The 144,179-nt window shown below is 40.8% G+C and overlaps 2 protein-coding genes across 2 annotated transcripts; one reads left to right on the forward strand and one right to left on the reverse strand.

Annotated features, from left to right (window-relative positions):
* Window positions 1-464: 464 nt before the first annotated feature.
* Window positions 465-70,308, reverse strand: B3GLCT (beta 3-glucosyltransferase). The gene is made up of 15 exons (XM_055802332.1): window positions 69,861-70,308; window positions 62,429-62,490; window positions 59,829-59,868; window positions 50,838-50,947; window positions 35,376-35,452; window positions 31,193-31,304; window positions 26,072-26,208; window positions 24,662-24,725; window positions 16,421-16,552; window positions 15,394-15,463; window positions 10,068-10,181; window positions 8,594-8,693; window positions 8,003-8,122; window positions 5,528-5,672; window positions 465-2,116 (listed from the first exon to the last, which is right to left on the reverse strand). The coding sequence occupies exons 1-15, from the start codon at window positions 70,291-70,293 to the stop codon at window positions 1,949-1,951; spliced, it is 1,884 nt and encodes a 627-aa protein (XP_055658307.1). The 5' UTR covers window positions 70,294-70,308; the 3' UTR covers window positions 465-1,948.
* A 17,532-nt stretch (window positions 70,309-87,840) lies between these two features.
* On the forward strand, window positions 87,841-113,337 carry HSPH1 (heat shock protein family H (Hsp110) member 1). The gene is made up of 18 exons (XM_055802211.1): window positions 87,841-88,112; window positions 88,896-88,953; window positions 94,047-94,187; window positions 95,917-96,039; window positions 97,239-97,338; window positions 100,116-100,249; window positions 100,735-100,979; window positions 101,895-102,123; window positions 103,069-103,175; window positions 104,503-104,636; window positions 107,330-107,535; window positions 108,278-108,409; window positions 109,143-109,280; window positions 109,682-109,807; window positions 110,353-110,460; window positions 110,557-110,676; window positions 111,823-111,984; window positions 112,476-113,337. The coding sequence occupies exons 1-18, from the start codon at window positions 88,006-88,008 to the stop codon at window positions 112,674-112,676; spliced, it is 2,571 nt and encodes an 856-aa protein (XP_055658186.1). The 5' UTR covers window positions 87,841-88,005; the 3' UTR covers window positions 112,677-113,337.
* Window positions 113,338-144,179: the final 30,842 nt, after the last annotated feature.

Genomic DNA, 144,179 nt, shown 5'->3' on the forward strand with positions numbered 1-144,179 from the left:
AGGAATGCGTGCGTTGGTGGCTCCTAATCTCCAAATAAGACAGAAGCCTACAAGTGCAACACAGTGTGGACCCAAAGCTAATTGTCTTTGCCTGACCTGGGCCCAAGGAGATGTGAAATATCACCAGCTGGAAGTGACTGGACTACACTGCAAGACCACTGGAGAATTTGATAATGGTGAATCACCCATATTCATACCAAAAAAAAGAAGATATTTTTGATAGCATCAAGATTCCCAAACGCATGAGTTGTCCATTGCAAAAGCATTTTTTCATTTGCACAAAACTAGAGACTTGAAAATTAACTTAACCTGGGGAAGCATGTCAGGGCAGGATATGGAAAAAAAAAGTTTAAGCTGCCTTTTGGTACAACTGACCACAGAATACTATTCAGGTGATAAAAATACAACACAGATGCTTAAATAATCCTGTACTTGATTTGCAAAGAGGAAGAAGGCACAAAAGGTAAAGAAGTATGCTTTTATTTAGGCTTTCAGTTCTAAACAGTAAACATAATTAACAATTAAGCCATGGTACTGGAACACACAGTCCTGGTATCAGCAAAATGTCTACTGTTTAAGGCACTGATCGTGGGAAGAAGAAAAAAAAAGGCATCACATAGACTGCTCCTATTTAATCAGAATTTGAATCTATTATGAATATGTGCTTGCTATTCAAATGCTTAAAATTCCACAAGCTACATTCACAAACAAACGTTTATACAACTTCAGTAATTACTGAAGCAGGGATCAATGGCTCCCTTACTTCAACTTATGAGCAACTACTGCATTACTTTGGAGTGGAATCAATTTTTAACCTACTAAAAGAAAACAAAACACAAATTACTTCAGCAGTATGGCTTTAAGACCCTGTATTTGGTTACAATATAGCAAGCGAAGAAGTTAACACCATATAAGTGCCATGTACTGTCATCTTAAAAGGAGCAGTTTTACAATATAAAAATTAGTTTAGAACATACTAAAGACAGTTTTTGTACAAACATTTTTACAAAACTCAATTACTCAAAAAAATCAAGAACATTTTAAATATGAATGACTCTCTACATGTTGTATGCATAAAACTACTTATCTTGATGATATAAATTAGGAATACTACAAACTTCAAAGCTGGCATCCATATACTGTTGAAACACACACATCAGAAATACTGAAGTGTTAGTTCTGCAAAAATCCTCAAGAGTCCCATTTTTATTTGCCAAATTGATACACAGTGACTTAGGATTCTAAAGGAGCCACAGTGACCTCCCGTGGCCACTTAAGAAATCCTTGTCCTTAAACTTTTTTTTTATTATTATTTTGAACATGACATTCCTCACAAATGCTAATAAACTGAAGAGGTACAACAGTGGTTCACGCTTGGTCCACCTATGCCAGGAAACTACAATATTTCTTTTTGAAATGAGCATAAAGGAATACAGCCTTCATACAATGTAGTTCCTGGTCACAAAAAACAAAGTCCTGTCTCCTCTCTAATTTATCAAGAACCTGTTCCAGAATAGTTTAGAGAACTCTTTTCTGCAGGTCAGTAAGAGACGGATATTCAATAGATGTCAAACACATGTTCAGTATTAGGCTCCCAAATACATAACTTAAGCTTTTGAGAGAACAAAGGAAAGAAAAGTAAATGGATGCTGTCTAACTCAAAGTCCAAACATGAACACAGGTAAAGTTGTATGAGACATTTTAAATGTGTGTCAAGTTCATTGGTATACGAAGCCCCAAAACATTTTAAAAAGAAACAAAGTTTAACAAAAGAATCCAAGTCTGTTAGGTGCCTTCTTCCATTGCTCTGAAGGAATGCAACAACCAGGAACAAAACATTGCCTTCTACGTCATGACCAGATGAACAATGTGAGAACACCACAAAAATCACAGTAGTGACTGTCCCTCATCCACAGTACATTAATCAACACTTACGCTCTTCCACTGTTTATAAGTCCTCCCTGTTATAGCCAACTTTCTTTCCATTAAGTGACTCTTCTGTGTTTGGTGCCAGCCACGTGAAATATACCTTCACTGGATCAATATTCCAATGCTTGTGAAATGATACTGGAATTTGGTGGGAAAGGTAGCCTTTGGGGTAGTCCATTGGCCTTGCCTAAGGTGGAAGAATAAACCAAAACCACTAGTACTCAATGTCAAAGAATAATTTCAGAACAAGAAAGTATCATCATTCAATGGCCTCTGTATCATAACAAAGCAACGCGGCATTGACAAAACACACATGATAACAACAAAGGGGTTTTTACATCATTCTCTTAAATCAATTGAGAAGCATTAGTTTTGATCTTCAACTCGCACTGTAGTCATCCTGCTAAGTAGTACACTGATATTAAATATGCCCTATTTCTCAGGATGAAAAGGTCGCCATCTACAAAAGCAAGTGATAAACAGTGTAGTTTGTATTGTATATTTTAAATATACACTTTTGGTTCAATAATGACAAAATGATTCTTTTGCTCCTCCTCATAAAGAAAGTTGCCATCAGTGCCACTGTGACTGTAGGATCCTAGTAAGGCTATAAGCAGCTGAACTATATGAAGTTTTATGATGGGAAAGGCTACCCAACGCAGGAAATACTGTGGGTGCCAGAAAACTGCACTGTTATTCTTTATCAGCTTATACCAAAAGAGACAGAATTACAACACAGCTGCACGATGCAGCTGACTTCTTAATGCACCAAGCATGTTTCATTTCCTCTGACAGTCTCATGGCATCTAAGTGCATCACTATATAAAAGAGGCTCACCTGTAGTGGTCCCTGGTAAAGTAACTAGACTTTGTATTGTAAATAGAAATGCATGAAAAGCACATATTTGTGTGTTTTTTTCTAGAGGTAAAACACAAGAAGAAAACTGAATGATTTGGGATACTGAATCATGACGTGATGCCCAAGCTAGCAATTGATTTCACACTGCACACTTCACCTACTTATGGTGGTATTAATAAATTCTACATGCAGTGTTCTTCATGCAGTTCCATATAAACATAAGTCATAAAATTGGGCAACAGATTTTTGACATTAATAAATCTGAGTATGTGGTGGTGTTAGGGTTTTTTTTATTTTATTTAAACCACAGAGTGCTTATTTTGAAAAATTCCACCAGAGAAATCAAGAGGGAGCCTATCTCCCTCAAGACTTTTGAAAAAAACTTCAATGAACATTTAGGTTTCAAAAATTGAAAAAAAAACAACTTTGGATAAGAAAGTTTTTATATATCTAAGACCAAAGTTTTCCACTGTTGGAAAATCAATCTGCTTTTTATTGAACCATACACCAATTCTTGGTGTTTTGATAATTCTAAAAGAATGACATCTGCTCTAATTATCATTTTTATTACATTGCTCTCTAAGAATCATACCACTTTATAGGTGGTTGACCTTAAGAAATAATTTCCCTGAGTTTCTTCCTCCTTACATTTTGTGGAATCAATTATTGGTAATATTGGGTAATATTGTAATCTTTTTTCTTGTTGGTTTGTTTGTTTTTTTTTTTTTATGCTAGAGCTTGTATTTGGTATTCCATAAAGGCCAAATACATTGCTCTTGCTCAGATTTTACATTTTAAGATCACAATCCTGGCTGCTACTTGACATGGGAAGGTTCCAGTTCTCTTTAACAGTCTTATCATGTCAAAAGCCTCTGGAACAGATTACAGAACATGTATGTATCAACCGTAGCACGTGGCAAAACAGGAAACCAGTAACAGTGAGCAAACACTGTTACATCATAGACACTCTAAGGAGGAAGGTATCTTTGCTTCTGTTTCATAATATATACTCAGTACAATTTAGGATTCATGTACTTAGGAAACGCTCCAACATTGCACACCTGTACATAATATTTCAGGCAAGTTTTTTAAAAATTTTCTGGTTGAACAGAAAAGCCAATTTTTATTTTTTTTTCCATTTTTGAAGTATTTGTTGCATAACAATGGAATTCGTAGAACAAGCACACTCAATTTTTATTCAGTAGTTTCCCCCCCAGGGTTAATTTTTGGTCAAGGTTATGTTACATTAGAATTTATTATAAGCAATAGTAAAGATTAATTACAATTCAAGTGTAATTTTCTATGTGAAAAATGAAACTGCTAGGATTTCACTTTCAAAGTGATTCAGTATCAAATGTACACCATTAAGGATTATAAGGAAGTGCTCCATTTTGCTGTATAAGGGCCATTCCTACAAATCTGTAAAATGAGTTCTGTTCTTTCCAGCCCTCTTAATTAGGTAGTTTGGTGGGTTTTTAAACACCTGGGCAAGCCAAATTATTCAATAACTGTTGATTTTTTAAGATGCATTACTTGCCTTCTTTCTATACTGAAAGGAGTAAACTATGATAAAACAGGAAAGTAAACAGATAGGATTTTTTTTATGGACAAGGAGTTAAAATATTGAATAGTGAGTTCTCAGCATTCCTATTTCTCTAAATAGTAAATGTAATCAGAAAGAGAGTCTTAATATAGGAAAACCTGATAATTTAAATAGCAAACTTCCCCCCCAACAGGTGCTTTGAATTACATGGCAATTAAGTAATTTTCAAGTCACCTAATTATCTTCATCTCAGTTCATATTCAGATACACAGATCTTCCCAGTTTTTAAACTAGATTAACACCTGAAAAACATCGAACACTACACTGATTTAAATGCTAATTTTTTAAGAAGTTGTGTACTGTTTGGGAAAAATCCTAAGTGCTTCTTCTCTTTAATGTCATGGAAGAAAGGTAAGGTATTTATTTGGCTTATGAGGCAGCACATCTCTCTGGGACTCAATGCATTGTGTTTTCCACTGCGACACTACAGTTAGATCGTTAAATATTCTGGAAGACAGAAACAAGATTCAAATGTATCGCAATCCACCTCTCCCAGACTGGAAAATGTCATCACGAGAAAATTATGTTTTGTGACCAATTTTTCCCTTGTGCTAGCATATGGCAATTTATCATATTTATACCATTCTTCAGAATCAACCACAAAAGCAATAGTTCTGGGAATACTTTCACATTTTATATCTTCACTAATGAGATATTTTAGAATGGTAAATATTGAATCAATAGGAAAATTGGATAAGTAGAGAAGACAGATTTACTGGAAAAACTTCACCATGAGTTCTCAATTACCTGAAGAAAAAAGTAATGTGGTATGTTTTGGGTTTTTTTTTCTTAAGAGGACTTATCACAAATATTCAAAGCATGTGGCTCCTAATTGTATTTGTTTTTCAAAATTCCCATCTTGGACTGCATTTTTTAAAAAATGTAGTAATAGGGTAAGTGAAATATCAACTACTAAAGCATTGTAGTAACTAATCCATGCTTTCACAATATTCTTATTTTCTTGATCTAACTTGTTCTGGAGAGAAATAAGGTATAGAAGCAGCATCTGTTTATTAATACACATTGATTGAGTTTGCAGTAAAATTTACGAGTTTGCAGTATTTTTGAGTGCTGTTTTATGTGTATATTTAAAAGAATGAAATATATTTTAAGTACTAGTAAAAATTATACTCTGACCTGATGGAAAAGTGGACTATGTGTTATAGGGATTCCTAAGCCACTGAAACACATCCCAAGGACCATATCATCAGGCGCATCCATGCTGTAACATCGGCATTTACTAGCAAGTAGTCTCTGAACAGCTATTCTGCTGAAAACCATCCTGAATAAAAAGAGCAAATGAAATGTGTAAGACAATAACAACTAGAGAAGCCAAATGACTGTAATTAATAAATACTGCTAAATGATATAAAACTGCAAGATAAAATATAGCCTGCTGGTGCAACATAGCTGAAATTTCAAAAATTGAGAAGTCAATGCTGACAAGTAGTGCTAGAGGCATTTCCTGAAAGATGATTACATAATGAAAATTTATTATACCAATTATGCCAATTGCTGTTATTCCAACAATTTCTTAGCTAGCCACCATTTTACCCATAGCTGGTAATTCCTCCTAAACTTGGCCAGGACTTTAAACGGATATTCTCCTCTATCTTACTCAAATTTATTGTCCTCTTAGTTATCATGTAGCAATTAAATGAACTCTAAAACCTGAACTGTTATTCCTTGACTCCTCTGTTACACAGAGTTCCCTTCATAAGCAAAAAATGCTCCTTGAAGCCATTGCAAAATTCTTCCGTTCATCCTAACTTTCTTGCTCATCTAAATATCAACCAGAGCCTGCAGCTGTTAGATTGTTATCACTAAAATAAGCCTTCAATAGACAAGAAACATGACAATGTCTTAAATTCAACAGCTGAGGGAATATACTCTTGCCTAGTATCCAATATATGCCTTTTCTGAATTTACATCATCCACCCAGTCTGATCAGAATACAGGGTACTCCAGCTACTACAAGTTATACCAAAAAGATTCACGCTCTGAAATCACTGCATGGCTTCATGAGTTCACTCACTGTATGACAATTCTTCATTTGACACTGGGACGGGGCAAAGCTTCTACGAATACTGAATGCTAAGGCAAAAAGACTGACTTCATGTTGCAAAAAAATCCACTGTTATCATTGCAACTTTGAAGACTGTATGTATCATAAAAAGAAAAAAAAAAAAAAAAAGGAAAGCACAACAGGAAATTGTTATCTCAATACTCAGGTCAAATACAGAAGGAATAATAAAAGCTGGAGTGAGTTAAAAAAAAAAAAAAAAAAGAGCCGGGACTTGTGACCAGCATGTGTTGCTACACAGAAGGTGTGACAATTTGCACACATTTAGGGAATATACTTGCTAGATGATTATCTAGACCATGTCCCTTCAGCTCTATAGATCTCTTCACTTACAGTGAACCTTCTCAAAATTAGGGTATGGAGCAAGATGTATGATCTGTACCTCTATCTGCTCAAACCTGATAATGAAAGTAACACCCAAATTCCCACACCTAGATGACAGAACAGAAACTATGAGATAAACACTAAAAAGATACATAAATATAGGACTGGTAACCAACAAACATACCAGCACCAGTAGAAGGTTTGTTTCTTAACTCAAGCATAAACCCTACTTAAGTAAGACCTTATGCAACTGTGCAAAACAATGAGGCGGCCAGTCAATTGATTCTTACTTACCTATAGACGGATAAGAACCTAGGAAGTTACTATAGCCATTACTTTTCACAGAGAAAGACCCTAAGGACATTCAGCCATCGACACCACTTGCTTTAGATATACAAGATGGACAAGTCAGAGTCATAAGATCATTCTTATTGCAATAAGAGCCAACCTGAAAGTTCACATAAATGTTAATTCAAACCAAACTTTGCATGCAACCACAGGGACCCATGTGTCTCATACACAAGATCAACCTATGACCACCTCTTTCTATGAGAAACTATTTTCTAGGACATAAACATCCAACCCTTTGCTCAGCCACCTCTCCATAAATCATTGCATAAAGTTCAAAAACAGGGAGAATCACAATCCTTTGGTTTTTTTCCATGCTTGGACAAAGAAAGAGAACAGGAATGAATATCTTCATATTCACAGCAATTTGTATCCCGAGGTGTGCTGCTTTGGGTTCTCCTGTAAACTCCACAACAGTTCAGATCACAAAGGTATTTTTTTCAGCAGCTATCCCAATTGTCTCTGCTTACTACATTTTGAATCACATTGTAGGATGGTCTCTGAGCATGCAGAATTAATTCTGTCAGATGAAACAAGGCTGCACGATGTGTATCAGGAGAATATGTCGTACAGATAACTGATAATAGACACTCAGTTCACAGGACCAGTCAATCTGAAATGATCCTTTTGAAACACGCGTGGTTCTCAGCACCAACTATTTTACTCTACAAATCTGTTCCCAATAGGCAGCATGACTTCTCAATAGTTAGGACATTTGGGTCTTTGAGCATAATTACATTTTATTAGTACTAGGAAACATCACTGTTTCTGTTGAAACTGATTTGTGTTATGATTCAAAACATTTGCACTCAAAGCAGGGGCTGATGTAGATGTCAGTAGGAGTTTAAATAAATTACCCTCCTCCGCCAGTGATATAACTATATCCTCCTGTTCCCAAGCCATAACCGTAACGCTCTCCAAGAAATACTGGTTCATTTGGGTCATAGCAGCTGAGCAATTTTCGGAGTCTGAAGATACTGTAATATGAAAATGCATTAAAAAAAATGATGGAGGCATTAATTTTGAAACAGACATTACTAGCATAAATGTCATTCTAATAAATAGCACAAAAATGGTAGGAGAAGTTCTACAAAACACAGACAATATAAACTGTTAAACAGAAATTTAAGATGGGCTATTTACTATGAGATATGACTGCTGATTTTGGTCAGTCATGCCTACACAGAAGAATCACAACGTGTAATCATATTCAGACTACCTTATTAAATAATAACGCTAACACAAAAACTTTTTATCAATTACAAGATTACATTGTTGTTAGTATCAGTCAAGGAATGCTGAGGGAAAGTGACAATTTTTTTCCTTGAAGGAGTATAAAGCTACATCACTAATAAAACAGACTTAAACACAGAAGAAGAAGAGAGACATATTGGTGAAAATCCTGCTGACAGGAACAGTGGTAATTCCTGAAGTATTGCAATGTATACCTTATCAATGTGTCATCATCCACTACAACTAACCAAGGAGTTCTGGCAGAGCTATGATTCAAAAACCTTTCCAAAATGGCAAAAGTTTTCCCACAGTGACCTAAAGGAAGAGAAATAACAGAATACACATTTAATCAAATGAGAATTTGCAATGAACAATTATTAATTCATTAAATATTCTACTGCACTATGCAAAACTTTTTGATAATGTCTGGCAAAATACCCGAGATGTAAGTTTTAATTTCATTCTTCATTGTGCTGAATGGCATTTGTACATACAGTTCAAACATAACAATTGCTTTCTATGCAGGAATGTACTTTCAAAGGATGTTGAAGTATGGAAATTCTTTGAATTACGGAAACCTGAAAAATAAGTTTTATTCCAGCTATCTTGTTAAGATATTGGACAATACTGGGCAGACTGCTACTCTTAATTTTGAAAACTGTAAAATGATAAGACTATGACAGAAACACATTCTGCAAAATACTCCCAAGCTATTTCCATAGCATTTCATGATGCATCAAGCAGGTCCATTGCTTTTACATAAATACTTAAGTCTGCATTAATCTACCATACTCATCACTGGCAACTCAGGTCCTAATAATTTCCTCCAAGGAAAGGTCTTAACATTTATCACAAGACTATAATGGAGCTGAAGAGGTAAAATGCCCTTTCTAGGAGCTGAGAAGTGAAACATCCTTCTTCAGAATGAGCAGGACAAGAGCAACAAGAAAGTTTTAAATTTCTATTGAATCTTCTTCAGATCTTGGAAAAATCTAATTGCAAACAGTCTTTACAGTTGATTGTCCAAAGTAATTAGCACTACCAACATTACAATTACTAAAGAATCATTAAAAAATAACAGGACACTACATTTGAAGATACTTCCAGTTAAAATATTGAGAAAATGCAGCAACTCTGTGCTTAAGAAATGAAGTAAGTCCTGGCTTTGCTGATTTCGTGAAACCATGAACTTATTGCAGCCTGCTATGTGAACATTTACAAAATTAAAATCAAGATTTCTGTATTCTGTTCCATCACAAAAGACGGACAAAAATAGTATTAGAGCAAAGTCAGCATGATTTGTTTAGTTTAGAGCATCAGTAGCCCACAGGTCCCACTGCTCTCCACAGCAATGCTCAAAGGCCAAACGTGGAAGGTCCCATCCCCCTGGTCTGACTAGAACTACTGGGCATGGCTTCTACAGATGATCCACACATGAACAGCCGGTCCACTACCTCCTGAAAACACTCACAGGTTGCACATGTCACACTGCACCTGTGCAAATGGAAAACCCTGTCTGTTCCCTCTCTGCCTCTAATAAACCTTGTGGAGGACAAAAAAACCAGGCCAGCTGGAAACAATCCAGAGACCAGAACGACAGACCTAGTGGGCCAGACAAAGCTAATAAGCCAAGCTAATAGCTTGGACATCTCTAATTCAGAAGGTTGACAACAACAGTCAATAGCTCACCTCTGTCAGTATTAGGTATGCCTAAGTCTATAGTAGGAATGGAGATGTCTGCATAATCACTGTAGTATTCAATAAGGGCAGCTTCTCTTTCCCAAGTCTGCTTTACAACTGGTACTGCAAAAGAACCGTTGACATTGAAACACAAGTGACTTGATTAATCTAAGGACTTGATCAAAACATTTATGCACCTTGTTAAATTACATAGCCCTTTGCATGGTAATGAAAATACCGTTTCAAATACAGCATCATGGTTCTTAACGTTCATTCTTTTTTCCTTCCTACAATATCTAAAGAGAAACAATTTCACATTTTTATGAAAGCCAGTCAGGGCAGTTTTATTTACATAATAATAAATTGTCTTTTAAGATATGACTACAGTTTAATTCATATTACATTGAAAACTGTGATGGTTACATTTATGCTAACCAAAGTACGGAATTCATTACTTTTACACTTGCTATGGTAGACTTTATAGCACACATCAGCAGGAACACTATCAGAGATCAATCATTCTTCCAGTGTGGAAACTGTCACATTTTAAAAACAGCACATCCAACTGTACAGCATATAAAATATTCTGAATCAGAAACAGACGAAATGAACGTTTGGAAATACTACACTTGTGTTATGTACATCATATCTGACAGCAGTGCTGTATTAATGCTCAAAAGCACCTGTTCCTGGAGACACACTCATAGAAGGGACATTTATAAATATCATACAACCAATTTTGACCCCATGGATGTTCTATTAAAACAAGGACTGCTTAATGCTTATCTACAAAAGCAATCCTTCCCTTATCAGTTTTCCATTTCACATAATCATTTTAAACTGATCATACAAAATTCTAACAATGATACTATGAATATTTAAATTATATCCAGAAGTGAAAAAATTATGAGTAACATAAAAAAGGCCAAACATCTGGATGTTTGGAAGAGAACCATGTGATTAAAAAAATCTTTTTTTCCATTTTAAAAATTAAGTGGTCAGGACTTGGATGACCAACTTTGAAACCCTGCATTCTGCTGTCATTGTGTCATTGCTTTGTGTTCTTTGACACCACCCAGTAGGCCTCATTGGTTGCAGCTAGTTCTTTAAATGGAGGAAGTATTTTTATAACTTCCCTTTGCTGCTATATAACTGTGATGCTTCTGAAGAACTTCAGTCCCTTGCTGAATTCATCCATCACCTAATTTTATGTTTGTTGCTGTACTCGGTCTGCATGGCAGGTTTTGGGGGGGGGGGGGGGGCACAGGGGCGGCTTCAGCGAGTTGCTGCCAGAAGCTTCCCCCACGGCCCGCGGGCCAGTGCCAGCCGGCTCCCAGAGGGACCCGCCGCTGGCCAAGGCCGAGCCCACCAGCGACAGCGGCAGCGCCTCAGGGGCTGCGGATTGAGCAGGGGGTAAAACCCCCCTGCGGCAGCGAGAGAGCGAGCGCAGCAGCCCCGCAGCCCCGGGCGGTGCGGAGGGGCCGGGGGGCTCCGGGCGCCGCAGCAGCGGCTCCCCCAGCCCGCGGGGCAGCCCCCGGCGGGGCAGGCTGTGCCCCCAGCCCACGGAGCCCGCGGGGGAGCAGCTCCCCCCCGCAGCCCGGGCAGGGCCCCGGCCGGGGCAGTGGATAAAGAAGTGCAGCCCGTGGGAAGGGCTCACATTGGAGAAGTGTGTGGAGGGCTGCCTCCCATGGGAGAGACCCCAGGCTGGCACAGAAGAGTGTGAGGACCATCCCCTGAGAAGGAAGGAGCAGCAGAGACAAGTGACCAAGTGACCCTATTCCCTGTCCCGCTGAGGGGGGAGGAGGTTGAAAAAAATCAGGAGTGAAGTTAAGCCTCGGAAGAAGGGAGCGGTAGGGGGAAGGTGCTTTTAAGATTTGCTATTTTTCTTATTATCCTACTCTGATCTGATTGGCAATAAATTATTTTTTTCCCCTGAGTCGAGCCTGTTTCATGGAACTGCTGAGGGATCTTCCTGCCCTTATCTCGACCCAGGAGCCTTTTGTAATTTTCTCTTTCCTGCCCAGCTGAGGAGGGAGGTGGCTGTGGTGGGCACCTGGTGTCCAGCCAGAGCCAACGCAGCAGCCCTTTAAATTCCCTTTGCTTCTATGTAACTCCGATCCTTGTGAAGAGCTCGTTTTAGCCCCTTGGTGGAATCATCCATCGTCCAATCTGATGTTTGCTGCCTACCTACTTGCTCGCTTTCCTCTACTCTGATCATACACAGATTTGAAGGATTTATTATTCTTGATTGACCAACAGTCAATTTGGTAACACTGAAATAAGTTGAAAGGTAACAGTTAAGACAGAGTAGTAAGATCTCAATGCACTAATGGAAAGGATTTCAAATTTGGAAAAAAAAAATATAACTTCACTTCTGTAGCATTGTGCAGTGGCCAATACTGCTTTCAGAAGTTTTTTAAAGGAATGTAAAACTGCTCTCAAATTTTGCATAACAAATCCAAAGGGAATTATGGATAAAAAAAAATGTTCATATAACATTATGGTGGAGTTTTGAAATGCAAAGCCAGGAATTTCACAATGCATTAACTCTACCCCCTATATAATAAAATGCCACATTACATCACATAACACTGCATAATCAGGCTTTATTTGGCAGAGAATGCCATGTGTACATTTTAATTTTTAACTAGAATAAGAAAACAAGTAGCCAGGAAATTATTTTCTATTTTGGGGAAATGTTCTACTTGAAAAATGTTTATCAGAAGAACAAACCCAGAAAGCTTTCAGAAAACAAGGCCCCAGTACAGAAACATCACAGACATACAAAATGCTTCCAACCTTCACCTGGCAGAAGAGACTGACCTGTAAACGCTGTTTTACCTTTCTCCAGCCAAGGACCTCAACCTCAGCAGGGTACTTTGACATACAGAACTATCTGCTGCTACAGACTGAGCCTCTGAATTTCTTCAGTGGAGTCTTCCTTCTTTGTATAAATGAAGAGTTCACAGCAGCAAGGACCTGAGTCTCACCTCAGTTAAATGGTCTAACAAGGGGGCTACTAGCTAAGTGTCTCTCTTCCTCACTTGTTTTAACAGAAGTGTCACCACCCAGACTAGTGCCTATTGTAAACCGTATCCCTTTGTAATCTGTAATAATACTTTGTAAATAATTGTAACAAGACTTTGTAAATAAAATTTTGTAAATAAAAAAAAAAAACTTTGTAATTTCTAATAACTCATATGTTCCCAAGAAAGAACAACTACATGAAATTCTGGGCTAGCTGTCGATGCGAATATTTAGCTATATGTATTAATACTATGATCACACAGAACTTTTAACACTGCACTACAGAGGTATTTATAGAAGGTCAGCTCTAATCTCTTGATTATATTTTATTTGTGCTACTTCTAGAACCTTGATGCATGTTTGCAGTCTTAAAATCTTATATAACCATATACAGTATGTGTAAGGCGAAGTGTAGCTGAAGTAAATTCTGAAGTAAAATTTAGCTGCTTTTGCACATCGAATTCCAAGCCTTAATGTTGCACTAATGTAGTTTTTGGCATACAATAAAAAATGACTTACCAGGTAAAAAGAGCTCTCTGAAGCTGGCATCCATTAATCTTTCAAAATCTTGAGTAAGATTATCCTCTATTGCATAACTCTGGAAGCTGTGAGGAAAGTTCAAGAATTTTCCTCAGTCTTCAACAGGTGTTTCTTGAAAGATGTTTACACCATCTTTTTGAAGCCTTATGTTCTTTTCTGACTTTTCAGGTTTGGTGGGTTTTTTGGTTTTAATTTTGATGTAAGAAAATAAACATGGATCCAGAAAGGAGAACTCTTCAGTGAACTCCAATTACAGGACAGTCAATTTTGGTTTGTCAAAAGCTACTTTAAAGATAGCCTAATTATTATGTGATTAAATTACTAGAAACGTGCCTCACCGAGTGCAGTAACATTAAGAAAGAAGTTCCATAAATCTTATTTTGAAGAAAAAAACCAAACAAACAAACCAGCAACTGGCAAATAGTCTAAATTTAGAAGAGCAGAACCTACAGTTTTGGATGCATTAGCAAAGAGGGACTCAGTTACAAAAAGAGCTTTTATCTTCATTCTGTCCTCTGACAATGTGTGGCAAAATGCCCCCCAAATTTGTTAAAACTACTAACCATTACTTCATTTTCAATTTTTTCCCAATACTAATCACTTCAAATTACATTTATGAACAAACTAAGCCTAATGCTGACAATACTACATAACTGGAGTATTCAAGGGCACACAAAATTCAAGTAAATTCCTGGAAATAAATCCATTCCTGAATTTCCTTATTAAGGAAATGTCTAGAAGTAAACTAGAATGGACTGGTAGGTGGCATTAAGTAGGTAGACTTTCTTCTGTTAAATAAGTGGATTTGGAATTTTTCTGTTCAAGTTTTGTAGACACTGGATCTACTTAAACTTAGCTGAGCCTTACTGTGTATTAGATGAAGCTGGGTGTCTCTCTGTGTCTTTATTTTCCATGCCTCTGAGAAGGAAGTTAATACTCATTGAACATATCTTGTTTGGCTGTCCTACGTTTTTTCATTTATTGTTTTTACAATGGATAGCATGGTCATATTTTCATGGTGATTACCATTACTTGCATAACACTACAAGTTCCAGGTGAAGCATGCTATAGTGTTGCACATTTGAGAGACTCTTGATCTGGGCCATGCCTTGCACAAAGTACTACAGATGATCAGATTTCTACAAGAGACAAAATTTCCCATTCCAAGCATCATAAAACACATGCACACATCTAATTACATAGGGTGACAATAGACAGAAGCAATATGACAGCGTAAGCTCGTATCTTCTACTGGAGGGACAGGCAGAACAAAAGGAAGGAGGAGGGGAGACACCTTTCAGCTTGTTCAAATGTCTGAAACAGCCACTACACAGCTGCACAATTGTTTACTGCTAGTACGAAGAACCGAAGTGAACCAATTAGCTGGAGGAAACACACCGAAGGATATTAATAGATGCTGTAATAATAAATACTGTAATGTCTCCCAATTACAAAAGTATAAGCTAACTTTATGCATATTTTTGATACTCCATTTCAGGATTTTTACCAACCAGTCACTCATGATTGAAACATCAAACGACCACAACTCTTCATCTTAAACATTTCACAGTGCTCCTGAAGAACTCTGAAGAGCAAAAATTTCTCCCAAAATAAGCTGTTTACAGTTCTGAAGCTTTCATGTTTCCCTGTGGATTTTGCAAACATCTAGTTCCAAGAGCTACACAGCATATATCAGCTTAGTTTTTAAAATACTAATTTCATAAACTATATTGCATAGAAGTACTACCTTGACCAACCAGCAACTTACTTCTGTCACCATGAAATTTCCGACATGTTTTTACAGCAACAAATACATCTTCCTTTTTCACTGGCTCTCCCTATATGAACAGAACAAAAATTATTTTTTTAATTGCAGGCTCCACCTTTAACATTTTATAGGATATGTATGTCCATACATATAATAAAATAGAAAATATCTTTTCGTTGTATAGCATATCAAGTAAAATAGGGTACTAGTAATACACTAGAAAGTACATCTTTGTCTCATGAAAAAAAGGTCACTAGTTGTTTAAAATTCCTGAAATAACATTATTGAAATACTTTTTCCATTGATGTAGCCTTCTAAAATAAATTAAAACACCTATTAGGAAAAGAGAATGAGCAGTAGAACTTGTTGAACTAAGAATGATTCATCTGAAAAATAATGTTGTCTTAATTTTTTTTGAAATTCATCACTATGAGAACATGTTGAACTGTATCATACTTGGAAAAAGAAGCTTAAATGCTACACAGCAGAAATCTTTGCACTTCCTCCACTGTAAAAATCATTTAACCACTTTTGTTTTCCTTCTTGGCACCTAGAATTTTGCTCTGCTGGAAGCATGGAACATTTACCGGCCTCTAGCAACTCTTAACCCATAAAATCATAAATGCATTATGCTAGAGGTAGAAGAGATGGGTCGTACTTTAATGCACCAAATACTATATTACATTTTATCTTGAGCCTCAAGAAGTTTTAGATTTCCATCTGTGAAAAAAGATTATTTATACTTCAGTATCTCACAGAAATGTAAGGAGGAATACTTTACAGATCACATGCTGTTCAAACATTGTGGTAGAAAGACCCATTAAAGCATATGCAGTATTTGTTTGCCATGAAATATCCTGTGCCACGGAAGGCTCCAAGCATATAAAAAAACAGATAAATGCCAGAACAAACTTTCTTTTTTAAAAAAATTATTCTTAAGGTTTGAGATTTTTAAAGTGAAGTATTATGCATTTTAGTAAGCGTTTTACCTTTACTAAGTAAGTGGTATTTAAAATATGGTACTTACACAGAGTGGCAGAAAATTACTGAACGTTGTTGCACAGCGATCAACCTTATGTGAGCTCACATCATCTGTGCAGAACTCAGGCACCGGAGTAAGATGTGGTCCTTCCCCTTTCTGCCAAATATACAGGGCAATCTATCAAAATAGAAAACATTTATATCATTAATGAAACTGGATAAAAATTCTTAGGGCACAGAAGAAATCATATCACAGGACAAACTTAATAGGAAAACTGAAAAATATGGGATGCTGTAGAAGATTTGTGCCTCAGTTGACTAGCTGCATCCCTTACCTTTTGCTCACATTTCCAGCACCAATATGTAATCTTTCTGCTACAAAAGAAATTCTATAGACAGACAAGTTTTAAAATTTGCTTTATAGAATTACAATTAGTATCGTATATTTAAGCACGTCAAAACAACTTCCCTCTTTAACTTTTATAAGAAATGGTAGATTGAATACTTACACCTTCTTTTAAACAAAAATGCTTATTGTGTTGCTCTTTTAAAATTATTTTGATAATTTGGAATAGCCTATGTGGCAATTTTCAGCTTTTCAAAATACATCCATTCTCTGGTGGCAATTTAAAATGCTCAAAATCAGTAATGAAACTTTGAGACGCTGTAAAATAAAATGGATAATGTAACAGATAGGCTATCCTATAGTAGACTCTTGTCCATTTTAAATGTAGCAACAATAAAAAGCCAGCCAAACTTCAGAGAGGAAAAAGGAAGAAGCAAAATGGTGATGTCTTGAAGATAAAAAAACCCCAAACACCACCTTTGTATTTACATCGAACTCATAATGGTAGTATTTCAATCTGTACTTCATGGTACATCGAGAACATTTAGACTTGCTCAACATTTCTACTGCAATACTTTTACACTGCTTGTAACTTTGCCAGACTAAGTATTCAGGGGCGAAAGTTCTACACTGGGTGCCTACCTCAGAACAGTTAGAAGATTAACTTAATTTCATATAAAACTGTTTGAAAACTTGTAAGAACAAAATTAAGTTCTTAAAAATCTAAAATGCAGAAAACAATATCTCAGTATGTATGTGGATTCAGAGCTTCCCAGCAGCACTGCCATACACTCCCAATTCTGAATGCTTAGTCTCTCTTGACGACAGGCCAAAGATGTGAAAGCATCTTTGGACAAGAACTGTTTGAGCATATACTCAAGATGTAGGAGATCTGGGTTTGAAGTTTGCTCCTGCCTAACTCAGTCAAAAGTTACAGCTTCTAGTTTTCAAAGAGTGCCCGCACCAAGAAACCACAGATATTCTGGGACAGACACTCTCCGTGCTACCTCGTGAAACCGAGTTACTGCACAAAAAGCAATATTCTTGGAACCAAAAAGGTAGTGCAGTGAAGGGGAGCCCGACTCTACTGCATGGGAGGAATGGGACTTCTCTAACAGAAGAAAAATCAGTCTTGGGTTCTAGTTTCTGTTTCCCATGTTATCTACTCATATTCCCAATGGCTCTTACATGGAAAACAAATTAAATACTTCACGGGAAAATGGGACCAGACCCAGCACACAGCAAAGGCAATGAAAAGGAGTCTCCTTTCCACTGTTTTATGCCTACTTAGGAACTTTAAAACTATACAATTTTAAACGTTAAAGCTTTAAATCCCATCAGGGCCAGAATTCAGCTCCTCTTTTAGTAAATAATCTGATTATTAAGGTATTACTAAGCGGGCATAATATTTCCTTCTCCTAGGTGTTCTGGAGGAACTCAGTCCAAACAAAGCATATTAAGTATGGTCTGGACAAGCCCAAGTCACCAAACCCGTTACAGACTTCTAATTTACAGATGATCATTTTCCTGCCCATCTCATTTAGGTCTCAACATCCTCAGAAAATCAGAACTACCTACATACAGCTCCTTCTTGAACTTGGAATAAAACAAAAGCACCAGTTTGTTACAGGCCCTGTTAGGACTAGAGGCAGGCTTGAGAATACAATATTTTTGAAACTTAAGCTTCCAGGTTTGAAAGATTTTTGATAAGGTACAGTCATATAGTAGAAGACATTAACTGATGAGTTTTTAGCAAGTTGCTGATAACTGGGCCATCATAACTACACATAAGCTCTTAGACCACCTCAACTGCAAAGTAAAAACATGTAGTTTGACTGCACTGAAGAGTTTAAAAGACTGTTTTCTTCCTTGTAACTGAGTAGATGACTGGGAGCTGTGAGCACAAGCATGGTCACTCCTGCTGCACAGCTGATAGCAACCTGCTAAAATACTGTTAACTCAGCTGCATGTTCTTTCAAGACAGTGAGTTTTGTAGTTTGCAAGTTCTAATTTCTCTTAGCCTTGTCATTATTAAGTGGTCTGTTTATTTGCTGTTTTACCAACGCTGCTGAAAGCACAGATGATCTTAGCATTACAGATGACTTCAACAAAGTAACTAAAGGGAAAGGCCACTCTATATGGAAGAAAAATGAATAAACATTAGTGGCAGTTAAGACAAATACTGTTGACAGGGCCTGAAGTAGAGAAGGAGTATGGAAGTGGCATGTAACACATGCTCAAGGTAAGGAGCAGCCAAAAAACACACATACATCTCCAAGGTTATCTTCTGCCTTGTCACCACATAGACATTATGGAATGTAAGTAGTTCCTGTCCCTGCATTGCAGCTGGAAGACAACATAACAGCAAGGGATGACATTTCTAAAGAGCTTCCAGGCCACTTTAAGATTCATAAATTCATAACATTGTTTAGGTCAGAAAACACCTTTAAGATCATTGAGTCCAACCATTAACCCAGCACTGCCAAGTCCACCACTGAACCATGTCCCCAAGCGCCACACCTACACATCTCTTAAATGCCTCCAGGGATGGTGACTCAACCACCTCCGTGGGCAGCCTGTTCCAATGCTTGACCACCCTTTCCGTGAATAAATTTTTCCTAATATTCTATCTAAACCTCCCCTGGTGCAACTTGAGGCCATTTCCTCTCACTCTATTGCTTGTTCTGTGGGAGAAGAGACCGAGCCCACCTGCCTACCCCCTCCCTTCAGGCAGCTGCAGAGAGCGATAAGGTCTCCCCTCAGCCTCCTCCTCTCCAGGCTGAACACCCCCAGCTCCCTCAGCTGCTCCTCATCAGACTTGTGCCCCAGCCCCTTCCCCAGCCCCGCTGCCCTTCCCTGGACACGCTCCAGCCCCTCGACGTCCCTCCTGCAGCGAGGGGCCCGACACTGAACCCAGGGTTCGAGGTGCGGCCTCACCAGTGCCCAGTCCAGGGGGTGGTCACTGCCCTGGCCCTGCTGGCCACACTGTTTCTGACACCAGCCAGGACGCTGCTGGCCCCTTGGCCACCTGGGCACACTGGGGGCTCGTGCCCAGCCGGCTGTCAGCCAGCACCCCCAGGCCCTTTCCCACCGGGCAGTTCCCAGCCCCCTGCCCCAGCCTGTAGCACTGCCTGGGGCTGGTGTGACCCACGGGCAGGGCCTGGCACTGAGCCTGGTTGAACCTCACACCACTGGCCTCGGCCCATCGGCCCAGCCTGCCCAGACCCCTCTGCAGAGCCTCCTGCCCTCCCGCAGATCCTGTCCCCCAACTTGGTGTCGTCTGCCAGCTTTCTGAGGGCGCACTCGATCCTCTCATCTAGATCATTGATAAAGAGATTGAATGGAACTGGCCCCAGCACTGAGCCCTGGGGAGCACCACTTGTGACTGGCCACCAGCTGGATGTATCTCCATTCACCACCACTCTTTGGGCTCGGCCAGCCAGCCAGCTTCTAACCCAGCACAGAGGACACACATGCAAAGTATGCACAGCCCACCTCTCCAGGAGAATGCTGTGGGAGACGATGTCAAAGGCTTCACTAAGGTCCAGGTAGACAACATCCACAGCCTTTCCCTCATCCACTAAGCAGGTCATCTTGTTGTAGAAGGAGACCAGGTTTGTCAAAGAGGACCTGCCTTTCATAAACCCATAATGGCTGGTCCTGACCACCTGGTTGTTCTCTACGTGCAACGTAATGGCACTGAAGATGACCTGCTCCATAACCTTCCCCTGCACCGAGGTCAGGCTGACAGGCCTGTAGTTCCCTAGATCCTCCTTCCTGCCCTTCTTGCAGATGGGCATCACATTGGCCAACCTCCAGTCAACTGGGACCTCCCCAGTCAGCCAGGACTGCTGATAAATGATTGAAAGTGGTTTGGTGAGCCCTTCCATCAGCTCCCTCGGTACCCTCAGGTGGGTCCCATCCAACCCCATGGACTTGTGTGTGTCTAAGCAGTGCAGCAGGTCACTGACCATTTCCCCTTGGATTATGGGGGCTTCACTCTGCTCCCTGTCCCTGTCTTCCAGCTCAGGGGGGCTGGGTACCTGGAGAACAACTGGTCTTACTGTGGAAGACTGAGGCAAAGATGGCATTCAGTACATCAGCCTTTTCCTCATCCTTTGTCACGATGTTTTCCCCCACAACCAATACAGGATGGAGATCCTCCTTCGTCCTCCTGTTGCTAATGTATTTAGAGAAACATTTTTTATTGCCTTTTACAGCAGTAACCAGATGAATTTCCAGTTGGGCTTTTCCCCTTTTGATTTTCTCCCTGCATAACCTCACAACATCCTTGTAGTCCTCCTGAGTTGCCTGCCCCTTCTTCCAGAGGTGGCCAACTCTCCTTTTTTCCCCTGAGTTCCAGCCAAAGCTCTGTTCAGCCAGGCCCGTCTTCCCCACCAGCTCGTCTTTCGGCTCATGGAGACAGCCGGCTCCTGCGCTTTAGGACTTCCTTCCTGAAGAATGTCCAGCCTTCCTGGACCCCTGGGCCCTTCAGGACTGCCTCCCAAGGGACTCTGCCAACCAGGCTCCTAAACAGGCCAAAGTGCCCTCCTGAAGTCCAAGGCAGCAGTTCTGCTGACCCCCTCCTTACCCCTCTGAGAATCAAAACCACTGTCATCTTCTGATTGCTGTGCCCAAGACAGCCTCCAACCCACAAGTCCTTCTCTGTTCACAAACGTCAGGTCCAGCGAGATGCCTTCCCTAGTTGGCTCCCTCACCAGCTGTGTCAGGAAGGTCTCTTCCACGTGCTCCAGGAACTCTTGTGGACTGTTTCCTCTCTGCTGCATTGGACTTTCAGCAGACAGCTGGTAAGGTGAAGTCCCCCACGAGAACAAGGGCTAGCGACTGTGAGACTTCTCCCAGCTGCTTACAGAATATTTTGTCTGCTTCTTCATCCTGGCTGGGTGGTCTATAACAGACTCCCACCACAATGTCTGCCCTGTTGGCCGTCCCCCTGAGTCTTGCCCATAAACACTCAACCCTATCACCACCATCATCAAGCTCCAGGCAATCAAAACACTCCCTAACACACAGCTACCCAACTGCCTCTCCCTCCTTGCCTATCCCTTCTGAAGAGTTCATACCATCCACTGCAGCCCTCCAGCTGTGCGAGTCATCCCACCACGTTTCTGTGATGGCAGCTATGCCAGTTCCCCTGCTGCACAATGGCTTCCAGCTGCTCCCGTTTGTTGCCCACAGAGTGTGCAGTGGTGTAGATGCACTTCAGTTGGGCTATTGATCTCGGGGGAGAAGGCCTAATTGCCAAGCGCTTCCGTGGTTTCTAACACATCAATAAGCCTCGCATCTTTCCTGCCACGTGGATCTCTATCCCCTGCCTCCACGGACACAGCAGATTGAAGGACCTCACTAGCACAACGTCCCTCAAACAGTGGCGTGCTGCCACCAGGCTTATCTCTAGCGAGCCTTCTTTTATCTGTTTCCCCCTTCAAATGCAGTTTTAAGCTCTTTCAATGAGCACTGATAACTCCTGTGCAAAGATCCTTTGTCCCTTTTGTGACAGGTGTACCCCATCTGTTGCCAGCAGGCCTGCTGTCGTGTAAACTGACCCGTGATCGAAAACCCCAAAATTCTGCCAGTGACACCAGGCTCAGAGCCAGGTATCGATCTGCTGGCTCCTCCTGTTTCTTCCCTTGCCATTCCCTGCAACTGGAAGGACAGAGGAGAACATCACTTGTGCTCCTGATCCTTTAACCAGTTGTCCCTGTATTAGTTCAGAATTCAGCTACTCAGAATTAATGTCTATCACATGAACCAACAAAGAAGCAACAATCCTGCAGCACTGAAGATATTTAACAATTGTAACGTGAATTATTTATGAAAGTTCATAATGTGCTAAGATCTCCCACTGAATAATGGAATCTTCAACAGGCAGCCTTAGAAAGGTGTGAAGCTATCATATTGCAGAAGTGAGGTTAGAACGCCAGTCTGGGTTACAGCACAGGATAACAAACTGTTCCTAAAATGATGGAAATGGATTTACAATAAAAAGACATAAATATTCTTAGTCTGAGTTCTAGTTCAAATCTAATGTTAAATATACAAAAAAATCCATTGTTCACTTCCAATTCTGAAAAAGCATCAGGGAATATGCTCGACATTGGTAAAGGGTTTTTGTCATGCTGCTGCTCATTTGTAGCTATTTTTTTTTTAGACTTTTTGAAAATGCACATATTTTCAAGATAGGCTTCCCTGATGGAAAGTAATATAAATGTTACAGATATAAGAAACGGGGACTTAGAAAGTAGTAGAGTGAAAAAAGTCTTATACAGAGCCAAATAAAATACCAAAGATTAGAGGCACATGTTATTAGCACTCTCTCAAACTAAACATTCCTTAAAACATTTATCATCCTTCATAAATTTAAACCTTACTAACAATTACTAAAGATCACAGTTTATATCCTTTGATTTGTTGTCAATCTTGATTCACTTAAGAAGCACGCAGAGATAAAAATGATTTAAGAAGATGATGATGATTTATGAAATAAGTGAGGGGGAATGGAACTGTCTCTACGGAGACATAAGACTGTGCAGAAAGAACGACTACAGGGCTGCAATAGGTTATCAATGGCAATAAATTTGAAATGAAACTTATGCAATGAACTGCCCACAGAATAAGGAGTGGATGGAAGTAATTTTGCCAGTCAAGTGATCAATTGTTTTTCATTAAGCAATCTGTGGCACATAAAAGAAATGTCTGCTAATGATTTTTTTTTTTTTATGACACTATGTTTAGAGGCTTTGTCAGTGCTGAGGTAGACTGGAATACTGGGAATACAGGAATGACTTTGAGGCAACTTACAAAAAGATTAACAGTGTGAAGCCCAAGGTCTTGCATTTAGAAAAATTAACAAGAGGAAAGAAACAGCTTGTTGGCTTGTTTCACGTAGCAAAATAAAAGCTGAGAGGTGTCCAATTGCTTTTGAGAAATACATCAGCCAAGGAGGGGAAACTATGTGAAAGAACAGTGTTGGCACAAATCCAAATTCATGTAAATATGCCACCAATTTATACTCTACATACTATAGATTCATGTTGGAAGTAAGGAGGTTTATAACCATCACAGAATAAAGATCTGGAACAGCAGCAGTAGTTTTAAGTAAGGTCAGTTGGGGGAGGGCGGTGGGTGGGGGCTGGAACCACATTTTATAGCTGACTTTTAGGAGTTTTTAACAATTAAAATGAATTCACAATCACTCATAATTTCAGGCCAAAATCTGCAAGTTTATTCCAAATTCATCCTCCCCTTCCACCCTGGTTCAGGAGTTGACTTTGGTGTCAGTACAAAACCCTGGGCTGCACAGACATTTTTAAGGCAGAAGAAATAAAAAAGCTTTAGAAAAGTAGCACTGATACTCTTTCAGATCCTCCCACTCCTTTCTTCTCATGTTCCTTCCAGTCAGCTCATCCTCTGGAAGACCTAGTGGTTATCTTTTAAAACTGTTGCAAACCAGAGGCAAAAAAATTTTCCAGATTTCCATACTGCAAATTGCAAAGCTGATTATTCACACATCAGTTAGGATGCTGAGAGTACTTAATCCAAACTCCATCATATTTAGCTCTCTAGAGTCTGATTTAGAAAGTGAGCGAGGCAGGCTAATACCTGAGATACTATTCACATGAGCTTATGCTTCATGAATTGGAAGTCTTTCTCCTTCTTTATAGAGCAAGACTTAGAAGAAACCTGACTGCATACAACCATGTATTCGCATACAAATGCAATTTTATTTATGAATTCTTCTATGCTTGAAATAGTTTTAAAGTATTACAATATTCTAAAGGAAGGGAAAGAAATTAAACGTGCCATTGCAGTCAAACTCTTTAGCAACATCTAAGAAAAATCTATTATTTCCATAGTAATTTATCACAATTCATATACATAGATTTTAGACAATTCTTCTTTCATCACATTACTGCTTACCTCATGCTTTAAATCTATCGTGAAGTCTGACTTGAGTGGTTCACTTTTCAGCTTCTTTGCAAGCCTATAAAGATGAAGAAATTTACTCAAAAACATATTAAAAAAATAAACCATTCATTAGTGTAGGCAGCAAAGTGTGGCTGATATTATTGACCATCTTACCGGGGGAGGGTTGGGGGGTGGGGGTGTGTGTGTGAGGAAATCACACCACTGTATTTATTGCCCCATGAAGCAACTTATATCTCTTTTTCTTTTTTTTTTTTTTCCTCATCTGAGTACAAGGGTGATGATATTTGTTTTCAGCACACACATTTGATACATCCTTCCTACCCAAGAAGAAAGTTTTCATCTGGAGTAGACAGTCTGGCACAGTATTTTTAACAGATCAAAAGCCGCAGTGCATTTAAGGCTCAATATTGATCAGCATCTCAAAATTCAGACAGTATTCTCTTTTTTGTGTATTCCAAGGACCAGTATTTAGGCACCTTCAATTTATGAACACATCAATCCTTGCTACAGCAAGGTGCATTCAACTTCTGAAATCTACGAACTTTTCAGATCTCATTTAAAAACTAAGCATCTAATCTGAAATAAATATCTATGTTGCCTCTATAGCATCACAAACAGTTCTAGAGGGCAACACAGTCACTCTTAAGACCCATGAATAGAACTGCTGTCTGGAGGAGAATACATTTTTAAAATGACAAGAGATGGTACTGAACCAGTTGAATAACTAGTCCTGGACAACTATTAACTAGCTGGTGTGATGTAGAGCAAAATATATCATACGCACAGCAACGATACAGAAATCTGCTTCTGTACTCTTGTCTACTAATGAATTCTTAAGTGTTTCTTTGTAATAATTATGCTTGGAATGTATAGAATAAGGAATAAATTGAATTTTATCAAAGCAGTATTTTCTGGGTAAGTGTAGTGGGAGCCCAAATCTCTGTAGGCATACCTGGAGCTAGCTGTACATTACTGTGCCTGGCTGAACATCTTCCCACACACCTGAGATCCTCAGACTAAAGCAGACTTCATGTATCAGCATGGACACTGCTCATATTGGTGGCAGCAGCAAAAGCTCGATGTAGGCTCTGAAGTTAAATCCATGAGAGGCCAGCCTGCACTGGCTGAGCACATCCCAAGCTGTCTGCCATAGCTAAGCTGCAATCAGAGCTTCAGTTCAAAAACAGCTCAAAATTAACATTTGACTTTGCATATCTACATGACCTGCAATAAACCTTCAACTGTTCTGCAAGAACATCTTCACCTTTTATATAAAAAATTAATCCATATGAAATCATAACTCATTAAAATAACATTGATTAGCACCTAGGAAAACTGTATAAATTAAACATTCTTAATTACTATCAATAAACAAGAAGTGATTAAAAATTCAAGTCTTACTTGTTAACGAGGGGAATGCTAAGCGCCCAACCAGCAGCAAAATCTGGAAATTTAAAGACTGTAGGATTTTCAGCAAAGGCATAATGGTGAATTATTGTAGATTCTTCATCATATAATGCTTTACCTAAAAACCACTCCTGTAAAAGGAATATAGGAAACAATTTTGTTCATCTACAGCATCCTTTTAGTGAAGATGACAACTGCATTCATGCTGAATAAAGCAAACCTGAAAACAAAAACAAGGGAAGCATACTGTTCACAATAATCCAGACAAAAAATTGTACTTGGTAAGAAATGAAGCTACAGGCAGTTCTCTGAATTTAAATACACATGGCAGGTTCAAACTCCAGCATATGCCCTAGATTCCACCCATTCCAAGAGCACTGAATCCCAAAATCACAGAAGGGTTGAGGTTGGAAGGGGGCTCTTGAGACCATCTAGTCCTATCCCTCTACTCAAGCAGGGTCAGCCAGACCAGGCTGCCTAGGACTCTGTACAGTCGTGTTTTGAGTACACTCCACAACATCTCTGTGCAACCTGGTCCAATATTTGACCACACAAATTGATTACCAACTACTGACTAGACAGACACTCGAAAGCACTACATTCAGGAACTTGATATATACTCGTTTTGAATTTCCATCTGTCTAGCCTTTTCTATACTAGGGAAGTTAAAAAGGAAATACATTTTAAATACCTTGATCTTCAAAGCAGTTAAATGAAGAGGGTCCCAAGTATGCATTTTTAAAGTAAAAAATTAAGTAGTAGTAGTAGAGTTTTAAAAAAGTGCTTAAGAATTTACTACTGACTCTGCTGTACCTGAAAATAATTAGCATATTTTACTACTATTTCTTTAACATTACTGTCAGTTGTCTTAATATTTCTGTTTAGAGTGGATATAAAACAAATATTCCCCAACATTTTTGCAGAATAAGGACTGTAATGAAGGGAAAAAAGAATGTAAGTGTATATATAATTAAAAAAATAAATGGCTTTTCAGGCCTGCAAGTACAAACAATGAATCAGAATTCTGAATCACCTTAATGGTTATATTAAATCTTTAAAGCGTGAAGTTCCTTGCATCATGACAATAAATCTGGCTTTTCTTTTTCCTGACAATTTATCATCACTAAAATAGATTCAAAGTTAGGGCAAATGTTTTTTCATGAAAGATTCTCCTTCTCCACACTCCCTGCGCTCTGATCTGTATTAGATTACTAATTAGATTACTGCACTCAGCGCCTCACACATGTATACATACATGTATAGTCCTGGCTGGACTAATTAGTAATCTAATGTTAGATTTTTCTCCCCTTTTAAGTTCCCTAGTGTAAAAGAGGCTAGACAGATGGAATTTCAAAGCGGATATATGCAAGTTCCCGAATGCAACAATGAAAAATTCCTTCAAGGTATTAGCACAGTTCACAGACTTCACCTGAGATGATTACTACAAAATTCAAGACACCAGGGAAAATATTCAAGCAAAAATACTTGTAGAAACACCTAGCAAAAATAACCACAACAGCTTAACCCAAGAGGATCTTGTGTCTCAGTAGCCATCTTTCTAACTCCCAGCAGATGTTGCTATATAGACTGAGCTAAATTTTATAGCTCCCCAGAGTTCAGGAGCAATGAGTGAGATTTGGTCAGGGCACGGTAGAGTCAGCTAACAGCAGGAGAGGTCTGCATGCACCATGAGACAACTCCAGCTAAAGCCAACCAGCTGAGCCTGGCAGGAGTATGCAAGCACGGCTGCCCCAGAGGACATTCAGCCTGGCAACGTCCTCAGCTTCCAGCCAGGACTCAACCTGGCTCCACAAAAGGCCAGCCCTCAAGAGCTACCAGTGATGCTTGTCTTGCTGCACACATTGAGTCAAACCCATGGGGTGCTGCCTGCTTCAAGAACCCCACCTCTACAAGGATGGCCAGGACCCGTACAAACAACCATGAGTCAAAGAAATGGGATGCTGCCTCTGACAAGGAACACTGACTTTCCAAGGGACTGATACAAGTATAACATGGTGTGCACGTGTATGTATACATGTGTGAGGCGCTGAGTGCATTTCCCATGAATTCTCAAAAAAACCTAAATTGAATATATCTTGTATTTGTCTAGCGACTTCCCCAGGTAACACAAATGCTGAAAACTTGTTTGGTCCCATAAGCCTCAAGAGGCACATGGAGATAAGAGGTACATGTTCAGTAATCTATTGAGGAAACAGCCAAAGTTAAACTGACACAACACAATATATGGAGAAGGTAACAGTGGGGATTTTTTTCCATCTGTAGACAGTTTTTTTCTGGACCTTCACTTTGTTATGCTAGAGTGAAAAAAATCTTTACTTATCCTGATTATGCATGCTAGTTTTTACACCAAAACCATCTATGGATTAAAAAACCGAAACAACCAACCAACCACTGTAATTCCTCTATAAACCACAGAAAATTAAACCCATACATATACCCTCCTCAGGCTTTCACATAATATTATTTCTAGCAATATTAAGCCACAAATCACAGTGAAGGCATTTGAAGTTACAGCCAATACGCTCCAAGCTTATTTGGTCATAACATTGTTTATTTACTACACTGATATGTAGAACAAGTCAATTTGTGCAGGCTGGCTTACAGGATTATATTAGTTACATGTAAAGGAACTTAAAAACTAACTTAAGGAATTATGGTAATCTAATTGCATATTGGCAAAAATGTAGATTAAAAAAAAAAAGAATGTGATTTATCACATTATGGGTAACTACCATCCACCAGATCAGTTAATATATTGTGCTTCAAAAATGGCAAAAATCACCTACCTTTAGTAAAAGCACTCCAAAGTCTTTAGACCACTTTAATAGCTAAAGGGATGTGATGCAACAAAACTCAATACCAGACCTCAAGGAGGTGTCAGAGGTGACTTTACCTACCTTCCTAATCAAGTTGATTCTACCCACTCACTTTTGTATTCACTTATCTACAAATACCACGACAAGCACACCAAATTCATCTGTTCAAGACTTGTGTCTGACACAGAGGACAGGAGATTTCAGCTGTTACATCCTCACTGTGTGTTACTACAACATATTGTGAGTTTTTATGATTCTCAAAGACAAACTGTTCTTTAGACAGGCCTTTTATATCCTTTAGGTATCAACAGCTACTAAGTCATTGCTTCCCATCAGCTCAGTCTACTTATTCTGGGTATCCTTGGAGCTGTAGTCTATCATCCTGTTAGGATGACAGGAGGAGGAGTGGCACATACAATTTAGTTTAACCTTGCTGGTGTCTTCCATTATGAAAGCACAGGTTGAATCAATCTGCTGTTGAAACATAGAATCACAGACGGGTTGAGGTTGGAAGGGAGCTCTGGGGATCATCTGGTCTAACTTCCTGTACTCAAGCAGGGCCACCTATACAGCAGGCTTCCCAGAACCACATCCAGATGGCTTGTGAGATATCTCCAAGGATGGAGACTCCACAACCACTCTGGACAACCTGTGTCAGTGCTCGGTCACTCTCATAGTAAAAAAGTCTTTCCTGATGGTCAGATGCAATTGACTATCCAAGTGCTTGCCTTGAGGCCTTTATGTAAATCAGACATTCCTCACTGTTTTTTAGTTTTATTGCTGTCCATAATGTCCTTGGTTTTCAATGCAGGTCAGTCTCTTAACATTCCTCCACAGCCTCATGATGCTTTTACACATCTGTTTTCACTCAATATTACACTTATATCAGTCTCAACAGTTCTGTTACTAGTCCATATCCAGACTGAAGAGCTGAAGATTCATCAACTATTCACATGCCCCTTGTAGACATTTTATTGTGATTAATGTATACTACCTTTTTATTATGCAGACTGCTGATATTTTAAAATGAATAATGAATGAGCTCATTCTGGTCTAACTCATCTTAGATTTTGTGACTGATGGTCTACTACTGTATATAAGGAATCAGTTATGGACTGTTACACTAAGATGACAATTGCTATGTAAAAAAGCAAAACATTTTCCTTCTAAGGCAGATTGGGACATAATCTGTTATTGTAACAGAATTTACATGTAATGCAAAGGAGAGTTTAAAACTGGTGTAAGGATAGCAACTACAACCAAAAGATTTATGTGTCTATTCTGAGAACATCGATTTGGAGTAGATGCTTCTGAAACAGAAATAAATGGATATTCCAGAGGCCTGAATATATTCAGTCAGTCATTTCAAAGACAGAGTGTTTAAAAATGTAAGACTTCTGAATTATTGTTATTATTATTATTACTATCATTTCAGAAAAGAATTATGAGAAAACACAACAAGGCCATGTGACTGCAAAATAAGTAAATATGCTAAAGTAAGACCTGAAGCAGAGTTTAATACACAGTCAAGGTAACAATAAATAGGCAAAACATTTCACACAGGAGATTTTGGCTTCTTTTATTCCAGGCAAAGGATGTACATCAAGCTGATTTTTTTTCTGAACACTAAGAATTCTAAACATCAACACCTTTCGTGTCAGTTTTGTTGCCAAATTTACTTTGTTCCTAGGTGACTGCATTTTTCTTTTGTTCTGCAGGTCTTTTGGTGTTATTTCTTTTCTAGCAGGTAAAGAAAACTGTCTTATCACCAAGACAGTTCAGAAACAGAATGCAAATAAAATATCCTACTGTATTAGATCAGAGACAGTCAAACTAACATCAGCCATTCTGTCTGATGATAATCAGAACTGATGACAGACAAGAAAATGGGGATAAGGGACCACAGAGCAGACTATATTAATCTTTTTACTGATGCTACATCATTTTCAGGCTATCCACAGAAGGAATCTTCTCTCTGCTCAAATTTAACAGTTCTTCAACAGCTAGACAGACGTTTATACTGCTGACACTCAGCCTCAGCAAAAGAAATCTATCCCACTATTTTAAGCTGTTTGAATACATCTTTTCCAATGTTTGGAGCTCTGAGTCATCCAGGCAGTGTTAAAAAATTAAATTCTGGACCACCAAAACTGTTTCATAACTGGGAATTCTAAAATTCTGTATTTATAATTTTGTACTTAGAATTATTCCACATTTCATCTAAAAACCCATTCAAGCACATTCAAAAGAAAGTTAAATATCTAGATTTTTATTTCACCTTAGACCCGTCAAATCTTCCAAGTGTTTCTAGCAGCTTTACAACTTGTATTCTTGTATCTTCTTCACAGAAGAAAATCCATGAGGAGTTCCTACCATAGGTAACAGAGAAGCTAACAAAAGAAATTAACATTTTACTAACAAACTGGCTTATGAGCAGAATGATAGACTCAACCCACATTCCCCAAAAATACTTTGCAATCAATTATTTACTCAAACAGAAACTGGAACTTTTACTGCTTAGAATTACATATCAAAGGACTACAGTAAATGGATGAAGATATTGCCTCTGCTGCTATCTATTTATATAGCACCACTTATTCCAGAAAGAAAGGAATAGAGATACATAAAGAACGTCTGCTTAGAGATGTATAGTACTATAGGTCTAATAGCCACCTATGAATTCAGAAGTTTATAGACAGCAGTTTAAGTTACCTTCCCCTCTGTACCTTAACTTTCTACCAAGAAGCCCCACTGCTGGGCATCTAACACCATTGCAACAATCATGAAAATGCTTAATGACAGGTTCTCTCACAGCTGTTTTGATACTGATCATCCCCAACCTAAAAGCCTTATTAGCTTTTCCAGTACAATGAAACTACACAGACTGAAGGGACTCCCCTACCTTCCTCAAAGCCAACGCTAATCTCAAAGCAGGATATCAGACTCCTTCAGAAATGTCTCATACCTTATTTCTCTACAGCTCCCAGCTTAATTCTTCCAACACTTAACAAAAAAAAAAGGCCTTATTAATTCATGACACACACAAAAAAAATCCCAGTCTTTACCTGTCTAGTTTCCTTTGCAGAGCTTTTACATTGATTAATTAAACAAATCATCTGAGAAGAGGGATAAGAAAATTAACACCCATAAACATCACATATTTCCTCCTCTACAGCACTGTCTACAGATAAAATTAGCAATGGAAATAAACAGCAGAAATTTAAGTCAGCAAAAATAATCTGAAAAGGGCAATAGGATCACTTATATTTTAGGGAATGGTATTTGAGTAAAAAACAAAACAAAACACACCAAAACCCAACACCAAACCCACCATCTGAGAACTACTTATGCTAGAACATGTGATACCTTCTTCCTCTGTAGGTCATTTAATTACATGCTAGAAGCACCAGATGGTCACCAGGTGCTGAACTAGTTGTCTTTTTCCATCTGGGACAAGTCATTGTGCTGGCTTGGGCGGGATGGAGTTAATTTTCTCCACAGTAGCTAGCATGGGCCTGTGTTTTGGATTTGTGCTGAAAACACTGTCGATAACACTGGGATGGTTTAGTTCCCGCTGAGCAGCGCTTACACAGCACCAAGGCCTTTTCTGCCTCTCACGCTGCCCCACCAGTGAGTGGGCTGGGGGTGCACAAGAGGTTGGGAGGGGACACAAGCGGGACAGCTGACCCCGACTGACTGAAGGGATATTCCATACCACATGACATCATGCTCAGCATATAAAGCTGGTGGAAGAGGGAACGAAGGAAGGGGATGTTCAGAGTGATGGTGTTTGTCTTCCCTAGTAGCCATTATGTGTGATGGAGCCCGACTTTCCTGGAGGTGACTGAGCACTTGCCTGCCAATGGGAGGCCGTGAATGGATTCTTTGTTTTGCTTTGCTTGTGTACACAGCTTTTGCTTTACCTATTAAACTGTCTTTATCTCAACCCACGAGTTTTTTCACTTTTATCCTCTGATTCTCTTCTTCATCCCACCGTGGGGATGAACGGGCAAGCATCTGCGTGGGGCTGAGTTGCTGGCTGGGGTTAAACCATGACAGTCATCTTCCTATAACACCACCTTTCCTCTGTGTCTTGCAACAGTATTTGATTATTCACTGCTTTCTGCTTACGATACTTAATCTGCTAAACTATAATAGCCAGAAAAACTCACGATCCATTCATCCCTTTAGTTTATAAAAGCATATGCTTGTTGCCTGCTCAACACTGAAAGCTGAGCAAGTCTTTGCCATTCAAGCAAGCAAACAAGATACAATCAGCTGGGAAAGACGCTTCCTAGCTGTTCCTTCTAAAACTTGCCAAACAAGTACAGAAAGGGCATCAGACACCCTCACGTTTTTACAAATGTATAGTACTCAATGCCTTGTGAAGACTGAAGGCTTTTCTCTCATGCTTTAGTGCTCGGCTAGAACTTCAGGAGATAAATACCTGGATTTACATGAAAGCAGGTGGATGAAGGGCAAGGAGAAAACACTAGAATGACCCCCACAAGAATTACTGCATCCTGTGAATACAGCACCTATAAGTTCACAAAAAGAATGATTTGTTCATCTAGCTATTGATGGACAAACAGAATTATTTTCAAGGCTAAGTATTTAAGTAAGGCCTGCAGAGAGTCTTAAGCAGACCTCACAGCATACACATTTGGAGTTCAGATTCCAAGGAGTCATTAGAGTTACTCTGACAAAGATCCAGTTTTGGGGCAATAATTTAAAAAAGGGGTTTCTTCTCAGCTTAAAGAACATGGTTACTGAGAAGAAATGCAGTGGGCCTTCTTGAGACAGTAAAGGTACTGCGTCATAAAACATCCATTGATGTCTTACAATTACATCTTCTGAAATGAACTATTTTGTCCAAGTTAACCTGTGCCCAAGAACTAAAAATTAAGAATTGTCATAACTATTGAAGCCTCCTTAAAAATGTTAACAACTAAAGAACTGAGGAAAGCCATTCTTCTGAGAGCAGTTTTCTGACAAGAATGCATCATTTATATCACAATTCTGAGCATCATCAGCTGCTGCAGAATGGGCTGATCTCCCTTCTTCTTCTTCTGTCCGTTGAAAAAACTAAACAGTACAAGCCTCACAGCACTGATATACTTCTAAACTACTCCATGTCTTCATTCTGCCAAAAGTGGTAAGTGAAACAGCAGACACAAGGAAATTCATATCCCAGAACTCTCAAGATGGAAATCCTCTACTTATAATTCCTCTTCCAATTTCTGAAGAATTTTCTTCTGCTTTATCACACAAATGAGCATTTGTATTTTTGCTTTTGAGTTTTGCTATCTTGTAAGAGATGCATCTGTAAACCCTGTTACCAAGACATAAATAATTCAGAAGACGAACCACTAGGTCATTGAAACAGGAGCTAAGAAGGAAAAACAAAGATGATTGATAGTTGCAACATCATCTTCCAGTTTTTTCAATTTACTTTAATTCTCCTTTTGCTCCTTTTCACCGTTTACATGTATTTCAAAGATAGCTACTATACAAGCATATTTTCATGTTCCTACACACACAGAAAGCAATAGAAAGCAGACAGAAAAGCATCCTGTCCTGCAACCACTCTGATACAAAAATCTCAAAACAAAAGAAAAACATCCTCTGGAGTAACTCAAATTATATTAGCTAAGTTAAACCTCAAGAGGCTCCAGAGCCTCTGGCATCAATTTCAAATGCAAGTTTTAGGCAAATGATAGCCTGCAGCACCACGTAGCTTAAGGACTTTCTGAAACAAGAATCATTGCTTCCTGACAGCTTGCGACATACTACTGTGTAAATGCAGCCTGTCTTCCTTGGAACCATCTGCATAAGCTAAGAAGAAAACATATTTGAGATCACCTATCTTTTCTGAACATACTAAAATGAAAACTGGACATACAAGCTTCTAAAAAGATGTTGAAATCTACACTTTTTCACTAGAGAGGCATACCACCTCTTAGAAACACTGTATGCAACAAAAGACAGAAACCCCAAAGAGGTATTATTAAAGATTTTTTTTAAAACTATTTATCCACCTCATTCAGCCAAGTAATCTGAGAGGTCAAAAGTTCTAAAATACCTCACACCTTACACTGTGAGAAGTGGGGACCAAACAGGAAAATACACATTTCAAAATGGTATTTCTTTTGACTAGTTTACTTCCTTAATAATTTTAAAACCCACAATCATTTGAAGAAGGTAATTGTTCAGTTACGTTATATTATTGCGTTCTTTAATTTAAAATAGTTTTTTTTGATTTAATTAAATTTAACAGAAAATTGCTTTGGAAAACCAAAAAAAAAAAAAGAAGTAAAGAAAGAAAGAGAAAAGGTAACATTGCAACTCTCATTCAAAAACTTTACTTCTGAAAAAGAGAGATCTGAGTAATGAATATTTGAATATTTATATTCTTGGTTACAAAAAATTCTGCAAAAAAACCTGGCATTCATCACACTTACTCTCTCATTAATGGTAATATTGTCCATGCACCTTCATGCCCGTCCATCTGATGAATAAGCAGAACCGTAGGTAATTCCTTTAAGAAAAATTAAAATATTTCCATTAAACTTGCATTATATGTGCTTTTTTTCCTAAACTAAACCAACTAATCTTAAAAAGTATTACTCTGGAATGATTACTTAGTTCTTCACTGTTTTTAACCAGCAAGTAGCCCGGCAGAATAGATGATACAGGATGGTACAAAAATGATGTAATGCGCAATTTAGGGAAAGTGCTTCTCCCAGCCCGTAATTTCTTAACTCTCTATTAGATATAAAGCTAATAGTCGCAAAGTTAAATGTTTTGTATAGGTCCTATGTAGTAAATTAAGCAACATATCATACTCCTTTATGGTATCATAAAATCCCATACTGTAAAGAAAGACTTATAAATAATGTAGCATATTCTACAAAGGCTTCCATTGGACAATCATGTTACACAGAGCTTATGTGAGAATTCTCACACTTTACTTTGCTGAGTTCAGCTTTAACCTGTCACACTAACATCATGACAGAAACCCATGGGTTTATGCAAACGTGAAAATGAGGAGTTAGCATTTTTTCTTCCTGAAAAATCAAAGCAGCTTCCTACAAAGGAAAATATTTTCTAAAATTTCTTTAGTTTTTTGTTACTTGAAATGTCTTCAGTGTGGCAGATCCTGAAGTCTAGCAGACAAGCTATCATTCTGGGGTAGTTCCCAAGAAAACACCCTTCCAACATGGTCCTCTAATAAACCAAACTGCCTAATTTGTAATGCATGTAAAGAGTGTGTGAGAGAGATATATTCTGTACTACATAGGCAGTAGCACTGTTTGCATGTGTGTGTGTGTGTGTATCAGGCAACAGGGAGGCCAGCAGTCAACTACTGGATACACTAAGTGCCTAAAGCTACTGAGAGGATCCACAACGTGTGCACATGTGTGTGTGTATGTGCAGGAGCACCAGCAACTGGAATGGAACTGTGAGCCATACAGCAAGCCTCACCTGCCCACATGCTGGCAACTGCGGAGACTGGGTATGCAAGACTAGCAATGCGTAGATTGTCAAAGACCAGCTCTTGGAGGCATCCATACTGTAGAGATGTATATTTACATATACACATTCCCTGAAGAGGCTCTCATCCTGACCAGCCAGAAAAGTGAAACAATGTCAGGCCATTGAGCAGTTTGTGTTTGTGGGAGTGCTGTGGTTTCTGCATCAATCTACATTGATGACCATGCATATATGTACATATATTGTGTGCACGTGTGCTTACTGGGAACACCTGCTCAGCCCCGCTACTGGCTGGACCTGCAGCAGCCTTGCCTCTGTCAGGCTAGCAGATTCAGCAGCTCCAACGAAAAACCATCTTGATCTGTCAAGGTCCTAATTCCTTTCCATTTACACCATGCATATGCCAAACATTTCTCTTTGATGAATGCTTCTCATGAATATAAGTCAATTCCATTAACATAAAAGTCACATTTAAACAAAACAAATAAAAAATATTATTTAAGAAAAGCTGCAAGATAAAGTTCACACTGCTTGCTGACTCTGTTAAGTTTAAATCCTTTTTAAAGGCAGCTAAGCACAGCACCTAGAAATACATAAACCCTCCAAACTTAATATGCTAAAGAAAACATCTCTACCACTTTAAAGAGTAACTGTGTGTCTCAGGAGTGTATTAACCCTATCAAAAATAATTATCTACTGTTTTAAAAATATGTATGCTATTGTCAATGACCCAAATGAAAAAGAAACTATACCAAAATTCTAACTTAAAACAGCATATTCACCTGCACCTAAAATATCAGTGGTTCTGGTTTATAGTTCTATTTCAAGCCAAATCTACCAGACATGTTTCTGTTTAGTTTCAATTTATTGCAAAACCAAGAAGTCCAGAGGTTTTTAGTGGAAGTGGCAAATCTTTGTAACAGTATGCTCAACATCTGGTATTTCACTAAAACGTAACCACAGTAAAACCATAAAAATGTTTGTTTATGGGATTGCAGATAGGAAGACAAAAGGGCAAACCACTGTCTTTACAAGAACATTCATTTTTACAAGCATACAAATCCTGCAGTTATGCTAGTATTTGTATGTGGCCACGTATTTCATGTACAAGAGGAGCCAGAGATAAAAGTAGTTAACATATTCAGTGTCTATATCATACTAAAGGCCAAAGTTGCAATCATTTTAGATAGAAACATTTGTCCATGCAAGAGATATGAAGTAAATTACAGAATCTAAGTAGCTGTACCAAATACTCAAGTATTTCCACTTTAACACAAAAAAATTCCAACTCTTCCCTTTGTGCAGATCAAAGGAGTAATGATAAGCAAAATACACTCTTTCTTAAGATAAATCTGATACTTTTGCAACATGTCTTTTCTTTTTGACATTCTCATAACCACGCTCTACCCAACTTCCTCTAAAACATGAAAATACATGCCCTGTAAATATCTTCCCTTCCACTCATCTCTAATAATGCATCAATTCCAATTTGATGTTTAAAACACGCTATACAGGTAAAACAGCCTCTTACAAAAATACAGGAGGATCTCTGTTGCTTTTCCTTTCTCATTTTATGTATTTTCACTCTGAACCTAGTGGAACGGGGCTACCCATTAATTTTATTTATCCTACCTTCAGTACAAGGACAGAAATAAGGCAAAATGTACCTGATGTCAGCTTTGGGGAGTCAAAGAGCACGTGCAGTCTAGCTTCCATGTATCTCATAAAACTCTCCTACAAATGCATCCCATACCTTGTTCTGTATTCACTGGTTATTTTATCTTGAAACTATTGTTTCCACAGTTACAGAGCCAATATGCTTTCATGCATATTAACCCTTCACATATGACACATGTCAAATTAAATCTAAATAGATTAATCACTTTTGAAGACCAAGAAACTACCACCTTCCCCACATTCACAACTCAGCTGACTAAAAGGCCAAAACGAAAAAATGTCATCACTTGTGATCTAGAAATATACTATAAGATATTTTTACCCCAAATACCACCTACTATATCAGCACAGTGAGAGCAGTAATACCTGCCACATTATAATTGCAAACTCTACACAAACAGAAAAACTACGTGTGAATAAAGGGGTTAGATCCACGTCTTCAAACAACTTCGGCACACCCTCGTGCATACCTTTAAAATCACTTAGTACTATTTATACAAGTACAAAAATGCTAGTGACATGCTCAATTTCACAACAAATCAACAGCAGAAATGAAATCAAACTCTGGTTCTTGAATCTAAACATTAAAAGTCCTCTTCATTAACACATGAACAACCTTGGGGAAACAGCACATTCAGTGAAGACAAAGATAATTCAGGATAAAAGAATTTTTAAGAAATAGAATTGCTAACCTGAAATGAATATCTGAAATCTTTTCATACTACATGCAACCTCATATTCATCTACCAAAGCCTCTATGAGAAATGCACAGTTTACAGAGAACAAACCTGTATGGTGTAAAGACAAAGGCTAAGATTTCATAGACTACAAGGCCAAAATTGACCTCTGTAAGCACCCAGGAAGGCAGAGATCATCCCAAGATAAAACAGGATTTCCAGAGCCACAGCCAGGTCACATCCTCTAAGACCTGCCTTGCAGAGCTGCATTTGTTTTGTTTTCCTGCAGAATGGAGTCCACCAAATTTCATCGAAGCATAACTAAACCTTGCCCTAAGCATATGGTTTAGTGAGAACATGCGCTTAAGAACATAATTCAAACTGAATGTTGCTCACCACTATTTATTCTATGACCTATGTGACATAATATTGCAAGTACCACATATACACAGATGTGGAAATGCGGTAAAATGTAAAACATGACAATAATATGTTTATTATTGTATTACTGAATCACCTGATCACAGCAATCACCAAACTTATAAAACATTATAGAAAAATACAGTAGTGTATTGGAATCTGCTCTTAATAGGTCTAGTATATTGGTATCTGCAGGTGTCTTGCACATATCCCTGTGCTTTGTATAATAAACTGCCTAATGCAACCCAGGACTGGGAGACAGGAGTGGGGAATCTAAATCCTAGACACTGTTGTTGAATCACACAGCTCCCAAATTGGAAATATCTTCCTAGTTTTTGCTCTACATGCTCTACAAGCACTTAACGTTTTCCCTACTTTTTTATCTTCTTTTCAGAAATTAATCCTAAATTCAGAGCTAGTCTATCTATCTTCTTCTCAGCCCTCCCTTAGGAGGCTAAATAAGCCAAACTCTTCCTGTCATCTGACTACTCTGACAAAGTAAAGCTGTGGAATACACACTGAAGTCTCCCTACAGCTTTATTTTCATAAACATACCACTTCTGTAGACACCCTGAAGGATTTCTAAAATGACAAGAAGTAAGAGCAAGTCCCCTATGTCTACACCCAGTACGTCAATTTGCTAGGAATTGCCTGTCAAATACTACACTGTACACGACATCTTCTCCATATTCCAATGCTAAAATGTTGAAAACTACAATATACATTTCAAATATTTTCCATGTTTTAAAGACCTAAGTATCAATATTTGTCAGAGCATCAAGTCCAAGAATCCAGAGCCAAACATTATTTCAGTATATCCCTTGAAATAAAACCCACAAATGATTTAAAGTACTATTTTACAATACATCTGTAACAAAAGTACTTTGTTTCTGTTTAACAAGTCAGTTATTTGGGAGCTTCTCCAAGATGGTCATGACCTTTTCAACCTTCGCTCTATTTCTCCCTTTAAGTTGTTTTCATAGAATCATATAATAGTTTGGGTTGGAAGGGACCTTTAAAGTTCATCTAGTCCAACCCCCCTGCAATAAGCAGGGACATCTTCAACTAAATTAGGTTGCTCAGAGCCTCGTCCAACCTGACCTTGTGCGTTTCCAGGGATGGGGCATCTACCACCTCCCTGGCCAACCTGTTCCAGTGTTTCACCACCCTCGTCATAAAAAATGTCTTCCTTGCATCCAGCCTGAATCTACCCTCTTTAGCTTTAAAACCATTACCCCTTATACTATCACAACAGACCCTGCTAAAGTTTGTCCTCATCTTTGTTATACTATCACAACAGACCCTGCTAAAGTTTGTCCTCATCTTTGTTATAAGACCCCTTTAAGTACTGAAAGGCCACAGTAAGGTTTTAAAAAACCCCATGTTGGTTGCAAAGCATAATATCAAATAAAAAGGCATTTTGTAGTCCTTCTGCTCCTCAGGAAGCCTGAAGTAATAAAGTATAATCTGCTATTTTCCATTAGAGAGAATCTCTACTTCTGTTCTACCCTCAGATGCCTGGTGATCATTTTAAAGAAGAAACGAATTTTTGTAATCTAGTATGTGCAGTTTCAAAGGGTTCAGGCGAAGGCCACAGCAGTACCCTGCTTTCATAAACCAAGAGCAAGATGCTGTTAAGTCTGTCATCAAATGATCTTACATTAAAGAAAAGATGGTAACATTTACTCAATCATGTGGAGGTAGAAACTGCAACTTAAGAAAATTATTTGAAGTATTCCTGACTAACTTCAGATAAGAGGGAAAAAAAAAAAGAAAAAAAGAAAAGTTTTAATGAAGAGGAAGTAAATTCCTTTTTCCTACTGTACATTATATTGAAATCCTCAGAACACAGCTTAGCTGCCAGAAAATAGACTTGAATGTATAACCAAAGCACTGACTCCTCTGTGCTTGCACACTAGATTCAACAACTCTTTGCCTGGGAAAATAGCTACAGTACATATTTGTAAGTGAAGGGAATTTTTAAGGCAGTTAGCTGGTACAATAATCCTTATGCAATAACTTATTTAATCATCGAAAAGAAGTCTTTCTACTACAATGTATTTCTGTCTCAAAAACCTGTAATTATCACTGATGTAACTTTTTCAAGTAGGAAAAATGCTGATAGCCACTCATTTTTTATTTTACTGGGTTTTTCTTCAACAATGGTGGAAGTAAATTTCAGCAGGCATATTACAGTGTTACCAATGTTAACTTGCTGCCTAGCCTTCCCGCAATTAGAAAATCAGTAAAAGGTCCAGTTATCGAGAAAGAATTCATCTGTTGTCAGTAATAATCAGTGTTAATTTGGTTTGAATTATGTTTATGTGACACCACAGATTTTCCTCAGCCACTAGTACAAACAACTGTCCTGCAGCAAAGTGCAAAGCAGACTTACGTGCTTATGTTTTCCGTTATCAGGAGCACTAAATGTGTCAACATCAACACAATTGCTTCCAATCTTGTAGATGAAAACCTGACTAGATCATGATTCCAGATGACCAGGACATGAGAAAACTCAAACTACTATGTTGAAAATATACATATTTTTTCAAAATATACATTCATCAACAAATGAATAACGCACCCCCCAATTAGTCAAAAAGCATAAACCACATCTAATTTCATCTCTTTTACTCTAGACTGGGCTACATGTTTCAAAGATCAAAATGAAGTCCTGAATCTTTGATTAGTGCTTGCTGATAGAGTTGTCAACTCCTGACTTTTCAAACCGAACAATATAAAAAAATAATTCCATTCTTGTAATTATGGAGATGTGAATAACATTCAGTTGTATCAATTCATTTCAAAATTATTATCATAAATCTTAATACCTACAAAAAAAGACTTGATTACTAAATAAATTTCAAATCTAACCACAAGATTGAGACCTAGACCAAAAGCAGCTCCTACTGCTTCCTAACACAACCTCATATATTCAGTCTAGGTTAGTCCATTTTTGTGCGTTTTTTCCTACTCACCACATTATCTTGCATCACGAGTGCACACATTTTGTTCCTTTGGGATGAAACTAAACCAAAGGATGTGCTGCAACTGCTAATGGACGTCCAGTCCATAGAACCAGGTCAGAACTAGTCCAAAGTAAAACTCTGAAACATTATGGAACATGAGCACTAGCACCTCAGCAACAACTGCACTGCTCTACACGTTTGCTCCTATTGCACTGCACTACTTGATAATGTAGAAACAGTCCAGATAAGCAGTATGGCACAGCTGCTGCTTTTCAGTTAACCAGGATTTAATAAAATAGTAATAAAAGTTACATGGAGTTTAAGTCAGTCTAATATTTAGTTTAAGCAGCAGTCTGAAATTTGAAAACTAAGACTTTAAATTTGCTAATTAAAAAGTTACAATTTTCATTCAGTAAAAGAATACTTAATCAATGTAAGAGTTCTCACCAATTTACTCTGCATTTAATTTTCTTTTTCCTCCCCTAGAATTCACTATCTTCCCTGTTCTGTTCTTTTGAGAGTTAGTGATCACCCACATCCTGAAGCAAGTCTTATTTTGTAACAAAACAAAAAAGATGTGGAAAAATCTGGAAAATTTTTGAGTGCTTATTATAATAAATGATTCCAGAGATAGGCATAATGAGCCAATAGTCTAGAATGACAGCAATATATTGCAGTAAAGTGCCATTTGTTTGCTTATCACTTGTGTGGATAAAAAGCAGTGAGGAACACTGTCTTCACAGGTCCCAGTTCACAAGAATTCCTAATAAAAGCAATCATACAGAAGACAGATGTGGCATACAATACCAGCTATTATTCTTGAAAGTAGGTATTAATGGTGAACCATAATAATTATGCTGCCAACTGATATGAATAACATCATTTAGAACGTTTAAGATAGGACTTTATTACTGTGTCTGATAATAGTGTGCAAAGTGAGTTTTTACTTAAAAGCATAATCTTCCTCAGTCAGAACAAACACATAAAAACATTTCAACAACGAAATTAAGCCATATATGGGGTTCCCTTGATTCTTTTCTTATTAGCAGGCTGTCCTTTCAAAATCTATTAAGTCTTTTCTAACATTGGATGGTTTGTAAATTCCACGTGTCATACACACAAATGGACGACGGTTTACTTCTGTCTTGTGCTCTTCTCTCCCTTTAATCTATGGAAAAATATAAGCTATTAACATTCAACTTTTTATAGCAATATCTATGGAAATTCTTAGCCTCACAAAGTTTTAAGTGTTTTCATTTCTTAGTAGATTTTTATATTCACAGACAAATAAGCCTGGAGCATCTTTCACTGACAGCAAGTTCAAGGCAGTCACCTCCCTAGTTAATGTGATACATGGGGCAGCAGGTCCCTCCCACCCTTAAAGTGGTGTAAAAGTAAACCTAAAATACATTTTTTCTAACTAAGGAAGAAAGGAAGAAGAGAAGCATCCAGAACAGCAGAGCAGAAAGAAGCTTCCACAAGGCAATAAATATGGTAGATGTGTTTCAAGTATTAGTATAAATGCTCAGGATAACTTACAAGAGCAAAGAAACCTGTCAACAGGTATGGGTTTTAAGGGTTTAAATCTGATGATTTAGTAATTCTAGTCCCACATATACTTGAGAGCAGTGAATATGGCACTCTATTCAAAGATGGCTGAGAATTTTAACATAGCAGACAGCAGCCACAGTGGAAGAGGAAACTTTAAACCAATCTCTTATTCTTTACTATAAAGATAAACCTTAGTGAAATTGTCTTGTTCAAATCCTATTATGTATGCAGAGACTGCTGCAGAAGAGACTGAGAGGCACCTTCGCCTAAAGCACTTTAAACTTCCCAATTTCATGTATATATTTTGCAGTGAGATAAGAAGTCATCACTGTGAGGTGACAGATCCTAGTTTCTACAGAAATGTGGTTACCAGATATTTGACTGGGAAAAGCAGATATATAAAAACAGTATATGATGTGTGAGGCAGGGCTGAGAGGAGCCCATTCATCACTACTAAAACATTTAAAAGATCTTATTAGTGCAGAATTATCCAACTTCTACAAATTCCTTCAAATGTACTGAATATCTATTATGGGAAGATGATCATATTCACCTTCCAGCATTACAATGTAGGTAACTTTCACAGTTTTAATAGTCAATGGGCTAGACATCAATTTTGCTATTAATAGCCTAGTAATTGTCAGAAAGATTCTGGTACCTTTGCAGAATGAGAAGGAAGGGCATATCAGAAAGTCAGAGACCAAACAAAAGAAAAAGGTAAGAGAACAGCTCAAAGAAAGTAAAGACAAAAAAAAGTCCTGCAAGATAACCCTGAAGAGATTCAAGACAACTCTGAAATACATTTTCAAAACTAAATAGTAATTTTGTACACTTTTCATGAAACACATTCAAAAGGTTTGATTTTCAGAACTTAGAGGCACCTCACCCTTCAACATATCCGAGTTGAGAAGCATCTCAGAAGCTGAGCACCCAAATAGTGAGGTCCCAAAATAAGCAGGCAACATTTTAAAATGCAAATCCTAAAATAAATTAAGCATTATGAAGACAAACTATGGACTTAAGAGGAAAAAAAAATTACCCAAGAACATGTTGATATCAGAAAAAGTATCACTTGTTAGCTTACATACATCAGAAAACAAACAAATGCCGATGTTAATACTGATAAGGAAGGGGAAATGTGAGCTTCATACACTAACCACTTAAATGCACACACCTACTACAAGGCAAGGCTTTTTTATACTGCAAGCTCTACTCACATAATAAAAGTGAAGTTTTATGGACAGATTTGTAAAATAAGCATAAATATGAACGTTTTGGATGATGTTACAAATAGAAGTCAGACAAAAGCAAAAGGGAAGAGAAGAAAGGTTGGATAAAATCAAGGTCCAATGAAATTTAGAGGAATCTGAAATTGAGGGCATCTGAAATACTACATTAATCCATCACTTTGTCTTCTGTCTTTTTAACAAGAAACACAAATTATACAAGGCATAAATATGCATGTTTTGGAGAAAATTCAACTAATATGGCAATATTTAGGTGTTCATCTTTTAAATGCAAAATATTGTTTAAAGTGGAGGGCAGGGGGAAGAAAAGGACAAAGAAATCTTGTTTCCAGAACTTTTTCTTCATAAACCAGAGATTATACAGGGCTTTTAGTAGTTACTGGTACTGCCATCTCACTCAAGCAATACAGACAGAAAAAAGCATCACAAAACAACACATACTGGGTACTGTGATACTTCAAAATTTTTGGACAAGGATTTGTGTGGTTTCAGAACATCACCAGTAACAGCTGGAACTTCTTCCTTCCTCTCTTTCACAGCAGTACCATGTTCCCCAATACTCAATTATTTTTGAGTCCATGAGGGACTCCCTGCAGGGACTTCACTTCTTTTGAGAAAGTAAGAGTGCCAGATGCTCCAGATACCCCACAAGCACCTCTGCCCTCACCACAGAGAAATGCAGGACTTGTCATCTCAACAAGATACCTTCACACAGTCTATTGCCAGTCACGTGCCAGATTCATCATTTTGCTGTGGCAGAGTCCTGCTGATCAATCAAAGACTAGTAAGACCTGGGCCAAGTACAGTGGTGTACAAGATTAGTATCACAGATGTCATGCCAGTTTCTTCCCCAAAGCTCTGGTATAGACTGGCATCCAATGTTTGTTCTACAAAGAGGGAAAAACAATGGAAAGCTAATAGAGAAAGTATGCTAAAGAGCCTAATAAAAGATAATAAATAAAGATAATAAAAAAATAATAAAGAGATAAACTTTTACATCTTAAGGAATAAACATTTTAAGAACTATGGTGATAAGCACATTTAATGAGGCTACAGGATTTATTTGACATGACTAAATCCTTGCAGAAGAAAACTGTTGCTAAGAAGAAAACAGATGGCACACTAAAATTTTACAAAGAAAAAAACCCACTAGATCTAATAACACTGTGAAATAAAATAATTTCAAGTTACGCATAAAACATCCCTGTTCTAACTGAAAAAACAGGGTAGATCTTGATATTGTGGAAAACCTGCCATAAAGATTAACTGTTGTAGACATGGAAATGGAGGGGCAGGACAGAATGTAGCTCAATGCTTCCCTTAAATATCATCAGGTAAACCGTGTTAAAACTGCAAGATCTAAAATGAATCACTTGATCAGTGTCAGCTGGAAAACAGCTTCCATGTCATGGGAAGCTATTATAGGAGGGAGAGGAGGAAATAGGGTTTTCAGACTAGAATCTATAATTTGAGCAAGTAATCTGGAAGTTGAGGCAACAGATATATTATGGATTGCACTGCATTTATGGTAGTAGTTTTGAAAGGTCTCAAGCAAATTACGTCTATGAATATTTTGTCTGAATATACAGATCAGTTTAAAGACAACCCAGATGCAGTGAATGAGCAATCCTTCCACTAAATTTTATAACCACAACATTATGAAAATGCATGTGAGCATTGCAGTAAGGGAACAGTTCAGACCTACTCCAGGAACCGTTGGGAATTTTTAGCTGTAGAGCTTGTTGTTGATCAGGAAGAGGAATGTATGCCTATTCATTCGTGAAATACATCTAACATGGAATAAAGTAAGGAAAGAACTACTACAGGCCAAGAAAAACCTAGATATATTTTCAGAGTTGTTTCCATCGTAGCCTGATAGTATTTAAAAAATCTCTTTCAGGTGAGATACAGATGTCAGAATTCATTGCGGGAATAGTACCAAACAACAACAGAGGAATACTTAAACAGGCTTTTGGACAACAGAACTTCAGCTAGCTTCACTCCAGCGTCTGAAATGATACGTGGAAGCAGAGCTAGGAAGAACTTCAGAGAACATTAGTTCACCCAGAACAGGAATGCATGTCCCACTGGCAAATTAGGAAAAAAAAGATACAGTTTACAAATTCCCTGAAAGTAGTCTCTCACAGATGGCCAAAACATGAGCAGGAACAATTTGGAGAGAGATCATTTCAGATAGGAATATGGTGATGGCTTAACATATACACATTAAAATTCAAGCAAACTAATTATACTTCTTTTTCCCTCTCCATCACTTTAACAAGAGATCTTCCATATTACTGAAATAGCGCAGTGCTGCCATCAGTACAGCCTAGGCAATTAAAAGTAACAGATTTTTAAAGCACACAAGCCATGCTCAACAATTGGCACTTTGGCAACAGATATTGTGGCCATGAATCTAATGACATAATAAGATAAAGCTGAGATAGGCACCAGAGGCTTTCAACCTTATAGTAGCTAGATACTGAGTTACAGCCAATGTATGTTGGAAGAGAAAAATAGAACCTTCTGTAGGCATGATTCTGTAAGATAACAAAAGGGACTGAACTTCTGAGGCACAGACTACTGGCATCATTTTCGCTCCTGCTGTGCTTCAGGAAACAGGATTTTTCAAAATTGTTGTAAATAAACAAGAATATAACTATAGGATGCTCCTAACATTTGTCACCTATTTTCATGCTAGCCAAACTGGAAACTGGGAGACTGACGAAGAAACAATATTATGAACATTTAATGAAGATGTTAACTAAATCAAGTATTTAATTCAAGCTACATAATATGGAGATTTTCTATGTACAGTTCCACACTTTTGATTGTATTTGTTTCTTTTAAATTGATGTCAATAATCACTACAGTAATAGTCCTCAAACTCACAAATAAGCAATATTCCCCTTGATATGAAGGGATAATTTAAATCTATGAAACTTCTATGAGAAGGCAAAAAATATGGGATTTTGCTCAAAACAAACAAAAAATACTGCAAATCATAGTTTACAACACTTCTATAAAACAGAGGTCATAGTTCACATCATTTATTATTCATACAGAAATATGTGATGCTAATTTTCGTTTTCCAATACTCCATGGTACCAGTCTTAAAATCTTATCCTTACATTCTTGGTTTATTGTTGTTTCTAGTTTTTTTAACTCTAATCAACAGTACTAATCTGCTGTATTTCTTCTGGTTAATATACATAGCATACCATTTAATTTCTAGGTTTTTCAGGAAAAATAAGTTTCCTGAACATAATGAACTGACTGAGGGTATTTGATATAAGAACCCTCAAAGACAAAACAAGCAAACAAAAAAACCCCACAGGCATTTACTCTACCAGACCAGTTTCCATAAAGAAATACACAGACTTTTGCCTTCAAAACAATGTCACCATCCAGGCAACTGAACAGCATTAAGTGCATCTAACAGTATTTCAGCTAAAATATATCAGTTTTCAAAACCTGAATTTTACCTGTTTTCTAGTCTTAAACATAACAACCAAAAAGTAATCCTGGTTTTAAAATTTTTTAAGATGACAGAAAGGGAACAGACCCAAATATTATCATTTCACACTCTTGACAACTTCCTTATTCTTATCTGGTGTTTCCCTAGGAACGCCTAGTTTACAGAGCTTCTTAAATGCTCAGAAATGTCAGAAAATTAAGGAAATTGGTAAAAATCTTAAGGAATTATCTTCATTGCTATGTTCTAACTTAAGCATTTTGGTTACTTTTCAATAAATAGCTGTGGAATATGCTTTTAAGTATGAAAGCAATACCAACGTCTGCTGGTGACTGGAACTACAGATGAGTTTCACATGATGGAAGTGTTGTAAATACACAGTGAAAGAAAATACATTGACAAATTACTTGTAAAGATTAATGTAAAATACGTATGGATGATTTAATCAATTTTAAAGCAACAAATCTACCAGCTGGCTTCCACTTCTCATTTTAAAACAGCAAAAAGTAGTAACTAATGAATTTTTATGGACTAAACATCTATTGTCTGGTCCTGTGACAACAGGCAAGTGAACCTGATGATTCAGTTGATCCAGTCCTTTGTTTCTACACAGCAGTTGTCCTTTAAAACACAAGGATTTAACTTCCTTTGCTGAGAGTAATTGTTACATATGTATTCTTTTTAATGAAAAATGTCAACTTCAACTGTTGATGTGTAGGATTGCAGAGATCTTCTCTCCCTTCTGCAATAATTAGCATTATTGGGTCATGCCTCACAGTGGCCTACAGTGGCACCATGAGTTAACAAAAACAATCAAGACCTACCAAGTACATGCTGGCTATGCTCATTTTTTTTCCTACACATTGATGGCTTTCCCCTTCTCCCATATTTCAGGTTTGAGATTTTTGGTGTGATGTATTTCCAGCCTGCCTCTCTAAGATTCCATGAATGCTGTTTAAACAGGTACCTCTTAATACTGAAAAAGCATCACCATTTCAGCATTCCCATAAAGGAATCTCCTTAATTAGACAATAAACTTTTTTAAAAGCCAGTTCAGTTTGCTCAAAGCAGAAGTATTTACAGATACAATTATTTGATTACAAAAAGGATTCTAGCTCTCTCCCATAAAACATGCCTAAATTTCTGCCTCACTGAAACTATTTATACTTCCACTTACTGTTCTTTTCATCATCATATTCTGCAACATTACAGAATCAACGAAAATCCTTGTTTTTAACAACTGAAGCCATAATCCTCTTTGTATACACTGTATCTGAACATTTGTCTCAATCCCAAAGAGGACTCAGAAAGAGCAGAACTCTGCAGAACAAAGGCTGTTCACATGAACTGATTTCATTAAGGGATTAAAAATTGCATTTAGAATGGATTTAATTACAGCAGGTCTGATAAGCTTGGATAAATGAAGCCTGAAACATCCAGGAATCTGATTTAAGCACTCCAGGGATAAGATACATAAGACAATTTAAATCAGACTTCTTCTGCCTCTACAACAAAGAACATGGAATTGAAAAATAGGTCAAATAACCTCACAGCAAGCTATTTCATATCAGGTGATGTGTGTGCTTCTTACTTTTGTTTTATTTTTATTAAAGACAAAGAAAATAAAGCACTGTTTATGTTTATGTCCACTTAAATTTCAATGTAAGTTTCTTAAAAACCTCTTCCCTCTAGGCTAATACAAGTAAAATTTCTATTAGTGTCAGGTTAAAGTCAGACTTATACAACATGCAGCTCCCAGGCCAGCATGGCCCACCACCAGGTGAGAGGGTTCAGTCTACAGCGGGGTGGCAGAGGAACAAGGAGTAGTTAGGGAACACCACAGAGGGAGCCAATGCTGATGTGGGCAAGAGAAATGTGGAAGACTATTGCTGTAGGAAGTACGGAATCCTGTGTTAGGATTTTCATGTTCACACACGCTGCTACTCTATTGCCACAATGCTACAGTTGTGCAATGAAATTCTGACAAAATCTAAATTACAGCACCTACATTGGCTCTAACAAAATACTCACCTAAAATTATTCAATTACTTAAATGAGTATGTTTTCCATTTCATAAAGAAAATATTTTTTTTTAAAAAAGCACACTACAGTCATATTGGAAAACTGTATTTTTCAAAGTCTGTCTTGTTAACACTTTTGCATCAAATGCCATCCAAACAAAAACAGCTGTTATACGAAAAGGTAGAAAGTTCAAATTAAAATTATTTAGTGATATATCACAGCATACAATCAGTAAATACCCAGTGGAACAGGTTTTTTTATAAGCACACAGAAGACAATCACCAAAAGGAATAAAATAGATTTGAAAAAAGGCATAATGGAAAATGGTATTTTTAGTAAAATGCAGTAAAAACATACATAACAAGGTGCAATCTATTTAATCTAAACATACCTTTCCAAGATCTGCAGCCTGATTTAAAATATCTCTTTTTAGATCTTCTGCTCTCTTGGAATGAAAAGAATTACTTTGACTCTGGATGATAAATACAATTTCTTTTAATTCTGTGAACCAGAAAATAAGAAGATTTAAAGACAAAAGAAGTTATTTTCAGTTTTGCTCCCAAGCTAGTAAGAACCCAGGTGTGTGTGGAGAGGGGAATCTATTACATAGCAAACTATTTCTTTAGTTATATAAACACTTCATGAAATAGTAAGAAGGCATAATTTAACATACAAAAAAACCCCAAAGCAGTCCTTTTAAGAATAAACGTATAAAAAGCATGACATGACTAGGAGATTTGCAGCAGATCTTATGGACACCATTAACAGTAGCCATATTCATGAAGTTGCTTTTTCTCCAATACACCAGCACTCCTTATTACCAGAGTTAAAAGGTGTCAGTCACAGTGTAGCATCTCCCCTCACTGGGCAATGCATGAACATGACTCAGAAAAGATGATTCCTCAACAAAGAGCTTAAAACCCTAACCAAAACCAAACATCAGATGGAGAAAACCACACATGAGAATGATGAGGTAATACTCTTCTATCTAATACAACAGCATCAACATTTCACATGTGGCTTCACAGTGTTTAAAGGCACCAATGTTAAGAAGTTTCAATGGGAGAGGAGACTGAGAATTTTAAATGAAAATAATGAAGTAGCTTTGCAAACAACTTAAGGACAGAGAAAAATGCTTACTAAAAATACAAGTAGCAAGCAGATAGCCAAATTTTCTCTATGATAGTAGATGGAATAATCCCTCAACACTTTGAAAGCTAAGAAAAACAGGCAGGTATGATCTCATCCAAAAGCAGAACACAGCAGAGGACAACAGAGGATGAGAAGGTGAAAGGCAGAGGACAGACACCCTCTCCAAAATTCTCACCAAGTTTGACCTATGCTGTATAACCCAACCAAGACTATAACTAAGTACCAATCAACGTGTAAGATGAGGAGAACCACACAATATCATGGTTTCTGTTTGTTTGGCCCCAAAAGGCTGAACTTTACAGATACTATGCAGAAAGTATGCAGATGAGGAAATTCAGAATATAACAACTTCAGAGATCAAAGTCAATAACCGACAATTACTGCATAAGGAACAAGAAGTTAGTAATGCTGTTGTCCAGTGTTCAAAGAGGCAGGCAGAGGACTTGTGGGGATGGGGGAGGGATTGAGAACTGCATTTAAATTCTGTCACTCAAGGTGATGCTCAGATCAAGAGTAAGAGATAACAGATGCCAGTTAATTCAACAAGGAGACAGCACTGAAAAGGCTGCTGAGTTAATGTTTACAGATGACATCACTCCAAGACAAGACAGTACCAAAAGGAAAGAAATTAAAGTCCCATGGGATCTGTAGATCTGTACACAGAATGTAAAAAAATGTAGAAAAGGAACAAAGTACGCACCAAAAAATTATATAGGTAACAAAAAAGACATAGGAGTCAAAATTCAGAAAAGCAAAGCAAAGCTTCAAGACCACCACTGGCAGCAACATTATGCAAGCTGACAGAGAAAATGAAGATATAAAACCTCTAAGAGAACTTTCTAAGAACACTTTCTGGTATTCCACTGAAACCAAACTTCCCATGAGACACAGGAGATATCAAATGGGAGACAGTCCAAGATGAAAGTTCAATATAGAAATGGAGAGTCACGGCTGACTGAAAGCTGCCAGATTTTACTACAAGCAATGCCTGTGAAGACAAACATGCCAAGGTCAAAGCACCTTAGGAAGGTACTTGGGAAGTACATGAAGCTTCTTATCAGGCAGCAGAGTATTTCAATACTTTTAATCTGCAGTTCCACTGCAGTATAAAGTTTAACATCACAAAATATTTACTTTTAAAGTGTACATTCTTACATAGTAGAGGAAGTCAACCTAAAAGACCCCAGCGTCACATCAAGATCTTGACCACTAGGTTAAGAATGCGAACTTGACAAAGAGTAGAATGAATGAAGAACAGTGGAACAAAGATGGAGAATAAATGTCCACAGAAGGAAAGTAGTAGTCACAAGGAAAAAGACTAAAACTGAGCATACGAAGAAGAACTGCAAGAAAACCTGTGGCAACAAAAAGAGAATTAACCTCAAAATCTTTACTAAGATTAGAAGTTTACCATGACAAGATTTAAGGATCGATTACATTCCTTTGTTTCTCTGAACTGTTATCTGTTTAATTTAGACCTATGATAGCTCAAAAAAGCTGCAGTTAAATGTTTTTCTGCTTTTCCCCTAATATCCTTTTCCCTGAATTTATTAGCTTATTCACCAAGCCAAACTCTGAAAATGTCAAATTGTGAGAGGTTTCTGGTGATAAAGTTGCAGAGATGGCATAAGCACTGACATAGGTATTAGTTTTGATTTCACATTTTTCCCACGCAGCATTCCTTCAAGCTCTGACCAACCAAATTGCTTAACAAAAAATGCACAATAAAAACTTCTGATAAGCAGCTATTTCTATCTAGCAGGATATTTGCTAGTTTTCCTGTGCAAAAATTAAATTAGTGCAACAATTAAAATTACACTTCATTGGTGTTTGTGAGAGTCAAAGGGCTAAATCTACACACACGACAGTAAAAATATCCCTAGAGAGGAAAAGCAAAATATACATTGCTCTATATAATTACTAGTTTAGTACCAGTACATTTACAGATATGCAAGCATCTGAATTACACTCAGTTTCGTTTATGGTACATTTAGCAACAGCTGTGATATCCCACAGTAGAATACTTTCTATGAGTAATCTTAACACCTACTTTGGTGTTACTGCTTTAATCCAATGGAAATAGTTTCCTCTGCTATAGGCGCTTTAAAATAGTTTACAAAAAGAAATATTCAGTGTATTAAAATGTCAACAGAAAATAGGTATAATTTTAAACACCTAAATTGTTTCTGAAGTTGAGAAATAGTCAACCAGGCAAGACAAATAATGGAGTCTTATGGAAGATTAATACCCAAAAGAGCTACTGATACGTGGATACTTTATTCCTCTTGTTGTTTTCTTTTCTCTTTTACTTCCCCAAGACGTTTACATACCTGGAAAATATCTTCAACAAACTCAAATGCTCACTGATTGGAAAGATACTGCAAGTTCACATTAAAAAAATAATAATTGGGAAACAGGAATGCTGACACTTCCTGAGCTCACAACCATGGCTCACTGCTAGACAGAATAGAATCTTTACCAACTTTTAGCAAGCCACGAACAGGAACAAGTGTTTTAGCAAGTATACAATGACCCTATGCAAAATACTCCTCCTTCGGAATTATCACTAAATCAGTTCAAAAGATGGTAATGGGGAAATACTGCTATTTCGAAGGTAAGCATTGCAGTATAATAAGCAGCTCGAATAAAGTACCTGTATGGTTGGTTTTTTGGTGGGTTTTTTTTTTTGTTTGGGTTTTTTTTGTTGTTGTTGTTTGGTTTTTTTTCCCAAAGTTTAGTTACCACAAAAAGTTGGTTTAGTCAACACAGTACTGCAATTTTAAACATTGGGGGAGGGGGAGCTTCTAGAAGAACACATGATGATAATGTGGCTGGCCTGGCTGCCTGCCTTTCTTTACTACCCTTAAAGCATTCACCTAGGATGCCAGAAACTGAAATTCTCATCTGTGAGGTAGCCTGGGCCTGAATGTAAGTCTTTGGCATTCACTCTTCATTTCCAGGCTGCAAGTATAGGCTGAGGTGGGGTTTCCTCATTCCCTTCTATTGTTCTAGAAACAGAGAAGAGTGAAAATGACTCATGAGCTAACTAATTACCAAACTCTCCTGAAACTTTTAGTGGGCACCTAGAACCAAGTCTCTGACTCGCTGAATGTTTAAACACATCATTAAAAATGTAGAACAAGCATCAACAGAAAAGACAGAATTCTGTGATGATTTATATACTCCCCTGGAGCATTGTGTGACATGGTCCAAACTATTTCCACAAAAATTACAATTATAACTATGACTTTAAAACAACTAGGACGCAGTCTAACCACTGACCTCTAATAGGTAAAAGAATGCCACTGACATCTTTGCAGCTCTGTCAATGGTGCTTAAATCTAGCTCCTCTTTTCTTTGGGCTTTTCTTTCCTAAGAAATGATAGAAATAAAATTAATTTGTTTAAGGCTAAATGGTATATTTGTACAATGAAAACCTGGTGATAAAATACAAAATGTCTCATTATTTATTCAGATAAAAACTACACTGCAGAAGCACTTGTGCTTTAACTCACAAACCCGAGACTCTAACGCCTAGGTCAGAAAACTCAGCTTCCAATTCGAGTTTAAAAACTTAAGCCACTTGCATATTCTGTAGGCCTTCCCCTACTTTTATGTCAACTCTAAAATCAACATGAAACTCCAAATCAGGATCTTTTCGTTCTTATATTTTGAGCCAATTACTGCAGCCTAACTGTGGAAGCTTTATACTAAAAGTAGAGACAAGTCTTTTCTCATGCTAAGAACAGTAATTTGCAAATGTGGTTATATAAAGTTATTGGGATCCTTCTGGATTAAAGACAGTGTATGCATATAGACAGATACACAGACATGCAACCACATTAGTGTGTGCATGCTTATTTATCACATATGCCATAAGCATTGTAATGACTGATTTATCTGTTTACGGCCTGCAGCATGAGAACTGAAAGTCATCTTAAGTCAAACACACTCTCAACAATTGTGCTAAATTTCTTGCCTTAGTAATATCAAAAAAACCCTTTAAAATAGATTTCAAATGTACATTTTTTGCACATTTGTTTACTACTTGAAATTTGAAAAAATAGTATCGAGTTGTCACTTGTTCCTCAATAAACTGCATGCTCTTTCATAGTTTTGTAATACAAAAACTATGTTGCTTACCACTTCAGAACTCATGATATGTCTTAAAACAAAACCCAAAAAAAAGTTCATCACCTATGCCTTTGCTTTGATAACTAAAGAAAAAACTTACTTACACCTTTGCATGTCATTCTCATGATTCCACCCAAACTTATCACAGAACGGTTTGGATTGTAAAGAACCCTTAAAGACTATATAGTTCCAACGCCCTGCCAAGGGCAGGGACACCTTCCACTAGACCAGGCTGCTCAAAGCCCCATCCAGCCTGGCCTTGAGCACTGCCAGGGATGGGGCATCCACAGCTGCTCTGGGCAACCTCTTCCTCTTCCAGTGTCTTGCCACCCTCACAGTAAAGAATTTCTTCCTAATGTCTAATCTAAATTTATCTTCCCTCACCAATTCCTAAAGAGCCTAGATAAAATGCAGAACTAGGTCAGGCTATCTTGGATCTCAGTCACCCTCTGGAAGTGCCCCCCTCCACATACAGCAGAAGGAATCTAGACAACTCATGTTCCCAAGCTCAGTTTTCCCTGAGTTTCCAAAGAAAGCAAAATCTGTACGCTATGTACAAAGTACACTAGCCTGGAATAGCACGTGCCTCACTTCAAGAGGGGATTTACTTTTGTTATTCAAATATTCTAAAAGCTGAAAATACTGCTGGTCAGCATTATAGCCTACCATCTGGGGACAAATATACCCACCAATAGAGCACCTACACATCCAGTGGAAAGGCAAGACTTTTTGCCATGGCGTGGCAATGATGACCCAACATTGGTAAGTCACATAACTTACCTTTTGGCTGGACTATAACAATCCATGCATGAAACACTTTCCACACCAGCCAATCCCGAAAGCTACAGTACATCCTGGGTAGACAAAGCAGCCATGGCAACATGAACTTCAGTCTTCTCTCTGTTAAACGTGTCTTCCCAGTGACTAGAATATCAAGATGTTGATACCTGTCTTCAAAGACTCAACTAATGACACTTAAAAAAGATCTCTTGAAACTCCAAAAGGAAAACTACAGATGGTAACTCTTCTTCCTTGGTACAAAGGTACAGGTTGTTTATAAAGGAGAAAAACTATTATATAAGAAAATTCTGGAAAAGAATGAAAAATCACAGTAACTAAGAATGTCATTCTCTGTGTCAAGTCCTTCCTTGATTTTACCCATAGAAATAGGTTAAAAGGCAGGTCCTGCTTGACTAACCTGACTTTCTTCTATGACAAGGTGACCCACTTAGTGGATGAGGGAAAGGCTGTGATGTCATCTACCTCAACCTTAGTAAAGCCTTTGATACAGTTTCCCACAGCATTCTACTGGAGAAACTGGCTACTCATGGTGAGAATGAGTGTACTCTGTGCTGGGTTAGAAGCTGGCTGGCTGGCCAGGCCCAAAGAGCGGTGGTGAATGGAGTTAACATCCAGCTGGTGGCCAGTCACAAGTGGTGCTCCCCAGGGCTCAGTGCTGGGGCCCGTTCCATTCAATCTCTTTATCAATGATCTAGATGAGAGGATCGAGTGCGCCCTCAGAAAGCTGGCAGACGACACCAAGTTGGGGGACAGGATCTGCGGGAGGGCAGGAGGCTCTGCAGAGGGGTCTGGGCAGGCTGGGCCGATGGGCCGAGGCCAGTGGTGTGAGGTTCAACCAGGCTCAGTGCCGGGCCCTGCCCGTGGGTCACACCAGCCCCAGGCAGCGCTACAGGCTGGGGCAGGCGGCTGGGAACTGCCCGGTGGGAAAGGGCCTGGGGGTGCTGGCTGACAGCCGGCTGGGCATGAGCCCCCAGTGTGCCCAGGTGGCCAAGGGGACAGCAGCGTCCTGGCTGGTGTCAGAAACAGTGTGGCCAGCAGGGCCAGGGCAGTGACCGCCCCCTGGACTGGGCACTGGTGAGGCCGCACCTCGAACCCTGGGTTCAGTGTCGGGCCCCTCGCTGCAGGAGGGACGTCGAGGGGCTGGAGCGTGTCCAGGGAAGGGCAGCGGGGCTGGGGCACAAGTCTGATGAGGAGCAGCTAAGGGAACTGACATGGTTTTATCTGGAGAGGAGGAGGCTCAGAGGGGATCTTACTACTCTACAACTACCAGAAAGGCAGGTGGGTGTTGGTCTCTTCGCCCAGATAACAGGCAACAGGACAAGAGGAAATGGCCTCAAGTTGCACCAGGGGAGGTTTAGATAGAATATTAGGAAAAATTTATTCACGGAAAGGGTGGTCAAGCATTGGAACAGGCTGCCCAGAGAGGTGGTTGACTCACCATCCCTGGAGGCATTTAAAAAACACGTAAATACAGTGCTTAGAGACATGGTTTAGTGATGGACTTGGTAGTCCTGGGTTAACAGTTGGACTTGATCATCTCAAAGGTCCTTTCCAACCTAAATGATTATACAGAAAGAAAAAAAAAAAAAAGTCTTTCTTAAGGACAGGCAGAGTCTTTAAAAAAAAAGATAAAGAATACAAGAAATGATGTATTACATCAGACCAATGCTCCACCTAGTCCAGTATATTGTCTTGAACAGCGGGAATAGGAAACACTACTTAGGGACACCACAAGACCTTCACAATGCTCCTCATACTATTAACAGCATTAACAACTATATTAGGAAATGCCAGAAGTTACATTGCTGACTATTTTTCTTACCATATATTCATGGACCTGTTCTCTCCTGAAACTGCTGGTATGGTCTGCTTCCACAGCTTCCTGTGGCAGCAAGTTCCTAAATTTTGCTACCTGCAGCATAAAACACTTTTGTTTGTCCGTTTTAAAGCGATCTCCTGCTGAATCAAACAATAGATGACAGATGGTAGTTACATCATTAACATACCATTGCAATGTTCCTAAATGTAACTTTCCTAAGTAGTGAGATTATATTAAAACTTATGAAAACTGAGCACTGTCCAAAGCCAAAAAAAATTTCTATCAATGCCTCCATGGGTGTTTTGTGAAGTGATAGACAGCACATTTGCTAAGAGCAATAAAAGCAGCAACCAGCACCTGGCTATGCTATGAGATTGCACAGAAAGAGATGAAAGAACACCAAGAGGAAATGGCCTGTAACACCAGATAAGGACAGGTGAACAGGGAAACAGAGTAATAAAGTTTCTATAGACAGGTGCTGACCCTTCAAGGGTAAAATGGGGGATAAATGGGACAAGGGACTTGATTGTTTTCCACAAAGGTGGTTATCTCTGTTAGGAACAAAGCCTTCAACTAAGTCCAAAAAAACCCCAACAAGCAAAACCCATATCTTCTCAGCTCCATTCAGAGTTCTGTTAGCAACCGTACTAGAAGCATGCTAAGTCTTCCCAGTGTTCAGCTTTGATGTCAGAATGAACTGACAACTACTCAGAAACTGCTGCAACAAAGACATGTTTAAGCTAGTTCTTTTCAGAACAAACAGACCCAAGTGCTCAGCATCTATAAGAGTGAAAAGTAGGTACTTTTAAGTATTGAACTACTATAGTATAGCAGAGGCAGCACCAGGCTACAGTCCTTATGTCACGTCTGGAAACTTTTTGCTGGAATGACATCAAACTTGTTTCAGGAAAGGCAGAAGCTTGCAGAATTTTTCTTCTCATAATTTATCTCACATGTCAAGTAAAAAAACATTTTATCACTCAGTATCCTATTAACATTTGAAATGTTTCTTAAATACTTGGTTCTAGATATTATGAAGTTATTACAAGTTGTTACAAGTAATTTATAATAATCCTAGTTGTTATTACAAGTACCTTGAGATCCTAGCAGCATGGTAAAATTCAGTTTCATGTTAAATTTTTGCAATAACAACTACAAAGTATCACGAAATCTCATTTTAAAATATTGTGTACTACAAAAAGCAATGCATCAGTTTCACAGTGCAAGTGCACATCTTCAGAAAAACAATTAAATACAAGAATTGCAAATACAAGGAAAAAAATCAAGCTTCTGTCTGACCAGACTACATGAGCAAAGAAACAAAATACAAAGTATCTGTGAATCACCAATTAACTAACAATGCTGCTGAGCATTTAGGCACTGTTCATACAGTCACTTCTCAAAGCATAACCATGTTTTATTTATACTAAAAAGGGAGCCACAAGTGAAAACAAATACAGACCATACAGTTCTTACCTCTGCTTATTTTACTAATTGTTCTGCTTTTTTCAGACTTCTAGAAGAAAGGAGAAAAAGCAAAATAAGGATACACATAAAAACGCAAATATTTCTATAGACACACACAGAGGTACTCAAAGCATTCATCAGAGTGTTAATGAATAGAGGTTTTAACTCAACAAATGAAAAAACTAATGTAAAAGTTTTTCATCATTAAAAACTGGAACAGGTATCCTACATGTTTGCATACTATTACTTAGACAATACAGTAAATGAATAAAAAGGAAAAAAATGCAAAACCCAACACAATCTTACTCATTTGATCCACTATCAAGCATCTATCGAAACACAATTCTTAAAGTAAGATTCAAAAGCAATTTATATGAAGACAAACAAATATGAAAAGGGTGTTGTACATAAGATGACTTCACTGGGATTTACTCAGGTATCACATATATTTGTGATGGAATTTTAACAAAGTTCTGAGGAACAGACAACAGTGACATTGCATTTGCATCGTTAACCAGGCAACCAAAACACACACACAAAAATATCTCAGGAGGATATTAAATTGCTTCTAAATAACAGAGGCTAGGCAGAAAGATGTTTAAGAACTGCTGACTGGTAAAGAGATAGGACTGGAGAAAGAGTTCTGCACTTCCCATAAAAATAGGAAGGAAAACAGAGCCTTTGCTTATTGCACAATTTCTCCCTGGTAACAGCACCTAGTGCTTTGTTTCTCCACATATAAAATCAAGATCATATTTACTAATTGCATAAGAATGTTGTAGTATTTATCTTGGGTCAAGAGTTTTAAGACCTTCAGATAGAAATGCCATACAAGGCATTCCTTGGCAATAAGCTCATATATAGTTTTCCTTCCCTTTTGAATTAATTCCTATTTGTAAACACATTCCCCCTTCTCCCACCCACGCCCGCCCCCCCCTCCTTTTTTTTTTAAATCACGTACATCTAATCCTTTTAGTCCTACTTGCATCAGATGATCTCTTCCTCCATCTAGGTCTGACTTTTACACTGAAATGCATAAGCTCCAACTTCTTGTTAGCCATTGCATCTAGGCTTATGACCCTGTTTTGCTGGGTTAATAAAGTTTACAAAAATCCTTGTAAGACTAACTTATTTTTATGACTATACACAGCACTGCCATCTCACAGCATAATACCACCTTTTAAATTAACGTATATCATAAACAACATGTTAAGACTAATTTTTTATATAAACAAAAAGGTATGATTTGTGGTACACAGTATGATGAACAAGCCATATTTTACAATTACCTTGATTAAAACAAAAAACAAAACACTTGTTGCCCATTATGTGCCTGTTAATGTAAAAAAAAAAAAAAAAAAAAGGTGAGAAAAAAGGGATTTTGGCCTGAAGAATTATAGGAGGCACCCCTGACAATCTGAGAGAAGGTTTTGAACTCCAAAATAGTAGGAAGCCTTCATAAATTATATCCTTTATAAGAATGATAATGTTAAACAACTAGATTGAGAAAATAATGGAATTTGACAAAGAGAAACTTAGAAGTAATGAAAACAGAATGACATTACCTAGTCTCCCAGATACACTGCAGCAGATCAGCAGTTTGTAACAGGGATCTTTTTCATTACTGTAGGTATAGCAATCATCATAAAACCCAAAAAATTAGACACAGGTATCTCTGACCATACTTCTATTGCATTTACTGTGAGATCGCTAGATCTAAATGGCAGTTCTAGATTCTATTTCTTGATTCCTTGCAGTACATTTTATTTCCCCCCTTAAATCTCTTTTATACATACACAAATACCTGTTACAAATATATACATATAAATAAAAAGGGTAGATGGAAGTCGGTTGAAGGACATACATGCATATGCACCTAACATTCCTTACACTGTTTAAGGGTAGGGCTAGCTCTGACCATTCGTTCTTCTAATCTGTTAATTTGAAATTTCATTTGCAAGCTTTACTTGAGCCGTGACTAGGGTAGCAATACGTAGTAATGCTAATTTAGCAGAGAGGCAGCCATTTCCCTCTTCATATATTGTATATTTTAAAAAAAACAAGAGGAAAGGAAAATTGTCTCTGAACTAATAAATCTTACATATTCCAAAACTGTTCTCAAAGCAGTAACACTATAAACTTGTAGAAGCTACGCAAAATCACCAAGTTTTTATTACTGTAAGTTTTTAATGCACTCTTCAGCTAATAGTGGAAAAAAGAAAATAAACTGTTTTCTAAATTACAATTTTGTTCCACAACAAAACCCCAAAAAACTAATTCACTTAATGCAAATGTCAATGTACTAAAAAATCCAGCATAAGAAAGAAATCAGAAATGCTAAGTATAAGTTTATTCTAATGAGTCTAAGCATCCCTAGGATAAACTGAGATCCTAGTAATACTAGAAGAATAGTGCTATATGCAACTTGTGTCCCATTAAAGGTGTCTCATATGCCACACAGAACAGAAAGACATCATATGACATTTAGTACCACTGAAGTCAATGATCAAAATCCATGTCACAGATGTTAGACTTTCTGCTCTGGTCTCTTCTAGATGATTTTATAATGTCTGTAAAATGTTCCTGCTCTGGCAATTAAAATTTATTACCTGCAGCACTGGTAGTTCAGTCTTATCTTCTGCACCTTCAGGAACTACAGTTACAGCAAAAGCTGAAAGAAAAAGCAGACTCTTGATATTATAGGAGCTCATTTTTGTACTCGACAAAGTTCTGCAGCAAAAGAAAAAAAAAAAGCCATTTACTGCTTGAAATTGATTTCAAAGTGATTGCTAGCAACTGTCTATTCCTTTGACACATTAGAAACCTGGAAAGTGGGAAAGCAAGATAAGACTGTCCAAAGCCTGTGGTGCTCCATCTCTGATTACCTATACTCCTATGTTCTTTCAACCAGAGACCCAATTTCATCAGCTGACAATGACACCTCAGGTCCTGACTAACTTGAACCTCAAATCACACCACTAAATGAAGACATCTCAATATCATTCTAACACTGTAGACTCAGGCTGACTGACCATAGCTACATTTCAACAAGGCATTTAGCCAGGAAGAAGAAAACACAGTACAAGTAGGAGTGTTCCCCCAATTTTATCCTCAAGTAAATGTTCTGCACTTCTAGTTCGAAAGTGCACAGAGAACACCTCAATCTGCCCATTACATCCCTTGTTGACAGCTTGTTCTGATTGTTTTCCTCCTTCTCTCCCAACGTAACAGTACGTACAGCTCCAGATAAGGAATAGCTTCCCCAACACAAACCAGATCCTCTTCTACTTGACATGATCCTAATTACAAGATCAACACAAAACACCCTTATCCCACAAAATGTATTTATTAACCTGAAGAAGTATCGCTTCATACATTCTGCTTATTTGCAAAACTGAATGCAAGCAGAATTTTCATTACTTTCACTTTCTAATACGCAACTGAGAAAGAGCACACAAGACCTGACACAACTTTGAGTGACAAGAGATGCTGCCTCTCTCACTGTAGCATTCAATGACACGTGCCACGCTGCTTCTGAGATTTATAAAATGTTAATGCACATGATCCTTGAAACAAATCAGACAATACTGAGACAGTCTGGGAAAAAAAGAACTATTTCATGCCATGCCTTTAAGAACACAGATAAAGCTCTTTGGAGAATTATTTTAAAAACCTACTTCATCTTCATTACAGTACCACAGAATCGTTGAGGTTGGAAAGGATACCTGAAAATCAACTACTTGAACATCCTTCCCAGAGCAGGATGCTCACAACCTTGTCAAGTTTTGAGTACTTTCTAGTACAGAAACTCTACAAACTCTCCAAGCAACCTCTTCCAGTATTCCATCACTTCTAAGAGTAAAAAAAAGAAATAAATTCTTACGTTTAAATGTATTTAAATTTTTGCCCATGGTCCCCTATCCTGTCATTAGGCACCACAGAGAAAAGTCTGGCTCTGTCTTCTTTACTGCTCCCCAACAGGTATTTATTTACACGTGCTGGTAAGATCCTCCCTGAACCTTTACTTCTCCAGGCCCAGCTCCCTCAGCCTCTCCTTGTATGTCAAGTGCTCCCATCTATTAATAATCCTCATGGGTCCTTTGCTGGGCTCACTCCAGTATGCCCATGTCTCTCTTGCACGGGGGAGCCCAGAACTGGACACAACACCCCACGTGTGTCTCACCAGTGTCAGGCAGAGAGGATCACCTTTCTTGACCTACTGACAACACTCTTACTAATGCAACCCAGCAGGCTGCTGGCCATCTTTGCCGGTTCATGGTCAGATTGCTGCCCAAGAGGACCCTCAGGTCCTTCTCTGCAAAGCTGCTTTCCAGACAGTGTGCCCCTAGTGTGCACTGGTGCTTGGGGCGACTCCTTGCCAGGGGCAGAACCTGGCACTTCCCTGTGTTGAACTTTGTTTTCCAAGTTTCCCATTTCTCCAGCCCACTGAGGTCCCTCTGAATAGCAGCACAACCAGCTGGTGCATCAACCCCACCTACCTATTTTGTATCCTATGCAAACTTGCTGATGGTGCACTTTGTCCCGTTGTCCAGGTCACTAATGAAAAGGCTGGAGTCATTACCAAGCCCTGGAGTGTACCATGCTACTGATCAGAGGCCGTGAGCCCAGCAAGTCAGACAGTTTTCTATCGCACTGCCCACATATCTAGCCCATACTTCATCAGTTTGTGTATGACGTTATAGGACACAGTACTGAACTCTTGCTAAAACTGAGACAAACACCATCCACTGCCTTTCCCACATTCATGAAGGCAGTCATCACAGAAGTCTTTTGGGTTGGCCAAGCATGACTGCCACTTCATATAAACGTGCTGACTACTCCCTATCACCTTCTTGTCCTCCATATGCTTGTCTTGTCCTTCCTTGTTTGGCAACGGTATCCAGGATTATTTTGCTCCACCACCTTCCCAGGGACTGAAGTGATACTGGCCAACCTCTGGTTTCTCCAGATTGTCCTCCTTGCCTTCCCTGAAGGCAGAGGTGACATTTGCTCTCTTCTAGTCTTCAGGAATCTCCCCCAGTCAACATGACTTTCAAAGATTATCAAGAGCCACCTTGCATTGGCATTGTTAAACTCCATCAGCACTTGTGGGTGCCTCCTGTCAGGTCCTGAGGACTCCCATACGTCCCGTTTATTTCAATGTTCCCTAAACTGGTCCTGCTCCAGTGAAAGTAAGTCTTCCTTGCTCCAGGCCTTCCCATAATTTTCAGGGGCCTGGGATTGCTGAAGGTGGCTCTTACCAGTACAGACCAAGGAAAAGAAGGTTTTGGTTCCTCATGCTCTTCCACACCCTTCTTCTAACAAGTCCCTCGCCTCACTCAGAAGCAGGCCCACATTTTCCCTAATCTCCCTTTTGCTGCTGATGCACCTGTAGAAGCCCTTTTTCTTGCCTTTCTCAAGTTGAATCCCTCACCAGATTCAATGCCAGGTGGGCTCTGGCTTTCCTAACAGCATACTTGCACTCTCAGACAGCATCTCCATATTACTCTTGGGGTAAGCTGACCCTGTTTCCATCTCTTGTGTGCTTCCTTTTGATGTCCGAGTTTTGTCAGGAGCTCCTTGTTCATGCATGTGGGCCTCCTGCCATCTTTGCTTGCCTTCCTGCATGTGGGGATGGACCATTCTTGAACTTGTAGGAGGTGAGCTTTGAAAATCAACCAGCTCTCCTGGTCTCTCATATCAATCTTCCTGTACTGTTGAGGACAGTGGTAGACCGATTACACCTGGCTAAAAGTGACTTCTGTTGCAGCTACCCTGACATACAGTACAACTTCAACACTCACACATATTGTTTATTAAACAAGCCAGTATCTGTGAGGAATGCTCAAGTCTCTCTATATACCATTACTCTCTCTCCCAGCGATTTCAGACATGCAGCCTCCCCTTCTTTTGCAACAAATAAACATATTCAAATGACTCTGTATCTTTTACATTAAATATTCCAGGAAGACTCCTTCCAGCTAATACATTTTAATGATAAGAGCCGTTCATACTATTTTTAAACTACTGAAGAAACATTCGCTGAACAAACCAGCAGACCCCTGAAGACACTGAAAACAAAAGCCTCAAGAGTCTTCACCCAGCAGTAACCCAGCTTTTCACTCAGACAGACTGTACGAATTTATTTTAGCAACAACCATGCCATGGCCCCTCTATTACCTTAGTAGCAAATCTGTTATGCATGCATAATTTGATAGCAGTAAAGAAGTCTTCAGAAGTAAACTGGGATGCACTGGTGGGGTAAGCTAAAGTCTTACTAACGTATGGCCAAGACTCTTCTGGCTAAGAAACCTGATCTCTCAGCCTGGAAATAAATATCCTTTTCTAGGGATTTACTGGGAAAAGGGTGGCATGAAAAGAACGCGGTATATCTAGCTGCCATACAACTTACCAACAAAGGGGCCCCAGGGGAGGTAGGAAATACAATGCCTGGGCACAAGTGGACATCTCTAAGATTAAGTCAACCACCCGCAATTCACTCCCAAGAGGTTTCTGAAAAAGGTGTGCCCAGGAGTGGACGTGGCACAAATAGAAAAATTCTAACTCACTCATGACCAGATCAGTTATACAAACACAGGTAGAAACTGTAAACTCTCTGTGGCAAGGAAATCTTTTTGTTGCATGTAAAATACACGCACACAAAGGATGACTTGTGTCTGGGAGCTATCAGATGCTACCATAACAGGACAGTAACTTTTCATGTCCAAACATCATTACCAATTCAGACAACTGCAACAGATTTTTTTCCATAGAGAACTCTCAAAGACACACATCAGTCTCTGGAGCTCGAAGTACCTTTGCTAACCCAGGATCTCTTCTAGTCCCTTTGAGTTTTGATGCAATGCAAGCACATCTCAGGTGGGCCACTGACTTGCCAAAGAGCACAGAGAAAATACATTGCAAGAAGAAACTTACTAGCTGGTAGGCACCACACTAAACAAAAAGGCTAGGGTGATTAACTGTATGATTTCTCACAAACAAAACTACCTAAAAAAAAAGGAAAAAAAACCCAGCAAGGTGCTGTCTTAAATGCAACCTGTAATTTTGTATTGGTCACTTCATTTTTTAATGCCTTGTGTACTTTGAAGATTCTTAACACACAGCTATTCACATCATTTGGCACAAGCACACAGAAGCTGAATGCGTCAATTGCCAATCCTCCCCTCATTCTGCTAAATGCTCAAGAACTGAGGATAAGAAAACGAATGAAATGTTAGAAAGACTTTTAAAGCTCATTATTTTCAACGATCTTATCTTTATTTCTTTTGAAAGCAGGACTAAAATCCACTGAAAAAGCTAGACTGTATTTGGAGCCATTCAAAACCTGGAAATTTAATCAGAAAATGTAATATAAGCAGCTTCAATTCCTATTTATTTTTCTCAAGTGTTCCATTCTTTCCATTAAAATTCTGGTGAGTAAATAGACTTGCTTACATCGCTAGAAAGTAAAATTCAATCATTTATTCTCATTGTTCAGCAGCTGCACTGCAGAAATATGTGCCAACAAACTATTAGGAAAATGGACGTAAATACTGTAATATTAAACCACAATATACTGTATAAATATATTTAATGATATAGTACAAAATTATAAATGTAGAAGTAATCCTTTCTTCAGTACTACCCTTTCTACTGTAAACAACTTCTGAACATTTACAATTACATGTCCTTTAAGTGCAAAGGACATTAAAAACTGAGTCCGTTCTTTTGCTTTCACAGAAAAAAACAATTGAAATAGGAAGGCAACACTTCTGTTATCTTCCTCTTTTACAGTCTGATTCAAGGCTGACTGACCCAGAGTCATTCCAATCACCTCACCAGGCTGTGGGTCAGTTTAAATGAGCTACAAAAAAGTTACAATTCTATGACTTACATAAGGCAAAACCATGACTAGTAATAACCACTTCAAATAACAAAAGCCATTATGTTGTAAACATCAGACAAAGCATTTAAAATAGAATTGCTTTATGCTTCTAACCATAATTTAATGAAAAGCCTATTTTTGTTTTGGTTGGGTTTCCTCCCCCTCCCAAGTTTTCAAAGAACATAAGATTCTATGGATTGACATGTTTCCAGAGAAAATCTGCACTGACACTGTCAGTCAGAGAGACGGGATCTTCCACAATAAGACAGCCTGGGAGCACTAGCAAGCAAAATGAATTAGTTTCATGTATTCATATGCAAGCTCTTATAACATTTCTTCATTGTTGCTACATTTTCATTATCAAAGACCGTGGTCTAGCCAGGTAACAATGAAGACTTACAGATTTATCAGCCCAAAATGGGGAAAGAGCAAAAGGGAAGAGGAAGAGGAGAGGGCGATGCAAGTAAATTTCCAGCATCTGAAGCTTTTCATAAAAAAACAAAAGCAACTCATTTCTTTACACTGCTGGCATATATGGGAAGAAGGCTGCTGAAATCGCCACTGTGAGCCACGGAAATGTCTCAGTGCTGTGCACACCAGTGTCTTCATAAAAGGCAAGCAAAGAAAAACAGTAGAAGAAAATGCATCATCATTACCCTTCTGATTGTCTCTAAGTCAGACCAAACAAAATCGTCTGAATACTTTTTCCCATTCAGCAAGCAGCCACCTGCAAGCTGGAATTCATGGAACGACTTAACTACCAACAGACAAGCTGTTTTCTTCTGTGAGATGCAATACAAATTATTTTGGTTTTTCAAGAGCAAAGCCGATTGTTCTGCAAACTTATTATCCTGGCCCTCTCAAAAGCATAGAGTATTTAGGAAAGAAAGGCCTTTTATATAAAAGGATATTTTAAAAACTTCAAGAAAGTCACGATACTGCAAGAAGCTTCAGGTGAACAAATTCTATACAAGCACTAATCGAAACCTACTAAACAAGAGGTAACCGCACAAGCAAGAACCCAAGCTTTTCCATTTCTGCGTTCTACCTGCGCGTTTGCATGTATGTCCAAGAAACAGACACACACACGGGGAAAACTGATGCTGCTGTTCTCTGACTGCGATTGCAATCTGTTCAAGGTTACAAGTGCTACAGTACCTTGCTGAAGCACTGGAGCAGAACTACTCATCCCGGGAAGAATGAAATGCTGCTTTAGGAAGAGCAATGGACTCCTCCAAAGACCACGCTGCGTAGGTGAAAGGAAAAGTGTTTTACAAGAGAAAAATCATGGTATCACAGTTTTACTTTGCTGAACACAGGGTGTATTTGTACAGGTTTCCCCTGCAGGATTTTGATCCGCAAGTCATCGTAGTGGAAGAGAATCAAATCCAACCCTGACAAGCCTATGCCGAGAGAGACGGAAACATTCAGGAACAGAAATAATGAGAAACAGAACAGATGTAAACGTTTATTTCCCTCTCTTACACTCACGGCAACAGCTGCTAACTCCAAGAGCCTGTCCTGACCTAACTGCTGACACGCTACTAACCCCTCTCTTTTAACCTTCTCCCACCTGACCAGACACATTAAAAACGCCTCTAAAATGCAGTGATTTTCTTTTCACTACGCTGACATTTTAACTAGGCGGCGTTCCCTTTCCACCTCCCCCCGGCAACCCAGTCGGTAAGGCGCCGTTTCAAACGCGAGCACGAGTGGCTCCGCGGCGGGTTCAGCTCGCCGTGTGACTGGGGGGTGCTGGCCCCGCGCGGTGCCCCCGCCGCCAGGGCCGCCCCCCGCCCCGGGCACAGGGCCATCCCCCGCCGCCTCACACCGCCGCGGGGCGGGGAAGGGTCCCGGCGCTGCCCGTGCCCGGCAGCTCGGCGCCGGGGCCGCTGAGGGGAGCCCGCGCCGCCCGCCCGCGCCCCAGCCCGGCTCACCAACAAACTTCGGGGGAAGGGGCACCTCCCGCCTCCCCGCCCGCTTCCCCTCTCGTGGCGGGACGGAGGGGCGAGGGAGCGCCGGCAGCCCCCCCGCCAGGCTGCCCGGCTCTGTCCCGTGCCCTCCTCCCCCTCACCGCCTCCGCGGAGGGGCCGAGCGTCCCGGGTCTCCTCCCTTCACCTCGCCATGGCGGCCCGGCCCGGCCCCCGGCCACTCACCCCGGGTGCGGAGCGGCGGGAGAAGGAAGAGGAGGTGGGCGCACGCAGCGACAAGAAGCCAGCGCCTGCAGTCGGGCTCCCGAGACATCTTGGGAAGGGCCGCCGAGCCGCACGGCGGGGGAAGGAGGAGAGAGACACGGTGCGCCCGGCTGCCCGCCTCTGCCGCAGGAGCGGCCTCCGGCTGGTGGCGGCGGTGCCGCCAGCCCGCCCCTTCCCTGCCCCCCGCCGGGGCCCGGCAGGACCGGGCGCCAGCGCCGGGAGCGGGGCGGGGGCGGAGCGGGGGCCGCGGCGCCCTCTGGCGGGCAGCTGCGGGAGAGGCGGCGCGCTGCGGCCCCGCGCCTACCGCCGGCCTCGGCCCCCCGCCGCCGGGCAGCCGCTCTGCGGACCCCCGGGCCGGGCCGCCAGCTCCCGGGGGCGCCCGGAGCTCCCCCATCCCAAGGTGTGCTTATGGGCTACATATCCAACCCACAACAATCCGTAACGTTACTGATCGTCCAGCACCTCTTTCCAAAACCAATAATGGCTTTAATTCTTAACGCTCAATTACTGCCTCCACAGAAAGTCCTCCAACAAGGCTTCTCCGTCATCCAGTTCGGACAAAAGAGGGTTTTTTGGTTATTAACATCATCCTTCTCACAAATAAACTTAAATGTTGTCAAACGATACCTGGCACTCTTGACAGGAACCTGGTCTGCCATGACGAGTGGCCTAGCTGGTCTCTACAACAACCTTCACAAACCGTCACCCCAAAAGAGCATGTTACACCTCCAGACAGCCATTTCGTACCTGCCTGTGTACCCAGGAGCGGCGGCGTGGGGCACAGCAGGATGCACAGCCGTGCGACACGAGCGGGGCCCACCCTGGGACCCCAGACCCCACAGCTACTGACAACACGCCCATGGTGGTTAAAGAAATGCACACCTGTAGCCACCCAAAACTGGTTTTAGGGATAACACAGGGAACAACGAAGTAGTATCGAACATGCACAAACGTCACGATATAGACCGTAAACCTGGATGTAACAGAGCTGCAGACAAAGATCAGGAGTGTAACACCTTGTTAGCAAAATAAAAATGGTCCTGTGTGGATCCTGGAGCAAGGAAGAAGAAACCATGCACATGAATGTCAGATTTGTCTCAGCGAAGCACTCCACGTGCTGACAACTTGCTGTGACCCCCACGCACACCCCGGAATGAAACTGCCAACCTTCAGAGCCAGAGGAGCCACAGAAGGGTGAGCAGGAAAAGGAGCAGAAACCCAGCAGTGTGTATAGAATTTTCACTGCACTGTCACTCTTTCTTTTTCTGTAGCAATTAGATCTGTAATAATTACTATTAGATTCTTCACATTTCAACTATAGCAACAAGAAACTCTTGGCTTTACTAACATATCAGGCATGTTTCCTTTTTGCCCTTAAAGACGACTTTGCGCAGAACAGCTGGTGCCCCTAGGTAACAATTCCTTTCACGCTGGCTACATGTAGACATGATTTCCAGTCAGGTCTACATGTACACATTTTCCCATCAAATACTTTCCACACAGACCCCTCCTACCAACCCAACCATTCAGTTTGCACTGATCTCACTGGAGACAAACAGTGTAATGTCCATGTCAGCCATAAACCTCCCATATTTTTAATCCAGCAAGGCCAACAGCATGGGTCCCCACTTGGACCTTTCCTCAAAACTCTCAGCACTTAGATCTACTTCATTCTTTTCCTGACAGATCAATATGGTACCTTAACTATGCCAGAGAGGTGATTTTGAAGATGAATGGAAATCTTTTCACAGTGATAAATACTCACTCTCGCCACAAGTTCAGGCAAGCACATCTATATTACTGTAACTTGGTAGCAGACTTCACACTTTCCTTTAAAACTATCTCAATAGCAATATATTAGCCAGACTTCACTGGGGAACACAGACTTACTCCATGCATTTGCTACTGCCCCTTATATTGCTGGGGCTTGAAGAGAGAGGTAAAATGGGACACAAGTGTGAGCAGCCACAGCTTATTATTTGCCTTACAAAACAACTGCTTGTTGCTGACATTCTGATTCAATAAATAAGTTACTAGCCTCAAGAATAACAACTCTGATGCAAATTAGAGACTTCCATAGTACATTTCTCTTTCTAATTCTATGTGCATGCTCATTACCAGTAAAAAAAAAAAAAAAGAGGTGTGAAGTTATCCTACCATTTCTCCACCTATAACAACATAAAAGACACGAATCCTCCTGGTTAACATGTATATCTGCATTTGCTTCTTTTTCTTTACAAGTTTCAGCAGCGTTTCCTGCCTTTCTCCCATTTCTCTGTTCTGTGCTGGCTTCTGGAAGTATTCACATCACAAAGATCAAGCCAACAGCTGGGATAAACATAACTTTTCACTTTCAGAATGATTAGGATATAGCATGTTCAAATGTTTCCTCATGCAGCAAGTCAGTAAGGGGAGGCGGGGGGGGAACCTACCCAACCTTTTGCTGAGATGTAGTCAATGTTTTGGTTTCTCACAAGTTCATTGTAATAACCTCCCTAGAAATATGGAACTCGACCATGAAATCTAATGTTCTCCAACTGTTAAGAAAAATAGCACTTAAGTGTTTTAAATCTTGTATTTGGGGCTGGGATGAGAAGGGAGGAAGTAAATTTTTTTCTTGAATTCTACTCCACATACAAACTCAGACTGTATTTGTTTGCTGTTTTAACTACCCCACTGAGAATTTCCATCTCAGGAAGGATGAAAATAATCAGCTTTCTGGTAAGGAACACAGAGGTTCAGAACACCACAAAGCTTCCTTTCCTTATAGTATTACGTACATCTTACATTCATAAATAATACAAATGTAGCACTGTTGCTGTCCCACCTCTCAGGTTAACAAGAGGGGGCCTGCAAATATAAAGAAATCCTGTCAGAAACAGATACATAAAGTTATGCATATAAAATTTCTTTTTTCCTAGAAAGATTTTTTTACAGATATTAAATAAAATCAAAAATTTCAAATTAATTGTTCATCACAGGTGAGATTTTTTTTTTTTTAGAAGAAAAAGCAAAAAATCAGCATGTTTTTCCAGAATTAAAAGTAAACCTGGACTTTCTGGAAAAAGAGTAATTAGAATAATAAAGTAAGTTACTATGTCCTTTGAAATATTTATAATAGCATGCATGTTACAGCAATTTTGCATCCAAGCTATGACATTTTCGTTAATAACACTTAGTATTGTATCACAAATTGTGGGATTATAAGGCCTGTAGAATTTCTGAGATTGTTTTTTCTTACAGATTTGTGGATACCCCAATGGCTCTGTCTGCTGTTCCTATAGAAGGCCTATATAATACAGAGGAAGAAAGAAATTATGAATTGATACAATAGTAATTACTGAGTTAGAGAACTAGACTGGAACTACTTTGTTTTATTAGCTATTTGAAAAATGTTTAACTAATCCAGGAATGAGTGTACTTGTATGGTTTCTTTCAATGGATGGGGCAGAAAGGCCTTTTTAGCAGAGACAGACCTGTTAATCACGAGTTGAGTTCTGTTGCAAGCTCCTCCCTCAGGCTGCTGCAGTTTGACCTCTCTGTCCTACACAGCAAGTGATGTAAGCAGGAGCATAACTTTAAGCTATGACTAATCCTGTGGAAACCAGCAAAACCATCCAAATGAGTTCAGAGTTACAGAATTACTTTTTGAATCACAACATGCACCTGGAAACAGTTTCTTGGCTTTCGACTACTCAAGACAGTAATTCGATGATAGTTCCATCCATTAACAACACAATGTCCAGCTAATACCCTCGGAGTACATCTCCATTTGCCAAATGCGAGGCAGTGAGCTTGAACATGGGAGCTCTGATAGTCTGCCTTGCTCAGCTCTTAACTGCTCCCTCATCCCATTTGGACCACTCCAAATAGCTCTCCCCAGGAGAAATCTGCAGTAGCAGGGAAAGCCCTGAGTGCTGTAGACATGACTCAGTCAGTGGTACTCGGCCTGGGACTGGCCCCATCTTATTCAGAAGAATTTATAAAGCTGCAGTGTTGGAGCACACACGTGCTTTAAGCCTGACAACCAAACTACTGAGGGAGATCAGTGCTCCAGTCAACCCCTGTGGTAGCCCACAGTGTAGTCTGAGTTAATCTCTCTCCTTCCCGGATTCATCTGGGAAGCACTTGCTCTTAATTAAAATTTGAGGACTTCATCCTGGCATAAGTTTTAGGGCATTGAATCAATGCTTTATAGAGGACAGGTCTGGGGCTGTAGGAGAGAGTCCCAGGGACAGAGATCAACCAAGCAATTTCTCACAACAGAAACTGCTGTTACTAGATTATACGCTCTTTAGAAAGGACCTGGAAAAACACTGGACATGAAATGATCAGTCACAAATTCTAAGAAGATTTTAAAGATGGATCAAAACCAATTCCTTTCCTATAGGGCAAATAATGTCTGCTTAACAGCTCCTCTCTGCCATCTGGGACAGAAACACTGAAAATAGCTTATGTAGCATATTTTCTGGATCTCATCACAGGATTGTCCAAGAGGCAGAGTATATACACTCAGGGGAGGGCAGAGGACACAGGTATTTCAACATCTTTCAAGCATTACAGACTAAGGCACGGATGAGAAACAGATGATCAAACCATGGAACTTGACACAGATCTCCAGCGGCCTTAAAGCAGCCACTTAGATGTCAGTGTTTCAATCTCCCTCACAGACCACACCTTGACATCAGATCATTCTCGTAGGCATCACTGAAAATCTGTTGCCTCCAGACTCCCAGATTCCAGGTGTGGCTTACTTTCTGAAATGCATTATCTCAAAGAAACAGCATGATGGAAACCTAAAATGGTTATGCTTATTATTCAGGTAGTATAAAGAATATAAGCTATAGCTGCAGCTTTATCAAGTTCTTACTTCTTAGATTTGTGGTTTAAAACATACACTAGCAGTAAATCAACAGGTCTGTGGGACTGCTGCAAGCATGGGATCTGGAATCCTTTGGAAGGTGAACCTAGGAACCAAATTCTCTTCCTCCTTTCCCCCTGCGCTGCTTGAAACCTTTCCCACTTCTTTTCCTCCACTTCAATTAATAACTTGGCTCTCCCTCCTTCCCACAGGACTGTAGCTTAGTTGCAGAATTTGATTCTTCTTTTTTCTTGCCATATTGGTTCAGGCATTAAATTTCACTGATGAGATCTTAGAACATCCTCAGATGTCCTCTACAGCTCTTCATTCCCCCTGCAAAGTCACCACGTTGGCTTTTTCTGTGCTCCTGAACTTCTACCTCTTCTTTGGCTTTGTGCTAACTACAGTATATCTGATCTGTCAAAAAAATCCTACTACAAGATTATCCAGTCTACCTGAAAATTAACTACCATATCAGAGAAGGAATTCAGACTGTCAAGAGTCCTGTGGAAAGGACCTTACTATCCCTAAATTAGTATTAATATTTTGTAACATTCGACTACGTGCAGTTATAAAGTTTTCCTTTTCTACTTTTGGAAGCTCAATGTTGCCTCCAGTTTTACTTGACAAGATTACTTTTAAAATTAAATAATTTGATTAGAAATTTATCTAGGTTCAAAACTAACTGAAATTATTTAATCCCATATGATATTGACAAAAAGATTCAGTTATGGCTTATTTTAGCACACATTCCTGAAAAGCTATAGTATAAACTCTTTTCAGAATCAGTATGTGTAGACAAATAGCTGTCAGGTTAAAACTAGAGGGGAAATGCATTTTTTAATTTCTTGCAACTCTCAGGTAATGAAAGGAAGATGATTTACACTCCTGTCTTTGTACTGCACAGCCAAGGAGACACAAGGGTAATACTTCTACAGGCAGATGTAGAGGACTGAAGCTTTTCAGTCTCAATTGTAAGCCAAGGGCATATTGCCCACTCCTTTGGTCAAATGAACAGCTTGCCTAAAAGAACTGTCAGACTTGATACTCTTTCCTGTTTTGTCTCCTGCTGCTCCCATCTGACACAAAACTGCCTCTACCAAGTGTATCTAAGCTCTTTATATTTTCCCTGCTGACGTGCAGCTATTTGAAAATACAAAACATTAGTCCTAAACTACATGATTGCGTCTTTTTATCAAGATACAAAAATATTACCTTTTCAGCTAAGAGTCAAAGTATAGATGAACAGCACGGGGTTTAGTTGAGCAAAACCATGTAGGAACAGAATGCTTTCATATACTTAAAGAGCTTAGTGGCCATACTGACTACTTTTCTCTGCTTCTAGTCCTACAAGGAAAGAAATGGTGGTATTAAGAATCACCTACCCTTTTCCACTGTGCACTAAGTCACACTGGCAGGGGAAAAAACAAGGTGAACTGCTCAAGGAACACTGGAATGGATGGTCAGATAATGTCCTCTGAAGTTGTCTTCAACTGTTCTGTGGTTTTGATGGGCTGTAAATAACATGATCACTCAAGCATTGACTAACCTGCCTCAGCTGTTGGGATTACTGCCTCAGGATGTCCCAAATGGCTTCCACATATTTTGTTTTACCTTATTATTTACAGCTGCACTGTAAAATATGACAATTCGGGAACCAATTAAAAAGTTGTTATGACATCCCACTTTGTCAGAAAAAAAAATATCCTCGGGACTAGAAAAGACTAGTCACAGTAACATCCAGAGATGTTCAAAGAGCATGCAACAACCTGAAAGAGGTTTTAGACCCTGGAAAAATCCATCCTGTAAGATGGTGACACCAAAGACTTTGGAGTATGCCTGTTTTACAGCTTTTAACATCAGTAGTCCCAAGAAGTGCAGGGGGTTTATACTTAGATAAGAACACTCTAAGAAATGGCAGGAACATAAGAACTAGTTTCTTTAGATGAAGTAGCTCTCTTGTGAACCAACTCGGGTGTGCACAATGATCATGCCCCTGATGAAGTAGGGTTGGAAAATCCCCGCTAGCTGGTAGGTCTCACATTTTAATATAACTATTAGGCATAGTTTTCTCATTTTTTTCATCTGTGTCTCCATAAACCTTTGTAGCTATGTTATGTATCACAAATATTTTTTTCCTAATGACACATGAGAGAAAACTCATCTCTAGCTGAGATATTAGAAATGCCAGTGCTGCTGCTATAGGAGTAGCTTTCAAACATGGATACTCTCACAAGGTGCCAAAAAGTTATTGAGTTGCATGGACTGATTAACAGAGGGCCGGTCTGTTGACGAATCATCTTCTTACAGTCACCATCAAGCAGAAACATTTTCTGGTGTAGAGTAGGAAAACAGGAGGGAGCCCAAACCTCATAGATCCAAAAAAAGCTTCCTACAATGGGGAATTAGAATGCTTCTTTCTGGTGTTCAATTTAAATCTTCTTTGTTTTAATTTTAGGACATTACTTCTCGTCATATTCTTTTTGGGCCTAGAGAAAGTCCTTACCTAGTTTTTCAGTACTTGAGAAATAGCATCATGTTTCCTTTAAATTTATTTTCCCACTAGAAAGAATAAAACAGCAGGATTCTTCTAATGTTAAATCTCTGCTCGTCACTTTTTCTCATAGCATATATTTAAAGCTTCTGTCCTATTTTTCAGCTCTGAAACAGGATTATCTTTTGCTCCAAGTTTATTTGTAAAGCTCTAAATGTTTGAAGAATGAAAGACCTTGAACTTGCAGAACTGCACTGTGACAGTTCTAGAGCTGTATAAACAGAGCTAGTCAGATTATGCATTACAAACAGATAATCCAAGAAATTTATTTTAATAATCTGTTCTTCAGTTCTGTAGTTGGTTCTTATTCTAGTGAACACATCCTTACAGGGCTTAATAGAGCAGACTGCTGCAGGTAGCAGGTTCATAACCAGTTTATAGCAGATACTACTGATACATGATTTGTTACTGTTTCTGGTAACTCAACTGGATGGCAACAATTTCAAATAAAAAATACTTTTATGCAGATTTATATTTATGCTAACAGTGTGGTATCTTTAGGTTGAAGACCCAACATACATGCAACCAACCAACAGGGTGGGGTTTTTTAATTAAAAAAATCACCTTTATTCTTTCAGCTTTCATCAGAATGTTTTCCCTCAGGTAAATCAGTCCTAACACTGATCTACATGTCTGACATTGCTTTACTATGAGACTTTCTGAAACAACTGCAAAACTTAATTCTGCACTTTTGCCTAAAATACAACTAACTAAAAGTTAACTGAAATAGTGTATTCCTTTTTACTGGCTCATTCAGTTCCACAATAGTAAACACTATGTAATTGGTCAGTCAGTTTTCAAAATGCAGTGTCTGACAGTTTAACTCACCAAACAGCAAAATGCTATTAGTTTTCTACTATTATCTACTGTGTGAGTATGTTGCTCTGTACATTAAGTTTAATGAAACCCGGGGGGGGGGGGGGGGGGGGGGGGGGGGGGGGGGGGAATGATACCAGTAGCTAAAAGAAGTATTTGTCATATGCTTTTATGTAATACATTAAATTTGAAAATAGCATACATACAAATGTCTCCTGATGTGGAACAAGCTTTGTTACCTGCCAGCAAGGAGATCAAGATCCAATTAAGACCTAATACATCTTAAAAGTAAATTTATAAGAGATCTTGCACTTACAGAAACATATAATGCTATCTGATATATCAGCCATCTCACCATGTCACACAAATCAGCTCTTAATTAAAAAATTATTGTAAACTGAAGTTTTCTTAAAGGCAATAAAACACATGGGTGCTATTCCTGCTTTTTACATTAGTGCACAGCTTCACCACAGGCTGGCTGGGGCACGTGTGCAGGAACGCAGATTGGCTGTAAAGAGCATCTATTTCAGTCAAAAGATTGACACAAGATCTGTAGATCAACACTTGAAATCAAACAACAGTTCCTTAAACTAAGCAACATCAGTTCTTGGTCAAAAATCCATTACCATTTAAAGCAAGATGATTATTTAAATTCAAGCTAAAAAAAGAAAAAGTGAGAAGGCTACTAGGTTTGCTTTTTCATTTGCCTTATATAGTTATGCTAAACGAAAAAAGGGACTTGAGCCAACACTGTAAAACTTAAGCCAGAAGGCATCTATATGGTAGTTTACATGAGGCAATGGTGCCACCCAATGTCCAGAAGTGATACATAAGCCTGGTTTTATTCATTTAAAAGCAAGCAAGCAAAAAAAAAACCAACCTGAAAAAAACCAAACAAAACACAACAACAAAAAACAAAAACAACAACAAAAACAAACAAAAAAAAAGAACAAACCATTTGCAATGCTTAATAGTAATCATACATTTATGCCAAGGCTTGGCTCACACAGAAGATTAACAGATGTGGTGAATTTCAAAACAGGCAAATATTTCATATTTCTTTTATTTCAGCTTGAATTCTCTGTAAAATAGATATTAGCGCAGCCCAGGTAAATCCAGACAAGCTATCAAAACACATTTACTGGCATATTCCTAAGGTCCTCATTATTTTAGTTTCTCACTTTTGGGGCCCACCCAGTTGGGGCCTCTCACAGGGACCAGTCTTCAGTACATCCCAAGCAGCACACGGACACTATGACACTACTAAAATCAAACCTCTTGTACAACAACCCAGTTTTCATTGAAGGAGCCCTGAATCTAGCCTATGTTCAACGTACAGTATCTTTTTAGAACACCAACCATCCGTAACTATAAAAAAATTCAAATAAGTTCATCATATTGGAAAAGTTTACCAGATCATTCACTGAATCACAGAATGGTCGGGGTTGGAAGGGACCTCTGGAGATCATCTAGTCCAACCCCCTGATAAAGCAGCTTCTCCTAGAGCAGCTTGCAGAGAGTCATGTCCAGGCAGGTTTTGAATGTCTCCAGAGAAGGAGACTCCACAGCCTCTCTGGGCAGCCTCTTCCAGTCTCTGTCACCCTCAAAGCAAAGTTCTTCCTCATATTCAGATGGAACTTCCCATGTCGCAGTTTGTGCCCGTTGCCCCTTGTGCTGTTGCTGGGCACCACTGAAAAGAGCCTGGCCCCATCCTCCTGACATTCACCCTCAAGGTATTTGTAGACATTGATAAGGTCCCCTCTCAGTCTTCTCCAGGCTGAACAGGCCCAGCTCTCTCAGCCTGTCCTCATCAGGGAGATGCTCCAGTCCCCTTATCACCTTTGCATCCCTCCACTGGGCCCTCTCCAGTAGTTCCCCATCTCTCCTGAACTGGGGAGCCCAGAACTGGACACAGCACTCCAGATGCGGCCTCACAGGGCAGAGCAGAGGAGCAGGAGAACCTCCCTCCACCTGCTGGCCACGCTCCTCCTGATGCACCCCAGGGTCCCACTGGCCTTCCTGGCCACCAGGGCACACTGCTGGCTCATGGGCAACTTGCTGTCCACCAGAACTGCCAGGTCCTTCTCCGAAGAGCTGCCTTCCAGCAGGCCAACCCCTCACCTGTGCTGCTGCGTGGGGATGTTCTTCTCCAGGTGCAGGACCTTACACTTGTCTTTGTGGAACTTCGTTAGGTTCCTCCCTGCCCAGCTCTCCAGCCTGTCCAGGTCTTGCTGAACGGCAGCACAGCCATTCATGACAGTCACTGTTAAAAGTATACATCTCAGTTTTGTTTTGAATTTTGCTCTCATCGTTCTACTAGAGGAACACTACATGACTATGTCTAGAATAAAAAAATGCCCTGAGAAGCATATACCCCTTTTTGTATAAGTAATTATAAGTCTATAGGAAAATCTAAACAAGGGATTATTTATACCACTTTGCACAACATGCTTTCTACACTACAAAGCATGCTGCCAGCACTTTGAGCTATCTTCAACTCTTCCATATCATCTACAAATGTAAATATAAGAAACTACACACAGCAAGTCACACTTATATTTACATAGGCATCAATATCACAAAAAGCAGTCTGTGTTAAGAACTGTATCCCTGTAGTAGTAGAATGTTCCGATAGTTTTTCAAATATTACTTCTTTCTTCCTGCTTGCTAGTCCTTTATACAGCTATGGGTTTGTACTGCCTTATTTTCACCATATTCATAACTGAATTTTATGGTCACCTAACAAATAAACCAACTCCCTTCATAGGCCCTTAATTTCCAGAATACACATAATATTTCTTAGTCAAGCACATTAATATTTTTTTTTATTCAAAAGAATCATTTCCATAGTTTTGTAATATCACCTTTGAGACATTTCTTGAGAAGGGAGCAATTTGACTTGTTGAGTAATTACTCAGCCTGTTGATTTTTAACTTTCAATATTTGATACTCTATCCAACAGATTTTTGTAGCTTTCACAGCAAGACAGTTTGAAGCTTTAGATTCTCAAAATACATTTTATTAACAGATTTCTGTGGCAGCATGTTTAAGACAGAATAAATTAGCTATTATAAATATATGATTACGTATAGCTATAGACATGCTATAAACAATGAAAGGAAACTTTTCTAGTACTCCATTTGTGGCAATTGACTTAGTGACTATGCAAGCAGAGAAATAACATACCTATGTTTCTTTTTACAAAAAAAATATACAAGTGTTGGATTTGTGTATGCATAGGCACAGTACCATGCACACACACTTCTAAAAGATGTTTTATTACATGCCCTTTCAAAGCAGGCTTATTGTAACCTGTAGGGTATATGTATCTACCTAGTGAGCTATCTTTTCATGCTGTACAGGCCTAACTGTTTACTCAGTATATTTTCAGTAAGCTATTGAAAAAGAGAAAGTAATTTCTTAGTGTCTGTACAGAAGATACTGATTTATATTGGTTTTGCTTGGGGTTGGTTTTTTGGGGTTTTTTGTTTGTTTTTTACATAAGTCAAAATTTGAACGGTCTTTGAAGTTCCTGGGATATTTTCTAGTGAAAAAATGGCTTGGATTACTGTCAGAAATTCATAGCAAGTACATGTCATACTAATATTGCAAGTGCTATTTTTAAAACGTTCTACCAATGTTGAAAGCACAAGAAGTCTGCATAATCCATGCACATCTAATTAGCACTGAGTCATATAAATGATACATAATGATTTGGCAACATATTGCCAGATGGTTTGCTATCAGATCAAGTAGTAATAACTTAGCATCTTTTTCTCCATCCCCTCCCCCAATTTACATTTATATCCATTTTCATTTCTCTACTTAAAAATAACATTAAGTTCCTTTGATTTTATATGTCAAAGCAGTCAAAAAAACACTGTTTTTTTTTAAATCCAGGCTGCCTCCTTGCTTTGCAATCTTTTTGCTTTTACAAATTCATTTATTTTATTAATTGCACTTGGGCATCAGAGAGCTTATGCAATCTAATACCATATTTATTGAAAAACTGTTCAGCTCTTCACTACTTCCAATTAGTGATGTGCAGCTGGTCACCTACATTAAATTTGGGTTTTGTCATAATCCTATTGTCTGACTTTCTTATTCAAAACACTTGTATCTAAGCAACGGGGGGGGGGGGGGGAGCGGAAAGAGGGAACTATAAACACATAATTACTCAAAGTATTTGAGATTCATGAACACTTAATGTTTAGTGTTACTTGAATGTTCCTGAACTCCATAATTTTGTATCTTAAAGCAATTATGGTACATTTATTTTGCTGCGCTAAGTTTATTAAATACAAAGCAAATAAAATGTAAGTGTTCTTTTTCCTAAAATCTTCACATTTTCCAGTAGGACAATCCAGTTGTTTAAGTGAAAGGATGTACATCTAAATTACTAGAACTGAGTAGTTTACAATAACCATGGCACTATAACTTTTAACTTACCTTCTCCACCTTTACATTATTTAGTTTCAGTCTTAGTTTTGTGCTTTTCTAAATCCAAAGAATGCTTAATCAACATCAGACAGCAATGGTCATTTGCCAGCAATGAAAGCAAGCATTCACAATTACAATTTCTTATGAATTCACATTAACCCCAAAAGCAAAGCCTGCTCCATTTTAATTAATATTTTATAAACACATAGATCTATTAATAGGTGTGAAAATTTAAAAAGAAAAATCACAGGAAAAGGACACCCTTGTATTTGGATTGTATTTGGATTAAAGTTACTTAAGAGTCTTATTCAGAGTGTCAGGAAGATAAAGCATCACCCCCTTGGTTACTCTGGGATTTGGATCCATGCTATGCTGTGTGTTAAAGTATGCTGATACGTGGCCAGAGCCATGAAGAGTCACATTAGAATTTGCCAAGCGCTGAGGCTTTTATCAGGAAGCACGCAAAAATCTGTCAAGTGAAGTTTATTTGCCTTACCCAAGATGCTGTGGGGTTATTCCCCACAGTAGGGATGCTCTAAACTGCACAGCTCAAATCTCAAACCTTTAGAAAGTAGTGCCCACTGGTTGCTATGCTTCAGACTACTTACACTACTGCATTGGTGACATAACCTTTTTTTTCTTTTCTTTCTCACTTTCTCCAGGATAAGTATGTGGATCAAGGTATTAACAAAGATAATACTGTAGAACATTATTATTATTAACACTTCCTATAGAGAAGAGGAAAAAAAGAAGGCCAAATGAAAATACCTAGCTATTTTACAAACATAATGTGTTACCTATTGCTTCATAGTTGAATAAACATTTGGCATTTAGTATTATTTTTCTTATTACCATCCTCTTTTTCACTTGATTTGAAAAATATACATGAAAATAAGTATTACACAGTTGTAACATAGTGGTATGAAAATCAGCGTAAAAAAGAGCTCCAGTACAGCATTGTATAGCAAGGGTAAGACTACTGGAGCTACCTAGTGAATTAATTTGTATTTCCAGAGAACCATGACTTGATAGGAATGCCAGTCTTTCTTTGGACTAAGCGATGATCTCAAATGTTCTTTACCCTTTAAAACTTAGCCTGGAACGCAAGAACAAGTGAACCCTAATCTCATTAGGTTTGCATTAAAGGCCTTCTCAAACCATGAAAGACAGAAATGGTACTGAGGCTTAAATTGACCAAAATGTCCACCATGCACTATCACAACAGCCAACTGCTCATGGCTACAGAATGCCAGCTGCAGTAAAACTGGCACAGGCAACCTCCAAATAGATTAGAATGATAGCATGGGCTGGAATGCAGCTCAACCCACAAATGGAAAGCAAGAACATATATAAAGTCACCAGAGAAATGATACAGACACCTATTTACTTGTAATTCAATGTTTAGATGTTGCCTGCCTATGCCAGGATGGGCTTCCCTGCTTTCTGTTTTAAATAAAATATGAAGATTATGTACAAAGCATGCTGCTTCTACTGTCCTGGCAGAGCTCCTGTACATCTCCATGTGGGCTCCTGGCAACATAGCAGAAATGCTAAGTAGTCAATAGATTCCTATGTTATATTCTGTGATGCCTGGCCTTCCACAGGGACATTAGGCAGTCCTCTTGAGTTCACTTAGGTCATGTTTTATAATGGCAATATTCCCTGTATAGACACCAATGTCATTCTACGCTCACACTGCATGACAGCTTACCAGCATTAGGGCTGGTTTAACACATGAGATAACTCCAGTTCCCATGTCAAATTCAGTTTCTTAGACCCTTACTAATGCTCTGGTAGAAGCCACAACATAGAACATCCAGTACGAGATATGAAAATAATTCTTAAAAAGCCTGACCAGCTACCATTTTAAAGCATTGCTTGCACTCATGAAGGCCAGATTGCTCTTTTCTCCAAGCCAGCATGTGGGCATGTTTAAAGGAGCCCTTAACTGTCACAGACAATAAAAGAATCTGATTAGCTGAACTCCCTGTGCAAGCTGTGGAGTAGAGGAAAATCCACAACAGATACTTTATCACCAAACCCTCTCATTTACCATAAGCAAATACCTAGGCAGGTAGAATATTTGGGTGGCCTGAGCAACATTCATCCTAACTGTGCAAGGCAACATTGAAAAGTTGAAAAACATGGGTCAATCATTACATCCTGGTAACAAGCTGCAATAGTTGGTGCATTGCAAACCCACAAAGGTTGAAATAGAGCATTCATGTGTAAAAATCCAATATCCAACTGAACGAGAAAGCAGGAACAGCAGAATCTTCCTCTTTCCTTCCCAGCAACATTAAGATCCCAGACTACTTGACAGGTACCACAGAGGCTCTTAACAGAAATTTCACATCATGCCAGCATATCTATCCAGTAAAGGCTGACGTGACAACAAAGCGAAGGGCAGCACACTGATTATTCTCAGTTCTTAAATTCAGCTTTCCAACACAAGTAAATCCCAGCAGAAGTTAGTTATAGTGTTCTCATCCCTCATACAAGACAGTTAACTGTCCTTATGTAACCCTTCCTACGTCCACTTCAGAGAGAAACTCAGAGCCTCCACACCATTGGAAGAAAGAACCAAGAGTTATAAGGGTTTGTTTTCTAGATTTTTTAAATAAAGTTTATTGTCTCTACAGTCCCAGGTTTATCAGTTTTAATGATTCCAATCCTGCTGGCTCTATCCAGAGCATCAGTCCAGACTGACAGCTGTGAGTCTTCTCACTATCAGGCCTCACCAGTGTGTTAACCTTAGCCAAAGTCCTATAATTTCTTGATGGCTCTATGATCTTGTATTTGTTGGCTTTCATCAGTGATGAAAAACAGGGGGTTCTTATTCATGTCATAATGGTCAAACTTGATCTGCCACAGACCATCTCCTGGTGGTACATGGGCTGCATCCACAGCCACAGGGTCTCCAGCCTACAGAATGCTGCCAATATGCAGCACCAGTGACCTTTTCAGAACGGCCTGCACCACTGTTTCAGCTGCCCCAGGCCCAGCCTTAGGGATGATCTCAAGCAAGCATCTTGCCACTTACCTTCCTCAGCAGTTCCTATCTCCCCTCTACTTCTCCACAACCCTTGACACCACTTGCAGTTCCACAGCAGGAATTCACCTCACACATCATGTCACCACCAATACTTGCTTCTGCTCCAGGCCAAGTAAAACTTTATTCCTATACTGGGATCCCAATTCACTGAAGCTATAGCTCATACCACTGCACCACAGAACGCTGTACTGCACCATCAGATGGTGCCAGCAGAATAATTTCCAAATTCACTGCTGAACTCAACATTTTTCTCCTTTTAAAGACCAGCTGCAGATCTGGGCAAACAGTCAAGTTTTTCTTATTTCTATTCAAGGATAAGTGATTTACAGCAAAGGAGTAAAAACAAAAGGAATGTTTGGCATCTACTTCTATCATCTATGGTGACACTTAAACTAGCATACGCTGTTTGTTCATCATTTGCCACAACAGGATTTTCTAACAATCACTGAAAATACTAGGCACTCAGCTTCTTGTCAGATAGGGTGACAGCTGACATACAGATGAACTGGTATAAAGGGACTGGATTCTCACCTTCAGGCTCTAGAGAAGTATTACCCAGGATGCAAGGACTTTGGATGCTCATGAAGGTGGCAAAAGTATTTTAAGCATTTCTATATTACCCAAGAAAAACCAGGACACTTAAGCACCTACTTTGAAAAAGTCTACTTCTTCATTTAAAATTGGAAGTGCACTGTCAAAAATATTTACCATATCAAGCAGGGCCAGGAAACCTCATCAACAACTTGCCAGCTCATTCTGAAGTTACAAGTTGCATGCTCAGCTAGTCACTGGTCCCAATGGATTTTTCAGCTATGTGGCTCCTCTGAAACAGGCAAGCATTATTTTAGGGGTCCAGTTGCTCCCCACATATACTCACAAAGGGTCCAACACAGAGCTGAATGTTGCTCAACTCTAAAGCAAAACTTTAGCAGACAAGACTGCTACAGCACAGTATCTAGAAAGGGAGTGGGGTCAAAATACTGGTATTTTTGTTATTTTGGTACTGGTATTGACTTTTTCCACACAGGGAATGCTACTGTCTCTCCCTGCCCTTCCTAACAGTGGGGACCAGAAGGGCAGCGTCTGAGAGATGGACCGCTTACAACCAAAAATCAAGATCTGTGTACGTGCCATGCCTCCATATAGAATGCTGGAGGTTAAGGCCTGCCTGTAGCAGAAAATGGGTCCTTAACAGCTAAAGGTAGACAGTCAGGAGGCAATGGAACACTTATATTATGGGGATTGTGACACTGGACACGGATATAAAAGTCCTCTTAATGACAGCGAGTGTTACTTTGCTGCTAGCCCTCAGAACACCCCAACAGCACAGTGGGGAGATACTGGTAACGTGACAGTCAACTCAACAGAGGTTTCCCACTGTAGGAGAGGAGTAAGGCCTGTCGCAGGTACTTATCTTCCATTCCACCACACACGTAGGCTCAGCAAAATCCAAGTTCCTTGGGCAGTGGAGCTGAGCGGAGCACCAGCAGCATCCCCTCCCAGCCCCGGCCGCCGCGCACCCCCCGGGAGCGGCAGGTCCTGCGGCTGCCGGGCCGCTCCGCCCAGGCCGCCACGGCTGGAGCCCTTCCCCCGCCTCAGACCAAGGCTCGTCCCGCCACGCCGCCGGAAAAAGGTCACCGCCGCCGCGCACCGCCATTTACAGCGGCCACACAGCCACCCCCCCAGACGCGCTCCGTCGGGCAGCACCAGCAGAGCCCGCCGCACGGCCCCCGCCCCCGGCAGCCCGCGCCGCCCAGCCCCGCGGCCGCTCCCGGGCAACCCCCGGGCGGCGGGAAAGCCCCACCGCCCCTCCGGAGCGACAAACCGAGGGGCAGCACGGCTGGCAGAAGGCGGGGGGACCGGGGAGGGCGCTGAGGAGGCGCCTCCCGCGCTCGGCCGCCGCCGCGCGGAGAAGGCGCTTAACAGCCGCCCCCAGGCGGGCGCAAAACACCGCCTGCCCGCGCTCCCGGCCCCTCCCGCCCCAGCACGGCTCGGCCCCGCCCCTTCCCGCCTGGACCCGCCCCCTCCCCGCCCGCTCTGGCGCCGGACGCCGCAGCCCCGCCCCGCCTCCTCCCCTCCCGGAGCCGGCGGCATCCCCGATCGCCATGAGAACAGGCGCGTCAGCGAGCCCCGGCGCCGCTGATTGGCAGGAATTGTTCGAGAACGCCGCCGAAAGCGGAAGCGGAAGCTGCACGTGGAGCCGGTGAGTGGTTGCCGCAGTTTCTGGAAACTTCGTCTCATTGTCATATTTAAAGCGGCGGTGCCGGCTGCCCTCCTCTTCCGTCTGCGCACGGAGCCGCCGCGCTCGCCGTACCGGGGCCGGTGGCTGCAGCAGCGCCGGGAGCGAGCCGGGGCGGAGGCCCCCCCCGGTGGCGGGGCCATGGCTGTGGTGGGCTTCGACTTGGGCTTCCAGAGCTGCTACATCGCCGTGGCGCGGGCCGGCGGCATCGAGACCGTCGCCAACGAGTTCAGCGACCGGTGCACGCCGTGAGTGCGGGGGGCTGCGGGGTCTCCCGCGGGCAGGGGCCAGGCGATGGCTGGCGGTGGGGAGCCTGTGGTGGAACGTACTGGAAGCTTCCAGACGGGGGGGGGGCGCCCGCCCGCTGTGGGGCCAGCGCGTCCCCCGGCGCTCGCCGCCTGCTCACGGCCCCCTGCGGGGAGGGCAGGCGCTGGGCGGCTGCGGGCCCCCGTGAGGCGGCGCGGGCAGCGTGTCTTGCGGGCGCTGGCACGGGGGGGGGAAGGGGGGCTGGCCCGCGGCGCGGGGGCTGCCCGGCTAACGGGGCGGCGGGCTGGGGAGGCTGGCGGCTGCGGGCAGGGTTGGTTCTGCCGGGGCAGCCCGCTTTAAATGGGACAGGGGAACACGCAGACGCAGCCACCCATCCCCCCTCGCCGTCCGGTGGGCTTCTGTAACTGCCCCCGAGCAGCTCTCCTATGGTCTGAGGTCAGCTGGAGAAAGCCGCAGGCGCAAGGCGGGAGTTAGTTGTAAAGTTACGAGCAGCCAGACACGGATGGGTAAGGTGTAGTGTGGATGTGGGCTCTTAAGGGTGACCATCGTGTGTAACTGTTCAGATAAACCATCGTGGAAAGTCCTGCGTTCAAGCCGACTTTGAGTTTGGCAGGTGTCTTGTAGAGGTTTCCTGCAAGCTCAAGAACGGTGCTTCAACGGGAAGACTTTGGTGTTATATTTGTAGTTGTAGAAAACGTATTTGTGATAGAACTCTGTTGGGTTTGTGGTCAGTACAGAGTTCATTAGCCTGTTTTTCTTTTCAGATCGGTGGTTTCGTTTGGATCCAAAAACAGAGCTATTGGTGTTTCAGCTAAAAACCAGGTAGGTTGTTTCCTGGCGTTTGGGCATAACAGTAAATCGGCCTATGCAAAGCGTTCAAGTGACAGTGAAGGCAGTTGGCTTGCCGTAGTTTAAAACAAAAAACTTTATTTTCCTTCAAGCATTTTTAGAAATGCTGCACTATGCTTCCTTCAGAGAAATGCAGGATGGTTTTGCTAGAATGTTGCTGCTCTGTCTTTCATTAATGGTAGTATTTTCCAATTGAACCTGTTCCTTTTCTGACAACTTAAGCGTATTGGTTTTCTTTTCCTTACGGTTATATGTAGGATTTTCCTTGCGCTTGAAGAAAAACATTTTAAATGCTGTGTATAGTTTCTTAAAATTAGATGCAAAGGGAGAGTCTGGGCTCAGATTCTTAAAGCTATTTAGGTACCTTACTACCTTTGGTTTCATTAACAGGTATATACCATAAAAGTGCCTGTGTCTTTGAAGATATAAGCCCTTACTTTTGTTCTGGGGTTTTTCTTATTAAGATGCTCTGAAAGATTGAATGCCTTCTTCATTTAAGTAGCATTTTCAATGTAGAAGGAAAGCTAAATTTTGACAAATTTTAGAATAAGTAAATGTAATGGTTAAATAAATCCTTAGGTTAATGTAACTGCTGCTGGTTACAAGTGTGCAGCCTCTGCTGGCCTGTGTAGATCTCAGGTAGTAGTAAAAGGACTGCAGTGAGTTTCCATGGAGAGAGCACTAAAGGAGGCGCTTTTTTCCACACTGTAGTAGCTTCCCTCTTAATTTTGAACAGCCATGGCAGTACATGTTACATATTCACAAGCACACATATACTTCCAGTTACAGGTTAAAATTTGGAATACTGAGTTAAGTATATGTGCTTGTGTCTTTTCCTTAAATTTCATTTTAGCATTGCTTTTTTGTTTATTTGACTGCTTCCACTATTTCAACTCAGAAACTAGTATGATTCATCATTGTACAGAAAAGAGTTGTTACTCAAAACAAGTGATCTGAATCCTATGTACTCTCAAGTGTGCTTCAGTATTGTTAGGTTATTCCAGAAAATGCTGTTGAAAATGTGAGCTAAGCTGAAAGTGGAGTAGGTTGTCTTTCAGATTGCATGTATTTACAGTAGTGGCCACCTGTAACTTCAGTTGCCTTCAGACTAAACTTTTATAAGATGTTAATATATTGAGTCTTTCATGCTTGGCTGTCCTACCAGTTGAAACAGTATTTTTGCCAGAAGAAAAGAATGTGATACTTAAATGCTCTGAAATCCTTTATCATTTTATTTCTCTTGCTGTAAGTGGTCCAGCTTGGCTGACCATCTGAGATCTAAATCATGCTTCTTTCATCAGTGTAGAAGTTTCTTGACATAAACAACTAAGAGTTGTATTTTCACTGTCCTACAGTGTAGCAGGTACTTAAATCAAGGAGTAAAGTGATCCCTTTCATTTGAACAAGGTTTAGTTTAAAAAAAAAACCAAAACCAAAAACAAGCCCAATGCAAAACAGAAGAAAAAAGCCAGGATTTTTGACTGACTTCTGTGTAAGAGAGCTTGTAATACTCAGAGGTGCTCTCTTACTTTAACACTTGAGGAGCTGCTGTTGGAGCAAATTATCAAAGAATGTTTTTTCCTTTAGGTTACTGGTAGCATTGGAGATGAGGACAGTGTATTAGTTAACAGACCATAATTCTCAGCTTTTGTAATTGTGACTAAGCAGGAAGATACTAAAATATGCTGCAGACCTAATGGCATACAATTAGTCTAAAAATATTTGAAGGTTGTTCTTTTAGAAAAGGCTCTGAGGTTAATTCTAAATTAGGCTATAAAAGCTACCAGAATGTGTGCTTCTCTGCCCACTGCATGGTAATAATTTGTGCTTCTAAGTTCTTCAGCACTACAGCTCTGAATTACGTAGCAATCAAGTAAGTATTCTGAACTTACAGCTCTACAAATAAATGAATCTGTGCTGGGAAACGATCTTGCACACAGGAACCTAAATACTCTATTGCATTAAACTACTGGAATAGTTCCTGGCGTGATTTTTAGCCTGTACTAACCTGTGCTCTTACTAGTAATGCAGGGCACTGTTTGGTGATTAGAATAAACCAAGGATGATTCCCAGTAGGGGATTTGCATGTGACATCTTTCTTTCCACACACACAGCTATCTGAAAGTTACTCTTTAATATATGGATATAGCTTGCTCCTTTTGTCAGGGAGCTTTTCTGTTGAACTGCCATAGTTGCATATTTTTCTAATACAAGATGTAGCCCAAATTCTTCAGTTCCATGATGGAAAGGAAATTTTGCATGCAATAAGAAACTGATGCTTTCCTTGAAGGTGGTGAATGCTAGAAACATTCCCTAGTACGCCTATCATTTGAGTTACCATGCGATCTGTTGGTGCCTGCCTAAATATGTTCTGGAGAGAACACCATGCTTCTCTCCAATAGAATGGGATTAATTCTGCTCTGACATAACTTGCAGTATTTCTTTTAGGCTGGTCTAGTTTCTGTTCTGCATTGTATTATTGATAAATGAGTGCTGTTCCAGAACAGTTGGTTCTGAGGGGAGCTTGCATTGTAGTTTAGCATGTCCTTTGAGCTGCAGTTGTTACCAAAACAGTGTCAAGTTTCTTGTTGTTGTCTGTGTGCTGTATCCTTCTTTGCTCTGGTGCAAGAATTTGACATGGTTTCAAAGTACAGGGTGAGGGGGGGGAGGGTGAAATATGTGGGGAGACTTATTAGTGTGAAACTTAGTAACTGCATAAACATTTGTTTGCACTTCAATGTAATGGGCTTTAAAGTGAACAGCTGAAGGTGCTGTGGCTGAGATTGGAGTGCCAGTTCACAAGCATTGCAACTACTTGTGAAGCTGGCTCCTATCTTTAATTGTTTGAATTCTGTCTAAATTCTATCACTTGGTTGCCAAGGCAAGCAGCTCGGGTCCCAGCAGGACTGGCAGTGGAATGCTCCAGCAGTGTGCACAGCAGGATTTCCTGAACTGGGGAACCTTTTATTGCCTTTTAAAAGGCAATAAAGAAATGTTTCTCTAAATACATTAGCATCAGGAGGGCAAAGGAGGATCTCCATCCTTTATTGGGTGTGGGGGGAAGCATAGTGACAAAGGATGAGGAAAAGGCTGATGTACTGAATGCCATCTTTGCCTCAGTCTTCCACAGTAAGACCAGTTGTTCTCCAGGTACCCATCCCCCTGAGCTGGAAGACAGGGACAGGGAGCAGAATGAAGCCCCCACAAGCCAAGGGGAAATGGTCAGTGACCTGCTGCACTGCTTAGACACACACAAGTCTATGGGGTTGGATGGGACCCACCCGAGGGTACTGAGGGAGCTGATGGAAGGGCTCACCAAACCACTTTCAATCATTTATCAGCAGTCCTGGCTGACTGGGGAGGTCCCAGTTGACTGGAGGTTGGCCAATGTGATGCCCATCTGCAAGAAGGGCAGGAAGGAGGATCTAGGGAACTACAGGCCTGTCAGCCTGACCTCGGTGCAGGGGAAGGTTGTGGAGCAGGTCATCTTGAGTGCCATTACGTTGCATGTAGAGAACAACCAGGTGGTCAGGACCAGCCATTATGGGTTTATGAAAGGCAGGTCCTCCTTGACAAACCTGGACTCCTTCTACAACAAGATGACCTGCTTAGTGGATGAGGGAAAGGCTGTGGATGTCCTGGACCTTAGTAAAGCCTTTGACATCGTCTCCCACAGCATTCTCCTGGAGAGGTGGGCTGTGCATACCTTGCATGTGTGTCCTCTGTGCTGGGTTAGAAGCTGGCTGGCTGGCCGAGCCCAAAGAGTGGTGGTGAATGGAGATACATCCAGCTGGTGGCCAGTCACAAGTGGTGCTCCCCAGGGCTCAGTGCTGGGGCCAGTCCTGTTCAATCTCTTTATCAATGATCTAGATGAGAGGATCGAGTGCACCCTTAGAAAGCTGGAAGATGACACTAAGTTGTGGGACAATGATCTGCTTGAGGGTAGGAAGGGCTCTGCAGAGGGGTCTGGGTGGGCTGGATCAGTGGGCAGAGTCCAGTGGCGTGAGTCTCAACAGGGAGAAATGCTCGATTCTGTGCTTGGGCCACAACAATGCCACACAACGTTACAGGCTTGGGGAAAAGTGGCTTGAAAGCTGCCTGGCAAAAAAAGACCTGAGGGTGTCGGTCAACAGCCAGCTGGATATGAGCCAGCCGTGTGCCCAGGTGGACTAGAAGGCCAGTAGCTTTCTGGCTTGTATCCAAAACTGGCCAGCAGCACCAGGGCAGTGACTGTCCCTCTGTACTCAAGTGGCACTGGTGAGGCTGCATCTCAAATCCTGTGTTCAGTTTTGGGCCACTCTTCAAGAGGGGTGTAGTGGTGGCAGAGCATGTCCACAGAAGGGTGAAGGGTCTGCAGCCCAAGTCTGATGAGGTGCAGCTGAGAGAACTGGAATTTAGTCTGGACAGGAGGAGATTGAGGAGGGACCTTATCACTCTACAGTGATCTGAAGGGAGGTTGTAGGCAGGTGGGTGTTGGTCTCTTCTCCCAACTACGAAGTGATGGGGCAAGAAGTGGTCTCAAGCTGTGCTGGGGGGGTTTAGATTGGCTATTGGGAAAAGTGTCCTTACTGAAAGGCTTGTCAAGCATTGGAACAGGCTGTCAGGAAAGTTGGTTGAGTCACCATCCCTGGAGGTGTTTAAAAAATGCACAGATGTGGTGCTTAGGGACATGGTTTAGTGGTGGACTTGGCAGTGCTGGGTTAATTTTTGGACCCAATGATCTTAAAGGTCTTTGTCAGCCTAAATGATTCTGTGATTCCAAATTAGGTGACTAAAGCAGTAGGCACTGTAAGATCCTGTTATTGCTCACCTGATTGCCTCAAGATTTTAGAGATAATTGTATAATCCTTGTAATAATTAATTAGTAATGGTCTCTAGGTATCTGAGTCCTATAATCTTTTGTAGTAATGAGCTGATATCAAGTACCAGATAGTAATTACAGGTGTTACAGATGCAGATCTGACCAGTTGTCTTAAAACTTGACTGATGCTTTGAGGCTTACAGACCAGCACTGAACATAGCTGGTTAAATGAGTGGATTTCTAAATATCCTGTATTTCTTTACAGCAAATTACTCATGCCCACAACACGGTATCTAACTTCAAGAGATTCCATGGCCGTGCATTTAATGATCCTTTTGTTCAGAAGGAAAAAGAGAAGTTGAGCTATGATTTGGTTCCCATGAAGAATGGTGGAGTTGGAGTAAAGGTAAATTTGCCGTCTATTTTTTTGGGTTATATAGTTAAATGTAAAATTTTATTTCTCGGCACCTAATCATGAAAATATGGGTTTCTTTTAATTAACCCTAAGATATTCTTTAACTTTTCTGTTGAAGAGCAGCTTCATCTTTAAACAGCGGATGTTAACTAGCAAATTAAGGTCCATATGTGAGTAATTGCTGAAATGTGAGCTTCCCTGTTGGCAAATTGTACATTCAACTCAAACATCCCAGCAGAAAAACTGCTAGGATAATTATGAGGTCATATGGTTTTGCTTTGAAGTATTAACCTTTCTCACATTTATGTGGAATGTATTGCAACAGTTACATGCTTACAAAATCCTTATAAAGTAGTATGAATTCTTCTTTATAATAATTGCTGTAAATGAGTGACATGTTTTAGTGGACTGCCTGGCATAAGTTACTTGCAACAGATGTTCAAAACCAGTTTGTACCATGTTGCAGGTTTGATTCTTGCTTATATTTCAAGGAGTTTTCTGATAAAATGTTAGCTTTTCCTAGAATAGATGCAGTTAGTAACATTGTATTCGTTTAGTGAGGTAGTTAAAAATATCAATAATGAAGCCTTGCTGGCATAGCATGATGCTGCTTCTTTAATGAAGACCCTAACTTAGAGCTGTGCATTTAGTTTGCTGCTTTTCTCCATGCCTTGAGCTGGTGCCTCAACAATTCAGTATGTAGCCAGCCTAGGTAATGAATAAATTACAGAAGAGATTATACATTAGAAATAATTCTGACCAGAAGAGCAGTCAAGCTTTACAAAAAGAGGAGATGCTGTTTCTTACATTATTTGTGACTTAAGCTTAATGGGCAAGTTCAGACAAATTACAACGAAATGTGAACTTTATTTACAGTGTGTTTAAGAGTCTCTTCCTGTATGAGAAACCAAGTAGCACTGTTTTGCCACTATTAGGCTATTTCTTCTTTGTTCTCAGGCTGTTTGGAGAACAAATTAGTGGGTTTTTCTGTTTAACTGTGGATAAAGTTTTAAGAATTGTTTCAGTAACATTCAGTAAGACTGGGATGTTTAGAGAACAGTTTTTCTATTAGAACTGAAATGCTTAATCTTTCCCCATACTAGACTGATGTGAATAAAAGGCAAATGCTGTTTTCAAGACTCAATTGTAACATGTTCCTTTGCTTCATCACTGCTCACTTACTCTGTTGCACAGAAAAGTGGTGATTCAAGAACAATTTCTTGGTAAGGGAGCAACAGATTTCTTTTTGCTGAGCTTAATCTTAAGCTTTTAGTTTTATGTGCATAGGTGAACTGTGCAACAGTTCTTCACATATTTGAGCAGAAGCATAAAAATCTCAACAGAAAATAGCAAGTAATTTTGGACTTTTTTGCAGTTGGCAGCAGTCTGAAAATTGATGGCCGTTTTTAATTTTTTGCAGAATACTGTGTGATCATGTCTAGCTTTAGAGACACTTTAGACATGTGTCACTCTTTAAATCACTTCCTAGCCATTTTCTTCTAGAGTTGATACGGTTCTTGATGTTTTAAGTCTGTGAAAATGGAATTACTGCTTCTGTAGACACTCAACTGGGAAATTAAATTGTAAAGTGAAGTTCTGTAATGAAATAATGAAACATGTCATGATTGATGTTAGTCAGCAGTGCATCAAAAAACATTAAATGTAAATTTTTCCTCCAGTTGAAACAATGGAATTATTTTTACCTATTTATTCTATCCAGGTCATGTACATGGATGAGGAGCATATCTTCAGTGTGGAACAGGTTTCGGCTATGTTATTGACTAAATTAAAGGAGACTGCAGAGAGTAACCTGAAAAAACCAGTAACAGACTGTGTTATTTCTGTAAGTAATTGTACTGCACAGGAACGTTATGTCATTTAACTTCATCTATTGAGGGCATTTTGTTTCTATTCATGTAGAGTAAAGTAGAACACTGCATAAGCACCTACAGGGGGATTAATCCTAACTAGCTTTAGAGCTTTTGACTTAAAGAAATCCCAGGGCCTCTTCCATATTCCAGATCCTGACCCACTTCATGAACTCATTCTCTTGGAGATGTCTGAACTTCTGGACCCAGAGTATTTCTGGGATCCAGGTATATACCTTTCTGCTGCATCTTGTTTCTGTGATTAAGCATGCTGATTACTCATAGAAGATACCTTTGTTTATCAAGGTTTACCTTGTGGCAGCTGAAAACTTTAGTTTCTGTCTGTTTATCTTCATCCTCTCAGTAAGTTAAGCTTTTTATGATTTATGACTGCACAGAAAATGACCTCAGATAAAGAACAGTCATTGCATCACAAAGCCAGAGTATAAAATTACATCTGCCTCTGTTTTCAGTGACTATGAACAAGTCTGTCTCACCTAGGAATATTTGGTTCTGTAATTAGAAGAGTTTGTTCTCCAGTCACTACCTGTAAAGTTAGTGTCCTCCCTCTGATGTAGTAGTTTACCTCCCTGAGGACACTGGAGGTCATTGTCCAGTGCCAATGCTGGAGATCTGTAGCAAGTTTTCAGCATGTGCATTCAGATTCTCTTACCACTCTTTGCCCAAAGTGATTTTGGCCAAAACAGATTATTTTTTTAATTTGTTATCCCTTACTACTTCGCATCTCTCACATCTGTAACATTGCTGTACTTCTGTGTTGTTGCACACTGCCTCCCCTCCCCTTTAGTTTCTTGGACAGGAGTACATCTGCTAATTCTGACTAAGGTTATTCCATGTCTGTCTCCATAATGCCCAGTTTCACATTTAGCACCAGTAATTAAGGTTCCTAGAATTTGTATACAAATAACTTGTTTCTTGCTAGTACGTGCTCATGTAAACTAGCTGATGCATTTAATTCAGTCTCAGCTTGACTGCAGAGAATACTTGAAGTCTCGATTCAGTACAGTAGTTGCATGTTAAAAGACTTGTAGTGAACATGTGTCCTCCTCAAAGAGGAGGAATAGATACAATTTTTAAATGAGTACTTCCAAATAAAGGGTGTGATACTTCATTTTCTGGAAATAACTTTCCATTCTCACCTGTTTGCTTTCAGGTGCCATCATTTTTCACAGATGCTGAAAGGAGGTCCCTTCTGGATGCAGCTCAGATTGTTGGATTAAATTGTCTTAGGTTAATGAATGACATGACTGCAGGTAAGTGGGGTAAAATAGCAGTTTCTGCAAATGAAAGTTGTGATAGAGGATGCAATTAGATACTCTAAAAACCAGGACTGACTTGAAAAATTGGATATGAGACGTAAGAGCAACAAGTTTTTACATTTTTCCTGATTTACAGTCTTTCACTTTAATGTCTTCTGTGTGAACAGGTAGAAGAGATTGAGATCTAGTGATATGTTACCTCCCTGAGTACGTACTTAGAAGTCACCACATGTACTTGGACTACTTGTCCATTTGGTTTACTGTCAAGACTTCATGAAAGAAATCTTACGATGTACAGCTGTGGGATTTAGGCACTCTAAAGGAAGTTCCTTGATTGTCAACACCTAGTAATTTCCAAGGCTAGTTGTCAGTGCAATTGTGGCTTCAAAACACATACCCCCAAAAAAAGGCAATTAATCTCCTTTGCTAATCTGTTTGGAACTCTAAAAACACATTGGCAGAACCAAGAGCTCATTTGGTGTTTCTTAAGACAACAGGGTGAGAATACTTGTTTTAAGTTTTTCTGTTTGTGTTTAGTGAGAGAGCATTTGTTCCCTGTTTTCAGATGGTGTAGTAACTAGCACTTGGTTCCTGGGGGATGGGTTGGGAAGTAGAGGTCTGTACCAGAACCTGTACTACCTACATTAGTTACGTAAGTAGGGGAGATGTTACTTTAGAAAAATGTTCCATGCAAGCATGTTTGGTGCACACCAACTGGATTCATGCTTTTTGAATTTTAAAATTCTAAGGAGAAAGCAATCTTAGATATGTATTGATGGAGTGGTATCTTAAATGTTTTTTCCAGAATTGGTTTCGGATGACTAACTAAATGGTAATATATAGTATTTCTAGTAAACGTAGTTGTTTAATTAGTATTACCTTTACATTGCGCACTAGGTATTTGCATCAAACACAGAGCAAGCCTGACAGTATCATTGCAAAAGCCACAGGTGCATGTTTCTGTCACCTAGCTTTAGCTTAATTCTTTGTTTATAAAGCAGAGTGCTACAGGGATTGTGTGGTAGTGTGAATTCTTGAGCGGGGTAAGTGTGGACCCCGCAGTTGGTAGGCTTTGTCCCATATGCCTGGATTCTTTTGAAATACAGGTCTTGTACATCTTTAGGGTGACTGGAGACAGGAGGAGCAAGTACAAATATCTAGCCCTGTATTTTTAACCTTCAAATTCAATTTTCAAAGTGTTCATGAAGAAACTTTGTATCCATAAGGAAAGAAATTAGTGTAGGACTGAAAAAAAAAATGTTTTCCAGCCTTAGCAGTCAAAAGAGTACCTTTCCAACCTCTTCCAGTACCAAAGCAAAAATAATCCTTCACACCAATTCAGAGGTGGGCTTTCAACGGTGGGGTGATATGAGCCAACCAAAGGTCTTGCCAGAAGAGGTGTTGGCACTTCCTTTTTATTAGTTTGGCAGAACATATCAGGCCAGTCTGGCCTTTCAAGAACCTTGAGAGCTTTTCAAGACTTTTTAGCAAGGATCTTTGGAAGCTTTACTATTGAGATGGATGGTTTCCAGAAGAGCAGATAGCCCTTTCATCCCCTTAGCAGCACCAGCAGCCTTTCTTTACTGTGTAGTACTTAACATTTACAATTCTCTTCTTCACGTTGCAAGACTAATGAGTACTGTCCAAGTTTTTCTAATATTTTAAATGTATGAATCTTTAATTATATCTTTGGGGAAGGGGTCCTGAGGTATAGTAACGCAGAAAGAAAAATCTTTACCTAAAGGCAAATTCTGCTGTGACTTACCAAGTTTCGTTCATAACTTTATTTTTAGCTTAGAAACAAGGGCAATGTGTTTGTTCTGCTCAGAAATACAATGAGAATGAACAGACCCAATACAGTTTCAGTCAAATTTAGATCTCGAGGATATAACAGATACATTTCATGAAACAGAAGTGAGAGAATGTCTTTGTGACTATAAAATGTTGCTCTTTAGAGCACATATTCCTGGCTTTCCTTACCACCTTCCCTAATGCAGCTGTCTTGCCTGATAATTCAATACCCTGGCTGTTATCTTCATTTTGGTTTTTTTTGTCATACACAAATATACATCCTTGCACGTTCTATCTCATGCCAAAATCTCAGCCTTTCTGATTTAACCATGCAGCCAAGACTCTCTTAGGGTTTTATTTACCTTCAATTACTGCATCAGACTCTTGTCTAGCTCTGATGCTGCTATCTATCCAGAATAAATGCTGCTTCAAAACTGTATTCTGTTCTTTGACTTTATCATCCTGCGTTTACATGCCCCACTGGCTTCTGTTTTACACTTTCGATGCGCTTCACAAATTGTCCTTGCCTGATACTCTATATAGATGTAGATTCTTCACTTTTGCAGCCTCTGCTGACCATTTATACCATTCTCAGACAAAACCTTCATGACTGGGAAATACTCCTTGTAAATACAAAACTGGGTTTTGTTGTAAAGATTATTTGTGGTTTTGATTACTATGCAAAGCAAAAAAGATTTGTTAATAAACAGATCAAAGTAAAGACCGCCCCAGCAGGATTATTGCGCCTTAGTTTTGTGTGCTTAGACACTTGGAGAGCAAATAATGTGACTGAGGATATTTTGCTTCTCAGATCCTATAACATATATAGATGGAATAAAGCTTCCACGTAGGTAAGACCTTGCACAGGTATTGGTCTTGCTGGTCTTGATCCTGTAGCTTAACAGTCACAGGGATATGATGACGTGCAATTGGAGACTCATTAGAGATTGCATGGATAATATCTGACACTTGTTTTGCAGTGGCTCTCAATTACGGAATTTATAAGCAAGACCTTCCCGCTCCTGAAGAGAAGCCACGGATAGTTGTCTTTGTTGATATGGGACATTCTGCATTTCAAGTATCAGCCTGTGCATTCAACAAGAGTAAGCTAAAGGTAGTAAGATTAAATGAAAATAGAAGGGTTTGAGACATTAGAATTAAACAGCCTGTAAACTTGCCTTGTCTTTAAAATTATGAAATAATTTAATGCATGGAAAGTGGCAGTGGGTCAAAAGATTAAGATTTTTGTGTCCTTCATTTCATTAGCATGGTTTCAAACAGCTGTAGATTCCTTGCAGTACCCCAGTGTAAGATATACAATACAACTGCTATCATTCAGTTTGTTTTGTCTAAATGTGTGTATGGATTAATTTGTGAGCGCTTAGTATTGTCACCTAGTTACATAGTCTTCTACTGTAAAACTGAACAGCAATTTCTGGCTGATGTGGCTCATTGAAGTACTTAAGCCTGTGCATTGGAGGATAGGCTGACTTGCCCCCAGCCTTTCTTGAAGCAGAGGCTTGCTGATATTGGAAGACTGCTGCCCAATTTGATTTTTTACTGAGTATAAGACTAAATAATTGTGTTCTTTCAAACCAGGTACTTGGTACAGCATTTGACCCTTTCCTAGGTGGAAGAAACTTTGATGGAAAGCTAGTAGATTACTTCAGTGCAGAAATAAAATCAAAGTACAAACTGGATCCAAAAGCAAAAGTTCGAGCTCTTCTTCGCCTGTATCAGGAATGTGAAAAGCTGAAGAAACTAATGAGTTCAAATAGCACTGACATTCCCCTCAATATTGAGTGTTTCATGAATGATACTGATGTATCTGGAAAAATGAACAGGTGAGTTCCTAGTGTGCAATACAGGCAGTTGCTTTGGTGGGTGTATTTCTTAAATGAGTGTTTCTTCCTGTGTTTGAAAGAAATTTACTGTGCTAAATTAAGCACAGGTGCTAAGTAGCTGTGGCATTTTTTTAATACTAGAATAACTAAGGTTGTGAAACGTAATGTTCAGCTAGCTGAGCAATGTTTCAGTGTAGTAATGCATGCATTAAGAAGCTTGAATTCCTTTTGTACAATGACACATTCTTAAAACCATGGGTTGATGCATGTAAACCAGACCCAGAGGGGGTTGGATGCGTATTTAGACCTCCTGTGTGTTTTAGATAACCTAAATCCCATATTGCTCTTAAGATAGCAACAACTGAAGCTTTGTTCCCTTTTTCTGTTCGTACCGTACTGTGGATATCAACAGAGAAATGGAGGACAGAAACAGTGCTTGATGGGGGATGACTTGATTATGGCCCAAGTGTAAATTGCGTCCATGTCTCTTGCACACACTCACAGGCATAACTTAATTTGCAGTTGCTGTTAGTCCTGTAACTACTGCCAAGAGACTGGTGGGGTACTTTTCTTCCCTCCAGTATTGAGGCAACAGTTTTTAATTGAAAGGAAGTATCAATGTTTTCTGAATGCTATCTGTAACCTCTACTTGAGAAACAAATACATAGCACCTGCCCAAACAATACCTTTATCTTATGTAACTGCATTGATAACTCCATAGGAAAATTTGTAAGCAGCTTTTCATGCACTATATTGTCTATGGTTGTCACTTCAGTCTACTTGCAGGGGTTTAACTTTAAGGTCTGTTTGCAGTGTAGGTAACAAACCTAGTCAGTATCAGTTTGGAAACAAATACCAGGAAATCCTAGAGATGGGACAGGCAGTCTTTGGTTAATTCATATTTTTTTTCCTTAGATCACAATTTGAAGAATTGTGTGCTGACCTGCTGCAAAGGATAGAGATCCCTTTGCTTTCATTAATGGAACAAACACAACTGAGAGTGGAAGATGTAACTGCTGTAGAGATTGTGGGAGGAGCAACCCGCATTCCTGCTGTCAAAGAGAGGATTGCTAAATTCTTTGGCAAGGATGTCAGCATGACACTGAATGCAGATGAAGCCATAGCTAGGGGCTGTGCTTTGCAGGTATAGTACTGGCAACACTTGATAAATGTAAGATAAACTTCCTGAGAGCACTTCTGTGAAGAATTAGCCAAGCACTTACGAGACATTGCAGAAGTGGTCCATTTAAAAATATGCAAGGTAACATACATATGCACTGGGTCTTTTCATGGGACTATGCTGTTTAAAAACACCTGAGTGCTACCCTGTGGTGCAGTACTTTACTGAAAGTGCTGATGCTGGGTATAATCTGTAAGCATTCTACTCTTCAAAAGAACAGGATCTAGGGATCTTCAATGAAGAAAATTTAAATCGCTGTCAAGTTGAGGGAAGAGATACTTTTAATCAGCAAAATGTTTGAGAAGTGTTTTGGGAGACCCCAAAGCACTGCAAGCTTGCATTTTCTGGTATCCAGCTTCCCATCAATGTGAAACAGACTGATTTTTATCTCCCTCCCCATGATTTTTACAGTTTTCAACTAGTGAACTACGTTTTACAAGCAACTGTATTTTACTCACTCTGCCTTCTTCCTTTTCTGCTTTACTTACTCTCTTATTTCACCCTCTCTTCTTTGACTTGTTTCTTTACCCTGTCTCGGTAATTATTTTCCATCACTAATAATCAGTTGTCTCCAGGGAAAGAAGCAAGACCTGTAAGATAAACACCACTTCTTTTAGGACTAAGTAATACAGCACTTCCATTCTTTACAGTCCTGGTCTTTTAGTATGTTACTTTTTTCACAAGCTATGATAAGAACAAGGCTAGAAGTCTCATTAACCCAAAGGGTATGAACACTTCTGCATGAGATTTCTGCTTTCTTGTTGTAGTCCATTGAAATCAATAAATTTGCCTAGCTCTTGTTCTAGTAAAGTAAACAGTTTTCTTTCTTGTTTAAACTGTTTAGCTGTCTTGGGGTTGGGTGGAATAGAGCAGTTAACCAACTTTAATGCATGTCTGTTTTTTGTTTAGTGTGCAATTCTTTCTCCGGCTTTTAAAGTGAGAGAATTCTCTGTGACAGATGCTACACCATTTCCAATATCTCTGTTGTGGAACACAGAAGCAGAGGACACTGAAGGGTAGGTGGCTGAAACTACAGTTCTGGGAAGCTTTTGGCCTTCATAATTCAAGGATAATGTTCTTGGTTGCATTTAAATTAGGATCTTGGCATTCTGATGCAGAAAACCTATAGGCCATCTACCAGAGATGGCCGACAGCAGAGATTGTGTAAAGGCATGCATTGAAATTCTAACCGTAACTAATGTTAAAAAAATAAGGATTTTTAAAAATTATGATTGAATGAGCTACCAACCAATATCTTGTCCTGCATTACCCTTATCTGGTTGTCAGGTTTTGGAACACAAAATAAACTAGAACTGCTGGATCCTGGTCCCAGTTTCCTTTCTGGCTTTTTTACTTGAGGGTACTCCTAACACCTATCTGGATTCTTATTTTAGTAGGAACATTATGTGCTATGTTATGTAAATATTGTGAGTTTACATGGATGCTAGTTATCTGGCTGAAAACAAAAAACTAGTTAACTCGTAGGGTTTCATACGAGATTTTTTTGCAATTGCAGTGCCTTTTAAGACTCACATCTCTGCTAATAAGTATGCCATGTCTGTAGGAAACGCAGTTGCTGTCTAGGATGTAAAGAGCTCAGAGTTTAATTTTTGGGGAAGTTTAGAGTTATAGACAGACCTTTCTCATTCTTTGTAATTCAGCCTTTTCTGGTTTTTTGTCTGTTTTCTGTATAGATGCAGATCCTAATTTTTCTAACACATGCTTCTGAGAGCAACCTGTGGGTTTACATTCTAGGTGAAGCTCTTATTTTCTCATATTTAGGTTCCTAGATGAGATCCTTCCATTTAAGAGACAAAACTTAGTTGGAAGTTAAAATCAGGCTGGCATAATAGTTGACAGACCCTAGAGGAAGAACATGAAAAAAGCTGCTTGTATTTCTGTTCCATGAAGGAATGAATAATAATCTGGAGTCAGGGCTCTCAACTGAGCTACAGAAAGTGAATAAGGAATTAACAGAGCTATAATTAGCATTTTGAGACTACCTGAGGAAGGGTGCAAATAATGGTTTAAATTATGCTATTCCAAGCTCAAAACAATATTTTTACAGGAAACAGATTTTGGAGGTCTGCTGATAGTCTGTCACTGAATTGCCACCTACATCTAAACTTATTTGCTTCTGAGAGTCAAAATTAGTGGAAGAGGACAATTTTCCTTTACAGTGCACAACAGTAATTTTTTCCTTACAGTAGTGAAGTGTCTGTCTTGGATTTGTTCAGAAGGGTAAATGTGTCAAGACGTGGTGATGTTTTCCTGAAGATCCTAGATCAAAGCCTTTCAGCTCAATCAATCTGCTAAAAGTGGTATTTTTCCCTTTAATTATAGGGTTCATGAGGTCTTCAGCAGAAATCATGCAGTACCTTTCTCCAAGGTTCTTACATTCTATAGGAAAGGTCCATTTGAGTTAGAAGCTTTTTATTCTGATCCTAATGGAGTCCCATATCCTGAGTCAAAAATTGGTAAGTAAGTGTCCTGGAGCTGGTCTTGTCTCACATTGTTTGGTCTTAAATCAGTCCTCCAACTGTGGTGTGTTACAGTACAGTTACATGACATATATTTAGGGGGTTTGTGCCTGAGGCGCTCAATTTTCAATTCTTCCATTCCATAGATAACTGAACTTGAATCTTTTATTTTTCTGCCTCCTAAAGTTACTTCAGTCCAATGAAGAAATGAGGGGAAACTACAGTGGAATGTCCAGGACTGAAATGGAGCTATCAATGCAAAAGATAACTTTCTTAATCTTTTTTTCTGCTTATCGCTAAAGCAATCTAGGAATACTTGTAAAAATATCTCCTACATATAAGTAACTTCAATTGGTTAACTCAAGACCTGTTATTTTTTCCGATGGTTTTGTATAGTGCTGAATAGGTTTTAATCAAGGCAGTCTGAAATAGTGGCAGCCACAAGACTATGGTATTGATTTGTATTGTCTAGGTCCCGTTTATAAGCAGCTCTTTCATCCTTTTTGACAAATTACAATGTTGACAATTACAAAGAGTTTATAGTGTGGTTAGAAAACGACTGTGATGGTAAAGACAGGCCAATGAAATAATTGCTCTTGAGTTCTAATTCTAAGCATGCAATGAAGTGTTGTATGCTTGCATGCAAAATTAAGAGAAAGCTATTGCTAGCTGTCAAGTAACTGCTTGTTTTGTTAGGGAGCTCAACAGTGTTTTTTCAGTGGTAGAAGAAATGACAAATCTTGGTTAAGTATTTGACAGTACAGCTGTCCTGTTTGTTAAAATACAGTATCACCAGAATTTGTGTTAAATATAAGCTTTATAAATATTCTTTAAATGGGCGGGAGAACATACAGGGTGAACAATCTCCATCTGATTTACCGATATTTCAGCTGATATCTAATGCACTAAGTTACCAGTTACCAAAAACTATTATTCTACCAGGAAACATCTGTTATTTTCTCTGCTTCAAAGCAAATTAGTTATTTCAAATTAGTTGGTTCAAATACCATATGTCTTAGAAACCAGGACAATATTTTGCAGTTACAGAAACAACAGGCTTTCTTTCATGTAAACTTTTGCCATAAAGATGGACGGTGGGATATGAGACTGTTCAATTTATGTGGCTTTAACAAACAAGATGATGATTAACTGCTGTTCTGCAAACTGGTTTCAGCTCACTTGCTGATTAACTCTGCTCAGAACAAATCTGTTAGTAGCTCAGTGGGTGAGTTAGTAGTTGTGATGAGACTACCAGTGGAGTTGTGATCTGTCCTCCCTTCTATTATTGGATTTACAAGAGTGGAAATTACATTCTTTAGCCTATAAAGTAAGCAGGTAAAAACTTGTATACTTGTGGCTTAGATATATTGATGAAGAAATGGGGTGTGTGAGCATGCATATATCCAGCCTGTGATGAAATTGGTGTACTTGTAATTTGCAACTATACAAGCATTGTGATCTCCAGGTCACTGTTTTGGTGATAGGCATAAAACCATGTAGTGAGCAAGAAAAATGTCTCTTCTTAATGTCAGGGAGATCTGATCATTCATTTATTGTTAAAACTAGTTGTCTGTCTCTTTCTCTGCTTCACAATGTTTAAGTATTACAGGAGTTAGAAAACAATTATGTTCTGCCCTACAGTAAAAGGTAATGGCAGACTGACATGGATGTTAGAAGCTGAAAAGAACACTTACGGAAATACTCTATGTTGGGCAGTAATTTGTATTAAAAAGACATACTGCTTAATTACCAGCTGGGGTTAAACCATTATGCAGTGTTAAGTGCCACACAGTCATTTGCTCACTCCCCCTCACCCAGAGGAGAGGAGGGTTGGGAAGGAATGCAAAACTTGAGGCTTTCTTAATTGTTCTTAAGAACAATTTAATAATTGAGATAAAATAAACCCAAAAGAACAATAATAATAACAATAGCAGCTATAATGAAAAGGAGGGAGAAGGGGAGGAATGAAATCTAAAGGGAAGGGAGGAAAGAAAACTAGTGATGCATAATACAACTGCTCACCACCTGCTGATTGATGCCCAACCAGTCCCTGAGCAATGACCGGCAGCCCTGGCCAACCCCCTCAGCTTATATACTCAGCACAATGTCATATGGTATGGAATACCCCTTTAGCTAGTCTGGGTCAGCTGTCCTGGCTGTGTCCCCTTCCAGTTTCCTGTGCCCCTCCAGCTTTCCTGCTGGCAAGGCCTGAGAAACAAAGAAGTCCCTGACCACACTGTTCCCAAATCCCAAACACAACCCTGCAGTAGCCACCAAGAAGAAAATTAACTCTATCCCAGCTGAAATCAGGACACACTGGCATTAGACTAAATCTTTGCTTAGCTTTCTTTCATCCCACTATAGCATCACAGCTAGCACAAGTAAGGCAGAACAAGCTTGTAGGTTTTTTTATTTACTCTGTATTACTAGTGGCAGGAGAACCTGCCCTAGATAATGAAAATAAACGTTTTTCCCTTTTGATTTGTAAGGTAAAGTTGGCTGAAAAGCAGCATACTTCTTGGCTGTGGTTTTTTTTGGAGTATTCATTTTGGAGACCATGAGACTAGCATAGAGGTTTCATTGAATATTTAGAAAATGTGTTCTCTATGAAGAAAAAGGAGGTGTCTTCCTGGCTCTGTAATATTACCTATTTAATTCCACTGTGTGAGTATTGATTCTTTTTGATTTAGGTAGGTATGTTATTCAGAATGTGGCAGCCCAGAAAGATGGTGAGAAGTCTAAAGTCAAAGTGAAAGTCCGTGTCAATACTCACGGCATTTTCAGTGTGTCCACTGCGTCCATGGTAGAACCAGCCAAAAGTGAAGAGAGTGAAGATGTCAGTGTTGAGACTGAAGTGGAGTCTCAAGACCAGAGGCCTGTTGAAAAATCAAGTGATGTAAGTTGACCTTTAATGTGTGTGAATGTCCTTACCGATGAAAGTGTGTTCTGCTGTTACATACTCCGGAAGAAAAATACCGCCTTATGAGGTTAATTTTGAGATGTGCATAGCTGTCGGGAAAGGCAATGTCTTTATAAGAATAGGAGAAAATGTGTGCTATCTTGAAAGTGGTGGATTTCAAAAGCAGTTATTGGGCAAAGTGCCAAATAGCAGCAGGTGGGTTGCTTACAGCTGTCAGAGTTATCAGACTGTTCTAAATGGAAAAACTTGGTTTGCGTTATTAGTCATCCATGTTCTCTATTTAAAGGACTTGTGTGTAAAGTTTAAAAAAAACTTTGAAAGGGAAAACTGGATTGTTTTCTACAGCATTGAAGGGGAGGGGAACGCTGAGGAATAATGCAGCATTGTTATGGTTACGTGGTGCTTTAATTTTCTGAGAAGGAAAAAAACCTTGAAAGCTATGACTCAGTAAATTAAAAGCCACTTTCTGTAGGAGGAAGTGGTAGCATATGCACACAAGTATGCTGCAAGCCTGGCACTGGTAGCATTTTCACTAAGTTCTTCTGAACCTACACTTAGTCTGTATCTCCGTTAAAGCGTGTGTGTTTCTGCGTGTGCACAGAATGCTTTGTAGGGCACTTTGTGCGGTATGTGCGTCAGTAGTGAAGTGCCCTATAACTTTTATTAAATACAAGTGCACATGCCTTCTACATCCTTTGTGCCTGGGCTTTCATTTCAGAAAAATATCCAGCAAGAGAACAGTGAGGCTGGAACACAGTCCCAGGTACAAACTGATGGTCAGCAAACGTCACAGTCTCCCCCTTCATCAGAACCTCCCTCTGAAGAAAACAAAATCCCAGATGTCAAGAAAGTGAGTGACCCTTTAACTCTGTTGAAAATGTTATGCTCTATAATGGTAGCTTTTAAAATAGTAATATATTTCGGGGGAAAAAAAGGAACTTGTTGCTCAGAACTTTTTTCACATTTGTACCTTTTCTGTTGTGAAAAACATATATATCTCATGATTGCTTTCATACAGAGTTTGCAAAAGAATTCTTGCCAGAAGTCTCTCTTTGTCTTTATGCAGTGTTGCACAGCTAATTTGTTTTGGTTGCAGACATTTCATTTTGTTTAACAGCTGTTAGAGGCCAAGCTTATTATGCCTGAGAGTAGTTGGAATCAGGAATTCATAAACCTAAGAGGAAATAATCTAGGTGAAAAAATTACACCTGCATGATGTTGCCAGTAGTTTGCTCTTTCATCTGTGTAGGATGAAGAATATTTTGGGTTAAAACCTTACTACTGTCTGCATTGCTAGTGAAGTGCTAACCTACAGATGGATGCTCCTGGAAAACCTGCAAATACACCATATATCTGAGAAATGTAGCTCAGTAGTACTTAGAGTCCATGAAATAGACTGTAAGGAGACTAGGGCAGTAAGTGGAATCCCCAAAAGGAAAGTGCCTCACAAGTATATTTTGAAGATTCTGAAAGAACACAGAAAATCTCTTCATGTTCTTCCTGTGAATGTTTCTTTACTCATAGCGCTACTTCATCAGAAGGAAGTCAGGAAAATAATCTTATTGTTCTTCTCTCCAACTCAGACAAATGAGAAGAAAGGTGATCAGCCCCCAGAAGCTAAAAAGCCCAAGATAAAAGTGAAGAATGTGGAACTACCTATTGAAGCGAACTTGGTTTGGCAGTTAGGAAAGGATCTCCTCAATATGTATATTGAAACAGAGGTGAGTTAGTGTGGTTATACTGCTTTCTTGGTTGCAGTTATTAACCATTCATCTGCTTTGTAAGCCACCCTCTGATCTTACACTGTAACCCTCGAGCGTGGACTCTATTTACAGCAAGCTAACTTTTAATACATAACTGACAAATGTTAATCAGAAAGATTGAATTATCTATAGCCATAGTGTGAGAGCACTGATCTGTGGGATGACATCACAGATTGGTTCAAGCTGTTGTAATTCAGAGAAGTGCAACCCATTTCCTTGGATGAGTCTACTGCGTAGCAGTGAATTCCAACAGTTACATGAGCAGAGGCTTGTGGGAGATTACTGTGTTTTACAGGAGCTGTGATTTGCAGAATGCTGTTTGAACATAGGTGTTTTTAATATTTTCTGTGGTTACACAGGGGAAGATGATTATGCAAGATAAACTGGAGAAAGAAAGAAATGATGCAAAGAATGCAGTGGAGGAATATGTGTATGAGTTCAGGGACAAGTTGTCTGGACCATATGAGAAATTTGTTTGTGAAAAGGTAGGTTATGGTTTCAGGAGCGTCTCTGAAAATACTGATACCAAATACCTATTCTATATTCCTTGGTCAAGCTTTTTCATAGTCATCCTGGAAACAGCTGAAAACCATAACTCATTTGAATTATGGCTGGGAGTGATCCAGAGTTAGGTTCAGGTTTAGGAAATGGTACATATCATTGACAATAAATTTTGTCACAAACAAGCTAAATCTTTGTTTCCAAATAAAATTGGTGACTAGAAGGAGAAGCTGTGTTGCTGTATCCTTAACCAAAAATGTGAATTAAAACTGCACCCCAAGCATTAGTTTAGTCAAGGATAAAAAGACTATATATAAATGCTACCTATGTTGTAGATTTATGTGGTTTTCAGTTCAGAAGCTGGTGTCGTTTGAGTGACTTACTTACTTAGTAGGCAAAAGCTGCAGTAGAAATGTAATATTTGTGTAGGAGGCTAAGAATTAATGTGTATATTTGCCAGTGTCCTGTTACTGTAAGACAGACACAGTCAATTGGTGCATATTTTGATGTTTGACATGTTGGCACATAGGATCTGCAGGGGTTCTCTGCACTCCTAACAGAGACAGAAGGCTGGCTGTATGAAGAGGGTGAGGACGAAGCTAAGCAGGTGTATGTAGACAAATTGGAGGATTTAAAGGTAAGTCTCTTAGTATGCCCAAAATTCAAAATATTGCAAAAAAACTATGTTAAGAAGTGTTAATGGATCATATAACATACAAATTGCTTTTTCTAGAAATTGGGTACTCCAATTCAAATGCGCTATCAAGAAGCAGAAGAACGACCAAAGCTGTTAGAAGAATTGGGACACAGGCTCCAGTATTATGCTACGATAGCTGGGGAGTTCAGGAATAAAGTAAGTGGTCTCAAAGTAACTTTTTTTTTACCACATAGTGTTTCACTGAGGCTCACCAGCTGGCAGAGCCTTCAAATTCACTTTCAGATGAGCTGCAATCAACTGTTATATAGGTCAGAAATTTAACACCGCAAATGTTTCCCAGTACTCAAAGAATCTTGCACAGTATGTCATATCTTCAGTTTGGATGTTTTCAGGTCAAAAGGGACATTCTTATAAAGAGTGAAGGTTAGGCTGTGGTCTGATTCTTGATCTTTTAAAAGCTAATCTGACTCTTTTTAGAAGTGTGATCTTCTAGTTCTTTTGGGAGCAAGAATTTGTGCCATGGTGAGAAGCAGTGATGTAAAAGCTACTCAGGATAAACTAAAACATCCAGCTTTATTATATATGGGTGTTTGGCCTTTTTTTTTTTTTTGCCATTGGTATTTGAAGATTACTTTCTTGATAAGCATTCACACCTTTGAAAATTTTCTCCTTGGGTTTCAACTTTGTGAGTTAATAGGGCAGCTCACAACACTCAGGCTAATTCAGTTTAAGATTGAGGCTTGCATTAGACACAGTTATGTCCTTGTAGCTATAGACTACAAAATAGTTATTAAGTGAAGTCACTCAGTAGCATTACACATTCTTGAAATAACCAGCATCATGGAAAATAGTACATTTAGGACTTGAAACCATGTTTAGTATTCTTAACTAAACATAGGTTGCGTTGCTGGGTAGGTACTTCTCCTGACACCAGTTAATCGTGTAACTGTGGCATTGTAGGGAATGCTCCTAAAGTCGTACAACTCTGATCCTTTCTGTGTACAGCAGAATCGTGATGTCTAAACTACCTTGGGCCTGTGTAAGAATGTCCAGGAGGGAGGTGATGTTTTTGTTAAGAATGTTTTACTTCAGAAGCTTCACAAACAGGTCACGCAGTGTTCCCTCTGTGAACTAGGTTTGTTTGACTGTTGGGCAAAGGAAGCTTTTATTTTGATATCTGTGTTTCTTGTCTCTCACTATAACAGATCTGTCTTGTGGCCAACCATTTTGAAAATCAGTAAAGTTTATAAGTTGTTGGTAATTGGGATAGTCTTGTTGGCATAACTTGATGACAGTAAACTTGACATTACTAACTAATATAAAACACTTGTATTTGGGCAGGATGAGAAATACATTCATATCGATGAAATGGAAATGATGAAAGTAGAGAAGTGTGTTAGTGAAATGATAGAGTGGATGAATAACGCTGTGAGTGCACAAGCGAAGAAGAGCTTAGATCAGGATCCAGCTGTGCGTTCAAGTGAAATTAAGGCAAAGCTACAGGTAAGTACTGAAGGAAACTAATTTTAGAGGCTGATTCTAAAACTAGACTGGTATCTGTCTCCCTCTTCCCCCAATTTCATCTTGCTGCTCTGGTGTTCTTAAAAGGTGGTTGGAAAGTATGGACAGAGGGAGATTCAGTGCAAAGCAGAGAAGCTGTACTATACAGTATATAATTCTCTGGAGCTTATTGACATTTTGTTTTTCAGTCACCTTAAACGCTCAGCTTGTTTTTCAGTGTTACTGGTAGGCCCCAAATAGTCTTAGAAAAAAACTTGTGTGAAATACAAAATATTATTGAAGAAGTTTGCTTGCAGACCTTGAGAAAGTAGACCAGTTTATTTCAGGGTACAGTAAGTACTTGTCAGTTTGGACTCGGGGAAACACACAGAAGCAAGTTTCAAATCTTTTGGGCACAGGTCTCTTCACAGGAGTGAGACTGCTGGCTGGGTCCTTAATGTCTATTCTGACCACGTGTTTTCCCCTACTTTTAGGAGTTAAACAATGTCTGTGAACCTGTTGTGACACAACCAAAACCAAAAGTTGACTCTCCTAAGGAAGAAAACCCATTAAATGAACGGAGCGATTATAAAACTGAAGACATGGGAGAAGATGACAAAAATTCTGAAATGCCTCAACAAAATGGTGAATGTCATCCAAGCGATCAAAATACCATTAGCATGGACTTGGACTAAACCACTGCACTTGCAGCAAGTTATTTCATCCCATGACAGAAGATATTTTTGCTGTCGTATGTAATGGGGGGTGGGAATGCATTGTTTTGGGAACTATTTATATTTTTTTCTTAAGACTTGTCTGGAATATGTTGTGTTATGGGAGGAAGAATAGTAATAGTGTTGGTCATGACTATCCTAAAAGGAAAATTGCCTTGGTAACTTTCAGATTCCTGTGGAATTGAGTTCATACTAAGCTTCTGTGCAGTATTTAACCGTGTGCATCACTAAAGATGAAAAGAAGCCCTTGCTCTGAAATATACTGCTCCTTCAAAAGGTTGTAATCGAAACCTTCGTAGGCATTTGTAGATGCCAAGGTAGTTTTCTTTCGTCTGGACATCTGATTGGGTATGTCAATAAAAAGCCAGTGTCTGTCCCGTTCATAAGGACTTTCCAGAAGAAATACTTCTGTTCTAAGGTTTTTAATTATTGCAGTCCAAAGCACTTATTATCTGATAAGATGGTGAAATGTGTTAGTAGCATGCAGAAACGCTTACGTTTCATCTCTTGCTAAACAATACATTTTTCATGTGGGGTACATAAAATGAAGGAAATGCTAATTCTGTTAGTGTTATTGTGAAGCTTTTTAATGAGCTTTAAAATAAAGTTCATTTTACTGATATCTCCTGACTTGTTGGGTTTAACTGTTTTCAGTACTTCTGGTGTAAGTGTTGCCTTTTTCACAGTTTGACAAGCCATTGCTTTGTGTTCCTGTGCCCAAGAGTCAAAAAGGCTTAAAACTCACACATGTAGCACAGAAGAGTTGTGCAGCGAGTTGAATGTAACTCAGCTGCTTAATGAGTTAATGCCTGTTTCTTTTCCTTGCCCTGTGGGTTGTACACACCTGAAAACCTGGAAGCTTCACAGATGTTAAAGCATAGGACAGAATTTGTAACTCTCAGAACCCTATAGTTTAGTGACAATAATCTGCAGTTCAGAATTGGATGTTAAAACCTGGCTGAATTCTTAGGCCAGGCTCTGCTGCCTTTTATTACAGACTAAACTGAAATGGTGAAACGAGATTTCAGCCCATTCTGCAGAGCAAGTGGCTCTGGTTAGACCTTGGGTAAAGGTTTTAAAAATTAAGAATTCCTCGTGCTTGGAGCAGAGGAGGATGCTGAAAGAGATGGCTTGTATCCTCTGCTTTAGACACCAAATTACATTAATGAATTGGGCACCTGAAGTACTGAGGGAAGGATTTTTCTTGGAAGCATATTCCAAAGGGTGTTCTCTGCTATATATTGGAGCATAGGCCCCATATATATTAAGCACGTGACGCCAGATGCTGGAAGATTGTCTCTAAATGCAAAGGATTTTTTTATTTTTAAAGTTGATGTGGCTCCAGCAGCATTTTGTCTGCAGCAGCAAAACTCAAGGGAGAAAAGATAAATTAGTCCTACTGGAGCTACTGAAGAGGGAGGACAGGTGGGGACTGGTGCTTTCTAGGGCTAACTAATCCTATTTGTGGTAAGTGTTTTTCTTCTAGCTGGTGTTTTAACAGCACCCTAAGTCTTCTCACAGCCAGGGGCGGGAGCAATGCTACAGTGTGTACAGCTTCCCACGGCAGTGCCCAATTTTCTGTACTAACTAAGCAGCTGGATTATCAGAATGCAGAATCCCATTACTGGCTGCTTTAAGCTTCTGGTTCTTTACCTCTACTGTTCATATGGCAATTGTATGTGATAGGTAACACTAAGAGTACTTTGGTTGTTCCCCATCCTTTTCCTAGACCTAGACCTAGAGATTAGGAGGTCAGGCCAGACTTCAAAACCATGTTTGCAGTGTGGAAGCGTACTTCTGTGTTGGTACCAATAGAGTGGTAGTGTCAAGGGTTAAGTTTTTGGAACAGACAACTGCTTGCTTAGATGATTGCTGAAATGGAAATCACTGTTCTAGCACCATAAAAGATACAAACTTACATTGCAAAATAAGTGGGGTGCCATAGCAGGAAGCTTAGTCTGATCAGAGGAGAACTTCGTAGAGACATTTAAAGTAGAATTCTGTCAGAACATCTCGTCCTGGATCCACAAAAAGACATTTTGCTGGCCCTGGAGTGATGGATTGTCATGTATTCAGTTACCTCCATAGAAGGTACTGCTCTAATTTTCCTCTAATGAGCCTTTGTAAAAGAAATCTGCACCAAGAACAGACAAATCTGGTTGGTGGTTTTTTGGTTCTTTTTTCACCCAGATTTCTGGAACATTAAGTATTTTATAACAGCTAATGGTGTGGTAAGTGATTGATCCCTTATGATTAAATGGCTTATTTAAATTCTTACAGTGCTTGTGCTTTAACCTGAGGGGGAGAAAAATGAAAGCAGAAATCACTGATTTGACCTTTCTCCTCTCCCCTCCCCCCAGTTTAATGTATTTCTTGCTTTCTAATTTACTTTTTACTGGAGAAATGCGAAAATCACTTGTGTGTGTTTTCACTTGATGTCAGCATCAGTCATAGGGAAGTAAGGATGGCAGTTTCCTTCATGCTGTAGCATACTAGAAAAACACTCAGCAGTGCAAGGTATAGGTTGCTGGCCAGTTTAGCCTTACTGGGTTACTGACTATCACACACAAGTTCGAATGTTTTTCTTCCAAAAGAAGATAACTCTATTATTCTATAACAAACTTTTACAATTTTTTGATGGGGTATTTTTATAGTGTGTTAAGTTGCTACATTTACTTAGAATGTGCTTCTCTAAGTTCCTGATTTTATCTAAGTTTTTGCAACTGTTTTGCTATGGTGGTGTTACAAATAGGGAGAGTTTACATCAGTGTTCAATATATTTTTATTTTCAAGGTGTGCGTTTTCTCAGGCTGTGTTCTGATGTTCTTTGGACTCCACTTCCTTCAAAGAGCCTAGAAAAGTGTCTAATAAATGCACAGATTTCTGTATAAGAAATAAATGTTTGTGAAGTATACAAGAAGGTCAGATCCCCACTAAAACTGTTTAAGGTGATGTAAGTGGAAAACGCTCAAAAACCATTTACTCAGGCTGCCTTATTGGGTCATTATTAACCTTAGTGATGTATATAAATTTTAACTGCCATTATCTTCCTGACGTAAGACTTGTGAATTAACTGTCTTTAAAATAAAGTTTATAATAAAATTGCCGGAAATTCAATCTTTCTGTAATTCTGAATCTTGGATTATTCAAACTTACATAAAATACAGGAGACCTATCAGAACTGTTACATTTCACTTTGCTATTGTGCATTTTTTTCAGAACATGAAGTGGAACTAAAAATTGTCAAATGATGCACAGTCTGGGAAATTAATTTTTAAAACCAAATTTTTAAGTATCTTAAGTGACTGGAGAGCTTAGACCCACAAAAAGATAAAGATAAAAAAGGTAAAATCTTTTCTCTACTGTATAAGCTCTCATAAAGGTTTGATCCAGAATGTTTTCATGGACTAACAGTGCATAGACAGACTACTCTTAAAGTTCAAATGATGCATTTTAACAGTCGGTCAGGTATTATCAGGTTGTAGTCTAATATATCTCGTGCTGAATTTCATCCTTTTATTCCTTAGCCTGTTGTAGGAAATGCAGAGAATGCCCTAAATGCACCATTTTGTTTCCATCATCGCTTGTTTCACTGGAGGAGGCAAAGAGCAGGCACTGGAGACCTCTGCCATGGCACACAGCAAAGCTTCTACCTGCGTAGACCTCAGGCACAGGCTTCCCCCGAGCTTTGGGCTGCTCTTCTGAGTTGAGGACTTGCAGGGCAAGAGACAGAACTATACAGAAGAAAATACAATTTAAGCATAAAATTTCCACAGCTTTTTCTTGTGGGTTTTTTTTTTTATTTCAAGTACAACAGACATAAAAAAACCTCTTAAACATCTGTATTTTCAGATTTTGAAGTGTCTTAAAAGCTTGGCTCTAGTTCTTCTGGCTGAAGAAAGTAAATCTGAAATGTTTCACCATGGTCTGCCTCTTCAGAATGTAGGATTGTATGGGGTCTGGCTGAGCCCCACGGCAGCCCTCACAGCGCTGTGCCTGCACTGGTAGCCAGGAAGGTGTTGCTAACACCAGTGTTCCGGCTGCTGCTGAGCAGCCCTGCACAGCACCAAGGCCGCCCCTCCAGCCTCCCCCACCATCAGCAGGCTGGGGGTGGGAAGGTCTTGGGAGGGGACACAGCCAGGACAGCTGACCCGAAGTGACCAAAGGGATATTCCATGCCATATGATGTCTGCTCAGGTATAAAAGCTTAGAGAGAGGAGGAGGAAGGGGTGTGTATAAGTTATTTGTGAAATTTGTCTTCCAGAGCAACAGCTACGCATATTGAAGCCCTGCTTCCCGGGCAGTGGCTGAACATCACCTGGTGATAGGAAGTAGAGAATAACATCTTTTGTTTGCTTTTGCTTCTGCACATGTGACTTTTGCTATTGCTTCATTAAGCTGTTTTTATCTTGACCCACAATGGGTTTTTTTATCTTATTTTCTACATACGCACATACTTCTGCTGAGAAAGGCAGTTATGGAGTGGCTTGGTGGGCACCTGGCATCCACCCAAGGTCAACCCACCACAAGGATGCATATGGGAAAACAGAAAAAGCTCAAAGGTATTCCCTGTGGAACGAAGAAACTCCATCCTGGTTGGTTAAATGTAGCCCCTAGCAATCTAAAATACAGACAAAGACTAAAACAGAAGATGCCAGACAGAAAAATATAGGTCTAAACACTAAATGCAGTCCATAAATCTATCCATAGGGCAGGGGTCCTCAAACTACAGCCAGAGGACTGGATACGGCCCCCAAGGTCCTCAATCCGCCCCTCTGGTATTTACAGACCCCCCCCGGGGGCTGGGGGGGGAAACCAAGCAGCCGCAGATGACTGCCTGCCACTGCATTTGCGTGCCGGCCCCCTGGTTAAAAAATTTGAGGACCCCTGCCATACGGGCTCACGCACCCATGGCTCCAGCAGCGGGGTGATTAGGAAAGGTCACGTTGGCTTCCTGCAGGTATTTCTTCCCTGTGCATCTGCTGTATGCCATTTGCATGCTTAGCTTTAGTGTTACTTACCTGTGTGTTCTCCAGCCAGACTCCAGAGATGAGCTGTGCCATCTATCGACGAGGACAGCAGGACTCTGTCTTCATCCATCACCTCTGATCTATCAAAGCAGAAGCAGAACAGCATGCAGGTGCACACATGCCTGCCAGGAAACCTGTGACAGTGTCACTATCTTAGTCTGCCTGTTGTTAACCTCTACTGTCAGCAATGGCACGTAGCTTTAAAGATAGACTTCCAACGTACAGATGCTCATCCCTCTCAGGATCCCGGTCCAGAGCATGGAGTGGAGAGGGATCCCCCAAAGAGAGGTTTAGAAAGGGAATTGAGGGATCAGACTACAGAGGGGCTGGGGGCACCAGCCTTCTCTGACCCAGGAGCTCTGACTGGGTGTAGGCAAGGTGCCTGTGCCCAGTGCTAACGCTGTAACCCAGCCACCTGTTCAGAGGAACTGAGGCTCCAGGGAGGGATCAGATACATCCAAATGATGCTGAAGTAGAAACGGCACCATGAAATGGCACTTCATGTGATTTGAGAAGTGATCACTGCCCGTGACCTCTGGACCATGCAGAGGGCAGAGCTGAGGTTTCCATGCTACCAGGGGGGATGGTAATTAAGTGACCTAATCACATTGCCATTGAAAAGTTGCTGGCTATAGGCCTGTGTACTCTCTGGATGTTTGCACAGCCCAAACTGAGCTACATAAGACCATGCTTGCAGTACAACTGTGTTTATGTGCTCACCAGTGATAGACATCTACAGCAAAATAAAGAATAAATCTGTAACTTCCCATTCGATTCACAGTAATGCACAGATGTGGGTCAATAAAGAACGTGTCGCCGAGCGATGGTGCAAGGCCGAGCGCAAAGCCTGGCAAATGAAAACAAGTATCTCAGTTATGCTGTTCCAGTGCAACAAAATGTTAAAATAGTTTTCATGCAGAGCATGAAACAGACCCACGTGGGTAAATTGCTTCCACTGAACTGCAAGGATGTGAGTGCCGCAGGATGTTGTGCCAAAGTCCTTGCTGAGATTTCACTCGGTCCTTGCCTCCCACTGAATTCCAAGTAGGTTTGTCAGCGTTTAGCCAATGGGCCATTAAATTGTTTTACTTGAAATGCTACACAGGGGCAAACTTAGCAGTGCTGAAAACCAGCCGCTGCAAAACCAAGGACAGATTTATGAGAATGTACAAGAGGAGAAAAGAGACTAACGTGGGGGAGGAGAGGGGATTTTGGTTTGTTTGGTTTATGTTGGTGGTGGTGTTCTTTGTTATATAGCCACAAATCACAGGCAGGACTTTGCTCATTTAAATCCTTATTTTCTCTTCCTGCCTTTGCTCAGGTGCACACCCATACATACAACCCCCTTCAAGCAGTTTATCTAGGCAGGAGCAATCCATACCACACACCCCGTGGTGGCTCCTGCTCTGGATTCCTGAGGGCACAATCCTTGGTGCTGTCAGCCCACAGACACCCATCGCCATCAGCCGCAGAGAACTGGCTCGTGGGGAGTGACATTTACCATCTGTGGTAATACAAGTACGTCTGAGGTACTCCTCCAAGTAGAGGAGTAGGAGGAAACTGCAGAAAAAAAAATGGCAAAACCATTTCTCAGTAGTGGTGGAATGTGAGTCTGTTGGGAGTGGAACACACTGGGGATGAAATTCGAATTAGACGCAACAATCCCAAACCTTCCTCCACCGATCATCATGCCTGTAAGATATTTATTTACTAGTGCTCTGTAGTATGCTGGCTTTGTCATTTTTATTATTCACCTGAAGTATTCTCTGAGTATTTGTCTTCTAAGCCAATGATTACTTTCACTGAAAACTTTAACATAAAGAAATGGAGGGATCAATAAAATAATGCACATTTAATGGAAAAAAAACAACACCAAAACAATTTAAAAAGATTAGAGCAAGCCCTGTTATCAAGGAAAATCAGAGCTCTCCCACAGGATGGATCACTGTGTCATACCATAGCCAGAGGTCCTGCAGATTTTCCCTCACGGGAGAGGCATGTTGGACTGTCACCAGTTCAAGGGATTTGTTTTAAGATGCTGAAAAATCAATAATCTGCTTCTACGTGCCCATGGATTAAAAGCAGGAGAGGGAAAATTAATTATGACTGCAAACTGAGAAACAACTAATGCATGGTTTTCCAAAAACATGTGGCCATAGTCTTTTTTTTTTTAAAAAACAACATTGTACAAATAATTTGAAAACCCACCCCACACAGCACAGAGCTGTGACACCTGCTGAGATGTGCACAACATCCCGCGGGTAACTCCTGCTTTCAGGCCCACTGGAAATGAGACTTGCTGCTCCAGCCACCTGCCTAACCATGCAAGCCGGCAGAAATACACTTGGGTACCGCTTGCTGCTGCAGCTTGGAAAGCAAAAGGAAGAAAAAAAATATCCCTGTATGTTCACTGCAAGCCTGCTTAAATGTGAAAGAATTTAAGAATTACTTAAATTACAGAATTCAGAATTACTTTTCTATAATGAACTACGTTAAATGAATAAAATACATCATGTTGACGTGGCAATATGTCCCCATAGCTCTGTTGAGATTATAGTAACAAACCTTTGCCTTTTCCTGAAGCATCTGTAGTGCAGATACACATTTATTAGAGCTGCCCCTTCACCAGCCTCAAAAGGCTTCTGTTGGTATCAGACATCACCACTGGTGGCTTTCAATAGAGCTGGTCAAAGAAATATGGAAACATTTTAGACTGGAAAACTTGAATCTACTGAAATTCAAAGCAGTCTGCTGAAAGATGTCTTACACTAACGTTTTACTTTGGGGCAAAAACTTAGTCAAGTCCAGCAAGTTTCTAAATAAGGTTGGTTTAGCATTTTCAAAACAAAACCAGTTTTGAAGAAGTATGCTTCAAATTATGTCTATAATCTCTAAGATGAGTATACGGCAGAAGAAACTCCATAAAAGTCACAGCCAACAATTTCAATCTGTCAAATACTTTTCTCATGTTCCTTTTGCAAAGATTTTTGAAAGCTGGATGATATTTATTGTTTTCCCAAGCAGCACTTGCCTTTTCCACCAGCGCAGTCAGTGGGAAGTGGCGTGTGGTTACGTTTGTGGCAGTCGCAGCTGGAGGTCATGATCCAAACTGCAGTGTCACCTCTGTAACCAGCTGAGGCGAGAAGGGTCGGTGGATGCCAGCCGTCGCACAAGGTATCTTCTTTGTGGCAAGGGGCCTGGGTGAAAGCAGAGAATAGCCATGAAAGCAACAGTGTTCATCCTCCCCTTTCCTTCAGCAGGTTTTTTGGCTTGGTCAGACTGTATACACAAGCCTGACCCTGCCGCAAACTTGGTGGCATCTGATTTCTACCTCCCATCTCAGTTTGCAACCATGAGGTTTTAACTGCCTAGCCCTCCCTGGGGAATTTCTGTCTCTGGCTTCTCGTCCTAGACCTTATGAAAACTAGTGACTGAGGACTATGCAATGCCAAGATTAAATTAACAGTTTAATAAAAAAATCTCATTTGCCTGAACTAAATCCAGACCAAGTGTTTATCTGTTGTGCCACACTGACTCACCTTATGCCATAACTTACTGCTTTCATGAATGTATTTGAAATACAGACTCAATGAGGAACCTCACCATGTCATCCTGCAGAAGGGCTGAGGTTTCTGAGCATGATGGACCTCATCTGCTGAGTGCTGGACCGAAGAGACTGGCAAGGGAGAGGCCAGAAGAGGTTTGTCCTCGGCCCCTGGCACATGCTCCCTGCTCCGGGGATGGGAAGGTCAGCCCTACGCAGGCCACGTGGCCTTACCGGCAAAAGGAGCTGGCCAGAAGATAGGAAATCCACTTCACAAATGGTAAAGAAGTTTCTGACTTTTTCCCTCAATTTTGGATAAAATTAACTACCTTTTCTTTTACAGAGAGAGCAAGCAAGAGCAGTGTCCCAGAATAGTCAGCAGGTAATTACAAGCTCCCTGCCTCCCCCCTCCCCAATTCAGTCCCATTCCCAACATTGCCCTTTGCTGAAGCCAATACGTCTGCTTTCCACAAATGACCCTTTTATAATGAAAAGTCTTCTGGAGAAGATGCCTGGTGGTGCCTCCCTGGGGGCTCCCAAGGGAATCCTGGACCTTGTAAGGAAATAGCAGCTCCTTCAGGTCAGCAGAAGCAACAAACATGATTCCCCTCTGCGTTTTAAATCCAGCCTTGGCCACTGCCACCACAATTTGGCCACTGAACAAAAGGCAGCTGGATGCTTCTCTGATCACTGGCAAATGCAGCTTTACACAAATCTCTTTTCTCAATGAATGGTCCAAGCTTCCGTGTTCGGAGGACCATAAAACCTCGTGGTGCTTCTGCAAAGTTGTACAGGACACCCAGCTCTCTGGGCTGATTATTCAAGCTGAGCTCAAAGAAATTGCTTTCAGCTCCCAAAGTCAGCCCACAGCCAAGCGACAGGGTGCATTCCCAGGGGGGAAGAGGGGTGGGCAGTTGGTGTAACACCACTTTCCCCGTGGAAAGATCCAAAGATCTGTGTATCCTGAGCACAGTTTTGGTTTCAAGCCCAAACAGCAGGTTCTAGCAGTGGCAAAGCGATTTTTGCTCAGTTTTATTTTTCACTAAAATCTAAACACTGAGTCTGAGTTTTCATTTAAAACAATTTCGTGTTATTTTATGCTAACAGATCATCTCTTTTAGATGCAGCCTTTCTACTTTGAAAGCACACATTTATTATTCTATCCCACCCAACTGCCACGATACACCTAGAAGAACATTCAGGACACTGTTCAGGATGTCTTTGATTTATCAACCCACTATTCCAAAATTAGAAAGAGATGTGGTGTGTACACATGGTTAGTTCAAATATTAAAACATTAACAAATTTACCCACTGGTCTCCAAAAGGATGGAATGGTAATAATTTTCTGCTCTGGAATTACTGTTCCTCATGGAGACTATAGAACTTTTCCTCAATGTACTTGGTCCTGTGCTTAGCACAGGTTCTGACTTGCATGCGATGCTGTATTACCAATAGCGCCCGTGTATGGTCTATGCTGTAGCAGATAATTTCTTTTTTTGGCACAGAATAACTCATCTTTTCAGAGCACCATCTGACTTGCACGCATTCTGCGGGTGTGCAGACCCAGCCATGGACAGCCTAAGCCTGCTCGGTCAGGCTGGGCAGCTCCATCTGCTAGCACTACAGCTCTGCTTGAATCCATTTTTGTTCTTTTCTTTCCAGAAGCTGTAGTACACGTGTCTTTCAGAAGCATACGAATCTGACTAATCCTTCAGGAATGTCTCAGGGGAGGAACTTCCCACAGAAAGGCAGGGTTACTTGCAACATAAACTCCCACCCAATGCATCTGGCCCTGGAACAAGGCTCATGCAATGTCAGGGAAGACCTTACTTGCTCCTGTTCACCTCTGCATAGGTGCAGTCACAGACCTCATCACACTTCCCTTCTGCAGGGGAAAAAAATAAAAGCTTAATCCGCTCTCCTTTATGACCTTCAAATGTATCCAGTCTTCCAGAAATGTGCAGACTGCTTGCCCCTCTTCAGCACATGCAGACAATGCCTGTTGCTGTAACTGCCTGTCTCCAAGCATCCACCTCTGCCAGCCTGGCACAGGACTCAGACGCAGTGCCCTTTGCTGTGGGTACCAGCAATAATGCCTACAGAGATGTAACCAATACAAAATCTACCTTCTTTCACTGCTATCAAAGATCAAACAGGTGGTCGGTGCCTCCCTGTGAGCATTGGTGAACCCAGATAACTGCTTTCCACTTTCAAAATCCCACACTTCATCTATCTTCAAAGGAGGGAAAGAAAGAAAAAAAAAGAAAAAAAACCAACAGAAGTCTGAACTCTGAAAAGTAGCTCAAACTTTCCACTTAAATTCACACCTCCTGTCCTTCACGCCCCAGCTTTCTTTTTTTGCTGAACAGCATGGAAAAAGCATGTACTTAGCTCACCTTTACTGAGATCTTGGTGATCTCACCAATACTACAACAGGGACCAGAGAATGAGTTTGGGTGGGCTTTAGTACTTAAAGTCCCCCTGAACGAGTCTAGATCTGGGTGCCTACAGCCTGCAATTCAGCAGCTGCTGCTGGGTAGGCACACAGCTGCCCAGGTCCAGGCTGCATCACCCCGCACACTGGTGGGTCACAGGAGAGGATAACCATCACCTCTTCCGCAGGTCCTGCCCATGACTGTGGTCAGAGCACATCCCACCCTCTTCAAATGTGGGATGGAATCAACAGTGCTGCCAGCCATGCTTTAACCCAGTATCCACTGATTACCTACCGTCCCTCCTGTAAGAAGGTGCTCCTGTTTGTGTGGAGGATGCTCAGATACTTCAGAGGAGGGCTGGAAGTCAGGTGGTCTCAGGGCAAGGGACTGAGGCCACCCTGAAGGGACGTGAGAGCCCACTGAGCAGCATGCCACACCTCAGTAACTGATCTACCCTACTGGCTGTCCTTCAGGGTTAATCTAGTGGAAACTGCTGTGGAAGTATCCAGCACAGCTTCTGGCTCTTATTGCCCCTTGAGTTACTCGCCCAAGGCTCTGGACTGACACAGTGCAATGGGAGCAGGAGAGGGAGCAGCATAAGTAACAAAGTCATGTTCCTGGGAGCAGCTGCTGAGAAGATGACCGGGATGTGCAGCTATATACTGTGTGAAGAGTGGGGTGTTAAGCAGACACAGCCCACGTGCCCCCCATGCTCTCAAGGGAGGGAGGCAGGGAGGGACCACCAGCCACACTGTGCAAGCCCCAGGGAAGGCAGGAACATGTGTAGCTGCTCTGCATCAGTTTCCCAATACATCAGCCACACAGGGGAAAGAAAGACATGGAGTTTAAGCGGCTCTGAAAAGCAAGATAAGGAAAAAGAGATTTCTAGTCCTTGCAAGCAATACGTTTCTTATCTGCATTATATGCTGTTACGGCACTCCTGCAGTCCTCACTGAGCTGCGAACACAGGCTCTGGGAAGAAAACCACCGTGCAAAACACCCTGTTTCACCCCTTCTTCCCAGCTGCCCCTTTCCTCAATTTTAGGTAGAGAAAAGCAAGTGTATCCGCAGTAACATAAAGGGGCTGCATGCCAGGTACATAGGGGCAAGCAGGGAGCTCGCCCCTGGCTGTCCTTGGGCAAGCTGGGAACCAGCAGCTCTGGTCCTCAGCATCCAAAGTCCACAGGGAAAAGAGAAGGAAGAAAAGCTCAGCCTGTCGGGGGAGGGTGGTGGGAAGTCGAGCAAGAAGGACTCTGCTTCTTCAGAGCATTTCACTGAAAGAGCCTGAGGTACAACTACAGAGAGGGCTTCAGCTCTGGCATTTCCCAGTTCCTCAGTATTTGACTTCAGATTTGTAAATGTTCTAATGCCAGCAAAGGGCACATGTTTATTTTGCACAGATTATGTATGAGTTACACGTTCAGAAATCAGATAATTTCAGCAAATTTGCACAGAAAGAACGAACCGTTCACAGAAAGGAAGGCAGAGAGAGGTATTGTAACCATTTGCCTGAAGAAAGCAGCTTTTCCTGCTGGTTAGTATTGCTCCATGGCTCCTTGTGCCCCGTCTCTGCCTGCTGCCATCTCCCCTGAAGACTCCTTAGTTAGCTGGACTACTGGCATTCCCCCCCTGAGCAGTACCCAGCAGGTCTGCAAGAGCCTCCATAGCATACAGTGAGGCGGCAGGACCCTGCACAGAGCTGAAAGCCCTGCTCACCTGATGATCTGTTTGGGCAGAAACTGCTGTGGGATTGAAAGTTTAGGGATGAGGAACAGCTCCAGATCAGCTCACACTGAAAACAGTTTGGTTTTGCACAGCATTTATTTCTAGAAGCGATATTTCTCTGGGGTTTGTATGAGCAAACGGATTGCAGTATTAAGGGCAGTGAGCCGCAGTGCTGGGCCCTGGGGTGTCTGGCTGTACCCGAAGCAATGAAACTGAGCTCACGGTCACCAATGACACCAGTGACTTGCGTCCCACACAGCAGCCGGGACACCAGTGGCAGGGGTAGCCGCCCGCCCTGCGCACCCAGCTCTGCACCAGCACACCGCGCCAAGGGCTCCCACAGCCCCTCACCTGGGCACCTCAGGGATCCACAGCCCGACCACCCCATCCCCTCTGCCTGTCACGAGTAGGTCGTGCTTCTTACTGTGCACAAACACTTTTACTGCCTTGTGGGCTCTGAACACCATGTGGTCCCCTCTGGCTCTCCTTGGAGGAGCCAGCTGCCCTCTCCTTCCCTTCGAGACTTCCCCCTGCCCCTTCCTCCCCTTCACCTGCAGCTCAAGGTGAGTAGCACCAGTGGTGCACCCTGGAAAAACACAGAAACCTCCCTCAGCACAGCTGGGCAGCTGGGGCATCCAAGCCCCTGCAGTACCAACTACCTTCCATCAGCTTTCGTGAATTCAGCATTATGATCCTGAGTCACTACATTTTCCTCTTTTTTAATTTTAGAAGTAGTTAACTCCTCTCCTTTTTATCATCCCAAGATATTCCTCCTCCCATACTCCCAAGATTTCCTATTCTTTTTGCTCTTCCCTGATATGTGACCCCAGCCCCAGGCCCCTGGCTATTTTTTCACCTTTCCTTGTTTGTTAGCAACCCTTTTCCTGGGGAGCAGGATGGTGGACTGACTGCAGCTTTGCTGGTGTTCCTGCATGTGCTGCTCACCCCATTGCACAGGCACAAACACGCCTTGTGCCAGCATTCAAGCAGCTCTGGGCAATGGGGAACAAACGATAACATCAGAGGGACCAAGGGTTTCTAAGAAAAGTTAGAAATTGAGAGAAAAGCAAACAATCTTGTCACACTCCAAAGCCAAAATTGTTTTCCTAATACAGAGGAAGAGGAGTAAGAATATCCCAGGACAGCTAGAAACCTGTGCCACAGGTTGAGCTGAGGTCCTCTCTTCCCCTTCAATAGTCCCATCTACCTTTCCATGCAGCCTGGAAGTTGCACAGAGGTAGATCTGGTATGGCTGTGATCTGCTGCTACCGAGAGGATTCCATAGAACACTGCCACAGAGTTTCAGAGCGGGATAATTGTGTACTGCTAACTTCATGACCTAGAATTAAGCACATTCTCCGCTTATGATCTATGTAGGTGTCCTGGTTGCGGTGGAGATAGAGTTAATTTTCTCCCTAGAAGCTGGTACAGTGCTGTGTTCTGGATTTGGGATAAGAATAAAGTTGATAACACACTGATGTTTTCTTTGTGGCTAAGCAGTGTTTACACTAACTCGAGGACTTTCCAGCTTCTCACAATACCCCACCAGCAAGTAGGCTTTGTGGCATAAGAAGTTGGAAGGAGACACAGCCAGGACAGCTGACCCAAACTGGCCAAAGGGATATTCCATACCATATGACCATATATACCATATTCCATACCATCAGGCTCCATATATAAACTAAGGGGAAAGCTGGCTGGGGGCCGCTGCTCAGGAATTGGCTGGGCATCAGTTGGCAGGTGGTGACCAGTTGCATTGTGCATCACTTGTTTCATATATTATTATTACTATTATTATTATTATTGTTGTTGTTGTTGTTATTATTATCCCTTTCTTTTCTGTCCTATTAAACTGTCTTTATCTCAACCCACAAATTTTACTTTGTTTGCCCAGATTCCCTCCCCCATCCCACCATGGGGGGAGTGAATGAGTGGCTGTGTGCTGTTTAGCTGCCTGCCAGCCTAAACCACGACACCAGTAAAAATGAACTCCGAGACTGAACAGCACTGCATATTTATAACCAGATCATGAAGTAAGAACGTAGTTGTGGTTGTGCCAGTGTCAGCTCTTTTAGGTAACTTTATGTCTGCCTGTGCCTGGTGAAAGGAAAAGATGCGATACCAACTTGCTCTGCAGTTATCACATTTAGGCTGAAAAAAATCCCCGAACATCCTGACATTTTATTGGTCCAGCAGTGTAGATGGGCCGTTAACCTTGTCTTGTACACACTCTTCATACTACACAGATAATAATATTCAACTAACTTACAGTGTTGCTGCTAAGTAATCACTGTACTTTGCATTGAGGTTATTGGAGGGAAGGTGCTGTTCTCGCATACCGTTACAAGAAGTGATTTGGCGTAACAAAACAGCACTGTTTTTTCTTTTAAGTGCCTGGGTATAGGTTGATAAAGAGGCCTGATTTGGGAAGGGAAAGGCTGAACTCCAGAAGTTTCAGGTTTTCAGTGTTTCTCATTAAAACAGTGGTTTTTAAGAGGCATTGCTCATGTGGTTAGGCAGCAAAGAATATCTCTAAGTAACTGGAACAAAAGGACAGTAGCCTCATCATAACTGTTGTTCTGGATGACAGTAAAGGGTAGCTTAAAGGAAAAAAATGTAAGAAATATTGCACCAGCAGTTAATTTGCACTGTTTCCAACAATTCAGCTAAGCCTAGAAAAAACAAATATATGGGTTTAAAGATGGTTGCTATAGAAACCAGAAGAGATTTTATAGTTGCTTATGAGAGTAAAGGAGGTTCTGACTGATAAGACAATCGCATTCAAATAGTCACTATGGAAACCCAAGGTGACCTGGAGGAGACGTGACTCCTCTTGCTCTGCTCCTGTGGGCAGATGAAGACAGCCTGGGTGGGGGAAGGTCTGGGCGATAAAGCACACTGTAGCGAAGCAGCACAGCGCTCATTGTGATGCTGGAGATGATTGGCATTTCACATTTCAAAGCCGTGTGAGTGCTGATCTGTATATCGCTGAAATACATTTATTTACTTACCCTTGAAAGAGATTTTTTTCTCTCATTGAAATCAATAGGAGCTCTGCAGCTGATTTCTCTGGGAGCAAAGCAGGTTTTAGAGACCTTCCTATGTCTTCAATCCATCAAAGCCGGGAAGCATGCTTGCATGTCTCCCCTTGAGGTCTGTGTTTGACAGCTGCCTGTGCTTTGCTGAAATGGGGCCACAGAGTTGCTGAGCACTTTTTGCCTTCACTAACAAGACTTGTGTTTGCACCCTGGTCCCAGAAATAGGACAGAAAGTAAACTGAATATACAAGCCTTTTGCTTGTACAATGGTTATTTAAGAACCAAAGCTCGTCAGCCTGCACATAACATAAATCAAAAATTAAGTAGCTTGATAATGCCTCAGTAACCACTTGGAGCATTTGCTTTTCAATACGCACTTTTAAAGTCATTGATAGAAAGTTACATTAAAGGGCAGACGCTCAGCACTCCTGGACACAGCTGAAAACTAAAAAGTTATTTCATATGTTTACTGTCATCTTATTATCTTGATTAATGCAAAGTGTTAATGCCATCAATGTCAGCTCCAGGTATTTGAAATACACTAATTCCCTGGTAAAGATTCAAACTGGGCCAGACCCTACCTGGTTCCTCTGCCCAAGCCTAGACACACTCTTCTCCTATATCAGGTAAAATAACTTTGATTCACTGTACCCACATATGATCAAATCATATGGATATTAATCATCAGATACATTTATCTTGCGTTATTTCCAGCGAGGTAAAAAGAACTAGCTAGCAGCCTCAGGAAAACATCGATATTTCTGAGATTTCACCGAGTTTCCAGTGTAAACATGCAGATAGGAGGGAACAATGTTGTTGGGAGAAAACCTGAGGATGCATGTCCAGACTGCAGTAGCAGAGTGCTGAGCAGCACAGGTTCCGGGTAACTCTTGCTCCCCTGAGTTAGCTGCGAGAGCTGGTAAGAGTGGTCAGAAAATTAGTCCAGCCCTGCTGAAAGGCTGCTGCCTTTTCTAACTAGCCTTGATGAGTTTTGAAATTGCCCTCCCATGTAGAAAACCAAGCCATGCTTGTACAACAGCTAATCCATGAAAAACAAACAAAACAAACAAACAAACAAAACCCCCAAACAAACAAAAAAGAACGCAAAAAGAGAATACTGCTTCTGCTTTCTTCACTATGAGGGTAGTGAGGTGCTGGCACAGGTTGCCCAGAGCAGCTGTGGCTGCCCCATCCCTGGCAGTGCTCAAGGCCAGGCTGGATGGGGCTGTGAGCAGCCTGGTCTGGTGGGAGGTGTCCCTGCCCATGGCAGGAGGGGTGGGACTAGGTGATCTTTAAGGTCCCAGCCAGCCCAAACAGTTCTATGATTCTATGTTTCCATCATCAAAGCAAAGGTTTAAACCTCAGGCCGCTCCTAGAGATGCAGGCAGCGCTGACACTGTGGTGGGGCTGGAAGCAGGGAAAGCTGTATACACACTATACTGAAAGAAGTTTCTATGGTTTTAATGATAAGCAAAATTGTTACCTCTTACTAAGGCTTTCGGCTCACAGCTGGAGGTAGAGATCACTGCTCTAATGGAGTCCTAATAATTCAGCTACAAAGAACATGAGAAAGTTATCAAATCAAAGGTATGCTCACAGGAAGGTGCAGTCTGCCAGGCAAATTTCTGTTCTGCTTTTTTTTTTTTTTTTGTATGTAGAAAGCAAATACATAGGCAAATAAATAAGAACAAGTTAAGCTCTTTGCACAGGAGTAAATGGTGTAAATGTGTAGCTGAGCTTTTTACCCTCAGCACTGCTGCTCACGCTCTCCATCATCAAATGACAAAGCAACTCTGGTATTTTGGGTTCTTTTTCTTGTAATTCATGTAACCCAGCCTCTGTGCACCTCCTAGCAGATATAAGTCACACTGGGAGAGAGAACAGTTATAGCTGTTCCGTGAAAATATTCAAGGTGTAAAAGGTCTCCCAAAGCACATGTGGGAACCCAGCAGCTTTCTCCCCTTGGCGGTGAGGGTGGATAGCACTTTAATACCATTGCTGGGAATGGATTGGGAAAATGCTTTTCTGATACCTTATCTCTCTTTTCCTTCAGGCTGAAGCGGTGTCAGAGCATGCCTCCTGGAAGCAAACGCTACTCAGTATGCCCTGCAAATCATCCTGACTTGAACAGGCTTCCCTGGGCCTCAGCCACCCCATACCAGAGGCACAAGCTGTCTCTTACAGACTGTTTCTGCAAGCTCCACTTTGGAACGTGTCCAAGGAGATGGTACAACTTGCTCTCCTCCTCCCACCTTCCAATTTTAAAGACCACTCCCTCCCCTCCCCCCCGCCTCCCTCCCCGATTATTATGATGGCAGCAAAGCAGCATTTTGAGAAAACCGTCCATGAAAACAACCAAACTCATACGGTTTTGAAATCCTATAGCTCTCAACACTGTGGGATGAGTTTTGCTTTCAGAGCCCAATCCTTCAGCTCCCTGAAAAGTGACAAATAGCTGTAAGCCTTATAGCTATTCCCTGGTAAGTACCATAAATTTACTAGCAGGTAGTGCAGGGTTTCTCTGAGAGGCGTGTAAAGGCGGTAAGCACCATCTGCTGGCTTCAGCATGGAAAAGGAAACCAGGAATTTTTCATCTGGTTGCATGTCTCTTTGGCTGTTCTGCTTCCAGTTTTAGGACAAACTCAAAGAAACTGGTGCAACAACATCAAAATGAATGGGTATTCCTAACCAGAGCTAGACTGCCTGAGGAACATCAGTTATCCTGCACAGACCAAGATAATATAGGACAAAAAGAAGAAAGTTAAATGCAGTGAAAATTCACAATAATTTTGCCAGCATTCAAACTGAGCATCATTAAAGACCTTCATTTCTCACCTGGTTTTGCATTAAATTTGAAACATAACTGCTTACCTCCACCGAGGACTTGAGCCAAATATTTACACAGCCTTAAAAAAAGAAACAGCCGAGAAACATTTTGCAAGAAAATTGTACACACAGACTCGTTTTCCCCCTGCGGCTCCTGATTTCCAATAAGGATGTGGGGATTTGGCGCAAATATAGCAGGACAGCATTTTGCAGATGGCTAATTCATGTCGTAGATATTGGTTACCAAAGGACCAAAGCGATGAAGCCAGAGAGAGCTGAAGGCACACAACGGCTTTGCAAAGCTGCTCAGCAATTTGCAAAAATTGAACCCAGAACACCAACAAAAGTAACAAATCTGTGAGAATTGCCAGTTTCCAAATAACCAGCCCCAGCCTTCTGTGGTCAGGGTAGGACAAAAAATGCCACATTCAGTTAATTCATGGGAAGGCATAATCCTGCAGTGCTGGGGGCCAAGACTACAGCACGTCCCTGGTGGTGGGCATGTGGAGCTCCTTACCCTTCCTTGGCTTGACCCACGCAGCAGTGGTGCCTCTCTGGTGCCTTGTTCCCCTGCCACGGGGTCTGCACAGACCGGCCAGGACAGCAGGCAACAGCTCAGGAGAAGCGAAGGGCACCTGTGTGCATCCGAGGGGAATTTCCCACTCTCTGTCCCTCCACAGGGAGCTCTGGGGTCTGTGCTAGGAAGAGTGATGGAAGGAGGCTTGCTCAGGTGCACCAGACCAGGCTTCCTCTTCCCTTGCTCAGCCTGAGCGCTGTACACCCTGCTTGTTCTGCCAGGCAGGAATAAAAGGAAATAATGTTAATATTCATCAATATAAAATACATTCACTAATATTAATATTTGTTAGGTATTATTAAATATATATTCTCTGTTAAAATTGTAAGTATTTATTAATATATAATAACAATTACTATTACTACTACTATGACTATTACTATTATTATTACACTAGCTCTAACCAAGGGAGAATTCTTTCTCAGAAGATGCTTCAATAAGCATTTGGAGCTGCCTCCTCAGACTACATTTACAATATGAAAAGGTTGAGATTTCATTGTTTTAAGCCTGCTCTTGCTTTTGACCACAAGATGAAGCCCAGTGAGTAACCTCATCCTGACTAGGTTTGTCCGGCCAGATATCCATGGGAAATGGTGGTAGCAGCTGTTCTGTGCTTGAACAGCAGAAGCAAACTGGAGACGGCTTAGCGCTCTGCGCTGCTGTGATCAAGTCAGTGAACTAAGAATGCAGCACCCCTGCTCTCTGGTTAGATTAGAACAAGTGTCTGAGGGTTCCCATATCACAACCTCTGGCTTGTTGAGAATAGGATGAAGGGCAGGTGCTGGAAGTTTCACCTCAGCACAAATGCCGCATGTCTTCTTTTGGTCTCTAACCTGCAAATTAGACAACTTAATGGTAAATGCTGGATATGTTCATGTGGCCATAAGCCACTGAGAATGCCTTACTTGGGTCACGAGCCATTATTTCAATGCTAATGCCAGCACCCAGGTCATGTAATGCATCACTAAGTACAGCTTGACCCTACCAGTATCTTTAAACATTATCTGTCAGCAAAATCCAGCTTCATTAAAGCCTCTGCTAAAGCATCCTCATTACTCCATTACTGTAGCATAATGTGTTCATGCATTGCAAGGTTTATTGCTTTTATCATCCCACTAATCCAACCTTTTGTCTAGCAAAAGTCCTACCCTTATACTTGTCTACAAACAAATAATACTGAGCTTCCCAGGAGCTTAATTGCTTTTGTTTGCCGTACTACAGCTTAATGCGGGCAGTTATTTGTAGGTACTTATTATGTATCTGTGTAGTACCTGGCAATAAACTGTGAAACGTCATGTGCAAAATTAACTGGAACATGCCTTGTTAATTATAAAAGGTGCTGTAAAGTACATGTTTCATTAAACAAAATGATTAGTTATAAATATTTTATTGCAACAGCAGGCTGGTTTGGTACAGCATGCGGTAGTTAATGAGGACATTTTGTTGGACTGGGTCCAACACTGCTTTTTGTCACTTGCAAAGGAGCAGGATTAAACCCATTTACCCAGCGTTCTCCTCAGGCAAACAGCCCCTAACTCCTGCAGCAGGAGGCAAAATGCCTTTCTCTGGGAGATGTAATACATTTTCCCCCATCCCCAGTGTAAAGCGGGGAATGAGCGGGAATGAAGAAGCTTTGGAGTCACTGGCTAAGCTGGTGATTGCATGGCATTGTCAATTGTACTCAATATTTCTTAGTGCCAAATATTTCGGAGGCAGGTCCTCAACAGTATCAGCTGCATTTCATGTTCATTTGCCATCAAGGGCAGGACGCACCCATACATTACCATTTAAGTCTGACTTCAAGCTGAATTAAAAGCCAAGCACATAATGTTGGTAGAATAATAAGATTAAGATAATAATTAAAAGAGACAAAGTGACTTATTTAACTGTATAGCTTCATACATCCAATGGGATATTGTGGAGAAACATTACATGAGAGTCCAATTGCTGTTAAGGCCAGAGGGATCCAACAGTACAAGCAGGAACCACTCACACTCTTGTGCTGTGTATGACAGTGAAATTCAGCACTCACTTAGGCTTCTCCTTGCTGGTCTTCTAAAAAGCATGTGAAGACGTTGCCATCCACATGCTCCACAAGAAGACAAAGTGCTGCTGTCAGGTCTGATTTCTGTGCATGCCCTCTGATGCCTCCAAGGACCTCAGCCACCTTGCAGAGATCAAAGGCGAATATTATGTGACCCCCACCAGGCTGAGTGCAGTGCAGATTGAATCCTATAAATACAATGCAGAATGAAGGGCCATCACAGCCCACCCAGGGTGAGCCCCTAGCTCATCACCTATAGCACTGACAAATCGATTATTCTGCAGCACCCTTTTTTGTCTTTTGGGGCTGAGCCTTGCCTCATGTCTCCCAACGTTTGGCTGCATTTGGGAGTGGCGTGGTGAGGCTCAGGTGGTTTTTAAAAGAGTGTCCAGCACATGCTTATTGCTGCACAGGGAGAGGAGCAGGGACAGCAGTGTGGAGCCTGCCTTTGTGTCCGATATTAGTATTGGTTTCCTAACATCTTGCTCAATTTGTACAAAACCCAAGAAAGAAGCTTGGATCCTGTACCAAACAAACTTGTCTACAATAGAACAAAAAAGTGCATTCTACAGAAGAATTTTAATGTGAAAATTTGAATCTCATCTAATACTTCCTCTCTTTAATATACCGTAAACCATGACTTAAATCCTAGTGATGAACTTTTAAGGCTGCAGTTCTTACTCCTGTTTTTGGCCAAAAGACTTGCTCTCCAAGTAAGAAAAAACAAACGAAAAGATGCCAAAGCTGCCCCCCATGCACACTCAGCCGTTGAATTCTTCCTGTTGCAATGCAGGCTTTTTTCATAAAAAGTTTAACTTACTCATGACTGAAAAGTGTGCGTGATAAGACTTTGAGACAAACATGCTATGTGAAGAGTAACTGAATTAGTATCCTTTATTTTCATGACAGATTTTTAGTCAACTGGAAACAATAGGGGTTTGCGGTCTCAGTTTCCATATTGGTTTCTGGACAAGCATCAGAATTTCAGGAATAACTTTTTTGCCAAATACAGATCAGATTAATCCAAGTATTGGTTCATTTTTCATAAAAAAGCCAAATTCACCATGACTGAGCAAAAACGGATGCAGCCCAAATATTGTTGTTCTGTTTGCGGAGTTATCCAACAGTTCTACAGTTTTTACTTAAGGCAAATAACCCTCCCTCCCTCTTTCCATAACTCTAAACAAGTAACCACTCTAGACATAGGGAGAAACTATATGTTTAAAATACAGCTTTTCCATACTATATGTTTTTTAATTTCTAATATTTGGAGTTTCAGAATATTTTGGGAAATCCAGTGGCTACAACAGCACAAAGGCTGTTGAAGGATCTCCCGTCTGCAGGATTAGGTCCACAGAGCAGAGATACACTTCAACAAAACACAGTCCTGACTTCCAGGCTTTTTAAGATTGTAGTTCATGTACTGTGCTATGTGGACTCGTGCACTTCTTCATTATCTACTTGATCTTCTTTACATGCATTTATTTATAGTCCTCCTTTTCCAACTCCTGGGAGTAAAATAAATAACATAACATTGCTGAAAAAGATTATATTTGGTTTGCTTAAAGGTCATTCATTACTGAGTGTGTTAATGTGAACCTACACTTCTGGACAATGTTTTCTAGAAATACAATAAATTTCTTAAACCCAGCAAGAGTTCATTATTCTAGTAGTTGAGAAAGTCTAGCTTTGTTTTAGCTTAGTGCCTTGGGATGGATCCTGTCACCTGACTCCAGCAAATTGCAACAACTGGGCCTAAATCTTTTATGCTTTTTGCAGCCTGGCTGTACTATTTAATAAAATGGAAACCTGTTTGGCTACTTTCTAGTCATCTGGATACAGTGGTATAATTATTGCAAAATAATGAAGGAAAATAAAAGCCAGGAAATAAGCCCAGGGCTTTCACTGCACTACAAAACAAATTATGGGAATTTCAGGCTGCTTAGAAATAGGTTGTTGAGAAAAGCATAGTCGACAGCTTATGAAAGTCTATGGAAGTACAGAAAAGTGCTTTAAGAATGTTATGGATCTTGTGTGTACCAAGTACAACTATGGGACAACTTTTCCCAGATACCCAAAAGTGGTCCTCTTGACACTTCCAGAAAGGACATCTCCATCACTCCTTTCTGATGGGCCAGAGTGGACCTCTCTGAATGGCACTCAGGCCTGGAGGGTCAAGATTTTTGCTATAAAGCTGGTTTAAGATATCCTGATCTTCATTCCCTGGTCTTGAGAAAGGTATAATGTATTTGGGTGGCCTGTCTGAACAGCAGAGGATGACAAAGGGGATTGGGATGGAGATGGCTGGTGGCGTTTGCCACCTGCCTGGGCAGTGGATGGGGTGGCAAGACAGAAATTCCCCTGAAGTCTCTGCAGAGATGGAATACCCCCTTTGGCCTCCCCTGGGCTGGGAGGTGAAGGTGGAGAGCAGCTTCCACGCAGTGGGTGGTGGGTAAGCCATGTCCCCAGGCACCTGGGAGTGCAGGCCAGTGCCCCCACTGCAGCCCCAGCTCCACTGCAACCCCCTCCCGCCCTTTGAAGAATGTGAAAATGTGCTTGCCAGGAGTCTCTGACCTGGCAGTGGCCAACTTGTTCATGCTTACCCTCTCTTCTGCTTTCTCTGAAGGTCACCAGTTGATTTGGGCTGATTTTCTTCCTTCTTGCACATGTCCTCTGGCCTCTGACACTTCTACCTCCCTGGCTGCTTGGGCTGCTTGGGCTTGCCTCTTCCCCTGATCCCTCTATTCCACTTTTCTCCCATTTATTTCCCTTCTCCTCTCCTTCCTGAGGCTCAGCCTGTTGCAGAGTCCATTCCACAGAGCAATTCCCATGGAAAAAATGGAGAAGCCAGGTGAGTGCTGTGTCCCTTTCCCACAGCCCTGCCCTCTGCCTGGCCCATGTCACCTCCTCACACAGCCCCTGTCCCCTCCTTTCTTTGCTGTCCCTCGTGGCCATCAGGGCAGTCAGAGCCATGACTCAGTGAGCCAGTTTTGGAAGGTGTGATCACGCCAAGGTCATCTAGAAACCAGGGCTGTCTATTCGATATTTAAAGGGTTGCAGCACTATTCCCAGGACTCTAACCCAGCCAGCTGGGAAGTTTTGTGCTGCTGGCAGGGTGCTTCGTCTGCAGAGCCCCCCTCCTTCTGCAGCTGGACCCTTGACTCTCATGGCAGGCAATTTGCCCACCTTAAAAACCTGGTTTTTTTGTTACTGCCAAAATTCCCATTCTGGATCATCACCCTGAGCTGGAGCATAGCCAGGACCACCGGCAGAGACACCTTGGTTGCCCCTGCTCCTCACCACCACAGCCATGCTGAGCACGTCCTGGCACGACTGCAGCCTCTCACCTCAGGAACAGCAGCAGAAGGGATGTATTTAGCTGCCTGATTACAAACATTTTGGAGGGTGAGCAAAGGAATAGAGCTGCTTTTTTTCTGCAGTGCTGCAGCCCCCTTTGTATAGGCTGTCCGACCTACAGCTGCCTGTCCAAGCAGTTGCCAGGTCTTCTCCTCCAGCACAAAAGATCTTTCCCTTCTGACAGCTCTTGGCTCCTTCACTGTTACAAGATCCCGAAAGCAGCTGGACACTAATCCTGAGTACAGCTCCCTTTTCCCTTCCTCGCCTTGAGCTGCTTCTTCCGCCAGAGCCAGGCAGCAGTGAGTCAGGCTGAAGAAGAGGGAGTTTATCAGCACCAGCAAAGCGCCCATGCTGCCAGCACCCTGCCAGCCGCCGCAGGCTGGGCAGCTGCTCCGTGCTGGGGTGTCCCTGTGGGGAGTCCCTCCTCCCTCCACCCAAACCTCGTGCTGGTTAAGGAGATCCCTCCGGCCAGGGGTTGCACCTCGTGCGACCCCCTTGGCTCAGTCCTGGCAGCTTTGGTGGATCCAGTCACTGGGAATGTCGCTCTTGGCCCCCTGTGGGTATTTGTTCCTATGCTCATGTAGAAATAACAATTCCGCTGGCAAAGCCATACCTGAAAAACAGAATTCAGCCTCTGAAGTTCTTCAAGAGTCATCTGTTGTTCAATGTTGCAAAGTAACAAAAGAAAGCAGGTGTTAAAGATAAAAAGGCACCCACTGTGCTATTAGTCACACTCGCAGCAATGCTGTGCAGTGAATTGCCTAGGTGCCTGGAGTGCACGCTGCTAGGAGTTGCAGGTCTGAATTAATTAGCAGGCACTTCTTTTCCTCTCAGATTGTTTTCTTTAATAAATTTACTGTATCTATGCAAGCAAGATCCCATTTATACATATTTCCAAAATAAAAATCATTTCCCATACCTACTGAAGACAATGAGGATTCAACACTAGCTTTGAAGGGAAAATCCTGGTTTTAACCCACTGGTGCCTCCGCTTTGCAAGCCAAGTGTCTCCTCCTGATAGCTGCTGGGAGCTCACTACACTCCTTAATTTGTATACAGTTCCTAGTAAAATCAAATATCGTTATGGAGAAGCAAAGTATTTTCTGTACCTTTGCAGACATCCAAGGAAAGTGCTTTTGTCTATTTTCCCCCTCCCTTTCTTCGGATCAGGGAGAAACGGTGTTTGCTGCAAGTGCTCCATGTACTATTATTCATTCAGCCGAATGACAGACAACACTTTCAAATTTTCACAGAGCTGCATTCATCAATAATTTACTGCATAAATAATGCTCCCTGAGCAGCAGTAATTAACAGGATCCTGAGACGGTAAGCGACAGGACAGAGCAGCACTTGGCTTCATTATCAGTATACATACTCCTGATGGCATCAGGGGATAGATCCAGAGCCATGCTGTCATACTATTGACACTGTACAAGCAGCCTAGAGCCAGGGTCTGACTGCTGAACTGGGCACTGGCCAGATCTTACAGGACAGGGGGTAGTGAGAGAGCAGCAAATGGATCGGCTGCAGCAGAGGTGTTTGCATTAAGCACAGGAAAACTTTGGGGAGGGAGCCGAGGAGAGCAGGAGGTAAGAGGAGCAATGCTGGAAGTGATGCAAGTCTGCTCAGATCTCTCCCTTCCAGAGGCGGTCCCAGCAGGGTCATACAGACATATCCAAGTGACCAAAGAGCCCAGCCCTGGCAGCTCCAGCTGCTGGTCCTGTTAGTGGTGATCTCCACCTGGATTCCCCAGCAGCTTGTCCTCTTTGTCCCCATAGTGGCATGGGATGGGAGACGAAGGGGAGGAGCCCTGGATTCATATTTCCCAGAGCACGGAGGGGAAAGGAATCTCCCCTGAATTGGGAGATCTCAGCCAGACTTGACTTTTTTTAACTCCATGCTACAGCCATCCCAGCCTTGGTGCCTTCTCTTGCTGATGCCCTCAGATGGCATCGCTTGCTGGCTTCCTTACCACTATTTCTTGCATGCCCAGACTGTGGCAAAGCCAAAGGACAACCAGACAGACTCCCCATGCCAGCAGCGACAATGCATATTCATGCAGTCATCGTAATACGAGCGTGCAATACTTAGCATTTATATTGAGAATTTTGCCTCCCGAGTAGCAGACATAGATTAAAATTCTAATTCTGCTCTTGAATACCAATATTTGCTGCTAGTCTCTCTCTCCCCCCACATCCTGCTTTCTGAAAGTGAATAAATAATTGGCTGATGAGAGAGATGTGTCCCTTTATTCAGAGTTATCGGGCTTATGGAAATCTATTATTCACACCGCACACGCTCAGGTCCTGCACATAGTCTCAGCATTGTCATTCCCTGAGAAGCAGCTCATGTCACTGTGTCCTATCAGAGACTCAGCCCTACTCAGGAGACAAATCAGCCAACATTCGTGGATAGAAATTTCCTCTGGTTAATTGATTATCCTGTGCCTGTCTATCTGCACCTGCTGCCGGAGGTTTCGCATCCCATTAGCTTTTCTTTTCTCCAGGCAATCCCATAGGCTCCCCAACTTCTCTTTCCCAGTGTTACCCCCTACCCGCACACTCTTGTATTTTCTCCTCCATCACCTGGGGGCTGAATTCATTCAGGAAGAAGAGCGTTTTACTTCAGCTCCACAATTGGTGGGGCTCACTCTTGGCTCGTGGCTCAGCTGATGCAGGCAAGTGTGGGAACGGCTAGCCTGAGCAGCAGACTTTGGTTTGGGCAGCTGGTGCTATGAAGATGAAAGGTTTGGTTTCTCTTCCAGATCAGAGCTGCCTGTTGCAGAGCCAGTAGCTAGGTCTGTTTGAAGTTTGAATTGTATAGCCACTTGGATACTCTCCTGGCTGACTCATACTCCACCTGAAGTATGAGCCACCACGTGCCACCTGAACAGCTATCCATGTAACTCAACATGCCATAAACAGGGTTTTTTGCCACATTACTGGATACTTAGGTTCTCCCAAACCACCAGTGACAGCTCTGTGTCTGGCTGCCTGGGTCCACTTTGCCAAATCCTACTCACAGCAGAGGCATTTAGAAGCTGAGGGATGTAGGGATCCTTTCCAACGGCTCTTTGCAGGGTTGAAGTGTTGCTGAGCACTTGCACTCTCTGATACATTTACCGTGAACTTGAGGGAGTTACCCTTCTGCTGCCTTCTCCATGCCTCCTTCACCAGCCATTTGGTGAGGGAGGAGCTGTTCTCCTGGGCTGCTTCCCTGAAGCTGTTGGCAGGAGATGCAGCTTGCAGCCCGAGGACTCCCAGACAAGCTGAAGCACACGAGGTGCAGGGTGTCCTGTGGCTGGTGGCCCATGGAGCTCGGCCAGCACCCTGCCAGAACCAGCTGCAGGGAAGCGTGATGGGCAGTGGGTGGTGACAGCAGCTGGCTCCCTACCTTTCATTTATTTAGCAGTAGAGAGATAACCTGAGAGAACAGGAAGAAAGCCTAAACCTTTGGGAAGGGCAGAGGCAGATCACACCCTACCTGAGCAGTAGGTTCTGCTGTATGCTGGTCATGTTTTGTCAGCAGTTATATTGAAGCTCTGGATGCAAGCAGAGCATGGCTGCAGTGATGGACATGTTGGCTGGAAGGGATCTCTGGAGGCCTCTGATCCAACCTCCTGCTCAAAGCAGGACCGTTACCAAAGCTGGAACAGGCCAGCCTTGCATTGTCCAGCAAAGTGTTGAAAATCTGCAGTGATGGGGTAACTGTTCCAGTGAGAAGTTTACTCTTCTGGTAAACCGTTTCTGTCCTACCTAAAACTCCCAGGCCGCATGGCTGTTGCCCCTGCTTTTATTGCCTGGCATTACTAAGAAGAGTTTGACTCCAAGGTCTTTGCAGTAGCCCTTCGGGCAGTTCTAGTCAAGTATTAGGCTGCTGTTAAATCACCCCTTGGCCTCTCCTGCTCCAGAGTAAACCAGGTCAGGTTCTTCAAGCATCTACTCCTGAGTTGTGTGCTCTAGGTCCTGACCACCTTGGCAACTCTCTGCTGGATCTTCTCCAGTTGTTCCACAGCTCTTTTGAACTGGGAGGCTCCAAACTGGATAATATTGAATATTATCAACAGTTACTCAGATACCATCTCTCCTCATCCATCTACCTCCTCTTTGCTGCCCTTCCCATAGGAGGAAATCTCCCTGTTACCACCTGTGGAGCTACCTCTGTGCTCTTCTTTCCACTTGTTAACAACTATGGCTTCACAGACAAAAAAGAGTCGGTATGTCCAAAGAGCTCACATCTTTTTGCACAGGTTTACAAACCAATACTACATTCCTGTTATGACCTTTGCCCGCTCAAAAAAAAGCTTAACCAAAAACATCAGGCTGCTCATGTGCCAAGAACACTCTGCCATGTTCACTGAGGTTGTCTTACTCGTATTTCCTCCTTTACCGTGTTACATAGACTTCCTTGTAATCATGTACTTCATATACACCTACTACATATACCTCAGCTGTAAACTCCCATGGTGTTGCTCATCACTCTGGGTTTGTCGAGTCACTAGCTCAGTGGAAGCCTGCTCCAGAGTCAGGGCTCCTGCCTAACACAGCAGCTATTGTTAACAGGAACATGCTTAATGCTGAAAGGAACAGAATGATACCCTCGTTGGTGTTTTCCAGCACATGCTGTAGATGCATCTGTGAAAAACACAGATGAGAGCTAATTTAAGGGAAGGAGAAAACTGTGGTATAAAACACAATCCTCGAAAAGTCATTTTCAGGTGACAACAATGCTCATGCTGTGAGATTGCAGAAAAGAATCAGTTTTGCCAGAGGAATAGTCTGTGATTTCCAAAATGTTAGTAATCAAACACACTGTGTAATTGAGAATATGCATGTAGCTCAGATCTCTATAATCAGAAAACAGCTTGTTTCTTCCAGGCTCCAGCATGCAGAAATAAAACAAACATCACCAATACACACTTGAGCAGAGATTACAACTGGCAGAACACTAACGATCCCTGCCTCCTGTAAATCATGCCTGTGAGCATCCTTATGAAAATGTGCAATGGAGCAGTGGTCCATATGACAGGTGGCGTTCCAGGTCACCCATGACACCATCCTACAGCACAATGTCATGGCTTGTAAGCCTCGATGAGCTTGAAATGGTGAGGGGGTGCCTGGTTCATGCATTACTGAGATTTTTTGTTATCTTTTGCAGCCACAGAGTGAGAATTATTTCTCCTCACACACCAGCAGTGAGGGAGGAGGTGGGGGAAGGCTGTACGTGACTGCCACATTGAGCTGTTAGCTTGAAATGCAGGCATAAAGCTAGAAGCAGGCCAAAAATTCTTGAGCCCTAAGCTTTTTTCACATCAGGCTGGAATTTGTGTCACATCCACACAGAAGCCAGTTACCAGAGACTGCTGTAACCATGACTGAGTGGTACCGGGTGCTTGTATTTTATCTTTAACAGTCTGTATTGCTCCACTGCCTTAAGTGCTACAAAAAGCTTACAAGATAAAAACAAGGCAAGAGAGTAGGGACAAGTGCCCTGCTGCGGATTGGAAAGATAAAAACAAAAACAAGAACAGGGGAAATGTCTGTTGGCAGCAACTAAGGACACTTTGGCCAACAATCCAGCCACTGTGGCTTGGTAAGTCAGTCAAGGCACAGAAACAGTTGGAAAGGACCAAATTCAGTTCCAGATGTGGAGACCTTGGTTTTGTGAATGTACAACATGAGCTGAGTGTCTGGCCTCCTCCTGCAGCCTAGTCAATACAGCCATACCCTGCACCTGGTGCACCACTCCACTGCCCGCAGGGTTTATCGTGTGCTCAGCTACAGGTTCCTAATGCCACCTGAGATCCCCTGGGTATCCCAGGCATTTGTTTGGGAAGGTAGGTATAACAGCAGGCCTGAATCAAGACTCCATCAACGCAGGCAGTGAAATCAAGGAATGATTCATCTTGCCCCAAAGTGGGCACCCCTGCTGACCAGCCGAGCATCCTCCAGCTGGAGCTGGCCAGGCCAAGGGGGGTCTCCAAGGGCTGTAAAGGGACCTTCAACACATAGCTCACATGGAGCCACTTGCACTCAACTGCCCAAATCCACTTATGTGATCATGGAGCTGAACTCCCCCTATTTACACCTTCTGAGCACTCCCCATTTGCTGAACAAGGTAACTTAGCCTAGACCGCTCTCAGTAAAACATTTGAACACGTGGGATAGACTATAAGAGTGGAAATGCAGAGTGAGGGCATATTAGTTAATGGTTTGTAATTTGTTAAACTGCCATTACTTGAGTCTCCACCTGATCTGCAAAGGAGAAAGAACTAGAACACAGACCTGTTCTTCTGAAGTGCATTTCTTCCTCCTGGTTCTTCATCTCTAGTTCTGAACTTTTCATTAAAAGGTCAGTATTGGATTAAATAAAGACTTAAATAAATACGCCCATTCTAAAAAATTACATTAACAACCACACATGTTCATAACTAGGTCTGCTTTCCCTAGTTCAAGGGAAGGGTGACTTCTCCAGGCATGCAGGCATGCTGAAACCCTGGTTTTGTGACACCTCAATTGTCCTGAAGTCCTGTCCTTCCCTGCCATGGAACTGCATTTCGGGGAAATCACAATGATGTTTAGATAAACAACTGGCTGGTGATGGATGATAAAATGACAAAACTTACCTGTAAGTCTCGTCACCATATGATATTACTGAGACCCAACAAGCCAGAGATTAAGTAACTTCTGGGTCAAAATGATGCTTTTTCATTTTGCACTGTATCTTTTTCGACAATTCTATGTTTACTAACTAGCTAATAACCTACACTGTTACTAGGGTGCTTTTGTTTCTATATTCTTTATGCTCCTGAGCCACTCAACCATGGATCTTTCTTTTTACTGTATTTATCAATTCCCTTCACTTGACAGCTTCTAACTTACATTTT

This window comes from Falco peregrinus, chromosome 4, assembly GCF_023634155.1.
Source record: "Falco peregrinus isolate bFalPer1 chromosome 4, bFalPer1.pri, whole genome shotgun sequence".
NCBI classification, from domain to species: domain Eukaryota; kingdom Metazoa; phylum Chordata; class Aves; order Falconiformes; family Falconidae; genus Falco; species Falco peregrinus.

Bases quoted from the DNA above. Each gene is read 5' to 3' on its own strand.
- B3GLCT (XM_055802332.1), bottom strand. From the start codon at position 70,293: ATGGGGGAGCTCCGGGCGCCCCCGGGAGCTGGCGGCCCGGCCCGGGGG. The intron at 16,553-24,661 runs GTAAGCAGTAAT...CTATTTTGATAG, and splicing joins CGATAGATTTAAAGCATGAG to ATTGCCCTGTATATTTGGCA. The intron at 10,182-15,393 runs GTAAGTTGCTGG...GTTCTTTTGCAG, and splicing joins GAAATTTCATGGTGACAGAA to TACCAGTTGTAAAGCAGACT.
- HSPH1 (XM_055802211.1), top strand. From the start codon at position 88,006: ATGGCTGTGGTGGGCTTCGACTTGGGCTTCCAGAGCTGCTACATCGCC. The intron at 103,176-104,502 runs GTAGGTGGCTGA...CTTTAATTATAG, and splicing joins GAAGCAGAGGACACTGAAGG to GGTTCATGAGGTCTTCAGCA. The intron at 107,536-108,277 runs GTAAGTTGACCT...CTTTCATTTCAG, and splicing joins CTGTTGAAAAATCAAGTGAT to AAAAATATCCAGCAAGAGAA.